We start from the raw sequence: 121,896 nt of genomic DNA, 5'->3' as shown, positions 1-121,896 counted from the left end.
GGCTTAGTTAGCTATTTAATTTGGGATGAAATGTAGGCTACATTGAATGTTAATTTGAAATGAGCAAGCAGTATTGACATAAATAAATCCAATAAAAAACGACATATGCATAATTAGCCTAAACGTGTTATCAATAGAGCTCGCCAATTTGTAGTCCTAAAAACCGCAAATGACTTACCTCTGGTTCGTTCAGCCATTCCTATGGGGCAAATGAATGGGGGGAAAAAATATGGTTTGGGGATAAAAGCTCAAAATAAGGTCTGAGGTTAACACAGGCTTAGTAGATCTAATACGTTTTGTTCTATGAGATAATATCAGTCAGTTAACATGACCTTTACCTTTTATGTGCTTTAAAAAAAAGTTCATACATGCTTCAAAATTCACAAAAAGTTACGTTAGCTAATGAATATTATCTAAACGTATGATATCTCCTAAACCTGTGTTTACCACAGACCTTATTTTCGGAGTTTTTCCCAAATCTCTCCAGAAACGACATTGATTTTCCCATAGGCTTTGTCCAGCAAACCATGACTGAGTGCCTTCAAAAATATGCTAATTGCAGAGATGAAAGCCTCATGACGCTAACATTTTGGCTCTGTAAGTGACATTTATCTTCAATAGACTAATATTGTAGCTGGCTATGTATGCATGCTGCATTTTAATAGGTACAATTACTCAGGCAAATGGAATAATGATCCACATAACAGTGTTTGAATGTCGGTGTCACAGTCCTTTATATAAAAAACAATATACCCATAATGCATTGCAATGCCAACGTAGGCAAATCTGCCACTGGCTAGTTGTCAACATGGTCACCAGTGTTTGCCATCCGCTATCATAGCTCTTCTCAATGGGGTGTCATTTAACTCCACGTATTTAGCAAAAAGCCTTATCGAACTAGCTAAGTAAGAGAGACGCTTTATACACCGCGTTCTTTAGGTTCTACAATAGCCAGCCTGGTAAGAGACTACGAGCTAGCAGTAGCATAGTAGTAGTTAACATCAGTTAGCTACAGTAACTATTAGATCTCTTCAGATACACTATCATATATAGTATAGACTATTGAATGACATTCAGCTTTCCAGTTGCAGTCAGCTTGAATATTGTTTATTTAACAAGGTATGGCTTTCAAAGTCTGTCAAAGGCGTCCTGTTAGCCGCTTGGCAGTTAGCTAAACTATACACGTTATTGCTTTGATGCCGGCTTGGTTGGTGATAACAGAATAAGCTAGGACATGATTTATGTGTAAGATTGCTAATAATTACTCTCTTCAGTGTCAGTCAAAATGGCAAGCCCAAGGACCAGAAGAGTTTTGAAGGAAGTGAGAACCCAGGAGGAAAACAACGTGAGTAGCTAGCTAACGTTAGCTTGCTGTTTGACCAGTAACGTTGTAGCTGGTTTAGTCATGACGTGATTGCCCAAAGGGCCAAGGCTGAACTATCTAAGGTTTAATATGAACACTGACGTTAGGACCTTGTGGGTGAACAATTTCTGTTGAGATATTCAATGTGATAGTGTCCACATCCATGTTTTAAATATCGACATCAAATAGTGAGCCAACATTTCTCCTCTTTTCTCAGCTTTGCTTTGAGTGTGGGGGCTTCAATCCTCAGTGGGTGAGTGTGACCTATGGGATCTGGATTTGTCTGGAATGTTCTGGCAAACACAGAGGCTTGGGAGTACACCTTAGGTGAGTAAATTCCAAAAGGCCAATTTTTCTGATTGTTGGTATTTGTGCTTGCCTGCAGAGGCTCGTCTGTGCATGAATGTCAATCCTCTACTGTTGAATCTCTTAATAAGTAATTGTTCAAGCCTTCAGCCAGGCCCTTCTAAGATGGTGATTACCACTTATATTCTTTAACCCACCATACCCACCTAGTCATACAATTTTTAAATTTTACCTTTATTTTACTAGGCAAGTTAGTTAAGAACACATTCTTATTTTCAATGATGGCCTAGGAACAGTGGGTTAACTGCCTGTTCAGGGGCAGAACGACAGATTTGTACCTTGCAACCTTTTGGTTACTAGTCCAACCACTAGGCTACCCAATGTGAACAAATGTCTTCTTATATTAGGGCCCATGCCTACTTAAATAAAAAATTAAGTAACATTTCCTGTCAAGTCGGTTTGGAAGTATTTAACCCCTAATGTGATCTCTGTACTGTAGCTTTGTGCGCTCTGTTACCATGGACAAGTGGAAGGACATTGAGCTGGAGAAGATGAAGGCGGGAGGGAACGGAAAGTTTCGTATGTTTCTGGAACTCCAAGAGGATTACGATGCCACCTGGACCATGCAGGACAAATATAACAGCAGACCTGCTGCACTTTTCAGAGACAAGGTAAGGAAGCCTCCCTTCTGAGTCATTATTTTAATGGTCATGTACATAATAAAGTTGCCGGGGACACTCCAAATCAACATTTCTGAATTTCCAATGCTGAGATCAAACAGTACATCTATTATGGTCTCACTCACTGAAATGCATACCTCCTTTATTCGATTGACAGGTTGCAACCATTGCAGAGGGAAAAGAGTGGTCTATTGAAACTTCCTCTGCCAAGGACTGGACTCCGCCTCAGGCTAAGACCGGACTTTCGACGTCTCATCGGTAAGGGTGAAAAGAGTGTTATTTCATATGACTAAAGTATTCAATGACTTGAATATTTTCAAAATACTAATTTCCAATATTATCACATCCCAAAATAACCTGTGGTTGGTTTTCCAATGTAGCTCAGGGGGCCCTGGCCAGAACTCGGGACACCCTTCAGACAAGGTGTTTGAGGACTGGTTGAGTGACGATGTGAACTCTTATCAGAGGTGAGACCATTGTATCCATGACTTGCTTGTCTCTGAAGCAGATGTACAGCCTCAATTTGTCAGGCATGGACTTCACAAGGCATTCCACCAGGATGCTGGCTCATGTTGATTCCATTCCATTGCTTCCCACAGTTGTGTCAAGTTGACTGGATTCCCTTTGGGTGGTGGACCATTCTTGATACACACTGGAAATAGTTGAGCGTGAAAACCAGGCATCTCTGCAGTTCTTGACACAAACTGGTGCGCCTGGCACCTACTACCATACCCCATTCAAAGGCACTTAAATCTTTTGTTGCCCATTCACCCTCTGAATGGCACACATAGTCTGTCTCAATTGTCTCAAAGCTTGAAAATCCTTCTTTAACCTCACTCCTGCCCTTCATTTACACTGATTGAAGTGGATTTAACAAGTGACATCAATAAGGGATCATAGGGGTCAGTCTGTCATGGAAAGAGCAGGTGTCCTTAATGTTTTGTGTGTGTATACAGTGCATTTGGAAAGTATTCAGACACCTTGACTTTTTCCACATTTTGTTACGTTACAGACGTATTCTAAAATTGATTAAATAAAAAATGTTCAATCTACACACAATATAATTTTTTGAATTGTTTGCTTATTTACCTGAGTATTCAAACCCTTTGCTATGAGACCCAAAATTGAGCTTAGGTTCATCCTGTTTCCATTGATCATCATGAGATGTTTCTACAACTTGAATAGAGTCCACCTGTGGTAAATTCTATTGATTGGACATGATCCTGTCCCCTGGGGAAGGGATGCCTGGTTATTATTTAAGCGTTTTCCTCACCATCACCATAAGCATGCCCCATTCAAAAATGCAGAACCAGGGACAGATATAGCCCTTGGTTCACTCCAGACCTGACTGCCCTTGACCAGCACAAAAACATATTTGGCGTTCTGCATTAGCATCGAACAGCCTCCCGCGATATGCAACTTTTCAGGGAAGCTAGGAACTAATATGCACAGGCAGTTAGGAAAGCAAAGGCTAGCTTTTTCAAACATAAATTTGCATTCTGTAGCACAAACTCCAAAAAGTTCTGGGACACTGGAAAGTCCACAGAGAATAAGAGCACCTCTTCCCACTGCACCAAGGCTAGGAAACACTGTCATCATCGATAAATCCATGATAATTGAGAATTTCAATAAGCATTTTTCTACTGCTGGCCATGCTTTCTACCTGGCTACCCCTATCCCCGGTCAACAGCTCTGCACCCCCCCACAGCAACTTGCCCAAGCCTCCCCGATTTCTCCTTCACCCAAATCCAGATAGCTGATGTTTGGAAAGAGTTGCAAAGTCTGGACCCCTACAAATCAGCTGGGCTAGACAATCTGGACCCTCTCTTTCGAAAATGATCCGCAATTGTTGCAACCCCTATTACTAGCCTGTTCAACCTCTTTTGTATCGTTTGAGATCCCCCTCTTCAGAGGGGGAGACACCTTAGACCTAAACTGTTACAGACCTATATCTATCCTACCCTGTCTTTCTAAGGTCTTCGAAAGCCAAGTTAACAAACAGATCACTGACCATTTCGAATCCCACCGTACCTTCTCCGCTATGCAATCTAGTTTCAGAGCTTGTCATTTTTTTGCTCCTTTGCACCTCAGTATCTCTACTTGCATATTCATCTTCTGCACATCTATCACTCCAGTGAGTAATTGCTAAATTGTAATCATTTCACCACTATGGCCTATTTATTGCCTTATCTCCCTAATCTTACTTCATTTGCACAAACTGTATATAAACCTTTCTATTGTGTTATTGACTGTACATTTGTTTATTCCATGTGTAACACTGTGTTTGTGTCGCACTGTTTTGCTTAATCTTGGCCAGGTAGAAGTTGTAAATGAGAACTTGTTCTCAACTGGCCTACCTGGTTAAATAAAGGTGAAATAAAGTAAAACACCTGTCTATACAAGGTCCCATAGTTGACAGTGCATGTCAGAGTAAAAGCAATGAGGTCGAAGGAATTGTCCCTAGAGCTCCTAGACAGGATTGTGTCGAGGCACAATCCTGTCCCCTAGGGAAGAGTAGCAATTTAAAAAAAATATATATATTCTGCAGGATTGAAGGTCCCCAAGAACACAGTGGCCTCCATCATTATTAAATGGAAGAGTTTGAATCCACCAAGACTCTTCCTAGAGCTGGCCACCCAACCAAACTGAGCAATCGGGGGAGAAGGGCCTTGGTCAGGGTGGTGACCAAGAACCTGATGGTCACTCCGACAGAGCTCCAGAGTTCCTCTGTGGAGATGAGAGAACCTTCCAGAAGGACAACCATCTCTGCAGCACTCCACCAATCAGGCCTTTGTGGTAGAGTGGCCAGACAGAAGCCACTTCTCAGTAAAAGGCACATGACAGCCCGCTTGGAATTTGCTTAAATGACTAAAGGACTCTCTAATCTGAGGAAATCAAGATTGAACTCTTTGGCCTGAATGCCAAGCGTCTTGTCTGGAGGAAACCAGGCACCGCTCATCACATGGACAATACCATCCCTACGGTGAAGCATGTTGGTTGCAACATCATGCTGTGGGAATGTTTTTCTTCGGCAGGGACTGGGAGACTAGTCAGGATCAAGTGAAAGATGAACAGAGCAAAGTATAGAGAGATCCTCTCAGGACTGGGGCGAAGTTCACCTTCCAACAGGACAACGACCCTAAGCACACAGCCAAGACAATCCAGGAGTGGCTTCTTGACAAGTCTCTGAATGTTCTTGAGTGGCCCAGCCAGAGCCCGGACTTGAACATGATCAAACATCTCTGGAGAGACTTGAAAATAGCTGTGCAGCAACACTCCCCATCCAACCTGACAGAGCTTGAGAGGATCTGCAGAGAAGAATGGAGAAACTCCATAAATACATATTTTTTTCACCTTTATTTAACCAGGTAAGTTGTTGAGAACAAGTTTTCATTTACAACTGCGACCTGGCCAAGATAAAGCAAAGCAGTGTGACACAAACAACAGAGTTACACATGGAATAAACAAACATACAGTCAATAACACAATAGAAAAAAGTCTATATACAGTGTGTGCAAATGGTGTGAGGTAAGGCAATAAATAGGCCATAGTAGCGAAGTAATTACAATTTAGCAAATTAGCACCGGAGTGATAGATGAGCAGATGGTGATGTGCAAGTAGAAATACTGGTGTGCAAAAGAGCAGAAAAGTAAATTAAAAAATGGGGATGAGGTTGGTAGATTGGGTGGGCTATTTACAGATTGGTTATGTACAGCTGCAGCGATCGGTTAGCTGCTCAGATAGCTGATGTTTTAAAGTTAGTGAGGGAAATATAAGTCTCCAGCTTCAGCGATTAAAAAAAATAAATATATATATATATATATATATATATTTATTTTATTTTATTTTAAATGTACTTATTTTATTTTAAATGTACTTATTTTTTTTGCATTTCGTTCCAGTCATTGGCAGCAGAGAACTGGAAGGAAAGGAGGCCAAAGTAGGTGTTGGCTTTGGGGATGACCAGTGAGATATACCTGCTGGAGCGCGTGCTACGGGTGGGTGTTGTTATCGTGAGCTGAGATAAGGTGGAGCTTTAACTAGCATAGATGATCTGGAGCCAGTGGGTCTGGCGACGAATATGTAGAAAGGGCCAGCCGACTAGAGCATACAGGTCGCAGTGGTGGGTAGTATATGGGGCTTTGGTGACAAAACGGATGGCACTGTGATAGACTGCATCCAGGTTGCTGAGTAGAGTATTGGAAGCTATTTTGTAAATGACATTGAGGATCGGTAGGATAGTCCGTTTTACGAGGGTATGTTTGGCTGCGTGAATGAAGGAGGCTTTGTTGCGAAATAGGAAGCCGATTCTAGATTTCATTTTGGATTGGAGATGTTTAATATGAGTCTGGATGGACAGTTTACAGCGCCAAGCTTGTGTCAACATACCCAAGAAGACTCGAGGCTGTAATTGCTGCCAAAGGTGCCTCAACAAAGTACTTAGTGAAGGGTCTAAATACTTGTGTAAACACTTTTAAAAACCTGTTTTTGCTTTGTCATTATGGGTTATTGTGTGTATGTTGGTGAGGGGGGGAAACTATGTAATCCATTTTAGGATAAGGCTGTAACGTAACAAAATGTGGAAAAAGTCAAGGATTCTGAATTCTTTCCGAATGCACTGTTAACATATTGTACCCAGAAAGCACAGTCTAAATCCAAAAGTAAGATGCCACAGAGCACATTTGACTATTGTTTAACGATAACTTGAATCTGATTTTCTCTTTATGTTCTTAACCATAATTTTAACTAACAACTTTCAAGACTTTATCTGTAAATGCTCAACCAATGTATAGCACAGGGTCTTAATCCAACAGTAAGATACCACAAAGTACACATTTGTACTTTTGCTTTAAGATCAATTTCATCCATATTTGTCATTTTTTTCCTTTCCCGCTGGGACCACCCATATGCGTACGCATGATTGTAAGTCACGTTACATAAAAGCATATCCTAAATGTAATTTATTATGGTTTTGCTCACCTTTTTATGAAGACTTATAATTTATGCAAACATACAATTTCCCCTGTAGTGGTGGCGGTTATAGTGGGAATCAGGAGAACCGCTATGTTGGCTTTGGGAATACACCGACCCCAGAGAAGAAGGAGGATGATGTCCTGAACAACGCTCTATCTTCCATTTACTCGGTACGGCAGTAATATGGCACAGCATCTGGGAATCTGCGTGGCCCTGAAGTAAAGGGGGGGGGGGGGGTTCCCAAATGGCACTATATTCCCTATATTTGGGACACAGACATGGAGTTTAAGGTATCTGTCATGGTGACTCGTGTCTATTTGGGACGCAGAGTTCAAGATATCTGCCGTGGTGAATTGTGTGTGACATGTTTTGTTTGATAGGGCTGGAGCAATTTCACAATCGGAGCAAGCAAAATTGCAGCAGTCGCCAAAGATAATGTAAGTATCTCCAAGGAAAGCTGTTATCCTGTCACAGGACTTAATTTCACTGTTTATTAATAGCTTTTTTTCTGTCTTTTCACTGGAACAGACTGCAAAACTTGCAACCTCAGCAACTCTAAAGGTATTACTTTCTTTCAGTTCATTAGTACCCGATTGATTAGCACCAAGTTTTTAAAACTTTTAGTTACTATTAAGATATTGTTAAGGTTTGTTTTACTAGCATCATTTTGCAACTATTTATATGAATGTTATTATGCTCGCTTGACACAAGTAATAAATAGGTTTCAAAGTTTATTCGCCACATGCACAGGATACAATAGGTGTAAAGCAGTACAGGGAAATTCTTACCTTCAGAGCTCTTTCCAACAATGCAGTGATGATAACAATAATAATAACTACAATGAGTTATTTATTTTTTTTAAACACGAGAATGCAAGAGTATGTTTAGGTCAGTGCCAGTACCTTTATTCAATGTGCAGGTTTACTAGAGTGGTTGAGGTGGGTTTATGCATAAATAAATAAACTATTTCATGAACTGCATTGTTGATTTAAGGGCTTGTAAGTAAGCATTTCACAGTAAGGTCTACTACACCTGTTGTATTCGACGCATGTGACAAATAAAACGTAATTTGATTTGGTATGATACACAGTACCAGTTAAAAGTTTGGACACGTACTCATTCAAGGGTTTTTATTTTATTCTTAATATTTTCTAAATTCTAGCGTTATAGTGAAGACATCAAAACTATGAAATAACACATGGAATCATGTAGGAACCCAAAGTGTTAAACAAATCAAAATATATTTTGGATTCTTCAAAGTAGCCACCCTTTGCCTTGATGACAGCTTTGCACACTCTTGGCATTCTCTCAACCAGCTTCACCTGGAATGCTTTTCCAACAGTCTTGAAGGAGTTCAGCACTCTTTGGCTGCTTTTCTTTCACTCTGCGTTCCAACTCATCCCAAACCATCTCAATTGGGTTGAGGTCGGGTGATTGTGGAGGCCAAGTCATCTGATGCAGAACTCCATCACTCTCTTTTTTGGTCAATTAGCCCTTACACAGCCTGGAGGAGTGTTGTGTCATTTTCCAATTGAAAAACAAATAGTCCCACATTAGCGCAAACCAGATGGGATTGGGTATTACTGCAGAATGCTGTGGTCGCCATGCTGGTTAAGTGTTCCTTGAATTCTTAATAAATCACTGACAGTGTCACCAGCAAATCACCATCACACCACCACCTCCTTGCTTCACGGTGGGAACCACACATGCGGAGGTCATCCGTTCACCTGCGTCTCACAAAGACTTGGCGGTTGGGAGCAAAAATGTCAAATTTAGACAACAGATTTCCACTGGTCTAATGTCCATTGCTCGTATCTCTTGGCCCAAGCAAGTCTCTTCTTATTATTGGTGTCCTTTAGTAGTGGTTTCTTTGCAGCAATTCGACCATGAAGGCCTGATTCACACAGTCTCCTCTGAACAGTTGATGTTGAGATGAGTCTGTTACTTGAACTCTGAAGCATTTATTTGGGCTGCAATTTCTGAGGCTGGTAACTTATCCTCTGCGGCAGAGGTAACTCTGGGTCTTTCTTTCCTGTGGCAATCCTCATGAGCCAGTTTTTGTGGCTGCACGTTTTTGCGACTGAAATTTTACGCATTGACTGACCTTGATGTCTTAAAGTTATGATGGACTGTTGTTTCTCTTTGCTTATTTAAGCTGTTCTTTCCTGCATTCCTGCTTCATGAGGTGAATACGTTCCACAGGTATGCTGGCCCATACTGAATTCAATGCTTCCCACAGTTGTCAAGTTGCCTGGATGTCCTTTGGGTGGTGGACCATTTACATTTTTTATTTTACCCCTTTTTCTCCCCAATTTCGTGGTATCCAATTGTTTTTAGTAGCTACTATCTTGTCTCATCGCTACAACTCCCGTACGGGCTCGGGAGAGACGAAGGTTGAAAGTCATGCGTCCTCCGATACACAACCCAACCAAGCCGCACTGCTTCTTAACACAGTGCGCATCCAACCCGGAAGCCAGCCGCACCAATGTGTCGGAGGAAACGCTGTGTACCTGGTAACCTTGGTTAGCACGCACAGCGCCTGGCCCGCCACAGGAGTCGCTGGTGCACGATGAGACGAGGACATCCCTACTGACCAAGCCCTCCCTAACCCGGACGACGCTAGGCCAATTGTGTGTAGCCCCACGGACCTCCCGGTCGCGGCCGGTTACGACAGAGCTTGGGCGCGAACCCAGAGTCTCTGATTGCGCTGCAGTACAGCGCCCTTAACCACTGCGCCACCCGGGAGGCTGGTGGACCATTCTTGATACACACAGGAAACGGTTGAGCGTGAAAAGCGTGAAAAACCCAGCAGCGTTGCAGGTCTTGTCACAAACCTGTGCGCCTGGCACCAACTACCATACCCTGTTCAAAGTCAATTAAATATTTTGTCTTGCCCTCTGAATGGCACACGTACACAATCCATGTCTCAAGGCTCTGTAACCTGTTTCCTCCCCTTCATCTAGCTACACTGGTTTGAAGTGGATTTAACAAGTGACATCAAATAAGGGATCATAGCTTTCACCTGGTTAGTCTGTAATTGAAGGAGCAATTTATATACTCAGTATAAATACTTATGGTAATATACTAATGGTAAAATATACTGTACATGTAAACAAGAGTAATAGTGACTAGTAGCAGGACAAATAGGTAAATACTAATGGTAATCGTAATCAATGGACAGCAGCATAATGGAGTAATTAATCTAATCCAATAATAATTTTAACAGTTGTCTGAGTAGGTAGAGACCCGTGGATGGGCATATAGTCAGTGTGGATAGTCTTGATGATCTGCTAAAGATAAATAGTTCTAGCCCCCACTCTCAGGAAATACCAAGCTAGAGTAATTTATTTGAGTAAGACATTTTCATGTATTGGTTAAGAGGTTCAACCTCCTAATTCCATATGATGTACCCACAGAAAAACCATTATTCCAGATATAACTTAATTCTATGGATGCACCACTGTATGTGATTCCCTCTGCAGCAGAAACAGCAGTGCAAATGTTTAGCCTTTAGAGCTCATGGAACACAGATTTTCTTCCACAGGTTTCCCTTTTTATTTTTGCTCATAAATGAACTGGACATAAATAACTGACCTTATTCTGTGAACATTACTGTAGTTTGAACTGTTTGTCGCTTCTTTAACTTCCTTGCTTTCTCTGGACGTAGTTAAGGGGCTATAAGCTGCCCCCAGAGCCGGTAAAATCAATAACAAATGCATGCTCTTTGTCCATATTCCTGCATCCCATTTTACTCATTGTTTTCATGAATGTATTCATTCCCACCCTAAGCTTGTCGGCCGGTCATCGGTGTCCTGTCTGAAAATGTATGTGAAATTGACCAGACCCTCCACTGCAAAATGGTGGATAAGTACAGTTAGCCTAACCAGTAGTGTTACATTGAGCTTTTCTTGGCTGCAGACAGAAAAACATATTTAGCAGTTGATGGATAATCTTGTCGTAGTTTAAATTATTATTATTCAATTAATTATTATGAAGTTCTTGGTCACGTTCACTTTAGTGGCCCATTAAGACCATGGTTGAGAAACCATTCAAGGAGTGTGAACATTCCTGTCATTTACAAAGAAAGAAATCTTGGCATAATAATCAACATGATGACCACTTGTTTTGTACTCGCCAACCATAGTTATTTATTCCTGCATGACCGTTCCATTGCTCAGTTCCCTTTGAGGGTCAGCCCTCGCTGTGCTGACTGTGCTTGTTTAATGTCCTAGTGAATGGAATGACAGTTCCCTCGCCTGCCTCAGCTTCCTGCTACTCAGAAATTCAGTCAGTGTCTGTCTTGCATTGTCGTGAATGTCGAACTGTTCTGTTTAATTCACACATCTTCTCCCTGTCACTCCCAACTAGGCCACAGAGTTAGGACAGACATTAAATGAGAATGTTATCAAACCTACCCACGAAAAGGTAACTGTTTAAAGTTGAGTTAATAGGCTAATATGCTTCATAAAACCAGCTTTACATTTGATTTGCATTGTCTCCTTTGGAATGTGTCTGCTCTAGTGACTGACTATAGTGTGCACTGTGCATGTGCAATAGCTAATTGCTTGATGTAGAAAAATTCCACATAGCTTCTTAAAATGGGTGTTTTCAAATCTATCTTGACTGAGACTTAACAGAAATCACCTGTCTCATAAGTAGGCTAATCATCACATTATTGTCCTCTCAGTAAAATAAAATCTAAGACTAATTCCATTGTGCACAATAAAATGTGCAACTGTTCACAATTAGAAACACTGCCTAAGCTAGCCTGTGTGGTGATGTCCTGATTTACACACCCACCTCTTGATGCTGTGAGTTGTCTCCATTTCCATTAATGGTGATTTGGCTTGTCCAGGTTAAAGATGGCAAGTTGCTAGATGAAATGTCCGTCGGCATTACTGGGCTGGCATCCAAGGTAGGAGAAGGCAGACCTCTGCCACATTGCACACCTACAACCAGTCTCCTGAGCAAGGGTCGTGGGAAGCTATGCATTCATCAGGAATTAGCCTAAGTTTAGCAGGGCAAAATACGTTGGTGCTGTCATCGCACTGCTTACTCTGAAAAGGAGACTAGTTTGGGTGTGTTGATGTACATTTTGAAGATATTCATGCAATTTGTATCTCCCTTTTCTCTTGCTGCTATTGTTATTCTGGTGGTGAGTACTGTGTAGATTGAATTGTACTCATATTAACTTGTACAACCTTACACAACCTTTACTTTGCTCAATGAACTATTGTGAATCTGATAAACTTGATTTGTAAACTTGTTTTGGTGAGTGTTATAGACTTTTTATCAACATTTTATGTCTTGTTGTTTTCTCAATTTTGTTTGACATGTGTTCCCTCTTCTCAGGTTCAGGATGCTAGTGCAAAAGGCTGGAAAGACATGACTGACTTCTTTGCTGGAAAGCCCGAGGACGGGTAAATCAAAATGATTAAATCTGGAATTTGGCATAGTGATGTGTCAGTTGAGGGTCTTTATTTCTGAGATAACCGTTTCCCCTCTTTGTGACGAACCCTCTCCCACAGGTCAGAAGGAGAGAGCTACCAGAACATGGACGCCACTGAAGGTTACCAGTTCAACTCCTCAGGCCCAGAACTAGGCCAGGTCCCTGCGCAGGACTTCTGGACATCCTTTGGCAGCGCCAGCTCCTCCAAGCCCAAGAAGTCCCCAAGCAGCGACAGTTGGACCAACGTCGACAACTCTGCCGCTGAGAAGAAGAGCTCCGACAGCTGGGACAACTGGGGCTCGAAGGCGGCATCCAACAACAAACACAGCACTGGAGACAGCTGGGAGGTCTGGGACAACAACTGGGACAACGCTGCTGGGGGAGAGACCAAGGGCAAGAAAAGCCCCGCAGCCGCCCCCACCAAACCTGCTGAGGAAACCTGGGACAATGCAGACTGGTAGAGGCCTCACTCACAATCGTCCCCAGCTCTATTTCTCTTCCTCTACCTTCACCGCCATTCTCTCTTTCCTTCCTTCTCACAGGCACTTTTACAGTTGCACAGTTCTGTCTCTAACCTGGGTTGAGTTCAATGCCAGTTCAGTATGTATTTATCACTCAATAAGAACTAATTGAAATGGAATTGATCTCAACGCACACTGAGTATTCCTGAATATTTACACATTTTAAAGGAAGGTTGCAGTCTATTTAATTTTGCCTGGATGTATATACATTTCTTTAATTCATTACAGGAGTTCAATCTAAATGTAAGCAGAGTCATCATCATCTTATGTCACATTTAAAGTTATCTCCATATTAGAAGGCAAGGTCCCATCTTGGTTTAATGAGTCTATAGTCTGACATTTTAATACATCATCCTCAACTAAAGATGGCGGCAGTCACCTACTCAACCAGAGTTTTTAGAGTGAGAGGAGCCCGGTCTGTCAGTGTTTATCCCTTAAAAAACTGGGATTTCAACTTTCTGAGTTTCCACACTCAATTTATGCATAATGAAATTGACAAGGAACTGGAATCCAATTTAGTGTACTGTCGTGTAAAGCCAGCATCCCTTGCACCCCAACAGTGCGGTCTGTGTGGACTAAAACTTACGTGTGTCAATTTTTTGTGTGTCAATTTACGACTGCAGCTAACCTTGGTATGATGATGCTTAACATTGTGCAATGGCGTTATATGTATAAAATGTAGCTGCTGGATTCATGTGATGCAAGTATAGTATTTTACCAATATTTTTTTCTTTCCATTCTCAGCCGTATTCATTGAAACCTGAAGAGAAAACTCTTATGAGTCGGTACGACTTGGTTATTTTGATGAGGAACAGGGGATAAGTACATTTTAGGTTTTAATACAACCTAGTCTAAAAAGCAGTTGACAGTGTTAAAGTACTATTCCACCACCCAATCAGTGGTTGTCGATCGCATGACATTAATCGCAGCAGATAACTAATATAAATGATAATGTGTTAATTTAATGTGGTAAGCTGTACAATTATTGTGTGTGTGTTGAGAACTGGACACATTTGTTTTTCGTGCAGGGACTGTAACTCTGACTTATGGTTCATTGCATGTAATACTGCCGAACCTGTGGGACCACCACAGCAACCTTCTGTGACCTCAGCAACCTTCTGTGACCTCAGTGGGATCTAGTATAGTCTAGTTGCGTCTATTGTCCTCAACACACACACACCAAAAAAAAAAAGAAGCTTTCTCATTAAGTTGATCTTTTCAGTCTCCATGTCTGTGTTAAGTGTTGCATCCAAGTTTTCGTTTTCATGTTAAAACAGACAATGGGCAAAGAACACGTCTCAGGCCAGTCATGTAAGAATCTTTGATACGAATTTCAGTTTGATACGGACAGTTACTTCTCAAGGAGTGAGGTTGAATACTGCCAATTTTGAAAGAGCTTTTCGCTGGACTTCTAAGATGAGTCCGATGTTTTACATTGACATGCAAACTTCAGCCATGTAATCCCTTGCCCCTGTTCGATTTTACATGTTTTTGTGTTCGTATGCAGGGGATAAATGGGCATTTCTATGTCCTCTGAATTGCTGGCTTTTCCATAGTAAACAGTAGGAACTAGGCTAATCTGTGAAAAATGACTATCTCCCCTTGTAATGTCTCACGTTGGAACTCTCAATTTCACCCTTGTATCTATGTGAGAGAGTGGCGTTGCCTAGATTATTTTTTTCACTCATGAAAAAGAGAACAAGGCAAGGCTACTATTTCTTAATTGCACCAGATTGTTGGCATTTCCTTCCCCTAGCTGTTTTCCTGGTGGAACCACAGCAATATGGGCTGATGTGGCGTGGCTTGCATTGTCTTGTGTGAACGAGAAATGCTTCTGCTAAATGAGAAACAAAGACTGTCTGAGTTGTTTTCTACACACCAGGATAACTTTAATGACTAACTGCAACGCTTGTGTAGTAGTGCATGTTTTGCGGTATTGCACTCTCCCCACCCTCTATTTTAATGTTGTGTTACAAGCCTTAAAGATCTGTCCTCATAGTCTATCTATTGATAAACCGGTGTCCATTTGGTTTTAAGTGTGTGTTTGGGGGTGTGTTTTCCGTTATTGAATGGACAGCATGTATGATCAAATGATAAAATATGATCATAAAACGAGGTGCTGCTGTTTACAGTTTGCCTCCATATTTCTGATGCTTTGACTTTTTTTGTACTATATTAAGTTTTATGACGAAGCACACAGCCTGGATGGTGAACCAGCCTGATGGTGAACGTAGCGATTGGGAGTTGAGTTCCACAAACTTATCTAAACAAGCATTCCATATTGGTGATTGATTAAAGGGAATTTCTTCCAATGCTCTTGAATCTCATGTGAACCATAATTACTTTAGGCTTGTCCCTTATAGTACTGTAATATGTATGTGTAAAATGTACAGTTATGGGTATATGTACAGTGGCTTCAGTATGTATTCATACCCCTTGACTTATTCCACATTTTGTCTTACAGCCTGAATTGAAAATGGATTAAATAGCTTTTTTCTCTCACCCATCTACACACAATACCCCATAATGACCAATTGAAAACATGTTGTTAGAATTTTTTTCAAATGTATTGAAAATGAAATTCAGAAATACACTACGTGACCAAAAGTATGTGGACACCTGCTTGTCAAACATCTTATACCTAAATCATGGGCATTAACATGGAGTTGGTCCCCCTTTGCTGCTATAACATCCTCTACACTTCTGGGATGGTTTTCCACTAGATGTTGAACATTGCTGTGGGGATTTACATCCATTCAGCCACGAGCATTAGTGAGGTCGGTCACTGATGTTGGGCGATTAGGCCTGGCTCGCAGTCAGCGGTCCAATTCATCCCAAAGGTGTTTGATGGTATTGAGGTTGGGGCTCTGTGCAGGCCAGTCAAGTTCTTCCACACCAATCTCGACAAACCATTTCTGTATGGACCTCGCTTTGTGCACGAGGGCGTTGTCATGCTGAAACTGGAAAGGGCCTTCCAAAACTGTTGCCTCGAAGTTGGAAGCACAGAATCATCTACAATGTCATTGTATACTGAAGCATTACGATCTCCCTTCCCTGGAATTAAGAGGCCTAGCCCGAACCATAAAAAAACAGTCCCAGACCATTATTCCTCCTCAACCAAACTATACAGTTGGCGCTATGCATTGGGGCAGGTAGTGTTCTCCTGTCATCCAAAACCCAGATTCATTCCTTGGACTACCAGATGGTAAAGCGTCATTTGTCACTCCAGAGAACCCCTTTCCACAGACGATTATCACCATTCTGTGAGTTTGTGTGGCCTACCACTTCGCGGCTGAGCCGTTGTTGCTCCTAGACGTTTCCACTTCACAATATCAGCACTTACAGTTGACCGGGGCAGATCGAGCAGGGCAGAACATTTGATGAACTGACTTGTTGGAAAGGTGGCATCCTTGGACAGTGCAACGTTGAAAGTCTCTAAGCTGTTCAGTAAGGCCAATGTTTGTCTATGGAGATTGCATGGCTGTGTTAAATCTTACGCTTCAACAACCAGTGTGGCTAAAATAGCTGAATCCACTAATTTGAATGGGGTGTCCACATATATTTTTGTGTATATATAGTACATGTAATTTCCATAAGTATTCACACCCCTGAGTCAATACTTTGTAGAAGCAACTTTGGCAGTGATTACATCCGAGTCTTTCTGGGTAATTCTATAATTTTTGAACACTTGGAGTGTTCAAAATTTGCTCAATATTCTTTTCAAAATTCTTCAAGCTCTGTCAATTTGGTTGTTGATCATTGATAGACAACCATTTTCAGGTCTTGCCATAGATTTTCAACTAGATTTAAGTCAAAACTGTAACTCAGCCATATTCAGTGTCTTCTTGGTAAGCAACTCCCGTGTAGATTTGACCTTGTGTTTTGTGTTATTGTCCTACTGTCCTACTGAAAGGGGAATTAATCTCCCAGTGTCTGTTGGGAAGCAGACTGAACCAGTTTTCCTCTAGGATTTTGCCCGTGTTTTGCTTCCATTCCATGTATTATTTTTGTTTTATCCTAAAAAAAACTTGCCACTAAACAATAACAAGCATTCCCAAAACATGATGCAGCCACCACTACGCTTGAAAATATGGAGAGGTACTCTGTTGTATGGGATTTGCCCCAAACACAACAAAGGTTAATTGCTTTGCCACATTTTTTGCTGTATTACTCTAGTCTTGTTGAAAACAGGATGCATGTCTTGGAATATTTTTATTCTGTACAAGCTTCCTTTTCACTCTGAATTAGGTATAATATTGTGGATGTTGTTGATCCATCCTCAATTTTCTCCCATCACAGCGCTAAACTCTCAACATTTATTTAATTTTTCGCCAATTTCGTGATATCCAATTGTTAGTCTTGTCCCATCGCTGGAATTCCCGTATGGTCTCAGGAGAGGCGAAGGTCGAGAGCCATGCGTCCTCCAAAACATGACCCCACCAAGCCGCACTGCTTCTTGACACACTGCTCGCCTTACCCAGAAGCCAGCCACACCATTGTGTCGGAGGAATCACCGTACACTAGGCGACTGTGTCAGTGGGCATGCGCCCGGCCCACCACAGGAGTCACTACAGCACGATGGGACAAGGATATCACGGCCAGCCAAACCCTCCCCAAGCCTGGACGACGTTGGGCCAATTGTGTGCCACCTCATGGGTCATCCGGTCGTGGCCGCCTGCAACACAGCCTGGTATCGAACCCTGATCTGTAGTGATGCCGCTAGTACTGCAATGTCACTTGGGAGGCCTCTATAACTTAAAAAAAATCACCATTGGCCTCATGGGGAAATCCCTGAGTAGTTTCCTTCCTCTCTGGCAACTGAGTTAGGAAGGATGCCCGTGTCTTTGTAATGACTGGTTTATATTGATACACCATCCAAAGTGTAATTAATAACTTCACCATGCTCAAAGGGATATTCAATGTCTGCTTTAAAAAAAAAGATATATATTTTTACACCCATCTACCAACAGCTGCCCTTTGCGAGGCAACCTCCCTGGTCTTTGGTTTCATTTGTTTGAAATTCAGTGCTTGACAGAGATGAGGTAGTCATGGAAAAACTTATGTTAAACACTATTATTCCACACAGAGGGAGTCCATGCAATTTGTGTGACTTGTATATTTTTACACCTGAACTTATTTAGGCTTGCCATAACAAAGGGGCTGAATACTTATTAATTTGTCATTTAAAAAAAAAATCTAAAAACCTAATTCCACTTTGACATATGCGGTATTGTATCTAGGCCAGTGACACAACATCGCTATTGTATCCATTTTAAATCCAAGCTGTAAAACAACAATGTGGATAAAGTAAAGGGCTGTGATTACTTTCTGAGGCACTGTATGTGCAATACTTGTTGTCTGAATGGAAAATAAAAACATATGTCTGTAGTAAATGCTGTTTTAGAATCCCCCCCTCTTTCCTTGGTAGATATAATATTTTTTGAATATGGTGTCATGAGATCAATTATAGCATATACATGTCACATTATGATATGTATTAAATGTTAATGTGTGCATTGCCCTGCACATGCACCGATTTAAAATCAAAATGTTGGATTTATGTGAAAGACAGGATTCTTGTGCAGTAGCCATGGACATATACTTTATGTCCCGCCTACGAGGCGTGGTGATGTATCGTCTTACCACAGATGCTGCATTGGTGGAAGTATCAAACGGCGGCGATCCGGTCCAGGCCATGGGGTAGGTAACCGCAGTTACACGAACTATTTACTATCAGTAAATTAACCATTTTGAGTAATTATATAATTTTGTCGTTATATTGTAGTCACTGTTGCGCGCCTGCAAAACAAAAAGCACATCGGCAGTAGCCTAGTGAAAAATTGAAGGAACAAATCGCTCTCCTATGGAATATCGTGTGTAGGCTTTTTTCTTCTTCTGTGAGACGAATACGTTCTATAAATTCATACATTTAGGATTTTATTCACTTGGAGGGGATTTAATTATTGAAATATGAATGCCCAGAAGTTATGTTGAGCGCTGGCTACAATTTAATTCAAGGTAGCTGTGTTTCTCAAATTAGTAAATGGATTTACATGCCTTGCCATCCGATGTGGCTCATTTACAGCCCCACTGCCTTCGGTTGCTAGTAAATGATCAACGCTCACTAGGCTACATGTGAGGTTATCATGGTTTATAAAATGATTATTAATATCCGTTTCACAATTTGGCCAGGTTTCTGAAAATACAGCGTTAAGAGCAGGAATGTCATTTTAAAGCTATGCATTGTGGCTGCATCCCATTCTGTCTTAATTACACTGGTATTACAATGTGGTGGTGGTCAGCAGTAATTGATACATTGTTACAAATGTATCCAGCTGCCTTGTGTGACACACTGAAACCACCCTCATCTGTCTGTGGGGAACTCTCTGTCCCCATCATTCTACAGAAGGTCGATATTTGTCCTCCTGCAAGCTGGGGGTGTCACTCAGTAACCTATCAGATCAGGTACCTACCTACCTGTCATACTATGTGAAGAGCCAGGATCATGCATGAGTCCTGAAAACAAAGGATTAACTCATTTTCCTGTAACATAAGATAACTGTAACATTGCCACTCAGGATTTGTAGTTAGGGCCAGTACATGGTAGGCTATGGGGTCTTTAGGATCAGTTATCTGAAGTCTCTCCTAACTTTTACAGATTAGGTACGTCAGTGGTTGCTTGAGTAGCTGAGCTCCTCAGCAGCATCACCAGCAGACAGTATTATCCTTTATTTTAGTCAGGATGCCTTTGAAAATGTGTATTTTGTCTTGCAGTTTTTACGTTCCCACATCAATAAGAATTGCAAGACAGAATCCATCTGTCTATAAAATAAGAAGTTCAATACACTCAAAGGATGTCAGTTAAAAGCGTTCTGCAAGATTGAAACCAATCTGAGATGCAATTAAAACAGTTTTAGAAGGAATGTCTGCATGAAAGCAGGTTGTCAGTATTTGACTGGTTATTAACATCAAGAAAAGGATAAAGGGAACTTCTCAAGGAAGGTATTTTATAGGGGTGGAGAAGCATTAAAGGTGGAATGTTTGACTATATTTTACAGTTCCTCTAATGATACTTTCCCACTGTTAGGCTTTGCACCAGTGTTTGACCCAAATATGCCTTGACAGTTTCTGTCTTTACAGGGGAGCTGATGCCATGGTCTGAAACGTGAGATTGAGAGAGCGAGTGAGGTGCCCACTCAACGCTCCAACAGGTGAGGATGGTCACCTTATCTTGTTAAGATGAGACCCAGGATGAGAGGAGAAAAAATAAACCATGGCACACACTTAACCTCTGGGATATTCGGGACGGTAGCGTCCCACCTCAACAACAGCCAGTGAAAGTGCAGGGCGCCAAATTTAAAACAGAAATCTCATAATTAAAATTCCTGAAGCATACAAGTATTTTACACCATTTTAAAGATAAACTTCTCGTTAATCCAGCCACAGCGTCTGATTTCAAAGAGGCTTTACGGCGAAATCACACCAAACGATTATGTTAGGTAAGCAGCTAAGTCACAGATAAACACAGCCATTTTTCCAGCCAAAGAGAGGAGTCACAAAAAGCAGAAATAGAGAAAAATTCATCACTAACCTTTGATCTTCATCAGATGACACTCATATGACTTCATGTTACACAATACATGTATGTTTTGTTCGATAAAGTTCATATTTCTATCCAAAAATCTGAGTTTACATTGGCGTGTTATGTTCAGTAGTTCCAAAACATCCAGTGATTTTGCAGAGCCACATCAATTTACAGAAATACTCATCATAAATGTTGATGAAAACACAAGTGTTATACATGGAACTTTAGATACACCTCTCCTTAATGCAACCGCTGTGTCAGATTTCAAAAAATCTTTACAGAAAAAGCACACCATGCAATAATCTGAGTACAGCGCTCAGACAACAAAACGGCCAAACAGATATACACCATGTTGTGCAGTCAACAGAAGTCAGAAATAGCATTATAAATATTCACTTACCTTTGATCTTCATCAGAATGCACTCCCAGGAATCTCAGTTCCACAATAAATGTGTGATTTGTTTGATAAAGTTCATCATTTATGGCCAAATACCTCCTTTTTGTTCGCGTATTTAGTACACAATCCAAACTCACGACGCACAGGCAAGTCCATGTGAAAGTTCAAACAAAGTTATATTACAGTTCGTATAAACATGTCAAACGAAGTATAGAATCAATCTTCTTACATCTTCGATATTGTTCCAACCGGAGAATTCCTTTGTCTGTAGAATTGCAATGGAACGCAAGCTAACTCACGTGAACGCACGTGGGAAGTTCATGGCACTCTGCCAGACTTCTGACTCAAGCCCCTCTCATTCGCCTCCACTTCACAGTGGAAGCATCAAACAAGGTTCTAAAGACGGTTGACATCTAGTGGAAGCCTTAGGAAGTGCAATTTGACCCCATAGACACGGTGTATTCGATAGACAATGAGTTAAAAAACTACAAACCTCCCGGTTAGATTTTTTTCTCAGGTTTTTGCCTGCCATATGAGTTCTGTTATACTCACAGACATCATTCAAACAGTTTTAGAAACTTCAGTGTGTTTTCTATCCAAATCTACTAATAATATGCATATATTAGCAACTGGGCCTGAGTAGCAGGCAGTTAACTCTGGGCACCTTATTCATCCAAGCTACTCAATACTGCCCCCCAGTCCCAAAGAAGTTAACAGTTAACGAGATTAGCATTGCCGACGAGAGATTTGCCTTTTGGCATTAGAGAAGAGCCCTGGCTGAGATTCTTCTTCAAATGTGTGGGGGAAAGTTGTGCTTGGATGGAAAAGGAGTAGAGCTTTTTGTTTTGAATTCACATTGAACAAGATAGCTGTCTAGACTTTATAGTCCTCGTTATGGGCAGAGGGAGACGCCTACTAAATTAAGAATGTCTCTCTCATGCTTACTGGGTATCTGTTTTCAATTCCCTCCCTTATTGCCCAGACATATAAGTCCTGACATGTACTGACTGTCTGATTCTCCTCTTCCAACCTAGACACACACACACATACTGTTTCTCTTAATAACCTCTTAGCCTTGTCCTTCATGGACTCTGGTTTCTTATTGGTGCTTTGTTGTTTCCCCCACCATTGTGGCTGTAAGCACATGGCCCTCTGTCAACTACTGAAATTCTGAGTTAGTATTCAGACGGTGTCCTCACTATGCTGGACTTTGTGTTTCATGCCATGCATATTGTTTCCCATGTAGAATATTGACTCAGCTCTTAATTATTTCCTTAATTTAAAATTAAATGATAGATATCAGTCATGTTTGCTTGCTTTGGATCAAGAATTTCATTGATACCCTAATTTTTAAAGATTTTTGTAGAGCTGTTCAGTGAACTGAGAAGATTAACACCATTCCTGCCAGCTCTAGGTACACTCTGTGTGTGTGTGTGTGTGTGTACACACACACACACACACACACACACACACACACACACACACACAATTTTGTGGACCCCTTCAAATGAGGGGATTTGGCTATTTCAGCCACACCCGTTGCTGACCGGTGTATAAAATTGAGCACACAGTGATGCAATCTTCATAGACAAATATTGGCAGCAGAATGGTCTTACTGAAGAGCTCAGTGACTTTCAACGTGGAACTACCGTAGGATGCCACCTTTAAAAGTCAGTTAGTTAAATGTCTACCCTGCTAGAGCTGCCCGGTCAACTGTAAGTGCTGTTCTTGTGAAGTGGAAACGTCTAGAAGCAACGACGACACAATCGCAAAGTGGTAGGCCACACAAGCTCGCAGAAAGGGACAGAGTGCTGAAGTGTGGAGCTCGTAATAATAGTCTGTCCTCGGTTGCAACACTCACTACCGAGTTCCAAACTGCCTCTCGAAGCAACGTCAGCACAAGAACTGCTTGTCGGGAGCTTCATGAAATGGGTTTCCATGGCCGAGCAGCCGCACTCAAGCCTAAAATCACCATGCGCAATGCCAAGCGGTGGCTGGAGTGGTCTATAGCTCGCCGCCATTGGACTCTGGAGCAGTGGAAACGTGTTCTCTGGAGTGATGAATCACGATTCACTATCTGGCAGTCCAAGGAACGAATCTGGGTTTGGCGGATGCCAGGAGAACACTACATGCCTGAATGCATAGTGCTAACTGTACAGTTTGGTGGAGAAGGAATAATGGTCTGGGGCTGTTTTTCATGGTTCGGGCTAGGCCTCTTAGATCCAGTGAAGGGAAACCTCACCGCTACAGCATACAATGGCATTCTAAACTCAGCAAAAAAAAAAAGAAACATCTCATTTTTTAGGACCCTGTCTTTCAAAGATAATTCATAAAAATCCAAATAACTTCACAGATGATTCATTGTATTTTAACACTGTTTTCCATGCTTGTTCAATGAACCATAAACAATTAATGGACATGTGGAACGGTCGTTAAGACACTAACAGCTTACAGACCATAGGCTATTAAGGTCACAGTTATGAAAACTTAGGAGACTGAAGAGGCCTTTCTACTGACTCTGAAAAACACCAAAAGAAAGATGAGGAGAGGTGATATGTGGCCAGGGCAATAAATTGCAATGTCCGTACTGTGAGATGCGTAAGACAGCGCTACAGGGAGACAGGGGACAGCTGATTGTCCTCGCACTAGCAGACTGTGTAACATCACCTGCACAAGATCGGTACATCCGAACATCACACCTGCGGGGCAGGTACAGGATGGCAACAACTGCCCTAGTTACACCAGGAACGCACAATCCCTCCATCAGTGCTCAGACTGTCCGCAATAGGCTGAGAGAGGCTGGACTGAGGGTTTGTAGGCCTGTTCTAAGGCAGGTCCTCACCAGACATCACCGGCAACAACGTCACCTACAGGCACAAACCCACTGTCGCTGGACCAGACAGAACTGGCAAAAGTGCTCTTCATTGACGAGTCGTGGTTTTGTTTCACCAGGGGTGATGGTTGGATTCGCGTTTATCATCGAAGGAATGTGCGTTACACCGAGGCCTGTACTCTGGAGTGGGACTGATTTGGAGGTGGAGGGTCCTTTATGGTCTGGGGCGGTGTCACAGCATCATCGGACTGAGCCTGTTGTCATTGCAGGCAATCTCAAAACTGTGCGTTACAGGGAAGACATCCTCCTCCCTCGTGGTACCCTTCCTGCAGGCTCATCCTGACATGACCCTCCAGCATGACAATGCCACCAGCCACACTGCTCGTTCTGTATGTGATTTCCTGCAAGACAGCAATGTCAGTGTTCTGCCATGGCCAGCGAAGAGCCCGGATCTGAATCCCATTGAGCATGCCTGGGACCTGTTGGATCGGAGGGCTAGGGCCATTCCCCATAGAAATGTCCGGGAACTTGCAGGTGCCTTGGTGAAAGAGTGGGGTAACATCTCACAGAAAGAACTGGCAAATCTGGTGCAGTCCATAAGGAGGTGATGCACTTGTTGTTCAGTTGTTGAATCTTATGTTCATACAAATATTCACACATTTTAAGTTTGAAAATAAACACAGTTGACAGTGAGGGGACATTTCTTTCTTTGCTGAGTTCAGATGATTCTGTGCTTCCAACTTTGTGGCAACAGTTTGGGGAAGACCCTTATCTGTTTCAGCATGACAATGCCCCCGTGCACAAAGCGAGGTCCATACAGAAATGGTTTGTCGAGACCAGTCTGGAAGAACTTGACTGGCCTGCACAGAGCCCTGACCTCAACCCCATCGAACACCTTTGAGATGAATTGGAACGCTAAATGCGAGCCAGGCCTAATCGCTCAACATCAGTGCCTGACCTCACTAATACTCTTGTGCCTGAATGGAAGCAAGTCCCCACAGCAATGTTCCAGAATTTAGTTGAAAGCCTTCTTAGAAGAGTGGAGGGTGCTGTAGCAGCAAAGGGGGGGGGACTCCCATATTAATGCCCATGATCCTGGAATGAGATGTTCGTGTAAGTAGGTATCCACATACTTATGGCCATGCGTATCAGAAGTCCATTCACAAAGTGGAGCTGACAGCTGCAGTAGCATTTGTACAGGACTCGACTGGTGCTGTGGCTCAAACTGTTATCATAGAGGTTCCTTTGTGGAGGCTGCAGTCAGCGGTAGAGGTCTTCACAGGTCCAACTTCCAAAATGGACCTGGGGTTTTCCCGCCCTGACCAGATATAAATAAATGTTTTGAATATAGACCTGTTCCGAACGGACACGGGGACAACTAGACCTGTTCCGTATAGACCGGGTTGGATCCATACCCAGTCCGATCTGAGCGAGGGAAACAGCAGATATTTTCTTTTTTTGAGCTACTGATAACCAGACTTGAAAGCGCAAGAGGGAGAGAGAGGTGCCGCTCTAGCAGGCAGGGGAGATGTCGTTCTGTGAACGTACTGTGAGCGAGTGGCACAGGAGCAGGAATGTGGAGACTAGAGACCGCAACCAATCAAGCAGACTCGCGCTATAGTAGACTAATAGCTGCTGTGACTTGGTTATTTATCATCCAATATGATTGCTCAGTACCTGTCTTGACTGCGTCAAACCGGGAAACGCTAGTTAAGCTAGGTAACGTTTGCTAGTTAGGCTAGTTGAGGCTGCAGTGCATGTGCTTTCTCATCCTACAGTTACACAACAACAACTCCATTCAGAATATTAAGTAGCCTGTAGCCTCTCCTTGAACTTTGAATTCCGTCATTGTAATTCCATCTTCCATTGAAGTATTTCGTCAGCCACCAACTGTGCAAGTTCTCCCACTTAAAAAATGAGAGGCCTGTAATTTTCATCATAGGCACACTTCAACTATGACAGACAAAATGAGAAAAAAATCCAGAAAATCACATTGGAGGATTTTTAATGCATTTATTTACAAATTATGGTGGAAAATAAACTTTTGTTAGACCAAATACTTATCTCAATACTTTGTTATATACCCTTTGTTGGCAATGACAGAGGTCATACGTTTTCTGTAAGTCTTCACAAGGTTCACATCTTTTTAAGTGGGAGAACTTGTACAATTGGTGGCAGACTAAATACTTTTTTGCCCCACTGTATCTCCTAACTTTTGCCACACATGGAGGCTCTGACTGTAGCCTATTGCCGCTTTGACTTATGATTGGCCAACAACAAGCTACACACGCCACGCTCCACTCTCATGAAAAAGCAAGAGCAGCAGCATAAATAATATAATTTCTCTTTCTACTGCAGTGGTCTCGTTCGAATCTGTACTGCCGTTCTGGACAAGTCGGTTAAAATTACACGTACCCGAGACCTGTGAAAATCACATCAGACCCGTGACATTATTTAGAATTCTGGATCCGGTCCTGCATTGGTTCTTGAGTATTCGGGTACAGGTGGATGGATCTGTGAAGACCTCTAGTCAGTGACTTTCGGACTGGGAATGGACGATTGTGTCCCAAATGGCACCCTGTTCCCGATGTAGTGCACTACTTTTGACCAGAGCTCTAATAGGCCCTAGTTATTCCCATTTGGGACTGGGAATGGACTTCTCTTATTTATACCCCCAGACAATGTCAGCACTGTGGCCCAGATGATGTGTCATGGTAGGAGTTCCTGTCTGGCAAGGTTAAGTTAGCCATTACATGTGCCTTGTCTTCCGGCGTCTATTTTCATGTTGTTGTTGATGTTTGGCCACAAATGCACTGACGGTGGGGCAGTGTGTCAAGAAAAACATGTTGTCTGTGAAATGAACAAATAGAAATGACTTTGAGAATTAAACCCTCACAAAGAATCCCCAACGCTTATGATGTGTTCTTATAAACCGTTCGTGTAATTGTATGCAGCAGTGAAACATGGTTCATTAGCATATGCTTTTGTGTATAACAGTGTGGTTAACTTTACACGTCTGTTTTTCTTGTTCTTTCATTTGTGGATGTGGTGAGTTATAGTGAAGCCAGAGTATCTGAATGTGCTCTGATGAGCTGTCCTGCACTTGCCAGTCTTGGACTAAATTATTCTAAGTATTTTTCTGCAGCTTTTTCGCAGCCTGTTGCACAATGCCCCATTCATCATTCCAAGCAAAGTCTCATCACTGATTGTTGTTTGACTTGGTGTTCTCATTTAGCTATATTCTCCTATCCCCTATCCTTCCTACCAGGCAAGTCTCCTCATGTATGGATATTATTGCCTGATTTGAGAGAAGAGGAAATACTTTATCAAAAGGCAGTATTGAATTGGATCCAGCTTGTTATTAGAGGTGTTACGAATGGAATGACATTTTCCTCAAATTAAACAAGTGTTTTCACAGAACATTTAAGAGTTGATCATTAGGCTACTACTGCAGTTTATGAATTTAACTTTGTCTTTGCAGTACAGGATATTTTCAGTAGAATCAATTGATCATCAACTGAAATGTTTGAATTTATTAGTTCATGGTCCCTGAAATTGTTTGCTGTGAAAATATCCATATTGAAACTCAGGTGTCCTCAGAGAACCAAGGCAAGCAAACAGACAGTTTTAAACCATGTCCACACACACCATCTGATCTCCAGCCAGAGTCGGGGCCGGATTACTGAACAGGCACGCAAAGAAAACTATTCTGAAGTTTTGGGGGGCCCAGATAGCATATGATAGCAAAATGTGCACAATTGCAGGAAATGTACTTTATAACTGCAATGTATTTCATGGCAAAATGTGAACAAAAGCATTAACTGAGCTGTATAACAGCCCCCGGAGACAGGAGAGGGAAATTCCCCCCAAAAGCCCCCTACCCTTCTCTTCTCCCCCTACTGCCCAATACTCAAGGAAAAATGTTGGTTCCAGCTATTTGGCATCTGCCCTGTGCAGTACTGTTTGATTATGTGTTGTGTGGTTCCCCAAGTAAAATGCCCGCTGTTGGCACTGATTTCTACTGCTTTGACGCGCACTCTCATCTGTCATCACACGATGCCAGCCGAGTGCAGAATCCCTGTGGATTTAGAATAGGGAGGCTAGCAGGGGTATACCTGAGCTCCATGGTGCTGTTGTATCTTCAGTAGATCGGGGAGCTGTGCTTAATCAACCCCAGCCCACGTACAGGTTCTAGGGCTCCTGAGTGGGAGGACTGAGCCTGCCAGAGATGTGGATGTATGAAACTTGCTGTTTCTCACTACCCCAGAGTGTGTGTGACTGCATTCACATTTTCTGTAAAGAAATGCGCAGAAATATTCTCAGTCCGTAGGCATCTGAATACAATGTCGATGAATGAGAATGTTTTGATTTTTCTGGCAGTAACACCAGAGAATACCACCCTATAGTGGAGTTTCTCCTATATTCATTTAGCTGCAGCTTTTAAAGGTATAGTGCAATGTTTTGGAAATTTCTCTTTTTTTAACTGGTGGATACCATTGTTATGTCTTTTCATGCAGTTTGAAGGAAGTTGCTAACTAGCATTAGCACAATAGCTGGACGTCTATGTGAACAGCTAGCATGCTGGATGTCTACAGATGTGGTCAGCAACAGGCGAGGGGGGGATTTTTTTGGTAAAAATATTAAAATCACCAGGAATTCAGCTAAAACTTTGTTTAATTTAGTTAATCTGTTCACCTACTATTCCCACAAATAAAAGAGCCATGTGATTGTGTCTCAATGCAATCGAGGTGTAAAATGATTACTTTCAAATACATTCTTTTTTTGAGTTTGGTTGTGGTCAATTTGCAGTGTACAAATTATTATAACTGTTACGGACCCCCGACCTTCCCTCCATCAAAAATCGTCCCGTGGCTGAATCAGTTGCCTACCGCTGGTCTACAGGAACAGCTAGCATGCTAGCTTTTCCCATAAACTTCCAGTCATTGCGCTAACACTAGTTAGCAATGGCTCGCGAAACTACCTTCTACTTCCTTCAAATTGCACGCAGACAAAAATGGTATTGATGAGTTAGTGACTCTTTGTTAGTAGAAAAAATGCTTAATTGCCCAAATCTTGTACTATCCTTTGAAGATCAGTGACAAGTCACGATGTATATTTGTAGCAAACAGAGCGACCAGTGTGGTGAATGAGAGCCACAAGCACACAGCCATTGCTTTCTCATCTCCCTATAGTGTAGTGGTGCTCATCCGTTATACACTGCTCAAAAAAATAAAGGGAACACTAAAATAACACATCCTAGATCTGAACGAATGAAATATTCTTATTAAATACTTTTTTCTTTACATAGTTGAATGTGCTGACAACAAAATGACACAAAAATGATCAATGGAAATCACATTTATCAACCCATGGAGGTCTGAATTTGGAGGCACACTCAAAATTAAAGTGGAAAACCACATTACAGGCTGATCCAACTTTGATGTAATGTCCTTAAAACAAGTCAAAATGAGGCTCAGTAGTGTGTGTGGACTCCACGTGCCTGTATGACCTCCCTACAACGCTTGGGCATGCTTCTGATGAGGTGGCGGATGGTCTCCTGATGGATCTTCTCCCAGACCTGGACTAAAGCATCCGCCAACTCCTGGACAGTCTGTGGTGCAACGTGGCATTGGTGGATGGAGCGAGACATGATATCCCAGATGTGCTCAATTGGATTCAGGTCTGGGGAACGGGCGGGCCAATCCATAGCATCAATGCCTTCCTCTTGCAGGAACTGCTGACACACTCCAGCCACATGAGGTCTAGCATTGTCTTGCATTAGGAGGAACCCAGGGCCAACCGCACCAGCATATGGTCTCACAAGGGGTCTGAGGATCTCATCTCGGTACCTAAGTACAACCCCCACCTGTGGACGTCGGGCCCTCATACCACCCTCATGGAGTCTGTTTCTGACCGTTTGAGCAGACATGCACATTTGTGGCCTGCTGGAGGTAATTTTGCAGGGCTCCGGCAGTGCTCCTCCTGCTCCTCCTTGCACAGAGGTAGCGGTCCTGCTGCTGGATTGTTGCCCTCCTACGGCCTCCTCCACGTCTCCTGATGTACTGGCCTGTCTCCTGGTAGCGCCTCCATGCTCTGGACACTACGCTGACAGACACAGCAAACCTTCTTGCCACATCTCGTATTGATGTGCTATCCTGGATGAGCTGCACTACCAGAGCCACTTGTGTGGGTTGTAGACTCTGTCTCATACTACCACTAGAGTGAAAGCACCGCCAGCATTCAAAAGTGACCGAAACATCAGCCAGGAAGCATAGGAACTGAGAAGTGGTCTGTGGTCACCACCTGCAGAACCACTCCTTTATTGGGGGTGTCTTGCTAATTGCCTATAATTTCCACCTGTTGTCTATTCCATTTGCACAACAGCATGTGACATTTACTGTCAGTGTTGCTTCCTAAGTGGACAGTTTGATTTCACAGAAGTGTGATTGACTTGGAGTTATATTGTTGTTTAAGTGTTCCCTTTATTTTTTTGAGCAGTGTATTTCAGATGGTGTCAACATAGTTACATTTTCATGCATTTTGGAGTAGAATGTATTTTTCAAAAGTCACCAGAAGTGACCTTCTCAGTCGTTCTACAAAAACAAATCTCCCAGGATGCATGTGCCCTGACCCCTGCAGGAAAGAGCAGAAACCTCACCCCCCCTCCCCTGCTGTCTTTGCCAACGCTGCTGAAAAAAATCCTGAGAGAACTACATCGAAAGACAGACAAAACAACGTGTGTTTTAACAAGACACGGGATGTTTTTCTGTCAAATCTGGTTGGTTTTTAGTGCGTGTCTATTTCTGGCAGCGACAGAGCTGGAGTCTAGTTCAGGCTACAAGATGCATAATATCAGCCTGTTTTCTACTCGGTGGTGCAGGGCTTTGATGTTGAAAACCCCTGGGCACTGATATTTAGAAGACTTTTTTTCTCCCCATCGTTGGGCTTGTCCATCAGGCTGTTGAAATGCCCCTTTTGAAGTGGATGTAGGTAATAGCGAAACAAAGTGTGGTGCTACCTACCACGGGTAATACATCTGAGGATTTAATGGCATTGATAGCTGATACCTTAAGCCACTGCAGCTGTAAAAGCTGTCCTGGGCCCATCTTTTTACACTAACATGTCCTCTTAAAAACAACATTTTGTCATGTGGGGAAAGCTTTACCAAAGATGGACTATGACAAACTGGACTGTAATGAGACTAAATTGAGTAGATGTTGTTGCTAAAATGTACATTTAAGAGGAGTGTACTTGTCTGACCTTGTGCCAATGATAAGGAACATGCTTTCTAGAATACTTTTCGACAGGCGTCATGGTGTTTTTAAGCCACAATTGGCTTTAACTATGAAATGTAAAAATTGCTGTCAAACCTTCATACCAACATAATGTGATCATGGTGACATATGTAACATGGTGGCAGACATGGGATCCCTATATCTAACAGTGTAACGGTAATAAAGGGCTCTCATCTTCTCTGTGATGTCTGTCCTCCAGTGGTGTGTGAGAGGACAGCAGCCATGCCACCCCACTCTGACATCGTCAAGGTGGCCATCGAGTGGCCCGGCGCCAACGCCCAGCTCATCGAGATTGACCAGGTCAGTGGCCCGTCTAACACCCTCCCCCCAAAGGACAAGACATACCAACATGAATGTCGGTCATGTGCAGTAGAATACCTGCTTGGTATCGGTGAACGGTGTCGATTCAACGTGTAGAATTGTCGGGAAATTAACAGAAAATGAGCCGACGTTCTGTGGTCAGAGGCGATAGGATGGCCACTGTGCTCGGCTGCTGATTGTGTTGGTTGGTCTTGTCCTTAACAGCATCAATCCTCCACACTGTCTACTCAACCAAACGTTTTATAGAAGTCTATTTTCCTGGTGCCGGAGACTTTAAACTCCAGAGACTCCATGTTAAATAATTGTAGGGAAAAGACATCTACAGTATGTTTCTGCTCAGACCAGCATAAACTACTGAGATTTTGTTGGTAAGTCTAGCACATCTTTCGACTCTCAGCATGAACTGTAATGTATGTCGCCGGCAATGACATGAAACCAAATCCATCAACGCTTGTTTTCCACTGAATGCCAAGCTAGGCAAGGAATGAGAACCATTGTTGAAGTTACTTTAGGGCAGCGCTTCCCAAACTTGGTCCTGGGGACCAACAAGGGGTGCACGTTTTGTTTTTACCCTCGCACTACACAGCTGATTCAAATAGTCAAAGCTTGATGAGTTCATTATTTGAATCAGCTGTGTAGTGCTAAGACAACCAAAACGTGCAACCCTTGGGGTCCACAGGATTTGACTTTGTTAATCTTGAAACTCCCCATCCCGGATCCGGGATCGTGACTAAAGCCTCAGGCTCATTAGCATAATGCAACGTTAACGATTTCTGAAAATCGCAAATAAAATGAAAATAATGCGTCTGCTCTCAAGCTTAGCCTTTTCTTAACAACACTGTCATCTCAGATTTTCAAAATATGCTTTTGAACCATAGAAATTGACTAATTTGTGTAAGAGTATGCAAAGCTAGCTTAGCATTTTGAGTAGCATTTAGCACGCAACATTTTCACAAAAACCAGATAACCAAATAAATAAAATCATTTACCTTTGAAGAGCTTCGGATGTTTTCAATGAGGAGACTCTCAGTTACATACCAAATGCGCAGTTTTTCCTGAAAGCGTCTGTGTGTAGGAGAAATCGTTCCGTTTTGTACATCGCATCTGGCTACCAAAACGAACCGAAAATTCAGTCACCTACAACGTCAAACTTTTTCCGAATTAACTCCATAATATCGACCGAAACATGGCAAACGTTGTTTGGAATCAATCCTCAAGGTGTTTTTTCACATATCTCTTCATTGATATATCGTTCGTGGAAGCTTGCTTTCCTCTCTGAATCCCATGGAAAAATACTTGCAGCTGACTTTTGCGCACCAATTTCGGCGCAGGACACCGGGCGGACACGTGGTAAATGTGGTCTCTTATGGTCAATCTTCCAATGATCTGCCTACAAATACGTCACAATGCTGCAGACACTTTGGGGAAACGACAGAAAGGGCAGACTTACTCCTCTCGCATTCACAGCCATATAAGGAGACAATGGAAAACAGAGCCTCAAAAATCCTGCTCATTTCCTGGATGCCGTCTCATCTTGGTTTTGCCTGAAGCTCACGTTCTAGGGCACGCACAGAAAATATCTTGGTAGTTCTGGACACGTCAGTGTTTTCTTTCGAAAGCTATCAATTATATGCATAGTCGAGCATCTTTTTGTGACAAAATATCTTGTTTAAAACGGGAACGTTTTTCATCCAAAAATGAAATAGCGCCCCCAGAGCATCAAGAGGTTAAGCTCTGCTATAGGGCCTTTTTATGACCAATCAGCAACTTTTCTGTGATTCCAGTGGCTTTGTAGAGTTTGACTTTTTTGTCTGTTGTGTGTTTGCAGAAGAAGCCTCTGTCATCTATCATACGGGAGGTGTGTGATGGGTAAGCACCAGGTCCACACCCAGCTGTTTCTGCTCACGCTGGAGATAATGGCCGCACAATGTTTACGACTGATTTATATATGTGTGTGATATGAGTAGACACAGACACACACACCCTGCGTTCACTTATGTAAGATTAGTGCTAGCTAGACAGACTTAGTTAGGGCCAAATGTATAGCAGGTCCATATTGAGAACACACAAAGGAACATTAGTAAGAGCCATTACACATGGACTGGATCACACATGAGTTTCATTACAATGACAGAATTCTTATTATAAAATTACTTCTTTAAGGGTCTATATATATTCTATATTATAATATATTACCCTGTGTAGAAATGGAACAGTTTGTGCCTGTTGGAATACTGCAGAACGTTCTGCTCAAAATACAAAAAATGTCATTTGAATGCTTTCTACATTCTTGCTCAATCATACCCATTGATTCACTATGCTATATTATCACACAAGTTTAGAATGCTATTGCATTCAAAGATGTTGGATATCATTCTTCACTTTTGAGGTGCAGATATTTCTACAATAACATACGAGGCATTTCAGTGTTATCTCCACATACACATAAATGGTGTGGTACTCCACCTTCTGCTTGGCTCCCGAGTGGCGCTGCGGTCTAAGGCACTGCAAGAGAAGTCACTGCAGTCCCTGGTTCGAACCCAGGCTGCATCACATCTGGCCGTGATTGGGAGTCCCATTGGGTGGTGCACAATTTGGCCCAGCGTCGTTTGGGTTTGCCCTGGGTAGTCTGTCATTGTAAATAAGAATTCGTTCTTAACTGACTTGCCTAGTTTTTATTGTGCTTACTCACATACCACTGCCAATAAACACACACCTCTAGCCAATACACTAAAGGAGGTCTAATGGCTCATAGATTAACTTTTAATGTGTTTATATACTTATGTAACCATTTAGACCCCCCCCCCCCCCCCTCGAGTGCCTCCTCCCATTTCCCTTCCGTTTCCTCTCTCTTGTCTCCTGGTCCATCTTATCTGTCTATGATTACTGAGACTTTTCCTAACTCACTACTTCTCCTTATCCCTCTCTCTCCAGTGCTTCCTCCTACTCTCTTGCTCTCCCTCTCGCATCTGATGTATTTTTTTCGCCCACTGAATATCACCCTGTACAATCTTCTCCATCTGCTCCTCTTGCAAATAGAAATGCTTGAGGCTCCGATAATGACTTTTATTAACCTTATGCACATGGTATGTATTTTCTGTAGGGTGGAAAAACAAATGCACAGCATTACAGTAGGTCTTAATGAGATACGTGTGGGTTCAGCTTCTGCCTGCCTCATGTTTAGGGAGGTCAGTGCACTCTGGTATTGATTGGAAAATTGGTGAATTCATTCACCTACTTTTCAATTGATTTTGTGCGTGTGTCCACAGCTGGTCTCTGTCTGGCTCTGAGCAGTTTGCCCTGCGTTACGCTGACGGTCCTCAGCTCTACATCACTGAACAGGTGAGCCTCAACACCTTGGCAGAATTCATTACTATAATACACTACGTGGTTCCTTAGTTAATATGTTACTGTTAGTACACTACATGACCAAAAGTATGTGGACACCTTTTCGTCGAACATTTCATTACAAAATCATGGGCATTTATATGGAGTTGGTCCCCTCCTTTGCTGCTACAGCAGCCTCCACTTTTCTGGGAAGGCTTTCAACTAAATGTTGGAACATTGCTGTAGGGACTTGCTTCCATTCAGCCACGAACATTAGCGTTTAGGGCTGGCTCGCAGTCGGCGTTCAAATTCGTCCTAAAAGTGTTTGATGGGGTTGAGGTCAGGCTCTGTTCAGGCCAGTCAAGTTCTTCCACACTGATCTCAACAAACCATTTCTGTATGGACCTCGCTTTGTGCACAGGGGCCATTGTCATGTGAAAACATGAAAGGGCCTTCCCCAAACTGTTTGCACAGAATTGTCTAGAATGTCATTGTAACCTGTAGCGCTAAGAATTTCACTTCACTGGAACTAAGGGGGCTAGCCCGAAACATGAAGAACATCCTACTCCACCAAACTATACAGTTGGCACTATGCATTGGGGCAGGTAGCATTCTGGCATCCGCCAAACCCAGATTCGTCTGTCAGACTACCAGATGGTGAAGCGTGATTCATCATTCCAGAGAATGCGTTTCCACTGCCCCAGAGTCCAATGGTGGCGAGCTTTACACCACTCCAGCTGAAGCTTGGTGATCTTAGGCCTGTGTGCGGGTGCTCGGCCATGGAAACCCATTTCATGAAGCTCCCGACAAAGTTATTGTGCTGACTTTGCTTCCAGAGGCATTTTGGAAATCGGTCATGTGTGTTGCAACTGATGACAGAAGATTTTACGCACTTCAGCACTCGGCGGTCATTTTCTGTGAGCTTGTGTGGCCTACCACTTCGCGGCTAAGCAGTTGTTGCTCCAAGACGTTTCCACTTCACAATAACAGTTGACCAGGGCAGAAATTTGACGAGCTGACTTGTTGGAAAGGTGGCATCCTATGACAGTGCCATGTTGAAAGTCACGGAGCTCTTCAATAAGGCCATTCTACAGACAATGTTTGTCTATGGAGATTTTTATACACCTGTCAGCACGGGTGTGGCTAAAATAGCCGAATCCACTCATTTTAAGAGGTGCCCACATATTTTTGTGTGTATATATAGTGTATGTCATATCACCAATATGAAGTTGTTGTTGTTGTTGCTACAGCATCATGCTATGGTAGTAGCAATGTTCACCATCTTTCTTTCCAGAGCCGTAGTGAAATGAAGAATGGGACCATCCTTCGATTAGCCATATCTCCCGTGAGACACTTTCTCTTCTTGTGCATGCAGTTATTTTCATTTTTTTCAAGTACATTACCAGTATTTCTTAGGTATATTTTATTAACTCTATATAGTGACTGCAATGCTCATAGTTTCACCAATGATAAACAGGGAGAGGCTATACAGACATGCCTGGTGCCCACAATTGATAACCTATGTTGCGCAGTGAGAGTTGAGTGTGGACTAATGGATTCGGTTCAGTCAGTCATCCTGATGAGCCCTCCTCAGCTAGCTAGTTTATGCTTGTGGCTAGAAACTTCAGTGAGAATGTGAAACTTGTTTGCCGAAGTTGGGACTTGGGAGTGTTCAGAATGATTCCGTTTTATTGGACTACAAAATCAACAAATGTGCTTTAGCTGCCTGTCACCCTTGCCTGATATTAGCTACACTATAGCTACTTCCCTAAAGATGAGTTACTGCAAGACAGCCAGAAAGTACCGACCCTACCTTTACGCTTGTTTACACTGAGCTGCACTGGGGTCAGAATGCAATCATGCTTACATTAAGACACCGAGGAGCCGGCATGAGATATAGGTTGGAAAATGTACCTCAATTCAGGGATGGGATATCAAATAAAAAATGTATTTGCCACTGTCCTCCACACTGCCGCATAGAGAAGATTGAAATAGTGCTGCTTTTTCCCGAAAACTTCCCTTTTTGTCCTCATGCTAGCTAGCAGTAGCCACCGCTGCCAATTTTGGAATGGCAGTGTCAGCCAATCGGCTCCTTTGTTGTTTGTGACGTATCATTCCATAATGGCTACTGGTAGCTAGCATGAGGATGCAAAGGGCAGTTTTCTTGAAAAACTTGCAGTATTTCAATCTTAGCAATGGAGCAGTGTAGATAATTGTACAATTTTGGAGTACCGTGGTATATCCCATCCCAGCATTAAGGTAAGTTTTCAGACCCATATTGCGCGTTGGCTCCACGGTGTCTTAATGTAACCATGAATGCGTTCTGACCCCAGTGCAGCTCAGTTTAAACAAGCGTAAGGGTAGGGTCGGTATCTTCTGGTAGGCTTGGGTGGTATATCAAATCAAATTTATTTGTCACATACACATGGTTAGCAGATGTTAATGCGAGTGTAGCGAAATGCTTGTGCTTCTAGTTCCGACAATGCAGTAATAACCAACAAGTAATCTAACTAACAATTCCTAAACTACTGTCTTATACACAGCGTAAGGGGATAAAGAATATGTACTTAAGGATATATGAATGAGTAATGGTACAGAGCAGCATAAGCAAGATACAGTAGATGGTATCGAGTACAGTATATACATATGAGATGAGTATGTAAACAAAGTGGCATAGTTAAAGTGGCTAGTGATACATGTATTACATAAGGATGCAGTCGATGATATAGAGTACAGTATATACGTATGCATATGAGATGAATAATGTAGGGTAAGTAACATTATATAAGGTAGCATTGTTTAAAGTGGCTAGTGATATATTTACATCATTTCCCATTCAATTCCCATTATTAAAGTGGCTGGAGTTGAGTCAGTGTGTTGGCAGCAGCCACTCAATGTTAGTGGTGGCTGTTTAATAGTCTGATGGCCTTGAGATAGAAGCTGTTTTTCAGTCTCTCGGTCCCAGCTTTGATGCACCTGTACTGACCTCGCCTTCTGGATGATAGCGGGGTGAACAGGCAGTGGCTCGGGTGGTTGATGTCCTTGATGATCTTTATGGCCTTCCTGTAACATCGGGTGGTGTAGGTGTCCTGGAGGGCAGGTAGTTTGCCCCCGGTGATGCGTTGTGCAGACCTCACTACCCTCTGGAGAGCCTTACGGTTGAGGGCGGAGCAGTTGCCGTACCAGGCGGTGATACCAGGATGCTCTCGATTGTGCATCTGTAGAAGTTTGTGAGTGCTTTTGGTGACAAGCCGAATTTCTTCAGTCTCCTGAGGTTGAAGAGGCGCTGCTGCGCCTTCTTCACGATGCTGTCTGTGTGAGTGGACCAATTCAGTTTGTCTGTGATGTGTATGCCGAGGAACTTAACTTGCTACTCTCTCCACTACTGTTCCATCGATGTGGATAGGGGGGTGTTCCCTCTGCTGTTTTCTGAAGTCCACAATCATCTCCTTAGTTTTGTTGACGTTGAGTGTGAGGTTATTTTCCTGACACCACACTCCGAGGGCCCTCACCTCCTCCCTGTAGGCCGTCTCGTCGTTGTTGGTAATCAAGCCTACCACTGTTGTGTCGTCCGCAAACTTGATGATTGAGTTGGAGGCGTGCGTGGCCACGCAGTCGTGGGTGAACAGGGAGTACAGGAGAGGGCTCAGAACGCACCCTTGTGGGGCCCCAGTGTTGAGGATCAGCGGGGAGGAGATGTTGTTACCTACCCTCACCACCTGGGGGCGGCCCGTCAGGAAGTCCAGTACCCAGTTGCACAGGGCGGGGTCGAGACCCAGGGTCTCGAGCTTGATGACGAGCTTGGAGGGTACTATGGTGTTAAATGCTGAGCTGTAGTCGATGAACAGCATTCTCACATAGGTATTCCTCTTGTCCAGATGGGTTAGGGCAGTGTGCAGTGTGGTTGAGATTGCATCGTCTGTGGACCTATTTGAGCGGTAAGCAAATTGGAGTGGGTCTAGGGTGTCAGGTAGGGTGGAGGTGATATGGTCCCTGACTAGTCTCTCAAAGCACTTCATGATGACGGAAGTGACTGCTACGGGGCGGTAGTCGTTTAGCTCAGTTACCTTAGCTTTCTTGGGAACAGGAACAATGGTGGCCCTCTTGAAGCATGTGGGAACAGCAGACTGATATAGGGATTGATTGAATATGTCCGTAAACACATATACCGGGTTATTTGGAAAAAACCATGGGATGGTTTTTCAATACCTTCAAAATGATTTATTAGACATTTTTGAATAAATCTGAATATTTGTAGCTACTTTTTTAACTTAATACCTGCAGTCAACTTGTGCAATACTTTAGGAGATAAAGCAGGTTGTGTTCTTCATTTCACCTGTCACATTATTTTACATTATGAAGCCTATCGTAGTTTCTCAGAACAGTTGAGCCAGTCTGTTTGTAAATAGCACAACGGGAGACGGCGGGAGCTGGTGAGTCTATAGTGTTCTATATCGGCGAGGCTCTGTTGTGCAGTGAACATGGGGTGATGAAGTTACACTTGTATTCAATTCACTACTAAATGTTTGCCATCAGATATCTTATAATGGCTTTCTGCCAGAAGTCAAAGAGCTCTGGGTGAGTTATCTGTACAGCCTACATTTTTCCTTATGCTTCCTACTAGTGTTTTTTTTAAATCCGTTCTTCTCCTCTGTGCTCCGTGTACACATTCTGCTCTTCCTTGTGACATTCGGTAGCTACTAGCTATGCTTGTATAATTTATGAGCTGTTTTTTCCTGTCTTTGGGATTAGTTTGTTAGTTTTCGCTCATTAGCATTTAGCAAACAGCGTCTTTGTGATTTCGCTATTAGTTTGTGCTAATTTTGTTAGCATTCTGGTAAGAGGCCCAATGGTCATCCTGATAGTTACAGCAAGTTATTTCTCATGTAGGCTGCTATCCTACTCAAAAAATATAATAGAGTATTGAACAAATTGGCTAATGCCAGCGACGTTATACAGCTGCCCGGTGACGAAACTATTGCCCAGTGGGAAGCAACAGTGGGAAGCAGTGAATGCCTCGGTACAACATACAACACCGTTGCATTGGTCATTCACACAGGCTTGCGTTAGCTAATTGGCATGTCACGGTGACATCCAGATTCCAGATGGTGACCAATACTAAGTTATTTATCCCTCGCCCATCAAAAATAAACACAACTTTCTTTTACAAGTTTTAACTAGTGCAGTGCTGTTGTTGCCAGATAGCCAGCATAGACTAGCTAGCTGGAAAGGGCTGATCAGAACGACTGACTGAATTGAATCCATTAGTTTCCACTCTGCTCTCAGCTGAGTGACATGTCATCAAGTTGGGCACCCGACGTATCCGTATAGCTTCTCCCTAATAAACAGATCAAAAACATGGCAGCTGCTTTAGACTAACCCTATTGCTGACTTATACGTTTCGGTCGCTGCCTACATGTATCAAGTTAATGTAGTTGTTGAGGTAAACCAGGAAAAAAAAACTGTCAATAATGACCAACATTGCCTTGCCTGACCGCCCCCCCACCCACAATAGGCTCGTGCAGCACGGCAGCTCCTGGACAGGATCCAGTCTCATGGCATAGATGCCCGCCTGGAGGCCCTGAAGGAGCTGGCCAAGCTGTCAGCTGACCCCACCTTTGCCACCGAGTTCATCAACATGGAGGGCATCGGGACCCTGGCGCGCCTGGTGGAGAGCGGCACCCAGTGAGTCTCATGCAGTGTATGGTGAACTGCCACTAGACGCTGATCTTGGGTCAGTTTAGCATTTTCCCCACTAATGATTAAGGTAAGAATTGGGCGAGGGGATGCTGATCCTAGATCTCTACCTACGGGGAAACTTCACTCCGGAGCGAGTCTCATTATGGTCTTGTACAGACAGACAAACCATGTTGTAGGGTACATACCACACCACAGCCCTTGGGCTACTTCTACTGGCTACGAGGAGCCTTTCTGGATATGGTTGCCGTAGACTAACACTGATTGCCCTATACTGATACCTTGCTGTTTGTGGCTGCAGTTGTCTTGCTTCTTTTCCCCATCAGTTGGTGAGTGTTGTCCTCTGATTCTGGTCTCCTCTCATCAGCTTTGGAGAGATGCTGGCCTTCACTCTCACTGCCTTCCTGGAACTGATGGACCATGGAATAGTGTCCTGGGACCTCATCTCTCTGTCTTTCATCAAACAGGTCAGAATCCATACCTGCCTCAACTAAACAGTTCAGGCTGCATATATCGGAAATGCTATTCCCTATACAGTGCACAACTTTTGACCAGGGTGCATAGAGCTCTGGTTAAAAGTGCACTTCATAGGGAAAAGAAAGTGCACTTTGTAGGGAATACAGTGCCATTTTTTCGTATGCAGACACTCTCAACGTAACACTTGTCATATAAGGAAGCCACTGTCAGATTCCTACACCATCCACAATGGAAGTAAGACTCAATGTATTTCTGACTTATTTTGATGGAACTTGGCCCTATACAGTATGTGAACTATCTTTCTCAGTTTGAACACTGGTAAATGAGTTTGGGTGGGTTCAGTAGTTTGAGGCCTATCTCGAAGTCCTCCCCCATGTTTTTTTTTTTCTCTTTTCTTTAATTACTTGACCTTCAACACCTCACTGGTTGTCAGAACTGAGTGGGTTGCGGTTACCTAGCAACCCCCCATGTTATTTGGAGCTCTTTCAGCTGAATTGTCTGTGAAGTTTTCACCCTGATGAAGTCCTCTGAAGTGCTGCACAGCAACATGCACTGTAGAATTTAGATACATTGTTTTCTATAGGCTGTGCATTTATGAACAAGTATGGATATTATTCATTTTTTTGTCCACTGTATGTCATTTGATAGACATACTTTTCAAGTCCTAGTCTCGAGTTTTCAAATCTACTTCCATAAACCAAGTTGTAATCAAGAAGACCCTAGATTTATGTGTCCATTTTAATGGAGTATTTCCCTCCTATCCTGTCTGGTCAGATTGCGGGCTATGTGAACCAGCCGATGGTGGATGTGTCAATCCTGCAGCGCTCTCTGGCCATCCTGGAGAGCATGGTCCTCAACAGCCACAGCCTCTACCACCGGGTGGCGCAGGATATCACTGTTGGACAGCTCATCGGACACCTGCAAGTGTGAGCACACACACACGCACTGGGGCCTCCCACATACAGCTATGTGGGGGATGTAGTCGAAGTTAGTGTGTAGAAATGTAGTGGCGTAACTTACTAATGTCGGTGGAATCAAACGTAGATGACGAGCCTTGCCTTGCTACGCAACCTTATGACTAAGCTTAGAAGTGTAGAACCCCAGACTAATACTATCTGAGTACTGTATTAATATATTTAACCAGCTGCTACTTTAGTTTTTGTAACCATGTGAGAATTCCTAGAACCAGATGCTTCTAACTGGTGTTGCTGTGTCTGATATGCCTTTTTAGATCCAATCAGGAGATCCAGACGTATGCCATCGCACTCATCAACGCCCTCTTCCTCAAGGCACCGGAGGATAGACGGCAGGTCAGTACAGTACCTGCTCACCAATACACCGAAAGGGTACCCTTGCAATATACACTACATGACCAAAAGTATGTGGACACTAGGGCTCTTACGGTGACCGTATTCCCGCCACACTGGCCGTCACGAGTCATGACGGCAGTCAAATTCCACTTGACCATTTAGTCATGGTGATTAGGCTTCTCCAAGCTCTGATGCTGCTGATGGCTATTAGTAGCCTACCAAACATGCTAACTGCCTGGTACTCAGCTTTCTATAGTCCCTCTAATCACTCTGACATCAATGCAAATGTAATCGAAAATCTAATTTAACACTTCATGAGAGCCCATGAGCTCATGTTGCACAACATTTCAATAGGCTATGCAATTGCATGAGAAAACAGTGATGGCCTCTACTAAAAAGAGGATCCCACCAGATTTCTATAGACTAGACCTACTATATTTATTTCTCAACTTTTCTAATATTAAGCACATTGCTTCTCTTTACAACAGGAGTATAGCCAACCTGCCCGGCATGAAAATTAACCACGGAAAAAGCATCCTCCATTCGCTATTTAGTTGCATAGATGCCGCATTTTTTTTCCACTGACCCAGTTTCGAGACATGATAATGGTCCATTCTAAATTTAAAACAAATTTCACACACATATGATTTAGTATATGTAAAGACAATATTGAATTGTCGGCCAAACTGCGCAATTGGGGGAGAACGGCTTTGGTCAGGGAGGTGACCAGAACCCGATGGTCACTCTGACATAGATCTAGAGTTCCTCTGTGGAGATGGGAGAAACTTCCAGAAGGACAACCATCTCTGCAGCACTCCACCAATCACATCTTTATGGTAGAGTGGCCTGACGGAGTTGGAGTTTGCCAAAAGGCCTCTCAGACCATGAGAAACAAGATGCCCTGGTCTGATGAAACCAAGATGGAACTATTTGGCCTGAATGCCAAGCGTTACTTCTGGAGGAAACCTGCCACCATTCCTACGGTGAAGCGTGGTGGTGATAGCATCATGCTGTTGGAATGTTTTTCATAGGCTGGTACTTCCAATATCTGAATCAAAAGCATTAGTGAGAATCGGAACACACTAGCTCACTGTGTGTGGCCTACCACTTCGCGGCTGAGCCATAGTTGCTCCAATATGTTTACATTTCACAATTACAGCACTTGCAGTTGACAGGGACAGTCACCACCACAAAGACAACCGTGTTAAAATGAGGCTTTACACAACAGAATAGAGCTTTGTTCAATAAATCCTGTAGTACATTGTTTCCCAACCCTGCTCATCGAGTACCCCCAACAGTATACCTTTTTATTATAACCCTTGACAAGCACACCTGATTAAACTTGTCAACAAGCCCTTAATGAGCTGAATGAGGTATGTTTGTCCAGGGCTACAACACAAATGTGTACTACTGCTGTAGTAGATGGCGTCCTCTCCAATACAATGTAGAGGAGTCATGCAATAAACGTGGTTGCATGAAGATAATGTAAACGTGTGAAATGTAATTTCTATACATTTACATTTACATTTAAGTCATTTAGCAGACGCTCTTATCCAGAGCGACTTACAAATTGGTGAATTCACCTTCTGACATCTATACCCTCTTTTCCAGGACAAACATGCCATACCAGTTTAACATATTTATTCACACAAAACAAAATACATTTTTTTTAGTAAGGCAACAATATATACAGACAATGATTTAGATTTATATATGAATACCATATGTACAGTTGAAGTGGGAAGTTTACATACACCTTAGCCAAATACATTTAAACTCCATTTTTCACAATTCCCGACATTTAATCCTAGTTAATATTCCCTATTTTAGGTCAGTTCGGATCACCACTTTTATTTTAAGATTGTGAAATGTCAGAATAATAGTAGAGAGAACGATTTATTACAGCTTTTATTTCTTTCATCTCATTCCCAGTGGGTCAGAAGTTTACATACACTCAATTAGTATTTGGTAGCATTGCCTTTAAATTGTTTAACTTGGGTCAAACGTTTCAGGTAGCCTTCCACAATGCAGTAACGGGTGTGGCTGAAGTAGCCAAATCCACTTATTTGAAAGGGTGTTCACATACTTTTGTGTGTGTATATATAGTGTATTTACACTGAACCATGGTCACTCATACATGCATAACACCTACAGTGCCTTCAGAAAGTATTCACACCCCTGAACTTTTTCCACATTTTGTTATAGATTTTTTTGTCACTGGCCTACACACAATACCCCATCATGTCTAAATGTGTACAAATCAATGAATGAAAATGAAAAGCTGAAATGTCTCGAGTCAAGTATTTCATCCCTTTGTTTATGGCAAGCCTAGGTAAGTTCAGGAGTAAAAATGTGCATAATAAGTTGCATGGACTCTGTGATATTAGTGTTCAACATGATTTTGAAAGACTACCTCATCTATGTAACCCACACATACAATATATATTGTCAAGCAGTGAATTTCAACCACAAAGACCAGGGAGGTTTTCCAATGCCTTGCTAAGAAGGGAATATATTGGTAGATGGGTAAAAAAACAAAACAAATGCAGACAGTGAAATATCCCTTTGAGAATGATGAAGTTATTAATTACACTTTGGATGGTGTATCAATACACCCAGTCACTATAAAGATACAGGAATCCTACCTAACTCAGTTTGCCAGAGAGGAAGGAAACATCTCAGCGATTTCACCATGAGGCCAATGGTGACTTTAAATGCTGTGATTGGAGAAAACTGAAGATGGATCAACAACATTGTAGTTACTCCACCACACTAACCTATTTGACAGAGTGAAAATAAGGAAGCCTGTTGGCAACAAGTCACCTAAAGTAATTATGTTTTTGTCCTGTATACAATGTGTTATGTTTGGGCCAAATCCAACACATTACTGAGTACCACTCCATATTTTCAAGCGTAGGTGGCTGCATCATGTTATGGGTATGTTTGTAATTGTTAAGGACTGGGGGGAAAAAAATAAACTATGGTGCTAAGCACAGGCTAAATCCTAGCGGAAAACCTGGATCAGTCTGCTTTCCACCAGACACTGGGGGATAAATGTACTTTTCAGCAGGACAATAACCTAAAACAAGGTTTCCCAAAGTCGTTCCTGTGCAGTCCCTGAGACGACCAGCCCTGAGAGGGTGGAGAGGAGGATTTCATGCTTCATGGTGTCAGCCTGAGCTTTCTCAATTAGCCTCTAGAGCAGGGGTCCAGCCCGCTGGCCCAATTTTATTTGACCCCCAAATTTTGTGAGCAAAAACAAAGTATTATAAAAAAGTATATTTTTTATTGTTCTAGTTTTCGCTAAAATCATCAAGAAATCATCTCAAAGTGGTTAGGAAATCTGTTCCCAAGTATTCCCATGAATAGAGGCAAAGGCCTATGTGATCGTATCCAAATGTTACCAAGGTTTGAAATTATTCTGTTTTTGTCATGCTATATCTGTTTGGGATTCTTGAGGTCAATTTGCAGTGTACGAATTATTTATGACCATGATCCGGCTCCCCCGCAATCCACTCAAGGACATCGCTGTGTCATGTCACATACTGTACTGTTGTGCTCCGCGTTACCATGCCATATCGTGCTGTATTTTACTATACCATGCTGTTACTGTGCATGCTGTATCTTGTGATGTATGCCTGTATCTCGTGAACCATGTATAAGTGTGCACTATTTGTTTCCATTGCCATTGCCATCACCGGGAACCCCTCACAATCCACCCCCTCTCAGGAAGAGCATAATAACCCCCTGGACCAGCGGCTCACTGTGAGTACACTTCATCCCACAATCCTTCGCTCCATCCTCTCCACCCCCTCTTCCCTCTGATCCATAGAGAACCATGGGCTGCCACCCTCATAGTTCAATCCACTCAGATGAAGTCAGTGGGGAAGAATACAGTATGCAATCTTGTCATAGTAACTCTGGGTCCCTATAGTAGTAGCAGCTGCGTTCTGCACTATTAGACATGTCTCACTGGTGATGACGTCTATGATGATGTGACCCCCCCACACACACACACACACACGCAATAAATATGGAATTGTAACAGTTATGAACCCATCCAGGGCCTAGTGATTTTGACTGTGAGCCTTTCCCTCAATGAGCCTTTTGATATTGTTGTCTGGTAGTAAGCTTATTGCCTAGCTGTTCCATACTGGCCTTGCTTTTGAGGCTCACTGTATTTGTCTATTTCCCTCTCAGGAGATGGCGAGCACCCTGGCCCAGAAACACCTGCGATCCATCATCCTCAATGTGAGTGTCGGGGAAATCCTGACTGTACTTGTCTTGAATAACCAGTCACAACCAAACAGCCCTTCATAATAACATGATGCTTTCTAAACAGTACAGATGGAGAGGTGCTGCTGCTCCTAATATGTATGTCATCTCTCGCAGCACGTTATCCGAGGCAACAGACCAATCAAAGCCGAGATGGCGCACCAGCTCTACGTGCTGCAGGTGCTGACCTTTAACCTTCTGGAGGAACGCATGATGACCAAGATGGATCCCAGCGACCAGGTAAAACAACCAGAAGCAGTTTTTCTTTTTGTATTCCCTGAGTCTTTTACCTCAACCCTTTTCACTCTCATAACGTCTGATGTTTTTAAGTTCTGCACTCATCCATTTCCAGGCCCAGAGGGACATAATTTTCGAGTTGCGCAGGATTGCGTTTGACGGGGAGAACGACCCCAGTGGCACGGAGAAGAGAAAGGCCATGTACACCAAGGACTACAAGATGCTGGGCTTTACTGTGAGTCCAGCTAGTGGGTTGATTTCGTCTGTATAACTGCTCTCTAGAGAGGTTGTTTGGGTCGGAGAGTGAGTGGATGTGTTAAAACAGTTGTTTGGGGTCATAAAGGGATTGCTATGGGTCTGTCCTTGTCATTGACTCACCTGTCGGTTGTTTCTCCAGAACCATGTGAACCCTGCCATGGACTTCACGCAGACCCCTCCAGGGATGCTGGCCCTGGACAACATGCTCTACCTGGCCAAGCTGCACCAGGACACCTACATCAGGGTGTGTGTGTGTGCCATTTTAAGACAGAGCCTGTACCACACTCTCCAGTGAAGGTTTTCTGTGGCAAAAAGTTCTGAACAAATACATTTTATATTTCAAATGGTAGCACTTGAGTTTTCCCGAGTGTGACCATATATATGTGTGTGTCACTCAAATCAGATTGTTCTGGAGAACAGCAGCCGCGAGGACAAACACGAGTGTCCTTTTGGTCGCTGTGCCATCGAGCTCACTCGTATGCTGTGTGAGATACTACAAGTGGGAGAATTGCGTGAGTACACTTCTCGCAGATGGACACCACACATTACGATGGCTTTAAGGCGGACGTGGCATTCAAGGAAGCCTCAATCTTTTTGGGGCTTGTCCAAGCTAATCAGAGTGGCCAACCTCATTCATTTTTAATGTACTTGTATCCTCAGAGGGATAACTGATGTATAATATTTCAGGACAACCTCATGCATTATAATAAGTATTCGATGGTGTGTGTGTGTTCCTTCTCTCCAGCCAACGAGGGCTGCAATGACTACCACCCCATGTTCTTTACTCACGACCGGGCGTGGGAGGAGTTCTTCTGCGTCTGCATCCAACTGCTCAACAAGACCTGGAAGGAGATGAGGGCCACGGCTGAGGACTTCAACAAGGTCAGAGTTCATCCACCGGAGTTGGTTGATCACTTGGTTACTTAGGACTTAGGCCGTTAATGACTCCTATCCATCCCACTTTGTTTATCTGGTTGACTCTGGTTGGTAAAGGAAAAGCTGATAACTCGCATGGCTTCAATGTAATGTAACAAGTGCCAATGTTTCGACAGCTAAGCTGCCTTAATTTATCAGGGTTTTCACTAAATGTTTGACTCTGGTTGTTAACCCATTGGTTGGCCAGGTGATGCAGGTGGTTCGGGAGCAGATCACCCGGGCTCTGGCCATGAAGCCCTCGTCCCTGGACCATCTGAAGGGTAAACTGCGAGGCCTCAGCTACTCTGAGATCCTGCGTCTGCGCCAGTCGGAGAGGATGAGCCAGGACGACTTCCAGTCACCACCCATTATGTCAGTCCCACATTCACGTTAACTTTTTGACTTTGTCCATCAGATTAGTCTGCCTCTGTGTTTGGGTTTAACCCCTCATATCAGTATTTTAGCCTCTCTTCAGACTTTGTTTTCATTTCAAAAGTTTAATGGTAGGTTTGGGGTCAAATCCATTTAAATTCAGGAAGGAAACTATGGAGCCCCTTATGGGTCAAGGTGGAGAAAAAAACTGCCAGGCTAATCCAATCCCTTGTTTTTTAAAATTAATTTCTTCAGATTCTTTATTCATTCCCTCAGTTTATTCCTGATTTGTGTAGCTCTAAGCCTAAAAACTCCATTCTCCTCATGTAGGCTACCATGACAGCTCCACATGGATAACATATTATCGGCCATGTCAATTACATGCTTCAAATGGTGATGATCACTGACCATTCAATAGCTTATTTCCAGTTTCTGTGTTTTCATATGCCTCCAAGTCATATGGGCAAATAGGTAACGGGTGTGCAAAACCCATGAAGTAGGCTAGGCCATTTCAATAGCCTGAAAAGCCAGGGGCCTCACTAGCAGTCAACTGGATGATTCATTTTTACGATGCCAACCAAATAGGCTACACAGTTGTCTGTTTTGCGCGCCTCTCATCCCTGCGACCCAGTGTTTTACCCCTTGTGCATAAAGTTAGTGCCAAGTACTCCAGTAAAACATGGTGCAGCCAAGCGCCTGGGTGTGTTTGTTTACAATTGTGCATGTGACTCATAGAAGGCAGAAAGGAAAGGCATGCAAATTGATTGTGCGTTATTTCCAAGAGGCTTCGGTGTTACCAGGTACAATGATGCACTCGTCCCTGCGCTCGGCAGGTGAACTTCTTGTGCGACGTAGCCAACCAGGCACAGATCGATGGTTTAAATCAGCTCTGGCTCTATGTTCATAACTAAAACTGTCTTATTTCCTTTGTTGCGATGACAATGTGTCACCTGGAAATTAGCTAAGTTCCAGGCTAGGGTAGGTAGCTAAAGAACTCTTCCAGAATACAGATATAGAACAGCGAAGGTCATGAAGCAGAGCCAGATGGAATTCTTGCCTAGGGATGAGAGCTCATCACTGCACCGTATTTGCACCTTGAGTGGTTTTGCACGCCCGTTACCTATTATTTGCCCATATGACTCGGAGGCATATGGAAACACTGAAACTGGAAATAAGCTATTGAATGGTCAGTGTTCATCACCATTTGAAGCATGTAATTGACTAAATAGAATTATATTTAGGCTGCAATATGTTATCGGCCATGTGGGGCTGTCATGGTAGCCTACATAAGGCCCTGAAAAAAAAAATAATCTGTGAACGGATACAAAAACAGAGGGAACAAATACAAAATCCAGAGGGAATGGATAAAAAAAAGTGGGACCGGATTAGCCTGGCTGTTTTCTTTTCCTTTCTCCACCATGACCACTAAAGGGGCTCTGTGGGAAACTGAAATTCCAATTCCACTTTTTTCTCATTGAAAAGCATTCGGGAAAATTGGAATTTCAGTTTACGTTCTGAATTGAAATGGAGTTGACTCCCACCCTACTCTATGAACAATATAGGTTAGTTAGCGCGTTTGTGTTTTGGTTGCTGTTCAATGCTAACAGACCTATGTGAGTGTTGTGTTGCAGTGAGCTACGCGAGAGGATTCAGCCAGAGATCCTGGAGCTGATCAAGCAGCAGAGGCTCAACCGCCTGTGTGAGGGAAGCTGCTTCCGCAAGCTGGGCAACCGCCGCAGACAAGGTGGGCACACACACTTAAATAAACAAAGTGATAGGAGCAAGAGCCGTGTGCGGGTTTTCTTTTAAAAAGCATTATTCCTACGCACCTGCAACGATACGTTTTTGAATATTTGCTGAGCACTACCTTTCTGTGTTTTTTTTCACTGCCGTCATCTTTTGTCCTCCTCAGAGAAGTTCTGGTTCTGCCGCCTGTCTCTGAACCACAAGGTGCTGCACTATGGAGATCTGGACGAGTCTCCCCAGGGGGAAGTGCCCCTTGAGCTGCTCACCGACAAGAGTGAGTCTCCTGGCTGCAACTCTGTGTCTCCCCCCACTCACTCTCAGTGATGGGGTCACAGTGACCTGTGCAATCGTGACTATTTGAGATTCGAGTGAGGTTGCCTATCAAAAGGCAAGCTAATCAGGTGAAATCTCATTGAACATGGCGAGGCATTAGCTCTGAGCTGATGTTGCACAGATTCACTTGTCGTCTGGAGGGCAGACGATCCAGTCAAGTGTTACGACTGACACTGACTGATCCACATCACACCTAGGTCAGTGGAACTGTGCAGTGGTTGACTTAGATAAAGGCCTGTTCATCTCGTCTTAATTTCCTGCTCTTTGTCGTCTTCCCCTTCAGTCCCCGTGTCTGATATCAAGTCTGTGGTGACGGGGAAGGACTGCCCCCACATGAAGGAGAAGAGTGCACTGAAACAAAACAAGGTAGGCTACTGTGGCCTCTTATCAGCAGAGTGCATCCCAAATGGTAACCTATTCCCTATATACTGCACTACTTGGATATAGGGTGCAATTTGGGACATAGACCTGTTAGTCATGCTAACAGACATCACACCATGTAGCTACGAGCCCTACCTCTTCTTCAGCTCAATGGTTATGGAGTATCTAGGGAGTTTCTCACTCCTCCGTCCTCTCCTCGACTCCTCTGTCCTCTCCTACGTGACCTGGAAACCAATAAGTGTTTTCCATATGTATGAGCGTGTCAGTTCGTTAATATGTCAACGGAGGACTTTGCTCCTCTTCTTGATTTCCATCTCCAGCGGAGGACACTCGGTGTATCCTCCTGCGGGAAGACTTTTGAATTCTGCCACATCCCCTTTGAAACAGCTGTTTCCTCGGATGAGAAAAGCATGTACACATTTAAAAGCTATATGTAACAGTGTTGCTTCTGTCCCTCTCCTTGCCCCGGCCTGGGCTTGAACCAGGAACCCTCTGAACACATCAACAACTGCCTTCCATGAAGCATCGGTACTATTCACTCCACTAAAAGCCGCGGCCCTTTGCAGAGCAAGTGAAACAACTACTCCAAGGTCTCAGAGCAAGTGACGTCGCTGATTGAAACACTACTAGCGCACTCTGCTAACCAGCAGGCCATTTCACACCGGTTACATATACGCTACTTATCCTTTTATCTATAAAATAGCACAACTAGCTACATTTATTTTTATCTCTTTACACATGTTTTGGGATTCCACCTCCTGTAAACGTCATTTGTCTGATAATGTGCTAAAGAAGGAGTCTCATTTCATACAAGCCCATTTGTTTTCACGTTTCCTCTTCTCCTCTCCTCGATTACCTTTTTTCCAAAAGGAGGCGAGGAGAGGACAGAGGAGAGGATGCGAGGAAATCCATTTGAGATTCTCCACATCATCCTAGTGCACTGTATGATGTTTATATTAGAGGTTTGGACATGAGGTGTGTTCTCTTGTTTGGGTAGGAGGTTTTAGAGCTGGCCTTCTCCGTCCTGCACGATCCTGATGAGAACCTCAACTTTGTGGCCCCCAACAAATATGAGGTGAACGGCATGTTTAACCCCTCAGAATTAATAACTCTGAAGACATGATCTGCGTTGTATGTGAGGGCATACCGCAAATGTACTGTATGTTATCTGACCCATGCTCTCTATTTGCTTTGTGTGTTGTGTGCGTGCATGCGCCTGCCTGCACTGAGCAGTACTGTGTCTGGACTGATGGGCTGTGTGCGTTGCTGGGCCGAGAGATGGGCAGTGACCTCACCCGCAGCGACCTGGACACGCTCATCTCCATGGAGATGAAGCTCCGCCTCCTGGACCTGGAGAACATCGCCATACCCGAAACCCCTCCCCCTGTGCCAAAAGAGCCCAGCACTTACAACTTCACCTACAACTACGGCTGAGGGGTGTGTGTAAGGCCGGTTTGTGTGAGAGAGCTGGGCCGTATTTGTGTCGGTGTGTGTGGAGCACGGTTGCGTGTGTATATTTGTGTGTAATAAGACGAAGGAAACCACTCATCCCCTAGCCACTTAATCCTGAAATCAACATCACGTGTCTGATACTCTGAAATCCAACTGCCCACAAATAATCCAGGCAGGCTACGTAACACTAGACAACAAAATGTTCCATTGTATTTAAAAAAAACAATCACCGTTATGGTACATGCTTGATACGAACCTGAAAGTTAATATTTTATTTCGTAATTCATCACTTCATGGCCGTACCAACTTTTTTTGTTAAATAAGCTCTGTGTGTTTTGAACAGTTACAGCTGAGCCCCAATATTGCTTCATGCATCGTCATAACAATAGAACCAGATCTGTTTGAACTGACACATCACGGCCCAGGGTCTTTTCCAAGGTGTTGTATTCAAGCCACTCCCCGTGTCTGCTCATCCTCTAATTCAGTACTAATCAATATTATTGATGTTTGTTATGCAGAATCTGATTTATATTTTTGTAAATGACTGTGAACTCACTCAGCTTTGAAGAGAAGGAACATTAACGTTCTAGCAACCTACTAATTTGACTTTAAAAAATTGTGGTTTAGGGCACAAAAGATTGAGCTAGGTATTAAACTGACAGAGGTATCAGAGAAATCAGTAAGCCATTTGATGGCTTATCACATATTTGTCTTCTATAACTATTATACTTTGCACAGTCAAACTCAGTTGCCAAATGGTGATCTGTATGTGGAGACATTTAACACTAAACAAAATGGACCTTTCACCACGCAAGCACTCTGAAGTCACATATTCTCTGGAATTATTAGGTTAGGAGATGGCCAAAATGCCTCGTAACATGAATCCTCAATGGTCAAGGTGTCAAATATTGAATAATGTGTTTTTGTTGTATCTTGCACTGCTGATGAAAGTAACAAGAAATGTGCTCAGTATTTGCTATTGGAGTTTGGTTACACTGTACGTAATTGAATAGGATTCAGTGGTCTTGTATTGCAAGTTATTTGTAAAAGGGTTCTACCTTTGTCAAGGGGTTCTGATATTTGATGTCCCATTGTTCATAGTACACAATCTAAAATGGATGTTATGTCAAAGACATCACTGTCAAAAGCTTGTAGCTGCTTAGAGAATTCTACAAAATGCCACATTGAACAAAGTCGGGTTGCTAATGTACACCCCAACAGTATGGAGACTTTAAGAGGCTTAAGCATTAGGTACTCTTTAACATGACGTACTGAACCATGACCGTGTTCAGGCTAGTGCTGTTAGTGAATGACATGTTAGTCATGAAATACATTTACAGTTGAAGTCGGAAGTTTACATACATTTAGGTTGGAATCATTAAAACTCATTTTTCAACCACACCACAAATTTCTTGTTAACAAACTATAGTTTTGGCAAGTCAGTTAGGACATCTACTTTATGCATTGCACAGGTCATTTTTCCAACAATTGTTTACAGACACAGTGAATTACAAGTGAAATAATCTATCACAAATCCAGTGGGTCAGAAGTCTACATACACTAAGTTGACTGTGCCTTTGAACAGCTTGGAAAATTCCAGAAAATGATGTCATGGCTTTAGAAGCTTCTGATAGGGTAATTGACATCATTTGAGTCAATTGGAGGTGTACCTGTGGGTGTATTTCAAGGTATCTTCAAACTCAGTGCCTCTTTGCTTGACAGCATGGGGAAATCAAAACAATTCAACCAAGACCTCAGAAAAAAAATTGGTAGATCTCAACAAGTCTGCTTCATCCTTGGGAGCAATTTCCAAATCCCTGAAGGTACCACATTCTATGTACAAACAATAGTACACAAGTACAGTGGGGCACAAAAGTATTTAGTCAGCCACCAATTGTGCAAGTTCTCCCACTTAAAATTTCAATTTCCAAACGCCTGAAGGTACCACGTTCATCTGCACAAACAATAGTACACAAGTATAAACACCATGGGACCATGCAGCCGTCATACCGCTCAGGAGGGAGACGGGTTTGATCTCCTATAGATGAACGTACTTTAGTGCGAAAAGTGCAAATAAATCCCAGAACAACAGCAAAGGACCTAGTGAAGATGCTGGAGGAAACCAGTACAAAAGTATCTATATCCACAGTAAAACGAGTCCTATATCGACATAACCTGAAAGGCCGCTCAGCAAGGAAGAAGCCACTGCTCCAAAACCTCCATAAAACAGCCAGACTACGGTTTGCAACTGCACATGGGGACAAAGATTGTACTTATTGGAGAAATGTCCTCTGGTCTGATGAAACAAAAATGGAACTGTTGGCCATAATGACCATTGTTATGTTTGGAAGAAAAAGGGGGAGGCTTGCAAGCCGAAGAACACCATCCCAACCGTGAAGCACGGGGGTGGGAGCATCATGTTGTGTGGGTGCTTTGCTGCAAGAGGGACTGGTGCACTTCACAAAATAGATGGCATCATGAGGAAGGACAATTATGTGGATTCATTGAAGCAACATTTTAAGACATTATTTAGGAAGTTAAAGCTTGGTCGTAAATGGGTCTTCCAAATGGACAATGACCCCAAGCATACTTCCAAAGTTGTGGCAAAATGGCTTAAGGACAACAGAGTTAAGGTATTGGAGTCGCCATCAAAGCCATGACCTCAATCCTATAGAAAATGTGTGGGCAGAACTGAAAAAGCGTGTGTGAGCAAGGAGGCCTACAAACCTGACTCAGTTACACCAGCTCTGTCAGGAGGAATGGGCCAAAATTCACCTAACTTATTGTGGGAAGCTACCTGAAATGTTTGACCCAAGTTAAACAGTTTAAAGGCAATGCTACCAAATACGAATTGAGTGTTATGTGAACTTCTGACCCACTGGGAATGTGATGAAAGAAATAAAAGCTTAAATAAATCATTCTCTACTATTATTCTGACATTTCAAAATCTTAAAATAAAGTGGTGATCCTAACTGACCTAAGACAGGGAATTTTTACTAGGATTAAATGTCAGGAATTTTGAAAAACGGAGTTTAAATGTATTTGGCTCAGGTGTATATAAACTTCCGACTTCAACTGTACGTATGGTATTCATATATAAATCATTGTCTGTATATAATGTTGCCTTACTAAAACAATGTGTTTTGTGTGAATAAATATGTTAAACTCGTATGGTATGTTTGTCCTGGAAAAGAGGGTATTGAAATGACTTTTCACACGTTTACATTATCTTCATGCAACCACGTTTATTTCATGACTCGTAGGCCACACAAGCTCATAGAAACTGGACTGCTAAGTTCTAAATTGTGTAGCGTGTAAAAATTGTCTGTTCTCGGTTGCAACACTCAGTAGTGAGTTCCAAACTGCCTTTGGAAGCAATGTCAGAACAATAACTGTTCGTTGGGAGCTTTATGAAATGGGTTTCTATGGCCAAGCACACAAGCTTAAGATGACCATGTGCAATGCCAGGGGTTGGCTAGACTGGTGTAAAGCTTGCCGCCAATGGACTCTGGAGCAGTGGAAACGCGCTGTCTGGAGTAATGAATCACACTTCACTATCTGACAGTTCGAAGGACGAATCTGAGTTTGGCGGATGCCAGGAGAACAGTACCTGCCCGACTGCATAGTACCATCAGTAAAGTTTGGTGGAGGAGGATAATGGTCTGGGGCTTTTCATTGTTAGTTCCAGTGATGGAAAATCTTAACTACAGTATGCAATGACCTTTTAGATGATTCTGTTCTTCCGACCTTGTGAAACAGTTTGGGGAAGGCCCTTTCCTGTTTCAGCATGACAATAACCCTGTGCACAAAACAAGTTCCATACAGAAATGGTTTGTTGAGATCAGTGTGGAAGAACTTAACTGGCCTGCACAGAGCCCTGACCTCAACCCGATCGAACACCTTTGGGATGAATTGGAACGCCGTCTATGAGCCAGGCTTAATCGCCCAACGCCTGTGTCTGACCTCACTAATGCTCTTGTGGCTGAACGGCAGCAAGTCCCCACAGCAAAGTTCCAACATTTGTGGAAAGCCTTCCCAGAAGAGTGGAGGCTTTATAGCAGCAAAGTTGGGACCAACTCCATATTATTATCAATGACTTCGTAATGAGATGTTCGACGAGCAGGAGTCCACATACTTTTGGTAATGTAGTGTAGTTCCGGCCGGCTGGCCAGGTAGGAAGGTCTGGTCGGCCAGGTAGATAGGTCGGTAGATAGGACTGGCCGGCCAGCATGCCGGCAAGGTTGGTTGGTCCAGCCAGGTAGATAGGTAAGGTCGGCCAGGAGGTTGTAGGTGTCTGGCCGGCCAGGAGGTTGTAGGTGTCTGGCCGGCCAGGAGGTGTCTGGCCGGCCAGGAGGTTGTAGGTGTCTGGCCGGCCAGGAGGTTGTAGGTGTCTGGCCGGCCAGGAGGTTGTAGGTGTCTGGCCGGCCAGGAGGTTGTAGGTGTCTGGCCGGCCAGGAGGTTGTAGCTGGCCGGCCAGGAGGTTGTAGGTGTCTGGCCGGCCAGGAGGTTGTAGGTGTCTGGCCGGCCAGGAGGTGGCCGGCCAGGAGGTTGTAGGTGTCTGGCCGGCCAGGAGGTTGTAGGTCTGGCCGGCCAGGAGGTCTGGCCGGCCAGGAGGTTGTGTCTGGCCGGCCAGGAGGTGTCTGGCCGGCCAGGAGGTTGTAGGTGTCTGGCCGGCCAGGAGGTTGTAGGTGTCTGGCCGGCCAGGAGGTTGTAGGTGTCCGGCCGGCCAGGAGGTTGTAGGTGTCTGGCCGGCCAGGAGGTTGTAGGTGTCTGGCCGGCCAGGAGGTTGTAGGTGTCTGGCCGGCCAGGAGGTTGTAGGTGTCTGGCCGGCCAGGAGGTTGTAGGTGTCTGGCCGGCCAGGAGGTTGTAGGTGTCTGGCCGGCCAGGAGGTTGTAGGTGTCTGGCCGGCCAGGAGGTTGTCTGGCCGGCCAGGAGGTTGTCTGGCCGGCCAGGAGGTTGTAGGTGTCTGGCCGGCCAGGAGGTTGTGTCTGGCCGGCCAGGTGTCTGGCCGGCCAGGAGGTTGTGTCTGGCCGGCCAGGTGTCTGGCCGGCCAGGAGGTTGTAGGTGTCTGGCCGGCCAGGAGGTTGTGGTGTCTGGCCGGCCAGGAGGTGTCTGGCCGGCCAGGAGGTTGTAGGTGTCTGGCCGGCCAGGAGGTTGGTGTCTGGCCGGCCAGGAGGTCCGGCCGGCCAGGAGGTTGTAGGTGTCCGGCCGGCCAGGAGGTTGTAGGTGTCCGGCCGGAGGTTGTAGGTGTCTGGCCGGCCAGGAGGTTGTAGGTGTCCGGCCGGCCAGGAGGTTGTAGGTGTCCGGCCGGCCAGGAGGTTGTAGGTGTCCGGCCGGCCAGGAGGTTGTAGGTGTCCGGCCGGCCAGGAGGTTGTAGGTGTCCGGCCGGCCAGGAGGTTGTAGGTGTCCGGCCGGCCAGGAGGTTGTAGGTCCGGACCTACCTATCTTGTCGGCCAGCCGGCCGGACCTACCTATCTTGTCGGCCAGCCGGCCGGACCGAACTAAATCGCTGGCCGGACGGACTTAGCTATCTGACCATCTGGACCTACCTACCAGCCGGACCTAGCTACAGTGCATTTAGAAAGTATTCAGACCCCTTTATCCAAATTTTGTTACGTTACAGCCTTATTCTTAAATGTATTAAATCGTTTTTTCCCTCATCAATCTACACACTATCCCATAATGTTTAGGACATTTTTGCAAAAATATTGATAAAAGATTAACTGATATCACATTTTATGTAAGTATTCAGACCCTTTACTCAGTACTTTGTTGAAGCACCTTTGGTAGCGATTACAGCCTCGAGTCTTCTTGGGTATGATGCTACAAGCTTGCCACACCTGTATTTAGGGAGTTTCTCCCATTCTTCTCTGCAGATCCTCTCAAGTTCTGTCCGATTGGATGGGGAGCATTGCTGCACAGCTATTTTCAGGTCTCTTCAGAGATGTTCGATCGAGTTCAAGTCCGGGGTCTGGCTGGGCCACTCAAGGACATTCGGAGACTTATCCCGAAGCCACTACTGGATCGTCTTGGCTGTGTGCTTAGGGTCATTGTCCTGTTGGAAGATGAACCTTGGCCCCAGTCTGAGGTCCTGATCGCTCTTGAACAGGTTATCATCAAGGATCTCGCTGTACTTTGTGCCATCTTTCCCTCTATCCTTTTCCTGTGATTTGGAAAGGTGTGTGCCTTTCCAAATCACGTCCAATCAACTGAATTTACCATAGGTGGACACAATCAAGTTGTAGACACATGTCAAGGATGATCAATGGAAACAGGATGCACCTGAGCTCAATTTTGAGTCTCATAGCATACCTTATTTCCTTACATAAATAAGGTATTTCTGTGTTTAATTTTGAATACATTTGCAAATATTTATAAAAACCTGTTTTCAATTTGTCATTATGGAGAATTGTGTGTAGTTTAATGAGGGGAAAAATGATAATCAATTTTAGAATAAGGCTGTAATATGACAAAGTGGAAAAAATCAAGGGGTCTGAATACATCACGAATGTACTGTATCGAGCTGGCTGGCCTGGACCTACCTACAGTTGAAGTTTACATACACCTTAGCCAAATACATTTAAACTGTTTTTCACAATTCCTGACATTTTAATCCTCGTAAAAATTCCCTGTCTTAGGTCAGTTAGGATCACCACTTTATTTTAAGAATGTGAAATGTCAGAATAATAGTAGTGATTTATTTCAGCTTTTATTTCTTTCATCACATTCCCAGTGGGTCAGAAGTTGACATACACTCATTATTTGGGAGCATTGCCTATAAATTGTTTAACTTGGGTCAAATGTTTTGGGTAACCTTCCACAAGCTTCCCACAATAAATTGGGTGGATTTTGGCTCATTCCTCCGACAGAGCTGGTGTATCGGAATCGGGTTTGTAGGACTCCTTGCTTTTTCAGTTCTGCCCATAAATGTTCGATAGGATTGAGGTCAGGGCTTTGTGATGGCCAGTCCAATACCTTGACTTTGCTGTCCTTAAGCCATTTTGTCCATTTGGAAGACCCATTTGCGATCAAGCTTTAACTTTGACTGATGTCTTGAGATGTTGCTTCAATATATCCACATAATATTCCTCCCTCATGATGCCATCTATTTTGTGAAGTGCACCAGTCCCTCCTGCAGCAAACCACCCCCACAACATGATGCTGCCACCCCCGTGCTTCACGGTTGGGATGGTGTTCTTCGGCTTGCAAGCATCCCCCCTTTTCATCCAAACATAACAATGGTCATTATGGCCAAACAGTTCTATTTTTGTTTTTCATCAGACCAGAGGACTTCTCCAAAAAGTACGATCTTTGTCCCCATGTGCAGTTGCAAACTGTAGTTTGGCTTTTTTATGGCGGTTTTGGAGCAGTGGTTTCTTCCATGCTGAGCAGCCTTTCAGGTTATGTCGATATAGAACTCGTTTTACTGTGAATATAGATACTTTTGTACCTGTTTCTTCCAGCATCTTCACAAGGTCCTTTGCTGCTGTTCTGGGATTGATTTGCACTTTTCGCACTAAAGTATGTTCATCTCGAGGAGACAGAATGCGTCTCCTTCCTGAGCGGTACGACGGCTGTGTGGTCCCATGGTGTTTATACAGTGGGGCAAAAAAGTATTTAGTCAGCCACCAATTGTGCAAGTTCTCCCACTTAAGATGAGAGAGGCCTGTAATTTTCATCATAGGTTCACTTCAACTATGACAGACAATGAGAAAAAAAAATCCAGAAAATCACTGTAGGATTTTTTATGAATTTATTTGCAAATTATGGTGGAAAATAAGTATTTGGTCACCTACAAACAAGCAAGATTTCTGGCTCTCGCAGACCTGTAACTTCTTCTGAGGCTCCTCTGTCCTCCACTCGTTACCTGTATTAATGGCACCTGTTTGAACTTGTTATCAGTATAAGACACCTGTCCACAACCTCAGTCACACTCCAAACTCCACTATGGCCAAGACCAAAGAGCTGTCAAAGGACACCAGAAACAAAATTGTAGACCTGCACCAGGCTGGGAAGACTGAATCTGCAATAGGTAAGCAGCTTGGTTTGAAGAAATCAACTGTGGGAGCAATTATTAGGAAATGGAAGACATACAAGACCACTGATAATCTCCCTCGATCTGAGGCTCCACGCAAGATCTCACCCCGTGGGGTCAAAATGATCACAAGAACGGTGAGCAAAAATCCCAGAACCACACGGGGGGACCTAGTGATTGATCTGCAGAGAGCTGGGACCAAAGTAACAAAGCCTACCATCAGTAACACACTACACTGCCAGGGACTCAAATCCTGCAGTGCCAGACGTGTCCCCCTGCTTAAGCCAGTACATGTCCAGGCCCGTCTAAAGTTTGCTAGAGAGCACTTGGATGATCCAGAAGAAGATTGGGAGAATGTCATATGGTCAGATGAAACCAAAATAGAACTTTTTGGTAAAAACTCAACTCGTCGTGTGTTTGGAGGAAAAAGAATGCTGAGTTGCATCCAAAGAACACCATACCTACTGTGAAGCATGGGGGTGGAAACATCATGCTTTGGGGCTGTTTTTCTGCAAAGGGACCAGGACAACTGATCTGTGTAAGGGAAAGAATAAATGGGGCCATGTATCGTGAGATTTTGAGTGAAAACCTCCTTCCATCAGCAAGGGCATTGAAGATGAAACGTGGCTGGGTCTTTCAGCATGACAATGATCCCAAACACACCGCCCGGGCAACGAAGGAGTGGCTTCGTAAGAAGCATTTCAAGGTCCTGGAGTGGCCTAGCCAGTCTTCAGATCTCAACCCCATAGAAAATCTTTGGAGGGAGTTGAAAGTCCAACAGCCCCAAAACATTACTGCTCTAGAGGAGATCTGCATGGAGGAAAACGCACGACCCACGTGGAGTTCCAGGTCTCCGGTAGCCTCTGGAACTGCCGATCTGCGGCCAACAAGGCAGAGTTCATCTCAGCCTATGCCTCCCTCCAGTCCCTCGACTTCTTGGCACTGACGGAAACATGGATCACCACAGATAACACTGCTACTCCTACTGCTCTCTCTTCGTCCGCCCACGTGTTCTCGCACACCCCGAGAGCTTCTGGTCAGCGGGGTGGTGGCACCGGGATCCTCATCTCTCCCAAGTGGTCATTCTCTCTTTCTCCCCTTACCCATCTGTCTATCGCCTCCTTTGAATTCCATGCTGTCACAGTTACCAGCCCTTTCAAGCTTAACATCCTTATAATTTATCGCCCTCCAGGTTCCCTCAGAGAGTTCATCAATGAGCTTGATGCCTTGATAAGCTCCTTTCCTGAGGACGGCTCACCTCTCACAGTCCTGGGCGACTTTAACCTCCCCACGTCTACCTTTGACTCATTCCTCTCTGCCTCCTTCTTTCCACTCCTCTCCTCTTTTGACCTCACCCTCTCACCTTCCCCCCCTACTCACAAGGCAGGCAATCTCCTGATTCTGCCTCCTCAACCCTCCTCTCTTCCCTTTCTGCATCCTTTGACTCTCTATGTCCCCTATCCTCCAGGCCGGCTCGGTCCTCCCCTCCCGCTCCGTGGCTCGACGACTCATTGCGAGCTCACAGAACAGTGCTCCGGGCAGCCGAGCGGAAATGGAGGAAAACTCGCCTCCCTGCGGACCTGGCATCCTTTCACTCCCTCCTCTCTACATTTTCCTCCTCTGTCTCTGCTGCTAAAGCCACTTTCTTCCACTCTAAATTCCAAGCATCTGCCTCTAACCCTAGGAAGCTCTTTGCCACCTTCTCCTCCCTCCTGAATCCTCCTCCCCCCCCCTCCCTCTCTGCAGATGACTTCGTCAGCCATTTTGAAAAGGTCGACATCCGATCCTCGTTTGCTAAGTCAAACGACACCGCTGGTTCTGCTCACACTGCCCTACCCTGTGCTCTGACCTCTTTCTCCCCTCTCTCTCCAGATGAAATCTCGCTTCTTGTGACGGCCGGCCGCCCAACAACCTGCCCGCTTGACCCTATCCCCTCCTCTCTTCTCCAGACCATTTCCGGAGACCTTCTCCCTTACCTCACCTCGCTCATCAACTCATCCCTGACCGCTGGCTACGTCCCTTCCGTCTTCAAGAGAGCGAGAGTTGCACCCCTTCTGAAAAAACCTACACTCGATCCCTACGATGTCAACAACTACAGACCAGTATCCCTTCTTTCTTTTCTCTCCAAAACTCTTGAACGTGCCGTCCTTGGCCAGCTCTCCCGCTATCTCTCTCAGAATGACCTTCTTGATCCAAATCAGTCAGGTTTCAAGACTAGTCATTCAACTGAGACTGCTCTTCTCTGTATCACGGAGGCGCTCCGCACTGCTAAAGCTAACTCTCTCTCCTCTGCTCTCATCCTTCTAGACCTATCGGCTGCCTTCGATACTGTGAACCATCAGATCCTCCTCTCCACCCTCTCCGAGTTGGGCATCTCCGGCGCGGCCCACGCTTGGATTGCGTCCTACCTGACAGGTCGCTCCTACCAGGTGGCGTGGCGGGAATCTGTCTCCTCGCCACGCGCTCTCACCACTGGTGTCCCCCAGGGCTCTGTTCTAGGCCCTCTCCTATTCTCGCTATACACCAAGTCACTTGGCTCTGTCATAACCTCACATGGTCTCTCCTATCATTGCTATGCAGACGACACACAATTAATCTTCTCCTTTCCCCCTTCTGATGACCAGGTGGCGAATCGCATCTCTGCATGTCTGGCAGACATACCAGTGTGGATGACGGATCACCACCTCAAGCTGAACCTCGGCAAGACGGAGCTGCTCTTCCTCCCGGGGAAGGACTGCCCGTTCCATGATCTCGCCATCACGGTTGACAACTCCATTGTGTCCTCCTCCCAGAGCGCTAAGAACCTTGGCGTGATCCTGGACAACACCCTGTCGTTCTCAACTAACATCAAGGCGGTGGCCCGTTCCTGTAGGTTCATGCTCTACAACATCCGCAGAGTACGACCCTGCCTCACACAGGAAGCGGCGCAGGTCCTAATCCAGGCACTTGTCATCTCCCGTCTGGATTACTGCAACTCGCTGTTGGCTGGGCTCCCTGCCTGTGCCATTAAACCCCTACAACTCATCCAGAACGCCGCAGCCCGTCTGGTGTTCAACCTTCCCAAGTTCTCTCACGTCACCCCGCTCCTCCGCTCTCTCCACTGGCTTCCAGTTGAAGCTCGCATCCGCTACAAGACCATGGTGCTTGCCTACGGAGCTGTGAGGGGAACGGCACCGCAGTACCTCCAGGCTCTGATCAGGCCCTACACCCAAACAAGGGCACTGCGTTCATCCACCTCTGGCCTGCTTGCCTCCCTACCACTGAGGAAGTACAGTTCCCGCTCAGCCCAGTCAAAACTGTTCGCTGCTCTGGCCCCCCAATGGTGGAACAAACTCCCTCACGACGCCAGGACAGCGGAGTCAATCACCACCTTCCGGAGACACCTGAAACCCCACCTCTTCAAGGAATACCTAGGATAGGATAAAGTAATCCTTCTCACCCCCCTTAAATGATTTAGATGCACTATTGTAAAGTGGCTGTTCCACTGGATGTCAGAAGGTGAATTCACCAATTTGTAAGTCGCTCTGGATAAGAGCGTCTGCTAAATGACTTAAATGTAAATGTGGAATGGGCCAAAATACCAGCAACGGTGTGTGAAAACCTTGTGAAAACGTTTGACCTCTGTCATTGTCAACAAAGGGTATATAACAAAGTATTGAGAAACTTTTGTTATTGACCAAATACTTATTTTCCACCATACTTTGCAAATTAATTAATTAAAAGTCCTACAATGTGATTTTCTGGATTCTTTCCCCTCATTTTGTCTGTCATAGTTGAAGTGTACCTATGATGAAAATTACAGGCCTCATCTTTTTAAGTGGGAGAACTTGCACAATTGGTGGCTGACTAAATACTTTTCTGCCCCACTGTACTTGCGTACTATTGTTTGTACATGGAATGTGGTACCTTCAGGCGTTTGGAAATTGCTCCCAAGGATGAAGCAGACTTGTGGAGATCTACCATTTTTTTTACTGAGGTCTTGGATGATTTCTTTTGATTTTTCCCATGATGTCAAGCAAAGTGGCAAGATTTTGAAGGTAGGCCTTGAAATACATCCACAGGTACACCTCCAATTGACTCAAATTATGTCAATGAGCCTATCAGAAGCTTCTATAGCCATGACATCATTTTCTGGAAATTTCCAAGCTGTTTAAAGGCACAGTCAACTTAGTGTATTTAACTTCTGACCCATTGGAATTATGATACAGTGAATTATAAGTGAAATAATCTGTCTGTAAACAACAACAAAAAATACTTGTCATGCACAAAGTAGATTTCCTAACCGACTTACCCAGACTATAGTTTGTTAACAAGCAATTTGTGGAGTGGTTGAAAAACGAGTTTTAATGACTCCAACCTAAGTGTATGTAAACTTCCGACTTCAACTGGATCTGCCCGGCTTGCCGTACCTACCTATCTGGCTGGCCAGCCTTACTTCTATATCTGGCCGGACAGACCTACATATCTGGTGGGTTGGCTGGTCTGGATGGCCGGACAAAGTTATTTGGCAGACCAGACCTACCTATCTGGCTGGCCTGCTGGACTAAGCTATATGGTAGGACTGCAGGGCGGGCCTACCGATCTATCTGGCAGGCCGTCAATACATACAGTACCAGTCAAAAGTTCGGACACACCTACTCATTCAAGGTTTTTTGTTTGTTTTTGTTTTACTATTTTCTGCATTGTGAAGACAAACTATGAAATTACACACATGGCATCATGTAGTAACCAAAAAAGTGCAAAACAAATCAAAATATATTTGATATTTGATATTATTCCAAGTAGCCACCTATCTGGCCGGCAGGCAGACCGGACCTACCTATCTGACTGGCCAGCCGCACCTATATATCTGGCCGGCCAGACCTAGTTATCTTACCGGCTGAAGGGACCTAGCTATTTGACAGACCGGACCAAACTATCTGGTTGGCCGGCCGGACCGAGCTATATGGCTGGCCTGCAGGCCACACCTATATAACTGGTCGGCCAAATAGCTAGGTCTGGTCAGCCGGTCACATAGCTAGGTCCGGCTGGCCAGCCAGATAGGTGGGTCCAGTCGGCCAGCCAGAACACTTGGTCTTGCCGGCAGGCCAACCAGATAGCTAGGTCCGATCTGCCAAATAGCTATCTTGTTGGCCTGTCGGCAGGACCAAGCTCTCTGGCTGGCCGACTGGACCTAATCATCTGGCTGGCTGGCCGGTGGGCCGGACCTTGCTATATGGCCTACCTATCTGATCGACCAGGTTTTAAAAAATATATATTTATTTTACCTCCTTTTTTCTCCTCAATTTCGTGATATCCAATTAGTTAGTCTTGTCTCATCGCTGCAACTCCTATACGGACTTGGGAGAGGGAAAGGTCGAGAGCCATGCGTCCTCTGAAACACAAGCCGCACTGCTTCTTGACACAATGCCCATTCAACCTGGAAGCCAGCCTCACCAATGTGTAGGAGGAAACATCGTACACCTGGCGACCTGGTCAGTGTGCACTGCGCCCGGCCCGCAACTGGAGTCGCTAGTGTGCGATGAGACAAGGATATCCCTGCCGGCCTAACCCGGACGACGCTGGGTCAATTACAGTTCCTTGCGAAAGTATTCGGCCCCCTTGAACTTTGCGACCTTTTGCCACATTTCAGGCTTCAAACATAAAGATATAAAACTGTATTTTTTGTGAAGAATCAACAACAAGTGAAACACAATCATGAAGTGGAACGACATGTATTGGATATTTCAAACTTTTTTAACAAATCAAAAACTGAAAAATTGGGCGTGCAAAATTATTCAGCCCCCTTAAGTTAATACTTTGTAGCGCCACCTTTTGCTGCGATTACAGCTGTAAGTCCCCACCTCTTCAAGGAATACCTAGGATAGGATAAGTAATCCTTCTCACCCCCCCCCCCCCTTAATGATTTAGATGCACTATTGTAAAGTGGCTGTTCCACTGGATGTCAGAAGGTGAATTCACCAATTTGTAAGTCGCTCTGGATAAGAGAGTCTGCTAAATGACTTAAATGTAATGTAAATGTAAGTCGCTTGAGGTATGTCTCTATCAGTTTTGCACATCGAGAGACTGACATTTGTTCCCATTCCTCCTTGCAAAACAGCTCAAGCTCAGTGAGGTTGGATGGAGAGCATTTGTGAACAGCAGTTTTCAGTTCTTTCAACAGATTCTCGATTGGATTCAGGTCTGGACTTTGACTTAGCCATTCTAACACCTGGATATGTTTATTTTTGAACCATTCCATTGTAGATTTTGCTTTATGTTTTGGATCATTGTCTTGTTGGAAGACAAATCTCCGTCCCAGTCTCAGGTCTTTTGCAGACTCCATCAGGTTTTCTTCCAGAATGGTCCTGTATTTGGCTCCATCCATCTTCCCATCAATTTTAACCATCTTCCCTATCCCTGCTGAAGAAAAGCAGGCCCAAACCATGATGCTGCCACCACCATGTTTGACAGTGGGTATGGTGTGTTCAGGGTGATGAGCTGTGTTGCTTTTACGCCAAACATAACGTTTTGCATTGTTGCCAAAAAGTTCAATTTTGGTTTCATCTGACCAGAGCACCTTCTTCCACATGTTTGGTGTGTCTCCCAGGTGGCTTGTGGCAAACTTTAAATTACACTTTTTATGGATATCTTTAAGAAATGGCTTTCTTCTTGCCACTCTTCCATAAAGGCCAGATTTGTGCAATATACGGCTGATTGTTGTCCTATGGACAGTCTCCCACCTCAGCTGTAGATCTCTGCAGTTCATCCAGTGATCCTACCAATCAATCAAGACTCTGGTAGGAAGAGTCTGATCAACTCTATGCGAAGGAGATGTGTTATGCTACACTCCAGATACTGACAGGTTCTGATCCACACCCCTACCTTTTTTAAAGGTATCTGTGACCAACAGATGCATACCTGTATTCCCAGTCGTGAAATCCATTGATTTATGGCCGAATTAATTTATTGCTCATTACCCCCACCAATTTATGCTGGGTGTAATAACTGCCGTGTTTGATGATTTTGCCTACTCGGAAATTACGATATTAAACGTTGATTTGAACCGTCTGACTTATTTGTGGGTCAGGCGGCGCCCCTCTTCATATCCCGTGATTTCTGATGATAGTTCCCCATTATATCGACTGATTGGGTCTGTATGTGGTAGGAATTACAACCCTTGTTGAAAAGGGTAGTGGCTTCGGCTAACCTCGTGTGTGTGTGTGTGTGTGTATAAATGAAAAAAGACGGGTTCCAGCAGCATCCTTGTTCTGTACGTCAACATCACCTGCGTATTCATTACGCCGATTCTGTTGAACAATGTTTTTTAAACGGAAGCAAACTGAACGAAACGTGGAGGGACTTACCAAAAACTGTCGTTTTGCTATGTTTGCTTCCGTTTGGTTCTTAAACGCTAAACCATATACAGTACTCTGTAAGTAAACGGTTTCCGTAATGAATATGCCCCTGCTCGACAGCAATCAGCGCGGGCACCTTCACCAAAGCATCGAATCACAGAGTTTCTAAACCCAGAGGCGCAACATTACGAGACTTCCGGGAATGCTGGCTAAACAGACGAGGCGGGATGTCAATGAGAGAAGTGAACAATTATTATTTAGTTTTAAATGTTCTCTAAATCTAAAGGCACAACTTCGATTCGAGCCAATGTTTTAAGTAATCGAACATGGTATTACCACAACCTTGTGAAAGTAACAAACTGACACGTTTTCATTTTCGTCAAAAACGACTTGATATCGAAAGATTTCCGTTGAATTGACGGCCTGCACATGCAGAGTTTGGCGCTAGACGACCGTTAGTCCCGATTTCATGTTAATACGCATGAGCCTTGCTATACAACGTCGCCATGACATCGCCTACAAGTGTGATCGGGGAATTCTATTGGATAAGCAGTTTTAGCCTATCTTCATACTGTACCGTCTTCGATCAAATAAATTGTCCGGCAAAAGCTTAACGGAGCTAGCTGCCTAGTTAAATTCTATATCTCTAAATTATTACGTTAAGTATGTGAGTAATCAAATGTTTGCAATTGACTATTCTTTGCGATAAAATAACCAATAGCTGAATGACGTGGATAACTGATCTATTTAGCTAGCTAGGCTAGCTTGGTATTGGTAACATTTGTCATGTACAGCTAATCAGGTTGTTGGAGAAAGAAAATGATATCTATCCAATAGTATAATCTACGATGACGATAAGATTGTAGTGTGGAAACCATGAAAAGATCTAGAAGTGTTGGTGCGTCTTCACCTTTGAATGGGATTGGAAAACAAGGTAACGTTATTCTAACGTCATGTTTTTGTTTGTTTAGCTAGCAAGTTAACGTTAGCTAGCTGTTAGCTAGTTACCCAATTAGTTGAGAGGATGTGACGAATGTGTCTGGCTAGCTAACTAGTTGTCATGCCATGACACATGTTTACAAACTTGTTTTAACTAGATTAGCTAGCTAGCGTTTACAGCTGGAAACGAAATACATTAACGTTAGCTAACAACACACCAGGCATTATTTGACATGGTCTCCTTAACTCTTTCACCAATCACCGGAACAGTACCTGGAACGTATAAGAGAACGGGGTTATACTACAGGCTTCCTTAAAATACATAGCTAAATTAACTATAATAAATATTTAATACTCCTGAAAGCACACAAGTATTGCCAGTTTGTGTGGCACGGTGACATCAATATCCAGCAAAGGCACAGTGCAGGGGGACTGTCAAAAGGTCATGAATTGGGCTAGCCAGGTACTAACGTTACATTATATGATGGTTGTAACTCCCCAACCCAGTGGTTAATTTACTGAAGTACTCCCTCACACTTCAGTTAGCTGGGTGTCTGCAGTTCAGTTTTGTCAGGTATGTACTTGCTTGTCTGATACAGTGTTTCCTAGGCAAAATGTTTTATTTTAGGAACTCAGTCCAGCTTTCAACTTATTCCTGAACGTTTTAATAGTAGAATGCACAAGGTGCAATTTCGAAATTGGGTAGTGTATCATCAGTTTTCCTCTTGTCATGTCAGTCATGCCAGTGGTGGAACAAGTACCCAATTATCAAGTGAAAGTCACCCAGAAAAATACTACTTTAGTAAAAGTCAAGAAGTATTTGGTTTTAAATCTTCTTGAGTATCAAAAGTATAAATCATTTCAAATTCCTGATATTAATCAAGCCACAACAGCACCATTTTCTTGTTTTTATGTATTGTTTTACAGATAGCCCCTGGCTATCTCCAACACTGACATAATTAAGCATTTGTGTTTAGTGAGTGTCTTATGCATGTTATAATAAGCACATCTGACAGTTTTTTTTTTACAGATAGCCAGGGGCACACAACAATACGCAGACATGATTTACAGACAAAACATTTGTGTTTAGTGGGTCCTACAGATCAGAGGCAGTAGACATGACCAGGGATGTTGTCTTGATAAGTGAGTGAATTGGACCAATTCCTGTCCTGCTAAGCATTGAAAATGCGAGTACTTTTAGGTGTCAGGGAAAATGTATTGAGTAAAAAGCACATTCTTTTCTTTAAGAATGTAGTGGAGAAAAAGTTAGTTGTCAAATGTAAATAGTAAAGTACAGATTTTCATTTTATTTTTTATTTCACCTTTATTTAACTAGGTTGAGAACAAGTTCTCATTTGCAACTGCGACCTTGCCAAGATAAAGCTTAGCAGTGTGAGCAGACAACACAGAGTTACACATGGAGTAAACAATTAACAAGTCAATAACACAGTACAAAAAAGGCGAGTCTATATACATTGTGTGCAAAAGGCATGAGGAGGTAGGCAAATAATTACAACCTTGCAGATTAGCACTGGAGTGATAAATGATCAGATGGTCATGTACAGGTAGAGATACTGGTGTGCAAAAGAGCAGAAAAGTAAATAAATACAGTGTGGGGATGAGGTAGGTGAAAATGGGTGGGTTATTTACCAATAGACTATGTACAGCTGCAGCGATCGGTTAGCTGCTCAGATAGCACATGTTTGAAGTTGGTGAGGGAGATAAGTCTCCAACAAGATACCTAAATAAACTACGTAAGTAAAAATACTTTAAAGTACTACTTAAGTACTTTACACCACTGGTCATTGTATACCTTAGAGAGCTATTTATAACTTGTCAGAAAAGTCCAGATCACCTAGCCCATGTCAGCTAAAGTTTTTTAGCCCATACATTTTGTTGCAATGTTCGAGTCACTCAAATATCACATAAATAAACAATAAATATGACAAAATGTGTAGAATTGCATGAAAATTAGCTTTTAACCTACAAAATGTTCTGTATCAACAAGAGGGGTGTGAACTGTGCTTGTGCCTATAGAAATAGACATGTGCGTGGGGGGGGTTCAGGATGTTCCGCACTGCTGGAAGGGGGCCTGAATAAAAACGTTTAGGAACCCCAGGTCTGATGGATACTTTGCCTGTCCTCTTCCGAGTTTAGCTATCTCAGGAGGATGTTCTGGCTAATGGCCACTGTGCTACTGTAACTGCTGTGAGTTAAGACCTTACCTGAACCATTGTCATGTGGGCAGATGGGGACCCCCGGAGGAAGAGGAAGTTGGCAGAGATCTCTCAGGCCCTGAACGTGACGCCAGTTGATGTGGCAGTGCTGAGGAGGATGGCCATCAGCGAGGGGGGCCTGCTCACTGATGAGATCCGCTGTAAAGTGTGGCCACGGCTGCTCAACGTGCCCACCGACATCCTGCCTGAGAAATCAGGTGAGCTGCCTTGCCACTGCCAGACCAGGGATGCCACTAAGGCTAAAAAGGGTAATAGTTCTGTATCAAGCGTAGGGGCATGCATTGGAGTTATTTTTAAGGGGGAGTTAGGGTTTGGCAGGGGTCTGAGCTTAATTGACAGCAGATTTTGTCACTTGAGTTAGTCTACTAATTGCTGAACCTGAGAGTTTCATAAATTACAGTAGAGTCCACATCCCCACTGCAATTGCCTATATATCTTCCATGCACCCAACAACCGTTGTTGGTTAACAGTAGTAATGCACCGATATGACATTTTTGGCCAATACAGATATCCAATATTTTCCTTGCCAAAAACAATACCAATATTTCAAATTTTAGTGTCCTTTTAAGCATTCTTTTACAGTTAAATAGTTAACACACATGGATGCAGCGGTCTAAGGCACGGCATCTCTGTGCAAGAGGCTCCACTACAGTCCCTGGTTCGAATCCAGGCTGTATCACATCCGGCTGTGATTGGGAGTCCCATAGGGCAGTGCACAATTGGCGTAGCGTCGTCTGGGTTTGGCCGGTGTAGGCCGTCATTGTAAATAAGAATTTGTTCTTAACTGACTTGCCTAGTTAAAGGTTACACACACCACACTGACTAAAAAGTTATTTTGTTTGCATTTACACATGTCCCCATTACCAGTAAAACATAATCAAATCCTATTTTATTCACTTGCTGCGCTGTTTCGTTATTCAGTCGTTTGATTCTCAACCAGGATTTCTATGGAACGATGTTTGGGTCTTTTCGTGTCTTAAAAATATACTATTTAACACGATTTGACGTGTCGATTAAGCTTGTTGACCAATCAGGACCTGAATATGACTGCACATCATATAGTAATTTAACGCGTTGGTCATTTTTTCAACGTAGTTATTACACATTTACGTCATGTACCACTCACTCGTATTTCATATGTCATAACAATTTATTGATGTATGCTATTGTAGCGACCCGCACAGACAGCTGTGTGTTATGTGTTAGGCTAGGAGGTGGTTGTGTTGTACTGACCAGTACCCGGTGTTCGCGGGGTCCGACAGGTCAATCAACCTGCTATCTGCCAATCACGGGAATGCCTGGAATGTTCTGATGCCGGGCATCCTGGTGGTTGGCGGAGTGGCGTGGAGGGGGGGTGGAGCATTGGAAGTTAAGACCAGGTTCAGCTTTTTGTTCTCTCTCTCTTACGTCTGGGCTTCCCAAGAGAAGGTCACGATTGGCTTGTGGATTATCTGTTATCTTTTTGGCGTGTGCTACGGCCCAAACAGTAGCCTGTGTAAAGTTGGTTTAATAAAACGTCAATTCGCAAACTCAAGCCTCTGTCTGGACAATTGCTCATTTATGATCTAGTCAGGTCATTACATTGGTGTCAGAACTAAAAACGTTAATACAAGTTAGCCAGCTAGCTAGCTGACTTATGTGGCTAGCTACCATAGGTGAGAACGGGGATTGAAAGTGAAGGTGGAGGTAGGGGACGATTATGGCCAAGGAGGTGCGTGTGAATGGACGTCGGGGGTTCTGTCTGAGGAGATCGCCAGGGCGTCGGAGCGCAGAGGCCGCTTGAGGGAGGACGTTAGAGCGATGGCGGCTGAAGCGGGCATGAGTGCTTCGTCGTCTGTATTTCGCGCGGATTCTGGTGGGCGGACCGAAGTGGCGACGTCGACGCGGCGTGACGAGGAATCTGGGGCTCAGGATGTAAACAAACATGGCGGCGCCCAGTTCCCGGCTGCGTCCGTATCTGTTAAGACCCCGAAGTATTCCGGTAAGGCGGATTGGGAAGCTTTTCATGCTCAGTTTGAACTGTTAGCTCATTTTAGGGGGTGGTCGGATGAAGAAAGGGCACTGCAGTTGGCTTTATGCCTCACGGATGAAGCTCTGGCCTGTTTGATATTGATTAGCCCCGAGGACAGGCATGATTATGGTGCTTTAGTGGGAGCACTGAGGAGGCGCTATGGACAGTGTGTACAGCCCGGGCTACTGCGCTCCGAACTGAGTAATAGACGCAGACAGCCTGGAGAGCCTCTACGGGTGCTAGCTAATGACATTGAGAGCCTCTCTCGGCGGGCATATGCTCACATGCCCCCTCCGTGCAGAGCGAGCTAGCACGGGACCAGTTCATACAGGCGCTCTCTCCTACGGAGCTGCGCATACAGACCCAGCTGGCTCATCCTGAGTCATTGCAGACAGCCTTGGAGATGGCTTTGGAGAGGGAGCTGGTGTGGGCTGGGGCTTCAGCTGGGGCTTTGGTGGGGGTGCAGGGAGACACACCCTCTGTGCGAGCTGGGGGCAGAGCAGCCCGGAGCCGGAAAAGCCTGCTTGGGTGGCCGAAATGACAAAACTCATTCGGGCTGTGTCGCTACAGGCGGCACGAAACACAAGCCCTGGTCCCAGGGTCTGCTGGGGTTGTGGCCAGCCAGGCCATCTGCGCCGAGATTGCCCCATGTCCCCCAGAGCTCAGGGAAACGGCTCGGGGTCCGCATAGACCGGGTAGTGCCGACCCCTGGCTTTCTATCCCAACCACCATCATCTTCAGGAGGAGCCCACCGGCACAGACGGGGAAGCAAGGCTCCACTTCCCCCAGAAGCAGACGAGGGCAAGCGGATGGAGCCTGTTGTTGTGGTGGGCCGGACCTGTGTTGGGGACTTTTGTCATGTCCCTGTCACTGTGGAGGGGGTGCCCTGCTCCGCCCTGGTGGACACTGGGTCCACAGTAACCCTGGTGAGGCCAGATATTGTGCCAGGTTGGACTCAGTGTGAGCCTACAACTGTGCAGCTCCGCACAGTCACAGGTGAGCTGGCACCCATGAAAGGGAAGGGAATAATGACTCTGACAGTAGGGGGCAGGACTGTGCGTCATCCTGTGTGGGTGGCGGCTGTGCAGGACCCTTGTATCCTGGGGTTGGACTTTCTTAGGAGCACAGGCTGCCAGTTAGACCTAAATAGGGGCACACTGAGCTTCCAGGGAGGGACGGAAGTCACCATGGCTCCCCCTAATGTCACATTCACTCAACCCAACAAACCCTTTACTCCAACAGTTAAAGCAGCAGAGACTCATGGCTGCGCCCCTCCCCCACAGCTGTGTGTGACTTTTCCCCAGTCCCCCTGTCACCTACGGCGGTGTGTTACATTCCCCCAGCTACCTCCATGACACAGCCCTCTGTGAGCCCGGGCCGCAACCCCCCAGCCCAGCTACCCCAGATGGGAGAGGAGAGGACACTGTCTGCAGTGAGGGAGATATGGGGGAGGAACTGTGTTGGTCTTGACCCCGAGCAGCAGGAACGGTTGTGGCAGTTGCTGTTTGAATTCAGAGACAGCTTTGCGTTGAGTGAGGAAGAGGTGGGTCAGACTCATCTGGTGCAGCATGAGATCGACACAGGTGATGCTCGACCCATCAAGATGCGTCCCCGCCGTATCCCGCTGGCACGCCAGGAGGCGGCAGACAAGGCTGTGTTGGAGATGCAGCGGGCAGACTTCATTGAGCCCTCAGACAGCCCCTGGGCGGCGCCAGTCGTCATGGTTCCGAAGAAGGGGGCAAGCTGAGGTTCTGTGCGGACTACAGGCGGCTGAATGAGGTAACCAGGAAGGACTCGTACCCCATACCACGTATCGATGAGTCGCTGGACCTGGTTAGGGGTCCTCCTGGTTCTCCTCACTAGACCTCCGCAGTGGCTACTGGCAGGTGCCCCTCTCCCCAGAGGCCAGAGCCAAAACTGCGTTCTCCACTAACAGAGGACACTGGCAGTCCAAGGTCCTGTGCTTTGGCCTGTGCAACGCTCCAGCTACTTTTGAGCGTTTGATGGACAGGGTGCTGGATGGCATCCCCGACAGCAGTGTCTGGTATACCTCGATGACATCCTGGCCCATGGCAGCTCCTTCCAGTCAGCCCTGGGGGCGCTACGGCGTGTGCTGGAGAGGGTGGCTGCCGCAGGTCTGAAGCTCCACCCCGAGAAGTGCCACTTCATGAGGAGAGAGGTGTCCTTCTTGGGCCACCGAGTGGGGAAGGAGGGGATCAGCACCATGGAGGACAAGGTAGGGGCTGTCAGAGACTGGCCCACCCCCACCGACCAGCGTCAGCTGAAGAGCTTCCTGGGCCTGGCCTCGTACTACAGGAGGTTTGTACGGGGCTTCTCAAGCGTTGCTGCTCCACTGAACCGCCTGCTGCCGAAGGACAAGGCTTTCACTTGGACAGTGGAGTGTGAGGAGGCGTTCAACACCCTCAAACGTGCACTGATCGAGGCCCCGTGCTCGCCCCCTGACCTTACCTTGCCCTTTATCCTGGACACAGACGCGAGCAATGTGGGCATGGGTGGGGTGCTGGCCCAGGTGGGGCCAGAGGGGGAGAGAGTGGTGGCGTACTTCAGCAAAACATTTGACAAACATGAGCGCCGCTACTGTGTCACCCGGCGGGAGCTCTTGGCTGTTGTGGCTTCCGTCAAACACTTCAAGTACTACCTGGGTGGTCTGCCCTTTACTGTAAGGACTGACCACTCTGCTCTCCAGTGGCTCATGTCTTTCAGAGAGCCAGAGGGGCAGGTGGCACGCTGGTTGGAGGAGCTTCAGCCGTATGACTTCATGGTGGTGCACAGGGCAGGGGCACGCCACTCCAACGCCGACGCCATGTCCCGTCGGCCCTGTACTGCAGACGGCTGCCGCCACTGTGAACGGAGAGAGGGACGGGAGAGAGAGCTGCGGGCAGAGGAGGGTGTCTGTGCCACAGTGTGTCGGGCGAGCGGGCCGGTCTGCTGCGAGCTGCAGACTGTCGACGTGGCTGAATGGCGGCAGCAGCAGGGACGGGACACAGACCTACAGCCAGTGCTACAGTGGGTAGAGGCGCAGGTGAGGCCACCATGGGAAGAGGTGACAGCGCTCTCACTCGCGACCAAAGGGTTGTGGTCGAAGTTTGAGAGACTGCGGCTGGCTGATGGCGTGCTACAGCGGGCATGGAAGGAGTCAGCTACGGGAGAGGAGAGGTGGCAGGTGGTGGTCCCAAAAGCATTGCGGGAGGCTGTGCTCCAGAGTACTCATGGGGGTGGGGACTGGACACTTTGGGGTCACAAAAACACTGCGCCGTCTCCGTCAGGGCTTCTACTGGGGGCAGCACAAGAGGGATGTGGAGGACTTTTGTCGCCGCTGTGACAACTGCACAGCGAGAAAGGGCCCCCAGGCCGCTCTCATGCTCAGCTCCAACAGTTCCCAGTGGGGGCTCCCATGGAGAGGGTGGGAGTGGATGTAGTTGGGCCGTTCCCCACCACAGACAGTGGAAACCGCTGGGTGCTCACGGCCATGGACTATTTCACAAAATGGCCCGAGGCCTATGCTCTGCCTGACCAGGAGGCAGAGACCATCGTCGACGCCCTGACAGCGGGGATGTTCAGCAGGTTTGGAGCTGCAGAGTCCATCCACAGCGACCAAGGCAGAAACTTTGAGTCCCGTGTGTTCGCCACCATGTGTGAGAGGCTGGGTATGCACAAGACCCGCACTACTCCTCTCCATCCTCAAAGTGATGGCCTTGTGGAGCGCTTCAACAAAACGCTTGGACAGCAGCTGGCCATCGTCTCTTCCAAACACCAGCGGGACTGGGACAAGCACCTGCCTATGGTCCTCATGGCATGCCGCTCCGCTGTCCAAGACTCCACCTCCTGCACGCCTGCCCTCCTCATGCTGGGGAGAGATCCGCACCCCTGCGGAGATGGCGTTTGGTCGGCCCCTGGATAGCCCTCATGTTCCTCCGGGGCCGGAGTATGCCCGGAGACTCCAGGACCGCCTGGAGACAGCCCACACCTTTGCCAGGGAGCAGCTGGTGAATGCAGGTGTGAGGCAGAAAAGGAACTATGACGTGCACACCCGGGGAAGGCACTTTGTGGCTGGGGAGCTGGTCTGGGTCTACAGCCCCCTAAGTAAAAAAGGCAGATGCCCCAAGTTGTACAGTCACTGGGTGGGACCCTGCAGTGTCCTGGAGAGGGTAGGGGAGGTTGTGTACCGGGTGCAGCTTCCTCCCAGGGGGAGAAAGGTGGCACTGCACCGGGACAGGTTAGCCCCATACAGAGGGGCCTCTTTTCCCCAAACCCCAGGAACCCCCACAATTCCCCTCTCTGGCAATGACATTCTCCAGGCACCCACCCTCAGGTGCCGCAGACAAGGCTCCAGACAGCCCACTCCCCCTGTCTCCCCCCCTGTGTCACCGCGTGGTTCCCCAGAGCCACGGACTGTATTACCCGTTCCCGCTTCCTTGTCCCCCATGCCTTCATCCCCTGATTCCCAGAGGGGCACTCTGCGACCATCACGGACACGCAGGCAAAGGAGACCTTCGGGTCGCTTCAGAGACTTTGTTTGTTCCCTCGGGGACGAGGGACTTTGTGGTGGGTGGGCTGTGTAGCGACCCGCACAGACAGCTGTGTGTTATGTGTTAGGCTAGGAGGTGGTTGTGTTGTACTGACCAGTACCCGGTGTTCGCGGGGTCCGACAGGTCAATCAACCTGCTATCTGCCAATCACGGGAATGCCTGGAATGTTCTGATGCCGGGCATCCTGGTGGTTGGCGGAGTGGCGTGGAGGGGGGGTGGAGCATTGGAAGTTAAGACCAGGTTCAGCTTTTTGTTCTCTCTCTCTTACGTCTGGGCTTCCCAAGAGAAGGTCACGATTGGCTTGTGGGTTATCTGTTATCTTTTTGGCGTGTGCTACGGCCCAAACAGTAGCCTGTGTAAAGTTGGTTTAATAAAACGTCAATTCGCAAACTCAAGCCTCTGTCTGGACAATTGCTCATTTATGATCTAGTCAGGTCATTACATTATGATGCTGGTAAAGTTGTCTCGCGCACCTACAGAGCTGGTCATTAAAAAAAGCTAGCTAGCTCATGGATTCAAACAATGTTCTTTCCCAAAAACATAGCAAAACGACATCTGTTTCAGTAGCTATAGTTTGCTAGCTAACTATATAGCTAGGTGTCATCTAAAATAACCCTAATTTATAAGACAGTTCTTATTTGATTAATGGTGTTCGGACCCATCTATGTGAAGCTAGTCACAATAAGGATTAGCCACACCAGTGGACCTTGCGGTTAGCCTTCAGAATAAAAGTATGGCATAATTATACTAATTGTACTTATTTTCATCACTGTCAATTACATACTTTTATTTAGAAGGCAAACCGCAAATTCATTTTTTGTGCCTAATCCTTAATGTGGCTAGCTTCACAACCCGGTCCGGTCGAGCCTCACTAGCTAGATGAAGCTAGCTGGCTGCATATAACGTTAGCTTTGGGAAACAAGGTTAAGTAGCTGGCTAGCTATTTATTTTCATGAACTTAAATTTCAATAGAGCAACAAGTGGCAACCTAGCTAATACTTACTCACAAGGATTCCTAAATCATTGCTAAGAATAATGAAAATGACTGCAGTTTCTACTGGTCATTGTTTTCGGGCTGGTTGTATTGGTGCTATCTAGGTACCAAGCTAAAGCTAGGTACGCCAGATGTTGTGGTCAAACAAATTATGCTTTATTACCAACGCGGTATTGTAAACACATCGTTCGTGACCGGTGTTTTCATTTTTTTGGGTAATTTTTTTGACCGTGCTACTGTATCTTTTTTGACACGCAAAGACCCAAACGGTGTTCCATAGTATTGTAATGACCTGACTAGATCATAAATGAACAATTGTCCAGACAGAGGCTTGAGTTTGCGAATTGACGGTTTATTAAACCAACTTTACACAGGCTACTGTTTGGGCCGTAGCACACGCCAAAAAGATGACAGATAACCCACAAGCCAATCGTGACCTTCTCTTGGGAAGCCCAGACGTAAGAGAGAGAGAACAAAGGCTGAACCTGGTCTTAACTTCCAATGCTCCACCCCCCTGCCCAACCCCCCTCCACGCCAACCACCAGGATGCCCGGCATCAGAACATTCCAGGCATTCCCGTGATTGGCAGATAGCAGGTTGATTGACATGTCGGACCCCGCGAACACCGGGTACTGGTCAGTACAACACAACCACCTCCTAGCCTAACACATAACACACAGCTGTCTGTGCGGGTCGCTACAGTATGTACTTCTTAAAGCTACTAGCAGTGACACCATTACTGTGTAACTCCAGTAGGGCAACATCTGAAAAATCGCGCATTTGGTCGTGTTTACCGGTGCACGACCAGTCGGCGAAAGCCAACATCACCCACGACAGAGAACGGTTGATTGTCAAGGGCAATGAATTCCATTATCTTGGCTTTAATGGATTACGCCTTTGAGTTGTCTGGCTGAAACTGTCTTACTCTTTCAAATGAATGCTCGACTTGTTGACTGCTCGAGCCACACAGCAGACATTGTGGGCTAAGTTAGGAATGCTGTGCTGCACATTTAGCGGCAAATTTTACGTGGCGTCATTACGTAATGTACCTACGTTTATATAGGTATGAACGTCAGCTTTGACAGCGCTTTTGCACATCGGTGTTAAACTAGACATTGGCGATACCGATGTTGGCATTTTTGAGCTAATATCGGCGGATTCCGATATGTTCACCTGATATATCGTGCATTACTAGTTAAGTGTGACCTGATCTCTCTCTTCTCCAGAGGAAGTAGAGCGGGAGAATAATAAGGACTATAACCAGGTGCTGTTGGATGTCCAGCGTTCCCTGCGAAGATTCCCTCCTGGTGAGTGACACTGGTCATAGAATAGCACTAAATCATGTGAGGCAGTGGTGTGGTTTGTCATCATTGTCTGATCTGCTTGCGTCCCGCTTGAATTTGACTTGGGTGATGTAGGCCTACAGACTACGCAACCCTGTCAGTTTGTATTTGTTTCTTTTGGAGAGTGTCCTAGATGTCTGTATGTTACTGCTTTTATTTATTAAAGCAGCAGAAAGTCCCAAAATGATTACTGGGAATTCTTTTGAATTCTGCCATGCTTGTGTTTCACTGGCCAGTTTGGTCATTTTGTCAGGAAGGGTGTGACGTCTTCTTTTTCAGTTGTATACTAAAGAAGCCAAATTTGGGAGCTGCCTGCATAACTTGGTCTCCTGTTGACATCCGTGCATACGATACACAAAGGCCAAGTTATACATGCTTTTCCTTAGTTAGGATTTGGCCCATAATGAGGAAATCAGCTGGGCCTTTTGACTTGTGACCTTTTGACATTTGACTCATCTCCCTGTGTAGGCATGCCAGACGAGCAGCGTGAGGGCCTCCAGGAGGAGCTGATTGACATCATCCTGCGGGTGCTGGGAAGGAATACTCAGCTGCACTACTACCAGGGCTACCATGACATCGTGGTCACCTTCCTGCTGGTGCTGGGCGAGCGGCTTGCTACCGCTCTGGTGGAGAAACTCTCCACGCACCACCTCAGGTGGGTCTCTGTCTCTCTAGTTGCTTCCCTCCCATAGGAGCTTGGCTTTCAAAGGGGTTTTAAGTAGAAGGGAAGCCATGTAGAAAATAGAATGTAGCCAGTTACGTTAACAGCAGCACCTGTTAGTTTCAGAATTTTATACCGTGTACAGGTTTAAATAACTGTAAACTGCGCACAGCTCGCTAGAGTCATCCTATACAGTTGCTGGTGGAGACGAGGCAAGTCTCAAAGCATTTAATGTAACAATACGCAGTGCTACTTTCTATTTTTATGATTTGACAGACTGTCTTGTTGATTATCTGATTCTGGTTCAGTTTGTCAAGTGTCCAGTTTCTCTCTCCTGTTTCTTTACTGCAGGGACTTTATGGACCCCACCATGGACAACACTAAACACATCCTTAACTATCTGATGCCAATCATTGAGAGGGTCAATCCAGAGGTGCATGACTTCATGCAGCAGTAAGCATCTTTTCTCTTGTTCTGTTAGTACAATCAGTAATTTGTTCAAATAACTAATGAGCACAACTAATGTAGCTATAATACCAATTATTTGACTTATTGCTAAATGGGTGTCACTACGTTTTGTGTCCTCAGGGCGGAGGTGGGCACCATCTTTGCCCTTAGCTGGCTCATCACCTGGTTTGGCCATGTCCTGTCAGATTTCCGACACGTTGTGCGGTTGTATGACTTCTTCCTGGCCTGCCATCCCCTGATGCCAATCTACTTTGCTGCTGTGGTGAGTGTTCTTTTTGGGACTAAAGTAGAGCATTTTTCTAAGTGACTCCAAACATAACCCTATATTTCCTTTTGTCAGTTGACATGGATCTGATATTTAGAAATGTGGCTTTAGCCATCCTTAGAGTTCAAATGTGCCTCACAACTAGTGTTTTATAAAAACAATACAATTATTTAGCTGACCGCTTAGCTGACCACTTATGCTATGTTCTTGTCTTTGGACAATGTCTTCTATGTTGCCGTAGAAGTTTGATAACTATTGAATTCAATAAAATGTTAACTGCTTGTTGTACTGTGGGTGTGTGCGCGTTCACACGCCGTTTGGTCGGTGTCTGTTCCAGATTGTGCAGTACCGGGAGGACGAGGTGTTGGACTGTGAGTGTGACATGGCGTCGGTGCACCATCTCCTGTCCCAGATCCCCCAGGACCTGCCCTACGAGACGCTCATCAGCCGCGCAGGAGACCTTTTTGTCCAGTTCCCCCCCTCCGAGCTGGCCAGGGAGGCTGCCCAGCAGTACAGTCAACAGTAAGCCTGCCTGCCTCTCTCGCTTGTCTCTGTCATGTCGTCTCTCCCATGGATTCACTCACCCTCCCCCACTAGATCCTCTACCACCTCCTACATCTCCTTTCTCCAAGCTTCTTTTCCTTTTTCTGTCTTTCCCCCTTTCTGTCTTTCCCCCTTTCTTTTTCTCTCTGTCTTTCCCCCCTCTTTTTACCTGCTGTTGCGAGTCGAATTCCCTCATTAACACTCTGAGATGAGTGTAATCTGACAGAATAACCTTCATCTCCCCTGACAGATGAACTGTGTGCTAATAACCTGACACTGAGCTAATTCTGTCTACTCCTTCACACTAGCCTGTACGACAATTATCATGTACTTATTTCCAGCGTATTCTTAACTGACTTGCCTAGTAAAATAAAAACTAAAATAAAAAACTAAAATACATTTTATGAAGTTACACATGTATACTTTGAGGAATAAGTGTGAATATATGCAAATTAGCCCATAACTCCAGCTATACAACAACATGCATCTAGGACTATACATCCTTTAAGCAGGGTTCATTTATATAATTGTACATATAGGGCCTAATATAGAACCCTCCCTCCCCCAAAAGCATGCAAAAGTAGGCCATAACCACTTTAGAAATAATTAATTCTTTAGGCCTTGCTTAGGCATTGATATTCAATTATTACATTCTAAAGTATGAAAATAATGTGGACATTGCATGACTACATAGATTGGGGTAAGACTGGCGACTTTTCTGTTTCCTGTGTGGCAGATGCAGGCACACATAAAGCCATGAATAGCGGTAGCATTAATCTCACCGTCGCTGTTTTTATAATGAGAAAGTGACCAAAAACCAGGTTGCTTTTTTAAACGGAAGGATTTGTATGGAAAGCCAAGTTGAAGCCAACATTAGATGTTGTCGTCCTCATAATAACCGCACATGGTTTTACCTCAACAGAGTAGAGTAACACCCTACAATTGAAGTAGCGGGAAACATACAAAAGTGGCCACATCTCTCACATTAACTGATCAAAAATGAAAGGGAGCATGGGAATTTATCAATTGACTACAATAATTACAAGGACTTTTCAACCACCACATGTTTAAGGTAGGCCTATACCAGTACTTGAATTTCTGAGCTCCAAGTTCAAGTTGACTACTTCAAGCTCCTTGTATTGTTTAACATTGCAGTTGTAACATGGAAGCCAAAATGTATTTATCATGTTGTTTAATTGAAAAACAGAAAGGAAAACGCAGCACACTGCTGCTCATGTTCCCAGGTGTTATTTATCTACAACAACGTTTCGACCCTTAGGTCTTCATCAGGCGTTGTTGTAGATAAATATCACTTGGGAGCATGAGCAGCATGTGTGCTGCGTTTTCCTTTCTGTTTTTCAATTAAACAACATGATAAATCAATTTTGGCTCCAGCAACTGCAGAAAGTACCTGGATGTGCTTATGTTCTTCAGCTTTTGTTCATGTTATTTCATTACCAGATCATATTGTCCAATAAACCCACTAGGCTATGTCATTTGTTGCCATATATATGCAGAATAATTATTAGGAATAGCGTTGGGTGTTGCACTATAGCCTATCCTACACAATTGCACACAGTAGACTGTCCAATCATGAACTCGTTACCTTGATGCATTCTCTGTTAACTCTAACGAGATCCTGTTGTAAATCAAACCGACAACAACCGATCAGCAACAACAATTCACTAGGGATATTCGATCCAACGTGGATCCAGGCACAACTGTCTTCACCAGCGTAACGAATGAGAGACAAATATTCTTGACATTCCTTGCGAACACTTGGGCTGTTTTAATCGCATGCACGATCACAACAGCTTTTTGTCACTTGACTATCATTTTGAAAATTCCTTCCTGGATCAGAGGATGTGTGAAAATACGCATCCAACAAGTATTATGCATAATTATTGAAGAACCACAGTGTCGATTTAGGTTTTAAGTATAAAGGTACGGTGACTCTCGGTTAGAAGCATTCGTTTTTTGCAATCACATACATTATTTTGGATTTGTGTGCCCATAAAAACTGTTTTCACTCCGTAACATAAGGAGACACAAAATGTTACACTGCAGTGTGGTAGGAAGGCCCGGAAAATCGCTAAGTCTCCAACCACCCAAGCCATAGACTAATCTCTCTGCTTCCATATGGCAAAAGGTACCGGTGCATCAAGTCTGGCAACAACAGGCTCTTGAACAGATTATACAAGCATTAAGATTGATAAATAGCTACATGGACTAATTAATTGAACTTTTTATTTTTATTTGTGCACTGTCTCCATGCACACTCACGGGGCCCTACACACTTCCAGACACACTTCATCTGTTCACTCACACTTAATATGCACAATATAATTTCTACTGACCCTAAAGACACGCACACTCACTCACATACTAACTGCTGCTACTATGTTTATCATATATCCTGTTGTCTAGTCATCTTACCCCTATACATATCTGCCTCCATCACTCCAGTTTCCCTGCACATTGTAAATATGGTGTTGAAACTGACCCTGTATATAGTATGCTTGCTTACTTATTGTGCTCTTCCTATTTCTTTTTTTTTTCTTTCTAGTATTACATTGTTATTGATTATTGCATTGTTGGGTTTTGAGTTTGCAAGAAAGGTATTTCACTGTACTTGTGCATGTGACATTAACTTGAAATTTAAAATTCTGAGATCTCCATACAAAAAAAATCCAGGATTCTTACAGGGTTCAAGTTCAATGTCCAATTTAACTGATTCGTGCGTAATATATCATATAACGACAACTTGCATAGCCATAAATGCAAGGACAGACAAGTTATGTTTTATGTCATACAATTTCAGAATTCCGTCAACACAAACCATGAGAAAGGGTTAAAACAGATTTTAAATCAACTCTTGAATTTAGTTGAATATAGCTATGCCCCCCCCCCCCCCCCTTTTTTTCTTAATATAATGACATGGAAATAAATTGGCAGATTATTATCAATTACTTCTCAACAGCTGTAACAAGTTGTCCAGCTTGGGAAATCCTCACGGGTATCCTAGTTTATTGAAATACACACATACCCCAAGCGACGGTTCTGTATCTTTAGGAAAATACATGTCCTTCTGATGTTTGTTCTCCTAAGCTATACCACTAGTATGGGAGACCAATATAACTAGTTTGTACTAGAACAAGTAACATGGTTATCCCCAAACAGCCATGAAATCATGCAAATTCCTCTGCGCTATCCCAGCAGTAGCTGCCTGGTGTTAATAACATTGTCCTCTGTCTCCTCCTTCACATTAGCCTGTAGGTCTGTTATCATGTACTTATCAGCATATTAAGCAATGACTCTTGAATTTGAACATGGCTGTAGCCCTCCTGGTGTTAAAACCATTGCCATCTGTCTCTCAGGATGGCAGCCTCCACCTTTAAAGACTTTGATCTGACCCCGGAGCAGCAGCGGGCGGACACGGTGCTGCGGAGGCGGCGGAGAGAGAAGCAGGCACTGAAGGGAGCTGCTGCAGGTGCTATGGTGGCGACCGCCCAACCCACCACGGCTCGGCGCTTCGTCCGACTGGCCGTCATGGGGCTCACTGTGGCCCTGGGGGCAGCCGCCCTAACCCTGGTCAACACGGCCCTAGAGTGGGCGCCCAAACTGGACTTACACCTCTTCCCCTGAGAGAGAGTGAAGGGGACTTGTAGGCGAGTGAAGGGGACTTGTAGGCGAGTGAAGGGGACTTGTAGGCGAGTGAAGGGGACTTGTAGGCGAGTGAAGGGGACTTGTAGGCGAGTGAAGGGGACTTGTAGGCGAGTGAAGGGGACTTGTAGGCGAGTGAAGGGGGCTGACGGCCATTACAGCAGAAGACATCCACGGGAAGGAGAGAGAATAGAGATCTTTGTAAAGAGAATATGAAGTTATTTTCCACATTAATATGAAGGACGTGAATGGAACAGAGACTTGACTGTCAACGTTGTATTTAATTTATATTTGTTAATAAAACCGAATGGTGATAAATGTTGTGCTGAGCGAGATTAAACTATTAGGAGTGATGGCAAGTGACAACTTATAGCAAAGACTTAGGTTTCCTAGGTTGAAGAGTTGTCACTGGGGTCGAAACTGTTGCCAATGAAGAGCGTGTGTGTGTCGAAATGGCTCCCTATCTAGTGCACTGTATAGGGAATAGGGTTTCATTTAGATGGTCTGTGCTGTCAGGTTCAGGGGTGAGTTAAATGTCCCTCTGAACCTCACATGGGCCAAATTGGCACAAGGACAGAGATCCCGCCACTGGTATGGTCCCCCCCCCCCCCCGCAGATCATCAAGTTGAATCCTCTGCCTTCAACACATCATGTCCCTCTTCCTTTTCTTTCATTCTGTACCGAGACCAAATACACACGTCTTAGTCCCATCTTTGTACGTTTAGCACTTCATTTTCTAATTTTCTAAAGCATCATTATTATTGTTAAGTAAGTTATAGGAAATATAATTTTTGTACAAGCACACCCATATTTAACATATCAAATTAAATTAACAGAATCCACTTGGGTCTTCTGACCTTATGGATGACAATTTGCAATAGCTCTTTTCCACAGCATGCCTAAGTTAGGTTTGGAATAGGTTAGCTTTGTGATCTGCGACAAAGCACCGATAGCACTCCCAGACAATCCCCTGAGCCTTGGCTTGATCCCATGCTTTTATTGCACAATAATGAAGTCCTATTACATTGTTTGCACACCCTATCCTCACATTTCAACCAAACTCACCAAATGGCCTGGTCGTAGAAATTACAAGTTTTTTTTGCACATTTAATTTTAAGAAATGTCACTTGAGCTTAAAGACTACAGTTGACACAATTTGAATGTGTCGCATTGGACCTACTGAAATTTGTTCAACAGAGATACATGAGTAGAATCATGTGTAGTCGACTCGATTGTGACACGCAGATACTCAGCGGTGCCTATTGACTCCATCAGTGTTAGCCATGGATGGTTTTCATTGCACTGAAATAGCCTCATTCTGTATCATTGCAATGGTTTTTATCTGCCTTTTATGTTGAATTGTTATATTTGTCATGAGAACAATAAAAAATAAAAAACAAGATCAATGCAAACTGCATAGGTTGAGTGGACATATCTGTTTAGTTCCTATGTATCGCTACCTATAGACTATTTCAAGGTGAATGCAGTAGTGAAAAAATGAAGGAAACGTTGAAAATCACCGGAGTCTAAGGTTTCTACCATCTTTGTTTACGCTAAGGGCTAAAAATGACTCAAAGCAGCAGACAGCCAACACAATAAAACCCCTTTATTCTGGATCATTCATGAAGAAAAGTTGTTCTTTTCCCTAAAGTAATTAATGCTTTACATTCGCCAAACAAAATAGTAATTGTGCCCTGCAATGGTATCATCCTTCAAAAAAGTAGCTAATGAACATAGCTGAGACTTGCATTATACTGCACTGTATGCAGTGTTAAAACAACTGGCTACGCTGAACAGATCGGTTTAGTTGTATAATAACAAAAAACAAAAAAGTATGGATGGCTTCTGCTGGGAGTGTTCAAAAAACACTTCCAATAAGGCTGGAGGAGTGGTCAAACCAAACTACAGAAGAATTGTGATTGTCCATTACCGCCTTTGATAACTTACAAAATCTAACAGAGCCAATGAATGTTAAATATCCCTTAATTACAGTTGTACACGCTCAGTCCAAAGAAAAGTAAATAGTTATCCCTATTACAAGGTTACAATATGTATCTGTTTTAGTATCTCTAGTGTTAATGCTTTTAAGGTCATGACAAGAACCTTACTGCTGATGAGAAGTTAAAACAATTAGCCAACATTTATTTTCTACATGGAGGACAATATTCTTCCAGTGTCTAAGACTCTTGCCATTTAACAAAACAGAAGCGTGCATCTCAAAGAAAACAATAAGCATCTTGAATTTATTTCACAACCCTGTTTTGTTTAAATGGAGTGTCCCCTGTCAGATATAGGTGGTTATACACCTCTAACATAATATTTAACAATTGTCCTACATGTATAGAGCAAAACATTTATATTATTCCTCTAACTAGGTAATAAAATGTGTGATACATCAACGTTAATTGAACCATCAATTAAACACCGCCCAGGGATAATTGGTGTTCAAAGTAATGTAAAAGGACTTTGGAAGTAAGACCAGCCAGTGTCTTCACAAAGGACTGAACAACTTGAGATCCATGTGCAGAACTAAAGTTTTTACCCAAATCATCCCTTGACATCCGTGCATGATTTTTTTCAGGTTAGTCCAGGTTAGGATTACTGAGGAGTGAAAATAGTCTCCTTGCCTCACAGGACACTGAGTGTGTCCCGATATGGACTACCCATCCAGCACCATGTTGAGATGGAGTGGGGCCCCTCAGTGGCAGTTCTGGCAGTTAGGGTGGCAACGCGCCCCATCGAATCGACATCCACAGCCTCCTGAGTTGTCCCCAGAACCCTGCAGAGAGGCATCAGATACGAAAGGAATCATCAACAAGTTCCAAGATGCACTAGCGGAGTGGAACTGACCAACACGAGTTTAATTATTTTCCAGAGAACGCATTGAGCCCCGAGTTGATTATCCCTCATACCATGTCTATAATTTAACACATTAGCCACTAGAAATGAATGTATTTAGCAAGTTTACAAGATTGTGACAGTAGTTGCCTTAGTGACAAAAACAAACAGACTTGCTAGTTTAGCTAACTAAACCATCAATCAAATGTATTTATAAAGCCCTTTTTACATCAGCTGATGTCGGTGCTGTACAGAAACCCAGCCTAAAACCCCAAACAGCAAGCAATGCAGGTGTCCTAGCTTGCTATTATGAAAATTGAACTCAACAATGCCAATAATGTTTTCAATTATACTTTTGCATTCAAAAGCAGCTCAAACATAGAACATGTAGGAACGAAATATAGCCATTGAATTCTACTGCGAAAATATACCATGCATTATGGGGAAATAATGCACGCGCTGGAATGCCCTTCAAGCCAATCAGAAATGAGTATTAAACAATGCCATGGTACAAACTTTTTAATACACTCAGTTCTACAGGATATGCAAAGTCGTATAGTACTGTACCATGTATTTAACACAAAAGCAGTACTGGATTGGGGCAGATCAGTTAATAATATAGATTTTTTGTGTTTTCACTATAGAATCCATTAGATCTTAATATCTGACCTAAGATTTTTGAATGGCTTAATAAAGAGTATAGCATTCAAACTGGGCATGGTAACTTTCAAATTTTTTGGTGACCATAGTGATATACTGCAGTGCTTTCAAAAAGTGTTCCGACCCCTTGACTTTCAAAATTTTGTTATGCCTTATTCTAAAATGGATTAAAGAAAATAAATTCAGCAATCTACACAGAATACACCATAAAGACAAAGCGAAAACTGGTTTTTAGACATTTTTGCAAATGTATACAAATTATTTTTTGACTGGTACTGTAAGTATTCAGACCCTTTGCTATAAAAGTTGAAATTGAGCTCAGGTGCACCCTGTTTCCATTGATCATCCTTGAGATGTTTCTACAACTTGATTGGAGTACACCTGTGGTAAATTAAATTGATTGGACATGATTTGGAAAGATACACACCTGTCTGTATAAGGTCCAACAGTTGACAGTGCATGTCAGAGCAGAAACCAAGCCATGAGGTCGAAGGAATTGTCCATAGAGCTCCGAGACAGGATTGAGTAGAGGCACAGATCTAGTGAAGGGTACCAAAACATTTCTGCAGCATTGAAGGTCCCCAAGAACACAGTGGGTGGCCTCCATCATTATTAAATGGAAAAAGTTTGGAACCACCAAGTACTTGAGCTGAGCTGCCACCAAGACCTTGAGCTGGCCGCCTGGCCAAACTGAGCAATCGGGGGAAGAAGAACCCAATGGTCACTCTGACAGACCTCTAGAGTTCCTCAGTGGAGATTGTTGTTCTTCTGGAAGGTTCCCCCATCTCTGTAGCACTCTGCCAATCAGGCCTTTATGCAAAGTACTTAAGTAAAAATACTTTCAAGTACTACTTAAGTTGTTTTTTGGGATATCTGTACTTTACTATTTATGTTGTTTACAACTTCTACTTCACTACATTCCTAAAGAAAATAATGTACTTTTTACTCCATACATTTTCCCTGAAGAACTTTTTATGTTTTGAATGCTTAGCAGGACAGAAAAATGGTCCAAAATATCAAGAGAACATCCCCGGTCATCCCTCCTGCCTCTGATCTGGTGGACTCACTAAACACAAATGCTTAATTATGTCAGAGTGTTGGAAAAAAAATAATAATATTGGTACATAAAAACAAGAAAATGGTGCTGTGTAGTTTGCTTAATATCAGGAATTTGTAATTATTTATACTTATACTTTTGATACTTATGTAGAGTATGTTACTGGGTAACTTTCACTTTTACTTGAGTTATTTTCTATTAAGGTATTGTTCCTTTAACTCAAGTATAACAATTGGGTACTTTTTCCACCACTGCCTTTATGGTAGAGTGGTCATACAGTAGCCACTCCTCAGTAAAAGGCACATGACAGCCCGCTTGGAGTTTGCCAAAAGGCACCTAAAGACTCTCGGAACATGAGAAACAAGATTCTCTGGTCTGATGAAACCATGATTGAACTATTTGGTATGAATGCCAAGCACTAAGTCTGGAGAATACCTGGCACCATCCCTATGGTGAAGCATCATGCTGTGGGGATGTTTTTCAGCGGCAGGGACTGGGAGACTAGTCAGGATAGGGTAGTAATGACTGCTAGATGGCTGCTATTTAATGGGCTCTTAACCAACCGTGCTATTTTGTTAGTTTTTCTCTCATTGTTTGTAACTTATTTTGTACATAATGTTGCTGCATCTCTTATGACCGAAAAGAGCTTCTGGACATCAGAACAGCAATTACTCACCTTGAACTGGACAAATCATTTGTCTTTAATGAGTCAGACGAGAGGGATTTACTCCAGACACCCGATGAGGCCCTCATCTCCGTCATTCGCGGGAGAACAAGATGTAGATATCAAGGAAGGAGATTGGGGTGCCTTGTAAGGATCCGGCGACGAGTGGCTAATCTGTCTTTGCCAACGTACAATCGCTGGATAATAAAGTTGACGAACTACAAGCACGTGTATTCTACCAACAAGACATTAAAAATGGTTATATCTTATGTTTCACCGAGTCGCGGCTGAACGACGACATGAATAACATACAGCTGGTGGGTTACACACTGTATCGGCATGATAGAACTGCAGCCTCTGGTGAGAAGGGGTGCTGGTCTATGTATATTTGTAAACAACAGCTGGTAAACAATATCTAAGGAAGTATTGAGGTTTTGCTCACCTGAGGTAGAGTATCTCATGAAAAGCTGTAGACCATGCCATCTACCAAGAGAGATTTCATCTATATTCTTCGTAGCTGTCTATTTACCACCACAAACCGGTGCTGGTACTAAGACCGCACTCAATGAGCTGTATACAGCCATAAGCAAACAGGAAACTGCTCATCCAGGGAAACTTACCAGCATGTTAAATGTGCAATCAGAGGGAAAAAACTCTAGAACACCTTTACTCCACACACAGAGACGTGTACAAAGCTCTCCTTCGTCCTCCATTTGGCAAATCTGACCATAATTATATCCTCCTGATTCCTGCTTACAAGAAAAAACTAAAGCAGGAAGCACCAGGGACTTGGTCAATAAAAAAGTGGTCAGATGAAGCAGATGCTAAGCTACAGGACTGTTTTGCTAGCACAGACTGGAACATGTAATGGGATTCTTCCGAAGGCATTGAGGAGTACACCACATCAGTCAATGGCTTCATCAATAAGTGCATTGATGATGTCGAACCCCCACAGTGACTGTATGTACATACCCCAACCAGAAGCCATGGATTACAGGCAACATCCGCACTGAGCAAAAGGGTAGAACTGCCGCTTTCAAGGAGCGGGACTCTAACCCGGAAGCTTATAAGAAATCTTGCTAAGCCCTCCGACGAACCATCAAACAGGAAAAGCATCAACACAGGACTAAGATCGAATTGTCCTACACCGGCTCCGACGCTCGTCGGATGTGGCAGGGCTTGCAAACTATTACAGACTACAAAGGGAAGCACAGCCACGAGCTGCCCAGTGACACAAGCCTACCAGACGAGCTACGTTATCTCTATGCCGCTTCGATGCAATTAACACTGAAACCTGTATGAGAGCATCAGCTGTTCCAGACGACTGTGTGATCACGCTTTCCGTAGCCGTTATGAGTAAGAACTAAACAGGTCAACATTCACAAGGCCGCAGGGCCAGACGGATTACAGGACATGTACAACGAGCATGCGCTGACCAACTGGCAAGTGTCTTCACTGACATTTTCAACCTCTCCCTGTCTGAGTCTGTAATACCAACATGTTTCAAGCAGACCACCATAGTCCCTGTGCCCAAGAATACAAAGTTAACCTACCTAATTGACTACCGACCCGTAGCACTCACGTCTGTAGCCTTGAAGTTCTTTGAAAGGCTGGTCATGGCTCACATCAACACCATTAACCCAGAAACTCTACACCCACTCCAATTTGCATACCGCCCCAACAGATCCACAAATGATGCAATCTCTATTGCACTTCACACTGCCCTTTCACACCTGGACAAAAGGAACATCTATGCGAGAATTCTATTCAAAGACGACAGCTCAGCGTTCAACACTATAGTGCCCTCTAAGCTCATCATTCAGCTAAAGACCCTGGATATAAACACCTCCCTCTGCAACTGGATCCTGGACTTCCTGACGGGCTGCCCCCAAGTGGTAAGGGTAGGTAAACAACACATCTGCCACGCTGGTCCTCACCATAAGGGCCCCTCAGGGGTGCGTGTACTCCCTGTTCACTCATGACTGCATGGGCAGGTACGACTCCAACACCATCATTAAGTTTGCAGATTACACAACAGTGGTAGGCCTGATCACCGACAACCACAAGACATTGTATAGGGAGGAGGTCAGAGACCTGACCGTGTGGTGCCAGGACAACAACCTCTCCCTCAACGTGATCAAGACAAAGGAGATGATTGTGGACTATCGGAAAAGGAGGACCGAGCACGCCCCCATTCTCATCGACCGAGCTTTTGTGGAACAGATTGAGAGTGTCAAGTTCCTTGGTGTCCACATCACCAACAAACTAACATGGTCCAAGCACACCAAGACAGTCGATGAAGAGGGCACGACAAAACCTATTCCCCCTCAGTAGTCTGAAAAGATTTGGCATGGGTCCTCAGATCCGCAAAAGGTTATACAGCTGCACCATCGAGAGCATTTGGTTGCATCACTGCATGGTATGGCAACTGCTCGGCCTCCGACCGCAAGGCACTACAGAGGGTAGTGCGAACGGCCCAGTATACCACTGGGGCCAAGCTTCCTGCCATCCAGGACCTCTATACCAGGCTGTGACAAAGGAAGGCCCTAGAATTTGTCAAAGACTCCAGCCACCCAAGTCATAGACTGTTCTCTCCGCTACCGCACGGCAAGCAGTACCAGAGCTTCAAGTCTAGGTCCATTAGGCTTCCAAACAGCTTCTACCCCCAAGCCAACAAATGGCTACCCAGACTATTTGCATTGACCCCCCCCCCCTTCTTTTACGCTGCTGCTACTCTCTGTTTATTATCTATGAATAGTCACTTTAATAACTCTACCTACATGTACATATTACCTCAATTACCTCGACTAACCGGTTCCTCGCACACTGACTCTGTACCGGTACCCCCTGTATATAGCCTCGCTATTGTTATTTTGCTGCTGCTCTTTAATTATTTGTTACTTTTATTTCTTGAGGTACTTTTCTGAACTGGTTAAGTTGGTTAAGGGCTTGTAAGTAAGCATTTCACTCTAAGGTGTGCCAAACTTGTTGTATCAGCGCATGTGACAAATACAATCCGATTTAATTTGAACGAGGGAAAGATGAACGAAACAAAGTACAGAGATTCTTGATGAAAACTGGCTCCAGAGCACTCAGGATCTCATACTGGGGCAAAGGTTCATCTTCCAGCAGGACAACGATCCTAAGCATACAGCCAAGACAACTCAGGAGTGACTTCGGGACAAGTCTCCGAATGTCTTTTGAGTGGCCCAGACAGAGTGGCCAGGACTTGAACCTGATCGAACATCTCTGGAGAGACCTGAAAATAGCTGTGCAGCGACGCTCCCGATCCAACCTGACATAGCTAGAGAGGATCTGCAGAGCAGAATGGGAGAAACTCTCCAAAGACAGGTGTTCCAAACTTGTAGCGTCATACGCAAGAAGACTCGAGGCTGTAATCGCTACCAAAGGTGCTTCAACAAAGTACTGAGTAAAGGGTCTGAATACTTATGTAAATGTGATATTTCCATTTTTTGTTTTTTAGAAATTAGCAAAAATGTCTAACATCCTGTTTTTGCTTTGTCATTATGGGGTAATGTGTGTAGATTGATGAGAGGATAAAAAAACATTTAATCAATTTTAGAATAAGGCTGTAACCTAACAAAATGTGAAAAGAAGTCAAGGGGTCTGAATGCTTTCCGAAGGCACATCCCTTCAAATTAGTGGTTTCGGCTATTTCAGCCACACCCGTTGCTGACAGGTGTATAAAATCGAGCACACAGCCATGCAATACACAAACAATGGCAGTAGAATGACCTTACATGCTGACTACACCGGTCGCATCGAAAGAGCGAGTGTTGCAAAATAAATGTACACATACATGTTATTCAATCATTGCACCTACACGCGTGTCTGCGTTGCCAGACGCTAAAATAGAAGTTGATTCTATTTGTGATACAGAACGCGCTGCAAGTCCTGCCTCTCCCATCTCCTCATTGGTCTTTAGAAGCATATACCCACGTGCCATCTTCTCATTGTTTTTTTGGAACATATACCCACGTGGGTAATTGAAAGATAAACTGAGGTTGGTTGTGGTAATGCACCTTATTATGAAAGTTAGTTGTCAAAAGCCATATAGTCCAAAGAAGAAAAAGAATCCTGGAAGGAGGAGAGATGACTAAAAACGATTCAGTTGACTGTTTTACGTGTAGATTAGTAGAGTAGAGGACCTTGTGCATTTCAGGTAAAATAACTCAATGTTTATATCCCAGGACAAATTAGCTAGCAACAGCAAGCTAGCTAGCTAAATTTCCATAAATGTTTTATGCTTTTTGACCTGTCCCCAAAATATAATTGGTTCAGAGTTTGTTTTGATATTTCAACCTGCATGTCGTGATCACGTTTGATGTGGGGGGACAAAATCAATTTGCGCACGATGGCGCATGCACACATGCGTCCGGTTTGGGCATGGTGTAACTGAAGAGCTCAGTGACTTTCAACGTGGCACCGTCATTGGATGCCACATTTCCAACAAGTCAGTTCGTTAAATTTCTGCCCCGCTAGAGCACTATAAATGCTGTTATTGTGAAATATAAACATCTAAGAGCAATGAAGGCTTTGCTATGAAGTGGTAGGCCACACAAGCTTACAGAACAGGACGGCGAGTGCTGGAGCGTGTAAAAATTGTCTGTCCTCGGTTGCAACACTCCCTACCGAGTTCCAAACTGCCTCTGGAAGCAATGTTAGTACAAGAACTGTTCGTCGGGAGCTTCATTAAATTAGTTTTCTTGGCTGAGCAGCTGCACACATGCCTAAGATCACCATGCTTAATGCCAAGCATCAGCAGGAGTGGTGTAAAGCTCACCGCCATTGGACTCTGGAGCAGTAGAAACACGTTCTCTGGAGTGATGAAACACACTTCACCATCAGTCCGACAGACGAATCTGGGTTTGGCGGATGCCAGGAGAATGCAACCCGCCTAAATGCATAGTGCTAACTGTAAAGTTTGGTTGAGGAGGAACAATGGTCTGGGGCTGTTTTTCATAGTTCGGGCTAGGTCCATTAGTTCCAGTGAAGGGAAATTAACACTATAGCATACAATGACAATCTAAACGATTCTGTGCTTCCAACATGTGGAACAGTTTGGGGAAGGCCCTTTTTTGTTTCAGCATGACAATGCCCACGTGCACAAAGCGAGGTCCATACAGAAATGGTTTGTTGAGCTTGGTGTGGAAGAACTTGACTGGCCTGCACAGAGACCTGACTTCAAGCCCATCAAACACCTTTAGGATGAATTAGAACGCAGACTGCGAGCCAGGCCTAATCGCCCAACATCACTGCCCGACCTCACTAATGCGCTCGTGGCTGAATGGAAGCAAGTCCCCGCAACAATGTTCCAACATCTAGTGGAAAGCCTTCCCATAAGAGTGGAGGCTGTTATGGAAGCAAAGGGGCAACCAACTCCACATTAACACCCATGATTTTGGAATGAGATGTTCGACGAGCAGGTATCCACATACTTTTGGTCATGTAGTGTATGTTTGAAATTGTGCCATAGGGTAGGTCTAAGAAGAATGGTCTAGCACGGTGAGGTATTAGAGTGGGGAGGAAGTAGCTGTAAGAGTACAGTTCATTGTAACTGAAGGGCAAATCAAACGAAACGCCAACGAGTGTTTACATGCTGGAATTAGAATGCATGGTAGTGAATGACAGAAATCAGACGGGCCGCGAGAATCGATGCTGTCAAAATCGCCATCCGCTTCAAATTAGACAGCAAATATATATTTTTCTTGCGTCGAACGAGCAACGCTCATTCATGTTTCGTTTGATTTGGCCTTAACTGTCTTACGTTTGGTCCCCAGCGAGCCTGCTTGGTGACCCAGCAGATCTCCGTCTTACACATCAGGCAGCAGATCCAATCACAGCCGTCCTTCTTCTGAACTATGACCTTACACTTAGGACAGTGCATGGCCTCCCCGTTCTGCAGTAAGGACTATCGAAGAAGACAACAGGAGCTCCAGGTTAGGTTTACCCATAGATATCATATCACAGTACAGTCGTATAATAACCCAATAGTGGGTTTAATCAAGATTAGGTATACCAGTAGACTTCACATATGGGTTCGGTAGTGTAATAGGCTGACAGTATGTGTAATCTAAACCCATAAGCTTCATATTTCAGTTCAAAACTATAATAGGCCGATAGTATGTTTCACCCCCCAAAAAACAGACTTCAAATAGCAGTTCAGTAGTGTAGTATGTCATGTTCAATCCAAGACAGTGCTATATCACTGAAAGGGAATACTATCTGCCTGTTACCACATTACCTCCAGCATCTGTGTGGTCTGTTTTGCAGCCACGTCATTCTCAGCTCTGATCCGGAGATCATCTTGATACTCCTTGCAGTTCATGTCTTTGTGGATGGCCTTAAAAAGAGGTTGACAAAAAGTTTGTTGGCCAAGCACCTATTGTTATCTTCATAATTTATTTTAGCATTCAAGGGGGGACAAAGGAGGGAGAGTGAGAGAGAGAAAGTTGACACACCTTGCAGAGGAGGCAATTGGTCTCTTTGCAGAGCTCACAAATAAACTCATTGACTTCGTCCTCAAAGATGCACCAGCCAGCGCAGTCGGGGGTTTTGCAGTGGTAGCTGTTCTCACTCCGCGTCTCAGCAATACTGAGCCTCAGCTCTAGAAGCTTCTGGTGCTCTTCCTGAGAGAGAAGCTAAAGAGACAAAGAACAGGACACTGTACAGTACAATGGAATGGATAAAATATATGTTATGGTGATGAATATCTTTCACAAAAATCATCTTTGGGTCTTTGAAAAGCACTATATAAATGCCATGTATTATTATTTATTATTATTATTAGCACCCTACATAAATGATACAAGGCATTATCATCACTTGATACAGAGAGCTATAGTGAGATGGCCTGGGTACAGTTCTGTTTTTTCTTTAGCCAACCAAGCATAAACTGACTGGCTGCCAGGCTAATGGCGAGAGCACCAGCAGGACTCACAGATTGGATCTCCCTGTCCTGCAGCTTTCTATCACAGCTGTAGTCTTCATCCCCATAAGGGCAGGTCACCTCTGGATCCATGCTATTCACTATGGTTCCTTTAAGACACTCCCTGTTTAAAGAAAACACGCAAATAAGAAGGCATTTAACCTGTATATGTCTCAAATTATTTTAATAATTTAGATTGTCGTTTTTTTTATTTATTACAGATAAAACATTTATGGGAACATCTCTAAAATTGATACAAGGTCAGTAAGTATTTCATTTCTATATTATTGATAGCAGTGGAGCGACAGTGATCTACTCCAGAGAGTACCAGCCAGGGCTGTGTCTCAATAGTTGTAGCTTTGTTTCCTCGTGCATGAGACAAGTAATGGAAGCCATTTTATAATATTAAGGATTGATCAAAATGTACAGAATGGTTACCTGGAGGGAAATTGCGTAGGGTCCTCCTTTTTCAATCTCAGTCAAGGGGAGGGTTTAGTACGTTTTCAATCTAATCCAGGGGAGGGTCATGTAATTTGTAATTGAAGAAATGTCAATATTTCTCAGTGTTTTAGAATTAGTTGCTTATTAGGCTATATATCAATGTGTGCTCGATGCCACTCCTCATCTCTGATTTGCCGCTGGGCGTGCAATATCAAGTGTGCCTATAGGAAATTTAGTCTGGTCTCAATCCAATGATCCATAGCCTATAGGCCATAGGCTATGAAGTGCATGCTCGGAGAGGCACAGAACAACGTTATATTTCTAAGATAGCCGCAGTGAAAATAAAACTAGGCTGCATTACACACGGCAATGGATATTCCAACCCTGAGCCCCGGCCTGCTCTGCTCTTGCTGATCCAAAACTTTTTGTCTGCTGCCAATGGCTGTGCTGTGTAGGGCTACAGTGGCAGTTCAGGAGGAGAGTCAAAGGCCGCTTCCAAATGTTTTTATTTATTAGGCCAAGTCCACAAAATGCACCATCTTGTGCGCGGACTAGCCTATATCCTATGTTCTGATCAGTTTGAAGAGAGCGCGAAAATGAGAAGGAGGACCGGAGGTCAACTTTGATAGCTTGCTAATACTTTAATTAATTTTTATTAAAAACAATATGTTTCTTGTCCATTATGTAGTTATCATATTTATTGACATCACAAAAGCCAAATTTGAGTAGTTTACATCGTGGGGCTAAAACCTGAAGCAGCAGCCGCGTCACAATCAATCGGAAATGGACACCTCATGGTGCTGAAAGTAGGCAAATTCAAGAAGACATAATTCATTTCACCATATTTAAAAAAAAAAAAGTAGACTTAACTAACAACAAGAAGGCTTTATATTTGAGTCTATTTCTTCCTATTTAAGAAATAAGAGGTAGGCCTACCTGTTTGACAGACGGAATTAGGCTATAGCCATACATTTTGCCAGTCAATTCCTCCACCCACAACCTCCTGGCCTGCAGCCCTCTGCGCTGTCACTCTTCCTGTGTTGCCATGTAATGCTTACAGGATGAAGAACAGTTTCTAAAACTGTGTATCTAAGGCTCTGCTCTGTCCAGGAAGTGAGGGTAAACGGTATACATATTCTCTGCTATCATTTTGATTTTAATTATTATTTTGGGTATAGGGGATGGTCACTTGTTTTTTTTTCAAGCATTCAGAGGGTTTAAGTAAAATATATTTTGCTGAAGGGAGGGTAGTCCCATTTTCATTTCAGAGAGGTCCGATTTTCTCCATGTAACCCCTATTATAAATAACATTTACCCCCTTACTGAGATGTAGCCAAGATGTGTTATACCTGCAGAAAACATGCAGGCACTCCCGCAGTGTGGCTCCCTCCCCTGGCGGAATGGAGCAGAGGCAAATAGGACAGTCCAGCTCCTCTGTGTTGGGGACGAGGCTGTGGGCGTCTGTTTCCACCAGACTCAAGAAATTCCTCTCCCGCTCTTCATCCAATGCCTTCATCGTCCCACAGCAACAGAGCGGTAAAATTAAGGGAACGCTGTCTTTCTCATTTAATAAGGTGGCTACACACATTAAAACAGTCATACCAAGTGTCTTTTTAGCTATATGTAATTGTGACATGATTGTCACGAAAATCTGAGTAACACGTGTATATCTCATATCTTGTAACTCATATCTTGTTTAAAGCATACCTGCTGGTACTGTAGATTGGCCATCTCCTCTAGCTGGAGTCTCTGGATCTCCTGCTCATCAGGCTGGTAAACCTCAGGGACTTTATAATCTTCTGGTCTTTCAGACCCACACATCTCACAGCCTGGCCTCGTTGGCTTGTTAGCATAGGTGCACACAGAGCATGACCAACCCACCTAGTTGTCCCCACACACATATGCAAGCACACATTATTGTAGAAACGGTCATGGTTATCGTATATGTATACAATGAGTCATTGCACATTTTGCATTATAATATTACCAGAGGCTTTGGTTGCAGAGGAGGAGGTGCTGGTTGTTTAGTTTTGGGAGGTGGGGTTGGTCCAGTTGCTCCTCTGGCCAGTAGAGGACTCAATGACTCAATGATACCTATACCATGATGGCAACAAGTCAAAATACAAACATGGCTGTCCACAATGGGGGGAAATATTTTAAGGTATAGGTTGGTGTAAGTGTGCTTGTGTGTGTCACAAGCTGATACGTTGACAACCTGTGCCTTGCTCAGTATACTAGGTTCTTATTGGAAGACTAAACAGTGCTGTATGACAGAGTATCCTTACTGTCTAGCCGACGGTGCTCCTCCTCCTGGTTGACTTGCTCCCGGCTGAGGTTGGCAGCCTGGGCAGACTTGATGTACAGGTAGGCTTGGTCTCCATTCTTCCTTACCCCATGGCTGTACAGAGTTTTAGAGACCCGTGCCAGACGCTTACCGATCACCCAGCTTTGCAGAGATGGATGAAATCCATAGTCAGTATTGATCTGTAGAGAGAAATTCAAGAATGTATGGGGTCTCGGTCTCCACTTTTTTCACTGCAAATATGTGTGTTCAAGATAATGAGTAAATATCAGAGCTGTTGGTAAAAATGGGTTGCAACAATGATTTATTTTACCTTTTCTTTCAGATCTGAAATGGTCATGTCAAGTGTTACCAACAAGGTAACCGGAATATAGTTTTCTGACTGTGCATCCCCGACTCCCACCTTCAACCTGCAGCAAAGTAACCAATAGAGGTAACTGGGTCTGAATGTCTCAGCACTAAAACAACAGTTACAAAGGTGTTACAATTTATTAAAGCTGCAATATGTCACTTTGTGGGCCAACCAACCAAATTCACATACAAATTGGTGTTATAGACGTGCCATTCTCATTGAAAGGAAGCATAAGAAGTTCTATGTGCACTATTTCTATGCTTCACGTGCTTACATTTCGTATTTCCATATTTTACTTTCGGTTTGGTACACCAGCTTCAAACAGCTAAAATGCAATAATTTTGTTTATGGAAAATATATTTCATAGCGGTTTGAATGGTACAATGATTTTCTACACTCTACTTGTTTGTTTTGACAATTAGACTTGTAGCAACCAGGAAATGGTGGGGCGATTTCTGCATAGTGCATCTTACGTTTTTCAAGGTGGTGAGCAATAGAGTAAAGTAAGTAATCCACAATCGCTTGTACCTAATAGCTTGTTACAGCCTAATTACATGTTGATTATTCCACTTGCGTTTATTCTGTTATAGGCTAATCCTATGTAACTAATGTAAAGTATGACCCAACAGAATACTACTAAATGATTCCACCTACCGAATAGAGTCTTGGGAGTAAGCCTTGCGGGAGATCATGACAGATACTGGTACACACAACTCTGCCAGCTGCTCTGAACACCTTTTGGCTTCCTCTTTGTCACCACAGTTGATGGCCTCACTCAACAACTGGGCTAGCTCCTCCGCTGCAATAGAAAAATGACATTTTCATCAATGCACAGAACACTCGATACTCAATTAAACTTGGTCAAAAATAGACCAGCTATTGTACGTTTCACGTTCATATGATGTCATACTATCATTGCTCTTTGGCCGTTTATTGACCTGACCATTTAGACATGATCAGGGAATCAGATAGGAGACTATTATGAAAACTCTCTATTCTTACCCTCTACTAAGTTGCTTGTGAAGACCTCAGGAGAAGTCATAGTTAGACCTATTTTAAGAAATGACAAGAATAAGAAAGTAATGATGCAGAGAAGAATAACACACAGTGAAAAACAACATCATGTGAAACGGAAACGTTCACTTTGACGGTACTCTATCCCATAAGGAAGACTATTACTATTAATATTGTATTGTATGCTAAACGACATGTGATACTTTACCCATAAGTATCCAGAGACTACCAAAATTGAGAGAAATTTACATAGAATGGGTCACACAGCAGAGTGAAGGTGGTAAAGGCGCTCGAGCTTCAAGTTGATAAAACTGCAAATGGGTTTCTCACCTGATCAGCGCGCGGTTACGTAATAGGGCTATCAGGCTTCTTCATAGAGTTTCCTCATCTGTTGACAATTAACTTACCTTTCTCTTGCCACAAAATTTTACGTAATTATAGAACTTGAAACCACTTCTCTTTACGTGTAGCTACTTCATCATCAAGATTATAAGGCTAGCTGAATGAAAAGTGAAACGAAACTTAGCTAGCTATATTCAGGAAGTACGTTTTTAAAGGATTAATTTGCATATTGCAATTTATGACATATCAGTACTGTACATAGATAGTGATGAGAGACTGCAGTTTCATAATATCCAGATAGACCAATATGTATTTTAATAATTTATTAAATGATATTTGCTTTTTGTGTGTTAACTTCTAATGCAAGTGCAAGGATACTACAAATGGACGAAGAGGGGGTGTTATGATAATACGTCATTGCATGTTTATATGGCCCCATGGCGCCCTCTCGAGGCAAAATGCGCTGAAAGAGGAAGGGCTTGTAGGGAAGAAGGAAGTGCAGTTACACTGAGGAAGGATCAAAACAACGAAATTGTTTTGCTGTTTTAATAGACAAATTCAGGTGCATATCGAATGCGAAAGGCTTCGAGAAGCCTGGGATTTCTCTTTAAGTTCTGATACAAAAGCTGGGATGAAGATTTTTGTATCTAATTTCAGTTTATTTAATGGCAGGTATTGGAAATTTCACAGTAAAAAGGAAGATCTTTTTATCAGAAATATAAGTGCCTTAAGCCATCGACAAAGGTATTTACATCATCCGTAAATTAATCGTGCAATATTGAATTTGAAGTGTGTTATTGAAATTGGTTACTTTGGTGTTGAGTTAAGCGAGCGCAAAATACACCGAACTGTTTTGTGCGCGCGAGCTGAGGATCTTTCTTCTCCACGGCCCGTTGTCTCGGAGGTATTAAATGCAAGGCAAGCTTTGTTGCAGGATTAGCAAAATGGCTAGCTCCATTAGCTACGCAGCTTGATAGGCCTGAAAAGTTTAAGCGTTCGCTGTTTTTTTGAACGAGACATTTGACCGAGTTTGTTGTGGGCCAGTGCATAGCTAATTGTTAGCCTAACTAAATTAGTACGACCGTTGTTGAATATCTAACTAAAGTGTCCAAAGCAAGACAGGGGTGTAAAGACAAGTGTAATTTTGTTTATCAGAATTGATGACCTGACCTCCTGGTGGTGACAAATAGCAGTGTAGTATTCAAACCTAGGTGCTAAACAGGGGATGAGTGCATTTTAAACAATTTATATTTTGCATAAGAAAACAAACTCAAGATGAAACTCCTGGAAAATTCAAGTTTTGAAGCCATAAACACCAGACTCACCATTGAAATGGGGGACTGTCAGATAATAGGAAGGTAGGTTTTCAACACTTCAATGTGCCACCAACCCATTTTGTATGTAGACCTAACAGACCTATAACAGACCTAACACAACTTAACTTTGTTACACAGGAAGTTGATTTTCACAATCACATCATTTGCTTAAGTAGATGCATGATGTGAAGAACCATTTTTTGTTTTGCACGGTGTCTTTCCTCAGGATCGAAAGCTACTCTTGCAAGATGGCAGGCGAGGACAAGCAGATGTTCAAACAGTTCTGCCAGGAGGGACTGCCTCATGTCCTGGAAGCCCTGTCCCCTCCACAGTCCTCAGGAATCAGCCCCAACAAGTAAGACTACAGATCTGCAGAAAAACATTGTTTTGAGCTCAAGAAGCAGTAATAGCAGTATGCAAATCAGAGAGCTAAATGAACAGCTCTTTCACTGAGGTGATTCGGTTCCAGACATTCACCGAAAAGATCCCTTCAAAAAGAGCTGTTCGTTCGCGAACGACTCATCACTAGTTGGTATCAGACCTCATGCTCCGATACCGCCTGCCTGACGGTAAGGGAGAGAACAGCTCGTGTATGGGGTCCTAGATGATGTTGCGTGCCTTCCTCAGGCACCGTTTCAAATAGATGTCCCAGATGGGTGTGTGCACGGTCCCAGTGATTTACTGGGCCGTCTTCACCACCCGGTCAGGGTGCTCGGTGGTGCAGCGGTAGTATTTGGAGAGGACCTGGGGCAGCATGTCAATTTTCTTCAGCCGCCTTAGGAAGTAGAGATCTATTCAGAACTTGGGAGAAATGGTCAGTGTTTTTCAGATAAATGTAACTAATGCATGTAGTGTTCACACACACTTTATAGTAGATAGTGATAGTATAATATAGTGATAGTGAATTGAATGTGTTCTAGTCATTACACTTCTATCTGTATTCTGTAATGATCATGGCCTGGTCACTTGGAAGACCTAGAAGATTCCTTTAGTTCCTGTCAAGAAGACAGTGTGAATGACAAGTATTCACAAGTGTGCACTGAACATCTTCATAACACTAACTAGGGTGTGGTTTTGCTGTGGTGTAGGTTGAGCCAGAGTCAGAGTGGAGACGAGGGAGAGGGGCCTCTCTCTGACAAGTGCAGCAGGAAGACCCTCTTCTACCTGATTGCCACCCTCAACGAATCCTTCCGCCCCGACTATGACTTCAGCCGCACCAAGAGCCACGACTTCAGCAGAGAGCCCAGCATACACTGGGTGAGGATTTAACATCTCCTACCTACACAACTGTGCCTGTACCTGCCTCACGTTGCTGGTAGGAATTGCTTACACCAGAACCAGCGTATTCTGCTGGTTTTGCGTCGTGGCTTTCACTACACAGTAGCTGGAGTTGATTGGGCTTGACGTGCCGAGGCAGCTTGTACACGACCCAAAGCTTGTCTGGTCTCATGTGGTGTGAGACTGTAATCCATTACCTGGAGGACAAAAGGCTTGGGAAGGGGACTAACAGATCAACTCCAAAATGAAATTTTGGACACTGTGCTTGAATCTATTAGTTGATGTCTAGGCATGGTCAGTGTTGGCTAAATCCTAACAGGGCCTGATAAACACGAAAGTTCTGTGTTTGTATGGCATTATTAACGCAGTGTATGATGTTAGGTGTTCAACGCGGTGAACAGCAGTCTGTCGGCGGCGGCTGGGGAGGAGTACAGTCGGCTACAGCCCCAGCTGTGGGAGGCCATTGACACAGAGATCTGCCTGTCGGAGTGTGACATCTACAGGTGAGCAATTCCATTTTTTCTTAAATGTAGAGAGGGTATGTGTGGTCTGGAGTTGGCAGCACTATCACTACACCAGGCTCCGGCACGAGTACCGCCACCTTTAAACATATGCGAGGAGACATACCGGTAACTGACAAAATAAAGGAGACACCAACGTAGTGTCTTAATAGGGCATTGTGCCACCACGAGCCAGAACAGCTTCAAAACACCTTTGCATAGATTCTACAAGTGTCTGGAACTCTATTGGAGGGATGCGACATCATTCTTCCACAAGAAATTCCATAATTTGTTGTTTTGTTGATTGTGGTAGAAACACTGTCTCAAGCGCCGCCAGAGTCTCCCATAAGTGTTCAATTGGGTTGAGATCTGGTGACTGAGACACACACCCTTTAAACCATCTATGCTCCTTTGAGACCCCTCTTTCAAAGTCACTGTGGTATTTTCTTCTAACAATGGTAAGCAAAATAATGGGCAACTGGGCATTTTTATACATCAACTTAAGCATGATGGGATGTTAATTCCTTAATTAACCCAGGAACCAGACCTGTGTGGAAGCACCTGTTTTCAAAATACTTTGTATAGTCATTTACTCAAGGGTTTGCTTTATTTTGGTAGTTACCTGTACATGTCATTTGTAAACCAGAATGTAAAGGCCATTTTGTTTTGGATGTTGCAGCTACAACCCAGACCTGGACTCTGACCCATACGGAGAGGAGGGCAACATGTGGTCCTTCAACTACTTCTTCTACAACACGAGGCTGAAGAGGATCGTCTTCTTCACATGCCGCTCGGTCAGGTAAGACTGAAGACTGCAAAACACATCATTATTACAGTTTTGTGCTCTGTATTGGAAGTCCTCAATTTTAATAATATTGATGTGCACAGTTCTTTGGGGTTGTATTAAAAATGGACTAATTAACCAAATATGAATGTATTATTTTTGAGTGACCTATACCTTTTTTTTTTTTTTTTTTTTTTTTTTTACTTCTCATGTCCATTTGAAGTGACAGTTGTCTGGGTATGGTATTCTTTTATCTGAGTGGAAATCATCTGTTTACGATCTGAACATGGTTGGTCAAAGACAATATATAACTGCATACTGGCAATACAATCAACAAAATAAATACTTAACTTTTTCTCAAAGCTCAATGCATGGATAAATATCCTTGGCTGTCAGTCAACATAGCCAAAGAACCAGGGAACGGATAGAAATTAAGATAGCCCGCTAGCCTGAGGCTAGTACTTTTCAGACTGGGCTGTTAGAAACTAACCCGGCAGTGATATTTGTCTTTTCAAACATCGCATGGCACCGATTTTGGACCCGACTGTTACCTGGGCCAGTAGAAATCTGTCTACTACTCCGACTGGCGAATGCCCAAAATACTTATATGCCATCCCTGAATGAATTTCTTATACATTGAAATGGTCTGTGGTGAGCAACATTTGCCTTTGTCTCCGCATGTTAGTTTATTCATGGCCCCACGGGACTCTGGCATTGGCAACGAACTGGACCTGGAGCTGGATGAAGATTGTTATGATGAGAACATGGATGAAGAGAGGTGAGGAGGACACACTGCCTGCATTCTTCACAGAAATGTTTCCCCAAATAGAAAAATAGAAAATGTGATTGGTATGGAGAATGAAACTGTTTTACAGTCTTTATGTTGAATTAGTACTGTTTGTGGATGCATCGTTTGGGGCGGTCTAATCTTCTAATCTGAACCATGTATTTCTTCTCTCAGTAGGTATGGTGCCCTGTGTGCCCAGTGACGCGCCAGTCCCATTCTCATGCAGGAGCAGACAGTATACTTGGATGTCTGTCTGTACCCACGTCGCCACCATTTCTCTTACAATCTTAAACTCGTTCGGGTTGGGATTTTATTTAAACATTTTTCTTATTCATTTGTTTGGTGGACCTCATGTTTGGAGCTCTGTTACTGTTACTTTATTTGTCTCATTTTAGTTTTCCATTGCTATGTTCTCCTTACCTTGTTTATCAGAAGCAAAAGCATTTATGTTTGGTGTGTGTTGTTTGACCTGGTATTGGAGCAAGTTCTGGCACTCATTAATTTGCAACATATTTCACATTGTCTATCCTTTAAGCACAGTTTGGGATTTTTATGATCATGTTCTGTTTTTCAAGCTTTACCATTCCAAAGTGTAGGATGTTGTCGTACCAAATTGACTCAACTTAGGTTTAGGACCATTCTCAGACTGCATGCTTGAGGGCATGTTTGAACACAAGGGGGCATACTCAACTTAGCTGATGGAAAACTCACATACCAGCTTGAATCAGTCTGCCTCTTGGATATGTTATGCCTTCCATACCAATGCTACTCAAACCTACAATGTTTTTATTTATTTAGCGACAGGACTTAGTGCAGTCTATAGTTTTATGGGTCAAGCCAGCAAATGCAATTCTGCTGCATCGCTGTTCCAAAAGTACAGCAGAATCTAGTTCTGATTCTCAATCCTATGATGTGTTTTAAGGACGAGTGTGACGTGCATTCTCATCCAAAATACAAACTCTGCCTGTAGAGTGTACTGTTTGAACCTAATTTACATATCGTGTGTTTTAATAACTTCAAAGTATTTTTAGGTATTGCTTTAGTTGAACAGTTTTTAGTTTGTCTGAAGAGTTTATGATCGCAGAAGTCTAGCTATAGAGCAGTTTCCGTTTAGTCCAACTGTCGCTCTCTCACCATGTGTGGTGTTTTGAAATGTAATTTTAGACTTCTAGTTTCAAAACAAATCTAGTCTGAGTTTCCTTTCACTAAGAAACTGCCAGTAGAGATCCGTGATGCCTATCGTCCAACTTTCCTTATCAAATGACACGATGGAAATGTACTTAATATAGAATAACGCATTTGTGATTAATGGGAGGACTGAAGGCTACCTATTTAGGGCTAGTAGTGTGAGTGGTTGGTTAGCTGGATATCGATCCTCGCAGCCACTGTATCAGTATTGTGTTTTTCCTACTGTATACCAGCTGGACAGTGTTACTCTAACAGATGTAGGATATTCATTTGATCGCCCTGTTGCAGGTGAACTTTCCTGCAATGCAGGACATTTTAAACGTGTAGTGTACTTAAGGTTTAAAAAGTCACTTACACTTTGAAATTTTACACCGGATTTTCCCTTACAAAACATGTCAATTAAATATAATTCACTTTTCCTGTTGCTGCAGGATTATTTTCCTGCTGGAGCAAACGGGCTCAAATTTAGATCCTATATCTGTATGTGGCATAAGTCTTGCTCTTGGCTGTTTTTGTTCAAGTAAAATGTGACAAAGACACGTACTTTGGGTACAAAATAGTAGAAAAATACAGGTGGGTATTCTAAAGTTGCATCCAGTCCCTTCTATGTGATGTATATCTATCTGCCTCTAGTGTAGAACATGCTCCCTAGAGATGTTAACACAAACCTGTCCTGAATTTACTCAGATATTGATTTCAAATGTCAACAACATCCAAAGTGATCAGCGTATTAGCTTTAGACATACATACTTTGTGCAGGTAGATATGGCTACAGTACATATTTCCTTGTTGATTGTCTTATTCTTTGTCTACATAACAAGACGTTTTGCACATTCAAGGGTTTTTCTTTATTTTTTACTATTTTCTACATTGTAGAATAATAGTGAAGACATCAAAACTATGAAATAACACATGGAATCATGTAGAAACCAACAAAGTGTTAAACAAATCAAAATATATGAGATTCTTCAAAGTAGCCACCCATTGCCTTGATGCCGCTTGGCCATCGCTCATCCATATATTTATATGTACATATTCTTATTCCACCCCTTTACATTTGTGTGTATGAGGTAGTCTTTGTGGAATTGTTAGATATTACTGTGCACTAGAAGCACAAGCATTTCGCTACACTCACATTAACATCTACTAGCCATGTGTATGCGACCAATAAAATGTTATTTGAATTTGAAGACAGCTTTGCACACTCTTGGCATTCTCTCAACCTCTTCATGAGGTAGTCACCTGGAATGCATTTCAATTAACAGGTGTGCCTTGTTAAAAGTACATTTGTGGAGTTGATTTCCTTATTGCGTTTGAGCCAATCAGTTGTGTTGTGACAAGGTAGGGGCGGTATACAGAAGATAGCCCTATTTGGTAAAAGACCAAGTCCATGTGATGGCAAGAACGACTCAAATAAGCAAAGAGAAACAACTGTCCATCACTACTTTAAGACATGAAGGTCAGTCAATCCGGAACATTTCAAGAAAGTTTCTTTGAGTGCAGTTGCAAAAACCATCAAGCGCTATGATGATGAAACTGGCTCTCGTGAGGACCGCCACAGGAAAGGAAGACCCAGAGTTACCTCTGCTGCACCTCAGATTGCAGCCCAAATAAATGCTTCACAGAGTTCAAGTAACAGACACATCTCAACATCAACTGTTCAGAGCAGACTGGGTGAATCAGGCCTTCATGGTTGAATTGCTGCAAAGAAACCACTACTAAATGACATTAAATAAGAGACTTGCTTGGGCCAAGAGACACAAGCAATGGACATTAGACTGGTGGAAATCTGTCCTTTGGTCTGATGAGTCCACATGGAAGATTTTTGGTTCCAACTGCTGTGTCTTTGTGAGATGCAGAATAGGTGAACAGATGGTCTCCGCATGTGTGGTTCCCACCATGAAACATGGAGAAGGTGTGGGGTGCTTTGACACCGTTGGCGATTTATTTAGAATTCATTTATTTAGAATTCAAGGCACACTTAACCAGCATGGCTACCACAACATTCTGCAGCGTTACCCAATCCCATCTGGTTTGCGCTTAGTCCCACTATCATTTGTTTTTCAACAGGACAATGGCCCAACACACCTCCAGGCTGTGTAAGGGCTATTTGACCAAGGAGTGTGATGGTGCTGCATCAGATGACCTAGCCTCCACAATCACTTGACCTCAACCCAATTGAGATGGTTTGGGATGAGTTGGACCGCAGAGTGAAGGAAAAGCAACCAACAAGTGTTCAGCATATGTGGGAACTCGTTTAAGACTGTTGGAAAAGCATTCCTCATGAAGCTAGTTGAGAGACTGCCAATGGTGTGCAAGGCTGTCATCAAGGTAAAGCTACTTTTGAAGAATCTCAAATATATTTTGATTTGTTTAACACTTTTTTTGGTTACTACATGATACCATATGTTATTTCATATTTTTATGACTTCACTATTATTCTACATTGTAGAAAATAGTAAAAAATAAAGAAAAACCCTCGTAGCTGTGTCCAAATGTTTGACTGGTACTGTAGATGTCACTGTTGATTTGTTGTGATCAATTTGGCCCATGTGTGATGACCAGGTGGTTGTCATGGTCGGGACAGGCAAGCTTTTTTTCTGACTTCCTGATGATATGGTGCAATTACATACTAAGAAGCAAGATAATATTGCTAAAGAAGGCTAATGCTTTTGTATCAGAGCCACATTTATTTTAGTCTGTGTTAAAGACCAGGATATATTATCTGTCAAAACATTTGGTTTTAAATTCCCATCGCAAGGTTGACCTATTTATTTAATATATTGCAGAAGAGTTTAATTTTCTTTCTGGCACCTTTTAAAGACCTCATACTTGTTGTTTTTCTCCATTTGTCACCAACTCACCATGTACAACAAAGGTCTTGACTAAAACATGTTTTTATAACACTGATTTAAATCATGTAGATGTGTTATTTTCTTGACAAACTCAGGTGAGTGTTTTTCTTCAAAATCGGTGTAATCCAACCAGTACAAGACTTGGAATGAGGCTAGGTAGTGCATCATTACTATTGTCAGCCGTAGCAGAAACCCGAAATCTTTACTATTAAGTATGAATTGGCCATAACCTCGGTCCTTGCACGTTACATCCTGATATTAGTCCAAGCTGAATCAAGGCGTGCTTATAGTTAAATAATTTCTTGATTCCTGCAATTATTTTTCTGACCCTGAAAATAGAGATTGGGTAATGAAGTGTTACAACCATCTCTGACAACACAGTTTGGTCTTATCGCAAAAAAAGCTCATTTGCAAACAGTTCAAGGATTTATTTTTACTGGCAACAAATACTTGTTCACAAAAGTACATCCACCAAACAAACATCAGAAAAAGTGTGTACTTTTTTTACAAAAAAGTATTTACAAAGTCACAATAAGAGCTGTGGCTTAGTGTAGGATCTTAGATCTATTTAGGGTCAGCGAACTGCATGCAGGCATCACGACTAACACACAGTACTGTGTAATGTATGTGATGCCTTTGTTTCTTCAGGTCAACAGATACTAACACAGTTTCACCATTACATGGGTTTTCAAGATGTTTAAAGTACACTACAGCACTGTATTCTTCAGGATCTAACCCACTGCACTATATACTTCTACAGACATTAGCTCACGCCTGAGGTAATGACTACACTTGTCTAAGGATCTAGGACACCATGCTAACTCTGACATCATACGTTTGTCAGAAAACATACAAACCCTGTGACCGAGGCGAACGATCACTGAATCACAGATGACAAACTATCAGCACACCACAAGTGATGATTGAGGGTAGCCTAGTGCTGCGTTCATAACCAAGTGGGAAGGTGGTAATTACCAGTTGTCAAGTCGTAAATACCAGTTGGATGCATTGATGCTTTAAACTTGTTGAGAATTCCGAGTTGGGTAATGGCCAACAAGTTGTCAACAACTAAAAGCACAGCTTGTGAACAATGTGTTCAAAAACCATATTAATAGATTGCTTTTTACAAATATTTTGTTGCATTTAACTGCTGAAATTTCCTTAGTAGGTGTCCTCAGATCAGCATGTAAGAGAAGTCAGGGATGATAGACGAGTTTCCCACTAGTAATTACCAGTTGGAGGGGCGTTCAAGTGGACTTTCCCAGTCGTATGTGGTAAATACCACCTTCCCACTTGGTTATGAATGCAGCATTAGTCTTTGGTAAAGCAAAACTCAACTTCTGATAGGGATATAGGGAGGGGGACTAAACATAAACTGTGGTTATGAAAACAAGGCACTTCAACAGTTGGTAGGATCCATCGGTCACTGAAATATATAAACAGTAGGCCTACATAAAAAGGCACAAAACGTGCATCAAGTATTCCAGGATTTTGTCAAGTTCGGAGGTATCAGGTATCAATCCGGTCAGATATAGATCTTCGATTTAGTGTTCCCAACGGAATTGCTCAACAAAAAAATAGTAAAATTACTGCTTTTTGTGAAGGGAAATACAGCTCGACAGACTGCTTCTATAGGGCATGTTATCTGAAGACTTTTCACCTGTTCTTCCCATTGAGCCAACAAAACATTTTCATTGGTTAAAGCACAATAGTTGGGTAGCTTTTGAAAAGCACCTCTCTTGATGTTTCACAGCAGTGTGGTACTAACTGCATTGGACCCTAGACCAGCAAGTGTACAACTACCTCGACAGAGGTAGGTGTACACATGGCCAGGAGATACAGTATTTGGTAGTTACTGCTTTGTTGTCTGCAATGCCAACAGATGCTTTGACACAGAACTATGTTATACATTTGGTAACACTTCAGATTGACGGCCATGCATAACATGTTCATAACTTCTTCAATAGCACAACTTCAACATATATACATGCTAATGTCTAACAGCAGGTTAACAACACTGCCGTTATAGACATTTGCAATGCCTTATGACTATGATATGTTTCTTAAATGTCACCAAAAATTTCAGGTAGGGAGAAAAAAACTGCATTACCAGTATTTCCTATATGGAGATTATGCCGCTATACTTGCATCAGTAGGACAAAGTGGACGATGAAGGACAGAGGATATTTAACATTTTTATTCTAGAAACACGTGTCGTCGGTGTAGCTGGGGACCACTTGGTCAGTGCAGTTCCTGGGGTTGAGGTGCGTGTTGGGAGGTGTTGTGTTGTTGGAACAGTTCAGCCACGGGTGGAACAACAGCTCCGAGGCCTCCAGTCTCTCTGAGGGAGCTTTTCGCAGCATGCAGCACACCAGCGACTTGGCCTGCACTGAGAGTGACTCTGGCACTGTGAATGCCCCCCGGCGGATCTTACTGAAGAGCGCAGCAGGCTCCACGTCTTGGAAAGGGTAACGTCCCACCACCATGGTGTACAGCACCACACCCAGGCTCCACACGTCGGCAGCCTTCCCTGAGTAGGAGTGGCGCGAGTTGAGGATCTCGGGGCCGACGTAGGCCGGGCAGCCGTGCTTGTCCGTTAGAGAGTCGTCGTCCCCATGGAGCAGACACGAATCTTCCAGGTTCTGAAGAACAAGCTTGGTCCTAAGGAAAACCAGAGAGAGAGGTTGAGTCATCATAGTAATCAAACCCCCATGGTGGGACATCATGTTTTCTGCTTTGTGTGATTTACAGGTGGTGCACTGGGTCATATGCATGCATAATACAGTGGCTTACATAACTGTCTGGAATAACACTGGAGTTTACAGGGTTGGAGAAATTGCAGTCCTATATGACAGTTATGATGTCATGATTAAGGCATTATGAAGATCTTTAGAGTCATTTTAACAGTTACCCAACTAAAGGGCTTTCTTTAGCCGTGACATAACGGAAGTTAACATAGTCCACATATGCCTGGCCGTCTAAACATTCAGATTATGAATTTGGGACAGGTCTCAGTCACTACTGTAAGGCAATCTAACCTGCAAACAGATGATCATGTTCCTCAGCTAAAACTCGATTTAAGTTAAGAAAAGTGTCAACTACTAACCTCTGCTGGTCCACGAAGACAAACTTGCGGAGCTTGAGGTCACGCAGGACAACGCCGTGCTCGTGACAGTGGGCCACCGCCGCTGCCATCTGGCTGAAGAGACGGACCGCCTCCTCCTCCTGGAGCCGCTTGCACGTGCGCACGTAAGAGTGCATGTCACCGTAGTTATGCTGAAAGAAGACGTAGACGCTGCTCTCGCCCATCACCACCTCTGCGATGCGGCAGATGTTGTCGTGGGGCAGTAGGCGGGCGTAGGGGGCAATGAGCTCCTGGTACCGCCTCATAGAAAACACCTGGTAGAGGACATGGGTTAGAGTTAGGTTACAAATCATAAGTTCATGGTCAAATTACAGACCGGACTACAGTACAGCTATGCATATTCTTTATTGCCTGAGGATAATGTAACCATTCGAGTGTCAAAGAACACCGTGTGTTCCTGTGCATATGACAAATAAGCTGAACTTGAACGGCACAAAAGGGATGTGTGTGTATAGGTCGATTTCACAGGCACAGTATCAAGCAAGTACCGACACAGTTGGGCGACTTGATTAAGCAAACAGTCACACCACTATCTGGTCATGTAGCTACAATACATACCTTGCAGGTGTACTCCTGCTCTGTGACCCTATGGATGGCCCTGTAAGTCTCTGTTCCCTCTGTGGGTTCAAGGAGGACGTAGGGCCCGATGCAGGACACACAGTGGTGGTCGGAGCCCACGGGACCCGGACTGTGTCTCAGGGGCCTCAGGCATGGGGCCAGGCCGGGGGATGAGGGTGGCAGGCTCAGTCGAGGACGCTTGCATTTCAGGGCCTCTGTGTAATCCTGGGGGTCATCCAGCTCCAGTCGCTTCAGCCGCAGGGGACGAGTAGGTGCAGGGGCGGGAGAGATGTTCACACTCATCTGAAAGAGTCACATGGATTGTTTTAGTGGGTTTCATTGCAATATGTATAGGACGTGACTGAACCACATGGTAACCTGTAGGGTTATCCTAGTGGGTTGTATTATTCGTGTTTGATTGGATATGCTGATAACCATATTTCAAATACACAGTGAAATAACTACCTATAAAAACGTACTGTGTGCAAATACTGTATATTTTTTTATTGCACATACAAAGCATAATTTACAACTTGGGGAACTTGGAGAGGAGATGTGAATCATATCCACCATTAAACAGTGCTAAATAACAGGCTAAAAGTTATTGGATGACGCCATGGAGCCTTGACTGATGAGCAATGTTGTCTGTCATATGCATTACTCAAATTACTGACTGTTTCTTTCGAAATGTGGCCTGTGAGTCAGTCACTCTCAGCCAGCCAAATGAAGAAAAAAAAAGTTAAATGCATGGACGGGCGTCATGATAAAAGTGACGTCAGGCTTCCCTTAGCTTGCGCCAAGGCCTGAAGTTTTACAAGTAAAATAAACATGATACATTTACATTATAACTAGAAGAGGTCACAGGGGGGGTCATGTTATTAGTCGAAATAAATATTTGTTGAACCGCGTAAAACTGGTCAGACCAGCGAGCAATTCTGAGAAATAGAGCGACCTCGGGATACTTCACCGAGCGCGAAGAGTGGAAGGGAGAGTTGTACCATCACTTTCTAAAAGTTTAACATTGTTTCACGACAACATACAACTAAAAAATGTATGAATGTTCAATACATGTCGGGACTGCAAGCAACCCCTTCAACTGTATGATAAAAATAGGATACTGAGATGAAAGGGTAAAAATTGTGAACAAGTTATTACCTTGGCAGTGGAAGACAAAGGGGTCAGCTCTCCAGAACAGAACAATGGTATGGTAACTCCAGCTTTTGGTGTAGTGCTTTGCTTGTCAAGAAACTCGAAACGTGCAGTAAACGTAGCAAAACCCTTGCTGTGTAGAGGAAACCAAATAATTTTGATCGCTTCAGACAAAATGTTTTTCTTCCTTCTAGAAGAAAGTGGTTAAAAGGGAGTCTAACGTATTTACAGTTGCATGTGCAAATTATGTAACCATAACATACGAGTTCAAATTAGCTTTCGTCGTTTGTTGTGCGGGATGTCTGTTCACATATCCAAAACAAAATATGTATTAAAGTCCTTGACAAATTGAATAGGTTATTTTGCTTTGAAGAGAGGCGGCAACACTGGTGTCTCTACTGCTGTTGGTACAGATGCCTTTGTTCCATTCCCGGTGTGTAGCGACTTGTGTATCCAGTGTTTTCCTTGCGAAAAAGCCAGCGACTTTTAGTAGAAAACCAGCAAAACCTTCTATAAATAGTGAAAATACACGTTTAAAGACTCTTGCACAATAATGAAGAAAGAGCGCCTACTTGTCCGAAGTAGTTATGGAAACTCGTGGACGCGTCCAGATAAATAATTGGTCATAGGGAAGAGTAAGCTACACGTCCCCTATTTGGTCAATTGCATAGTAAACCTTTAATTTCCAAATGGAGTCCCTAAAAAGTAGATTTCTAATCAGACGTGCCCCCACCGACTGATTGAGAATGGACTGGACAGCACATTGGCTTCAAATATCCTTTCTGTTACAGCAGTGAAGTTGGTGATGCGCGTCTGAGCATGATTGCAACATCGTAGCTCCACCCCCTGGTCTGACGACATCAACCGGGGAACGTCGCAATAGTCACCCAGGCAGTTTACATCTATTGAATGGAACAAAAATAATCTTGCAATTTAAATCTGAAATAGCAAGGTGTGGTGCAAGTCATTGATCATAAAGTAATTATGTGACAAAATCCAGTTGAGGTGGAATACATCCAAATGTGCACTTGACCAAATGAATTCAAAACGATTTACTCTACATGCAAGAGTTGCATATATAATTTTTTTTTTTTCTCCAAAGGACATTGGGCATGTTATTTAATAAGATAAAACAAATTGTCACTATAAACCCAACCATATGTTGGACAGGGTTTGCCACACCCCTGCTATGACTCAATAGCAATGATTGTATTGCACCATTCTTCACAATGCATGCTCTCTGGATGGCATGCACATGGGGATGGGTTAATATTAATCATGTATATAAACCATGGATTGCTGATGCTATGTATTGACCAAGGACAGGCTTTGAAGCCACTGGTTGGCCATATTGTTACTCCTCAGAAAAGCAGACCTAAATAGAAATGAATGGAATTCTACAGTATTTCAATTAAATGTTTCAAGGACAAAATGTATTGAAATATGTTTTGTTGTAGTGGGGACAGTAACATTAGTACATAAAAAAAGATATACTTGAAGGAAAATCTCTATATATTTTTTAATTATTAAATATATTGTTTTATGTTTAGCTCACATAATATCATTTAAAAATATGCATTAAGGTGTCTGTAATAGCATAAAAGTGGCAAAAACAAATGTAGAAATTAAATAAATGCATTTCTATATCTCCCAAAATATTTTTAACACCTGCCAAGATGGAGGCGCGGTGGCTTCAAAACAGAGGCCCCTGTCAAGTCATCTTGTGTATATGTAAATCATTGGTTATTTTGGGTTAGCAAATATCTGTTTGATTGTTGTAACTATGGAAAAGTAGAGGTGTGTTGTCCTCACCATCTATGTTCAACACATTTTGCAAGTATCAGAAAAAAGTGCCTAACATTGATTACAAAGCTAAACAAATTTAGTAGCCTGGAAATAAAGTGGACAAGGATCAAATACATTTTATCCGGCTATTGATACAACTTACGGCATGCGTCACATACACACGTATGTATGCCTCACAAACACACACGTGGAGGACAGTTTCACATTATTAATGTCAATAAAACACATGGATCTTTAGTACTGCATAGGTAGCTTTTAATGGCCTGAGCTTGTGCTTGAGTTGCACAACGTTCACTTCAAAGTCATGTCTTTGTGTGATCAAAGATAGGATGTAATGCTTCATTACTGGTGTGGTCCTGAGCTGAGTCAGAGGGTGTGTGTTTGTGTGTGGTCTCATTTTACTCATTTTACTGCTTTTGGGTTCAAACAGTCCTCACAAGGATAGTAATTCAAGGAGAATTTGTGGGGACATTTTGCTGGCAACCTAAAGAAAAAATTACATTTTAGGGTTAGGGTTACAATTAAGGTTGCGATTAGGGTTAGGGGTTAAGATTAGGGTTAGGTTAATTTAAGGTTTAGGAAATATATGATTTTGAATGGGAATAAATTATTTTGAATGGGAATAAAGTTTTGGTCCCTACTTGGGTAGTAAGGGTGAGGGAAGCATCCTGTGCCGTGATGACTCCTAGTCAGACCTATGAGTGGGAGATCATCCTTGCCTTAATATTGAAACATTTCAGTCGCACACACAGCGTTGCATGACTGGTAGAGACATTGCCTGAGGCTACAGCCATGAAATTGTCACTCGTCGCAATGTAACTTGGCAGCACTAAATATCCTAAAATATTCTCTGGGAGCCTTTCTCTCCCTGCCTGCCTGCTGTCTCAATCTCCCTTCATTAACTCTGTGAGTCACAGTTTGATGATGAATGAATCACCCTCTGTATTAACATTTACATGGAAGGATTATGAAACAGAATAATTTGTGTTGGCACCATAGCAGTCTGCAAATAGTGCAATGATAAACCAATAACTATCTCAGTACAATAGATGGCAATCAGAGGAAATTGATTAGTGGGGGAAAATGACTAGATTTCTCTGAAACTCTCAGCTGTGTTGAAGTCATACTTCCTGGGTTGAGCAACAGTAGGCCTATCGCAATGGGAGCATAAGTCGCTGTTCTCACAGTGGCGTGCCTTGATGCTGGAGTCATGTAGACTTGGCTGTTCTGGTAACCCATGATACAAAATGTCCTGGTAACCCCTACACAATTTTCTGTGGTGACAGACTCTCAGCCTGGGGAACATGGATTGGAGAGGGCTAGCTCAATGAGAGGGCTAGCTCAATTAGCCTAGCTAACAAAGAGGTTATTGCTTTTATTTCTTTGGGTAATTGGATTATCAGTACTTCAAGGGGTTTCAATGGCTCTTTTGGAGTTTTGGTCTTCAGCTATCAGACCACAGAGTTCCTGGCATTCACAACAGACAGACACTACCATGAATTGGGCCTCTTCCCACTACTGTAATGATTCAGTCAGGGGAAAGAAAAGGGCAAGTTTGGGGTATTGCATCATAATGCTGCTTTTGTGGTGGATGGTTCTCTGTTAGGGAAAATATCTGCAGGACTTTTTAACTGTGACCAGGAAGATAAATAACAGCAGAGCCAACCATACTCGGCTTGGCCTCGTTCTGGAACGGCCACAGCAATGCAAGAGATTACGAAAGCAGAAATTCCATTGCAGCGACAGGTCTTTTTGCATAACAAGTTAGACAGTGGTGTTCTTCTCAGGCAAATGGTACCTGCTCCTCTGACCGTGCTCCTGAAAAAAGCCGCTCATGCTCCCCAATGACATTTGACAAAACTTCTATTTCAGTTATAGCTCAGTGTTCTTAAAGATATTTAATGAAGACAATAATTTCTGACATCAGCTGATGTAAAAAAGGCTTTATAAATACATTTGATTGATTGATTAGACAGATTAAAAGAAAACTGAGCCTGATTTTCCCATTAACTAAACAGAACAGTTATAATACAGCTTCATAATTGTGTTAATTTATCCACTTAACCTGATGATGCCATCTGGTTTGCTCTTTTATTAATCACATTACAGATTTGTCCTTTGAAGCAGAAGCTACAAAGTACCTGTCACCTTCCTCTAGCCTTTCAATGGAGAGGAGATTCAATTAGCTGGCATCTGTCAATGTATGCTTCTTTCTAGAATTGAATTATAAGAGGCCACACTGCTGCCACCGTCCCTTATGGCCTGTCCTAAGGCCTTCATCCAGACATTGTATTGGAACCTATCGTGACCTATTTAGCCCTGTTGACTGTAACTAGCTGTGCACTGACAGACCTCCCCCTCATTAGACACTGAGCGCTAATCTCTTTACAGATCAAAAGTCGCAGGCGTCAGGTTCCATTATGACTGGCCTTTAACGCTTCTTACTGCTGGCTGTGGTGGAGCAGCTCCACCACACATAACTGGGCTGTGGGTGTTTGTGTATTGCGTAGGGAGGCACAGTTTGTGTATTGCTTTTAATGGCTCATTAATGTCTAATGCCCTTTGAGGAAGCAGTAAATCCCCATGGCCTCCCCCATCACCAGTCCCTATTTATTTATTTATTCTAGCTCAGTGATGACAGAGTTTTGCTTTCAGTCCTTTGTGCCTACTGTATTATCTGCACATTACTTTTAATGGCAGTTCTAACCATTTCTAAAGAGTGATGCATCCAAAATGCTGTTGTGCAAACAAGGTCCCGAGACTATACAGTTTTAAATAGATTCCATGACCTACCCCAAATATTTATATTATCCCCTAAACAAATCATCAGAGACATTTGATCCTTTTAAACCAACGCCCTTAAGAAAGTAACATGTACACTGAACAAAAATATAAACGCAACATGTAAAGTGTTGGTCCCATGTTTCATGACCTGATTAAACAGCATTATCATTACACAGGTGCACCTTGTGCTGGGGACAATATAAAGCCACTTTAAAATGTGCAGTTTTATCACACAGAACAATGCCACAGGTGTCTCAAGTAGAGGTCGACCGAATAATCAGAATGATTAATTTCCGATTTCAAGTTTTCATAACAATCGGAAATCAGTTTTTTTCGGCACCGATTTGCCGATTTAAAAATATATATTTTTAAAAATACCTTTATTTAACTAGGCAAGTCAGTTAAGAACAAATTCTTATTTTCAATGACGGCCTAGGAACAGTGGGTTAACTGCCTGTTCAGGGGCAGAACGACAGATTTGTACCTTGTCAGCTCGGGGATTCAAACTTGCAACCTTTCGATTACTAGTCCAATGCTCTAACCACTAGGCTACCCTGCCACCCCTAGTGTGTCCTGCGTTGCATATAATCTGACTGATCATACAAGCATACAAGTATCTAAGTATCTGACTGAGCGGTGGTAGGCAGAAGCAGGCGCGTATACATTAATTCAAACAGCACTTTCGTGCGTTTTGCCAGCAGCTCTTCCTTGTGCGTCAAGCGATGTTTATGACTTCAAGCCTATCAACTCCCGAGATGAGGCTGGTATAACCGAAGTGAAATGGCTAGCTAGTTAGCACGCGCTAATAGAGTTTCAAATGTCACTCGCTCTGAGCCTTCTAGTAGTTGTTCCCCTTACTCTGCATGGGTAACGTTTCTTCGATGGTGGCTGTTGTTGTTGTGTTGCTGGTTCGAGCCCAGGGAGGAGCGAGGAGAGGGACGGAAGCTGTACTGTTACACTGGCAATAATAAAGTTCCTATAAGAACATCTAATAGTCGAAGGTTAATGAAATACAAATGGTATAGAGGGAAATAGTCCTAAAATTCCTATAATAACGACAACCTAAAACTTCTTACCTGGGAATATTGAAGACTCATGTTAAAAGGAACCACCAGCTTTCACATGTTCTCATGTTCTGAGCAAGGAACTGAAACGTTAGCTTTCTTACATAGCACATATTGCACTTTTACTTTCTTTTCCAGCACTTTGTTTTTGCATTACTTAAACCAAATTGAACGTTTCATTATTTACATGAGGCTAAATTGATTTTATTGATGTATTATATTAAGTTAAAATAAGTGTTCATTCAGTATTGTTGTAATTGTCATTATTACAAATAAATAAATACAAATTGGCCGATTAATCGGTATCGGCTTTTTTGGTTCTCCAATAATCGGTTGACCTCTAGTCTCAGGTTTTGAGGGAGCTTGCATCTGGCATTCTGACTGCAGGAATGTCCATCAGAGCTGTTGCCATATAATTTAATGTTCATTTATCTACCATAAACTGCCTCCAACATAATTTCAGAGATTTTGGCAGTACGTACAACCAGCCTCACAACCGCAGACAACGTGTAT

At 43.7% G+C, this 121,896-nt stretch overlaps 6 protein-coding genes across 17 annotated transcripts; 4 read left to right on the top strand and 2 right to left on the bottom strand.

The window, feature by feature from the left end:
* Positions 1–776: 776 nt before the first annotated feature.
* Positions 777–15,620, top strand: LOC135539824 (ADP-ribosylation factor GTPase-activating protein 1-like). 5 transcript variants are annotated; one of them, XM_064965972.1, is made up of 14 exons: positions 777–959; positions 1,275–1,345; positions 1,581–1,690; positions 2,169–2,340; positions 2,507–2,607; positions 2,730–2,816; positions 7,379–7,493; positions 7,704–7,760; positions 7,852–7,884; positions 10,991–11,020; positions 11,692–11,748; positions 12,179–12,238; positions 12,676–12,743; positions 12,852–15,620. In XM_064965972.1, the coding sequence occupies exons 2-14, from the start codon at positions 1,286–1,288 to the stop codon at positions 13,231–13,233; spliced, it is 1,332 nt and encodes a 443-aa protein (XP_064822044.1). In that variant the 5' UTR covers positions 777–959; positions 1,275–1,285; the 3' UTR covers positions 13,234–15,620. The 5 variants fall into 5 exon arrangements, with proteins under 5 accessions (XP_064822044.1, XP_064822046.1, XP_064822047.1 ...); XM_064965973.1 differs by lacking the exon at positions 777–959 and adding an exon at positions 966–1,119; XM_064965974.1 differs by lacking the exon at positions 10,991–11,020.
* A 3,322-nt stretch (positions 15,621–18,942) lies between these two features.
* Positions 18,943–55,673, top strand: LOC135539823 (engulfment and cell motility protein 2). 4 transcript variants are annotated; one of them, XM_064965968.1, is made up of 23 exons: positions 18,943–18,993; positions 20,434–20,504; positions 31,603–31,703; positions 33,553–33,593; positions 34,994–35,066; positions 36,346–36,396; positions 40,567–40,736; positions 41,116–41,215; positions 42,000–42,145; positions 42,457–42,535; positions 46,265–46,300; positions 46,736–46,786; positions 46,928–47,050; positions 47,163–47,282; positions 47,445–47,549; positions 47,709–47,817; positions 48,051–48,187; positions 48,429–48,592; positions 50,224–50,336; positions 50,505–50,612; positions 50,955–51,037; positions 52,050–52,127; positions 52,286–55,673. In XM_064965968.1, exons 3-23 carry the CDS (start codon positions 31,626–31,628, stop codon positions 52,484–52,486), a joined length of 2,166 nt encoding a protein of 721 aa, XP_064822040.1. In that variant the 5' UTR covers positions 18,943–18,993; positions 20,434–20,504; positions 31,603–31,625; the 3' UTR covers positions 52,487–55,673. The 4 variants fall into 4 exon arrangements, with proteins under 4 accessions (XP_064822040.1, XP_064822039.1, XP_064822042.1 ...); XM_064965967.1 differs by having other exon boundaries at positions 42,000–42,151; XM_064965970.1 differs by lacking the exon at positions 46,265–46,300.
* A 12,420-nt stretch (positions 55,674–68,093) lies between these two features.
* On the top strand, positions 68,094–86,980 carry LOC135539820 (TBC1 domain family member 20-like). Of its 2 annotated transcripts, XM_064965963.1 has the most exons (8): positions 68,096–68,810; positions 71,064–71,249; positions 79,834–79,914; positions 80,419–80,605; positions 80,963–81,064; positions 81,200–81,341; positions 81,682–81,866; positions 85,265–86,980. In XM_064965963.1, exons 1-8 carry the CDS (start codon positions 68,753–68,755, stop codon positions 85,530–85,532), a joined length of 1,209 nt encoding a protein of 402 aa, XP_064822035.1. In that variant the 5' UTR covers positions 68,096–68,752; the 3' UTR covers positions 85,533–86,980. The 2 variants fall into 2 exon arrangements, with proteins under 2 accessions (XP_064822036.1, XP_064822035.1); XM_064965964.1 differs by lacking the exon at positions 79,834–79,914 and having other exon boundaries at positions 68,094–68,810.
* A 161-nt stretch (positions 86,981–87,141) lies between these two features.
* rbck1 (RanBP-type and C3HC4-type zinc finger containing 1) lies at positions 87,142–102,378 on the bottom strand. Of its 3 annotated transcripts, none has more exons than XM_064965961.1 (13): positions 102,158–102,378; positions 101,816–101,863; positions 101,468–101,612; positions 100,775–100,871; positions 100,445–100,643; positions 100,147–100,253; positions 99,867–100,040; positions 99,509–99,669; positions 97,731–97,842; positions 97,252–97,431; positions 97,035–97,133; positions 96,558–96,701; positions 87,142–88,329 (listed from the first exon to the last, which is right to left on the bottom strand). In XM_064965961.1, exons 2-13 carry the CDS (start codon positions 101,853–101,855, stop codon positions 88,249–88,251), a joined length of 1,539 nt encoding a protein of 512 aa, XP_064822033.1. In that variant the 5' UTR covers positions 101,856–101,863; positions 102,158–102,378; the 3' UTR covers positions 87,142–88,248. The 3 variants fall into 3 exon arrangements, with proteins under 3 accessions (XP_064822033.1, XP_064822032.1, XP_064822034.1); XM_064965960.1 differs by lacking the exon at positions 102,158–102,378 and adding an exon at positions 102,036–102,151; XM_064965962.1 differs by lacking the exon at positions 102,158–102,378 and adding an exon at positions 102,077–102,127.
* Positions 102,379–102,635: 257 nt separating this feature from the next.
* On the top strand, positions 102,636–110,932 carry LOC135539821 (repressor of RNA polymerase III transcription MAF1 homolog). Of its 2 annotated transcripts, none has more exons than XM_064965966.1 (7): positions 102,636–103,527; positions 103,712–103,840; positions 104,574–104,742; positions 105,145–105,266; positions 105,943–106,062; positions 106,733–106,825; positions 107,012–110,932. In XM_064965966.1, exons 1-7 carry the CDS (start codon positions 103,445–103,447, stop codon positions 107,034–107,036), a joined length of 741 nt encoding a protein of 246 aa, XP_064822038.1. In that variant the 5' UTR covers positions 102,636–103,444; the 3' UTR covers positions 107,037–110,932. The 2 variants fall into 2 exon arrangements, with proteins under 2 accessions (XP_064822038.1, XP_064822037.1); XM_064965965.1 differs by having other exon boundaries at positions 102,637–103,527; positions 107,009–110,932.
* Positions 110,933–111,292: 360 nt separating this feature from the next.
* Positions 111,293–116,528, bottom strand: LOC135539818 (tribbles homolog 2-like). The gene is made up of 4 exons (XM_064965959.1): positions 115,736–116,528; positions 114,581–114,883; positions 113,984–114,276; positions 111,293–113,538 (listed from the first exon to the last, which is right to left on the bottom strand). Exons 2-4 carry the CDS (start codon positions 114,881–114,883, stop codon positions 113,079–113,081), a joined length of 1,056 nt encoding a protein of 351 aa, XP_064822031.1. The 5' UTR covers positions 115,736–116,528; the 3' UTR covers positions 111,293–113,078.
* Positions 116,529–121,896: the final 5,368 nt, after the last annotated feature.

The sequence above is a fragment of the Oncorhynchus masou genome, chromosome 5 (assembly GCF_036934945.1).
Source record: "Oncorhynchus masou masou isolate Uvic2021 chromosome 5, UVic_Omas_1.1, whole genome shotgun sequence".
NCBI lineage: Eukaryota > Metazoa > Chordata > Actinopteri > Salmoniformes > Salmonidae > Oncorhynchus > Oncorhynchus masou.
The sequence above is the reverse complement of the archived record's forward strand: the minus strand, read 5'-3'. Positions and strand labels throughout refer to the sequence as shown.

What these genes read in the sequence shown, in the direction of transcription:
- LOC135539824 (XM_064965972.1), top strand. Translation starts at nt 1,286, where the DNA reads ATGGCAAGCCCAAGGACCAGAAGAGTTTTGAAGGAAGTGAGAACCCAG. An exon ending in CTGCACTTTTCAGAGACAAG is followed by an intron (nt 2,341 to 2,506) that starts GTAAGGAAGCCT and finishes TTCGATTGACAG; the next exon opens with GTTGCAACCATTGCAGAGGG. An exon ending in CAACCTCAGCAACTCTAAAG is followed by an intron (nt 7,885 to 10,990) that starts GTATTACTTTCT and finishes CTCTGGACGTAG; the next exon opens with TTAAGGGGCTATAAGCTGCC.
- LOC135539823 (XM_064965967.1), top strand. Translation starts at nt 31,626, where the DNA reads ATGCCACCCCACTCTGACATCGTCAAGGTGGCCATCGAGTGGCCCGGC. An exon ending in CTCTGTCTTTCATCAAACAG is followed by an intron (nt 41,216 to 41,999) that starts GTCAGAATCCAT and finishes CTGTCTGGTCAG; the next exon opens with ATTGCGGGCTATGTGAACCA. An exon ending in TGAGCTGCTCACCGACAAGA is followed by an intron (nt 50,613 to 50,954) that starts GTGAGTCTCCTG and finishes CTTCCCCTTCAG; the next exon opens with TCCCCGTGTCTGATATCAAG.
- LOC135539820 (XM_064965963.1), top strand. Translation starts at nt 68,753, where the DNA reads ATGAAAAGATCTAGAAGTGTTGGTGCGTCTTCACCTTTGAATGGGATT. An exon ending in CTCTCCACGCACCACCTCAG is followed by an intron (nt 80,606 to 80,962) that starts GTGGGTCTCTGT and finishes TCTTTACTGCAG; the next exon opens with GGACTTTATGGACCCCACCA. An exon ending in CAATCTACTTTGCTGCTGTG is followed by an intron (nt 81,342 to 81,681) that starts GTGAGTGTTCTT and finishes TGTCTGTTCCAG; the next exon opens with ATTGTGCAGTACCGGGAGGA.
- rbck1 (XM_064965960.1), bottom strand. An exon ending in TTTCAGATCTGAAAGAAAAG is followed by an intron (nt 100,644 to 100,774) that starts GTAAAATAAATC and finishes TTCTCTCTACAG; the next exon opens with ATCAATACTGACTATGGATT. An exon ending in AGGCTCGCTGGGGACCAAAC is followed by an intron (nt 88,330 to 96,557) that starts GTAAGACAGTTA and finishes GCCTCTCTGCAG; the next exon opens with GGTTCTGGGGACAACTCAGG.
- LOC135539821 (XM_064965965.1), top strand. Translation starts at nt 103,445, where the DNA reads ATGAAACTCCTGGAAAATTCAAGTTTTGAAGCCATAAACACCAGACTC. An exon ending in GAGAGCCCAGCATACACTGG is followed by an intron (nt 104,743 to 105,144) that starts GTGAGGATTTAA and finishes GTATGATGTTAG; the next exon opens with GTGTTCAACGCGGTGAACAG. An exon ending in GAGAACATGGATGAAGAGAG is followed by an intron (nt 106,826 to 107,008) that starts GTGAGGAGGACA and finishes TTCTTCTCTCAG; the next exon opens with TAGGTATGGTGCCCTGTGTG.
- LOC135539818 (XM_064965959.1), bottom strand. Translation starts at nt 114,883, where the DNA reads ATGAGTGTGAACATCTCTCCCGCCCCTGCACCTACTCGTCCCCTGCGG. An exon ending in AGCAGGAGTACACCTGCAAG is followed by an intron (nt 114,277 to 114,580) that starts GTATGTATTGTA and finishes GTCCTCTACCAG; the next exon opens with GTGTTTTCTATGAGGCGGTA. An exon ending in GTCTTCGTGGACCAGCAGAG is followed by an intron (nt 113,539 to 113,983) that starts GTTAGTAGTTGA and finishes GGTTTTCCTTAG; the next exon opens with GACCAAGCTTGTTCTTCAGA.